At 32.9% G+C, this 112,704-nt stretch overlaps 6 protein-coding genes across 8 annotated transcripts; 3 read left to right on the forward strand and 3 right to left on the reverse strand.

Annotated features, from left to right (window-relative positions):
* Nucleotides 1-1,128: 1,128 nt before the first annotated feature.
* On the forward strand, nt 1,129-2,289 carry LOC112694099 (DNA-3-methyladenine glycosylase-like). Its single transcript, XM_025569472.1, has 2 exons — nt 1,129-1,704; nt 1,815-2,289. Exons 1-2 carry the CDS (start codon nt 1,377-1,379, stop codon nt 2,213-2,215), a joined length of 729 nt encoding a protein of 242 aa, XP_025425257.1. The 5' UTR covers nt 1,129-1,376; the 3' UTR covers nt 2,216-2,289.
* A 1,303-nt stretch (nt 2,290-3,592) lies between these two features.
* Nucleotides 3,593-11,657, reverse strand: LOC112694108 (protein CLEC16A homolog). The gene is given in 19 exon segments (XM_025569484.1): nt 3,593-3,865; nt 3,959-4,065; nt 4,144-4,233; nt 4,300-4,415; nt 4,488-4,612; nt 4,676-4,836; nt 5,854-5,992; nt 6,901-7,062; nt 7,164-7,318; nt 7,382-7,644; nt 7,708-7,865; nt 7,916-8,089; nt 8,155-8,353; nt 8,949-9,205; nt 9,312-9,460; nt 9,521-9,652; nt 10,744-10,874; nt 10,947-11,059; nt 11,194-11,657. Coding segments are annotated over 18 exon segments (2,637 nt in total). The 5' UTR covers nt 11,006-11,059; nt 11,194-11,657; the 3' UTR covers nt 3,593-3,805.
* Nucleotides 11,658-12,830: 1,173 nt separating this feature from the next.
* LOC112694117 (ras-related protein Rac1) lies at nt 12,831-17,546 on the forward strand. Its single transcript, XM_025569494.1, has 7 exons — nt 12,831-13,092; nt 13,657-13,728; nt 14,849-14,966; nt 15,077-15,139; nt 15,225-15,359; nt 15,422-15,600; nt 15,815-17,546. Exons 1-6 carry the CDS (start codon nt 13,058-13,060, stop codon nt 15,575-15,577), a joined length of 579 nt encoding a protein of 192 aa, XP_025425279.1. The 5' UTR covers nt 12,831-13,057; the 3' UTR covers nt 15,578-15,600; nt 15,815-17,546.
* A 10,400-nt stretch (nt 17,547-27,946) lies between these two features.
* Nucleotides 27,947-34,626, forward strand: LOC112694092. The gene is made up of 4 exons (XM_025569459.1): nt 27,947-28,036; nt 31,858-32,345; nt 32,402-32,493; nt 34,097-34,626. Exons 2-4 carry the CDS (start codon nt 32,108-32,110, stop codon nt 34,559-34,561), a joined length of 795 nt encoding a protein of 264 aa, XP_025425244.1. The 5' UTR covers nt 27,947-28,036; nt 31,858-32,107; the 3' UTR covers nt 34,562-34,626.
* A 10,225-nt stretch (nt 34,627-44,851) lies between these two features.
* LOC112694094 (acidic repeat-containing protein-like) lies at nt 44,852-84,808 on the reverse strand. 3 transcript variants are annotated; one of them, XM_025569462.1, is made up of 10 exons: nt 84,542-84,808; nt 84,141-84,258; nt 82,758-83,283; nt 78,385-78,945; nt 59,209-59,425; nt 55,765-55,972; nt 55,427-55,585; nt 52,028-52,162; nt 49,229-49,380; nt 44,852-44,955 (listed from the first exon to the last, which is right to left on the reverse strand). In XM_025569462.1, the coding sequence occupies exons 2-9, from the start codon at nt 84,255-84,257 to the stop codon at nt 49,234-49,236; spliced, it is 2,070 nt and encodes a 689-aa protein (XP_025425247.1). In that variant the 5' UTR covers nt 84,258; nt 84,542-84,808; the 3' UTR covers nt 44,852-44,955; nt 49,229-49,233. The 3 variants fall into 3 exon arrangements, with proteins under 3 accessions (XP_025425247.1, XP_025425246.1, XP_025425248.1); XM_025569461.1 differs by having other exon boundaries at nt 49,229-49,386; XM_025569463.1 differs by lacking the exon at nt 84,141-84,258 and having other exon boundaries at nt 49,229-49,386; nt 84,542-84,805.
* An 11,599-nt stretch (nt 84,809-96,407) lies between these two features.
* On the reverse strand, nt 96,408-97,172 carry LOC112694095. Its single transcript, XM_025569464.1, has 2 exons — nt 97,042-97,172; nt 96,408-96,822 (listed from the first exon to the last, which is right to left on the reverse strand). Exons 1-2 carry the CDS (start codon nt 97,165-97,167, stop codon nt 96,538-96,540), a joined length of 411 nt encoding a protein of 136 aa, XP_025425249.1. The 5' UTR covers nt 97,168-97,172; the 3' UTR covers nt 96,408-96,537.
* Between the last annotated feature and the right edge of the window lie 15,532 nt (nt 97,173-112,704).

The following is a 112,704-nucleotide window of genomic DNA, read 5'->3' on the forward strand; positions in this document are numbered from 1 at the left end:
GATATAGATATAGATATAGATATAGATATAGATATAGATATATAGATATATAGATATATAGATATATAGATATATAGATATAGATATAGATATAGATAGATATAGATATAGATATAGATATAGATATAGATATAGATATAGATGTCAAATGAGTATTGACTCAAAATGAAATACATGATATATAGTGAAATACAGATAATATAATTGTAACACATCATAACTCACGAGATGTTTTTTTTATATTATAAACTTTAGATACTTAATATTTAGACCCCCCCTCACCCATAAAAAATTTGAAAATACGCCACTGCCTGTTTCTATGAAGTATAAATGAAGTATAATATATATGAAAAAAAAAAAATATTGATGATTAAATAAGAATTTTTATTCTTATTTTATATTTTATTTGGAACTAAAAAAAGGAATTCGTTTTTTGCATTTTTTTTTTTTTTAAGAAACAAGGAAAGAAACCAAGTTCTCTTTTTTTAAAAAAAACGAGGAACGGAACGAATTCTTTTTTATGAGGAGCTTTCCAAACACTGAAATATATCATTATTGCACATTATTCAAGCCCTAATCATTTTAAAAAAGGTTAATCGCCTCCCTCCAAATAAGCACCTGTTAATAGGGTCATATTTACTATTACTCAGAATAGGCAACTGCCCATGGGCTCTAATTATTATGGGGCCTCGAATGTTAATGAAATTTTTTTTTTTTTTGATACAAGTTTTATCGTTTAAAATAAATATAAGAAAAATGTAATATTTCAAAGAAATACAGAAATCTATAGAGGTAAAAAACGTGTAACGTTGTAATTTTGAAAATTTAGTAGTAAATTGTAATTATTAATTTGTTTTGTACAACTAATGTGTGGAGAGAGGGGTTCATAAATAACTACAACAACTGTTGACAAAAGCCACATATTACATTTTTCCTAAGGTTTCAAAATACCTAAATCACGCCATGCTTGTTTACGAGCCTTATTCGATTTTTATACGGCATGTACGTTAATCATTGGGTACAATTGGTATGATCGGTAATATGTTACACAACAGCGCGCTTGCTTTTGGGAGGGAATTTAATCGGCCATATAGTTTTTGTGATAACGTTTCGCGTTCGTGATAACAATTCAAATTATTTCATATCCATTTGAACATCAGACGGTTTTCACTTTTTCATAACTACTTCGCACAACCGCTTAGAATATTCGGATTTGTAGACAGTTCCCCCACGTTTAATCTCTAGTCGCCTTATTAAGTGATAAATAACTATTAAATTTTTTTTTTAAACTAACTAAAGTGACTATAATTTCAATGACTTGGTCAATACTCGAGTGATTAATGTATCACAAGTGCTTTTGAGAATATTTTGTGAAAATGTCTGACGACGATAAACGTTCTGAATATTTCAATTCCGATGTGGTTAGTTATAGAACTCGATTGGGCTCAGAGTTCTACAATCAACCATGTGAAGAAATGGCAAAGAGCTTACTTGGTAAAATACTTGTCAGACGATTAGATGACAGTGTTATTGTTAGGGGTAGGATTATTGAAACTGAAAGTTATCCAGGCGGTCAAGATGTGGCTTCTCATTCATTTAATGGAAAGGTGACGCCTCGAAATGAACCAATGTTCATGAAACCGGGTACAGCATATGTTTATTTGACGTATGGGATGTATCATTGTTTTAATATTTCTAGCAAAGGTACAATTATTATAATATAGCCTGTATTTACCGTTCTAATTATATCTGACTTAGTTGTAAATATTTAAACTATGTTTTTCTTAAATGGAATTATTTTAATTCCCTAACAGGAGACGGTGCTGCTGTTTTGTTGAGATCACTAGAGCCTTTAGAAAATTTAGACACAATGATACGTTTAAGAAAAATATTCAGAAAATGTCCGAAAACTGTGTTGAAGAGTAAAGATTTATGCAATGGTCCAGCAAAATTATGTATGAGTTTCGCAATTGATATAAAATCTTGCAACAAACAAGATCTTACTACTTCCGATAGACTTTGGGTAGAAGAAGATGAAAAGAGTAGATTTTTTGACACAATAGTTTGCTCACCTAGGATAGGTATCAAGTGTGAAAAAGAATGGCAAGATAAGTTCCTCAGATTTTATGTCCTCAATAATACATATGTCAGCAAGTTAGAAAAAACTAAGATGAACATATTGAATTATTCACAAACTGTATATCATGTGCTGTGATTCCTTTGAATTTTATTTAGATACACAGTTATTTTTATATTAGTTTACTCTTTGTAAATAATTTTTTTATTTATCTATCAATTTATTTTTTATAACAAATTACAGAATAACTACAATGTTCTCAATTAAATAATTCTATTTCGAATTGGCAAAAATCATGCTTATCATTTTCATAGAATATATGTTATACATTTATTATTATTATTGATGTGCATCATAATAAATCATTGTGTTTATCTACATCAATTATACATTAGTTTTATATCCCAGAATAATTTTACATCATTTATATAATCATAGGTATGTACCATATACATTTTTATAAATTTATACGACTATCAGTTGCTTCAACTCTAAAAAATAATTGCTTTTGGCTTAAAATTTCCAAATATTTTTAATCTAATTTCTTTAAATACTAATTTTTTGATATTAGTATGGTTCGGAAGTTATAGGAGTTGCTTATTGTTCTGAATGCTCTCGATTTATTGCAGACCAAGCTAGAAATCTGAGCTATACAATATTAAGTTTAAAAAGTGAATATTTTGCAGATTTTCATTTATTTATATGCATATTTAATATTTTCTAAAAAAATGAATTTTTTTTTTCTTAACCAATTTATTTAAAATAATGTCACATAACACAATGCTAATAACGTGAAAAATGTGCATTATATAAAACTCCATCTTATTTTTTCATGGTTATTTATTGTTATTTTTTATTGCCTACTATGAATTTAAAAAAAAGTATTAGTAGTTAATTGCAACAACTTAATATGTATTATACAACATAATATGTTGAAATAAATATATTATATTTATTTTGAATTTTACAAATAATGAAAATATATGTTTCATTATTTTTTTCAATAATATTTCAAATGCCAAATGGTTATGTGCCATACTTTAGTTTTCAATAATAGAATTTTCTTAAATATAGGTTTTTAGGCTTTATTAATTGACTTCTAATAAATAAATATTTTTTTGCATATTTCAAATTTTTTCATGTATATTTTACCATTTTTTTGTGCATGTTTGGCCTTTTTTTGGCTCCTATATTTTCTAAACCCTAATAATCTAGTTATTAGCTATAATGTTGATTTTATAATATATCTAATATAACAAGTCCATAAAATAATAGTTCTTGAATCAAAAAATCATTTTCTTTAATTAAGTTACTATTAAAATACAAAATACGAGCAATATGTATTACATAATTTAAGCTTTAATATTTTAAGTTGTAAAATATAATTTAATTTGAGCATTAATTATAAATAATAATAATAATAAATAAATATGTCAAATTCTATTATACATAACTAATCTAAAAAATAATAAATTATTGATAAAAGAGTGGTAACAAATTATATAATGTCAACAAAGTAAATAAACAATCAATCACATAATATGTATAAGGAATTATAAAAATACACTATGTCCATAAATAATAAACCAATACAACATACATAAGTTAACGCAGATAACAAAAAATACAAAGTTAATTAAAGTTAAATTATACATCTATTTTATGAGACCAATTACATAAATTAGCACTGAATTATTTTAATTGGTACATTTTAAGTGCTTTAAATTTTTAAACCGTTTCAATTCTTCCTTTTCGCTTTGGTTCAGATTTTTCCTGAGAGATAGATGCCTATGAAAAGTATATTAAATTCAAAAGTTATAAATACAATTTATTAAGTCAGAATTATGAAATTAATTAATCGCTTGAAATATATTTATTTACTTTTTGTGGATTGGAAAATTCTTGATTATTAATACTTTTTGTGCAAGGAGATTGATCTCTAGAATGTATTACACTACTACAGTTTGACCCCGTACTATATTCATCACCTATAAAAAATTCCATTTTTATTAATAGATGAATGTGTAAAAACATAATCAATTAATTTTGGTTAGAAATGTTTTTACTATTGGTAGATTTTAATGAAATAGGGCAAGACTGGGTAGAATTAGATGTATGCACAGCAACATCAGTAAAATGACTTCTCAAACTATGTCCTAAAAAAGGTTACACTAAGTTAGTAAAAGTTTTTTAAATTATTAATTAAAATTTTGTATACTAACTTGGTTTTTGTGTCGTATTACACGGTGCATAATTTGTTTCGCAGATAGTCATATCTAATAAATTTGCGATTTGATTAAGTTGTTTTCTTCTTGCTTTTATACGACCATTCAACAATCTAAAAATGTAGTGGCAAGATATTAAAATTAAAATAATATTGACTAATATTCAGTATTAAACACTGTGTTACTTTTGTCTAGCTGCATTGCATCGAATATGATCATCAAACATTAATTTTACAGTATTTGTCATTTTATATTTTGAATTATGCATAGTAATGTGCAAAGTTTTAGTTTCATTGTCAATTTTAGTAACCTAAATATTATAACTTTACAAATACTATTTTATACAAAAAAAATATACAAAAAAAATATTTACTTCGGCATCTTGAAGATAACAAGACAATTTGCAAACACCCCAACCAAGGAATCGGCTATGTGGCTCAACTAGTACTAATTGACTACTAATTATTGATAGGTACCGTCTGGTTTTTGCACCATTTTCAGCAATTATCATACAAGTAATTAAATCATTGCCATCTAAAATTAAATATAATACATCTCAGTGGGAAATTAATTAATAATAACTAATTAAGTATAAATGAGTGTGTACTTGTTTTCTAGGTCACATAATCAAAGATAACATAATTTTAATATATCTTCCAAAATAATTGATTATATAATACAGTGGTTCCCAACCCACGCACCGCGGTGCCCTAGGGACACCATGAACAATTCCTAAAGGCACCGTGGCCTACGGTTCATAACAAATAGTTTAAAATGTATAGAATATTTTTCCTTACTATTCTCGTAAAAACGTTATAGAGAATAATGTAATATTTTCTATCGTATATTCAAACATTTTCATTTTAATCTTATAATATTTTTATGTAATAATTATGATCATAATAAAAATAATTTTTATTTATTTATTTTTTAGTTTAAAAATCCATTAATTTATAATTTAGTTGAATTTTAATAAAATTAATAAAATTGGTTATCTGTGAGTATTCTTGTTTTGTTCTGTCTTTCACGTTATTCATAGCAGGGCACCGTGGCTAAATTGGTCAAAAAAAAAAAAAAAGGCACCAAAAAGTTTGGGAACTGCTGATATAATATAATATAGTTAATATTTTGAATTTAGGGTGATAATAATATTTTTAAAAAAAAAAAAAACAATAAATGGAAAATTTATATTTTAAATAGTGATGCTGACTATCATTTTTTTTTCTTTTTTTTTTTAACCCAGTCAAATTAAAAATGCAATTAGTTAAAATATTAATATTATTAAGTTAATAGATTTTAAAATTGACATTTATTGATTAATATTAATTTATGGTCCAGTTATTAACTTCATTAGTAGGTTAAATTATGATTCATTTTACACCCATATGCAATACATATAGTAATCCAATTTGTATAGATTGATTGTATACATACTGGTTATAATATTAAACCAAATGTGTTATAGAATACGTGAGTATGTGCAGCAGTTCAACTTAATTCTAGGAAGTTATGAACAATAACTTCAAATATTATTCATTAACAAATACTTACTTAAATTTATAGGAGTATCAAATACAAAACATTTGGATCTATCAACCAAAGGTAGTTGTGATTCTTCTTTACCTTCATATGTTATTAATAATTTCCTTATCAATAGAAAAGAGTAAATAAAATGTCTTGTTCTTTCAACCTAAAAAAATAACATAAATATTTATAAATATAAATCTACTCAGCCACAGGGAATTTTATTATTTTTTAATTTTGCAATGATTCTATTCTAATATATTTTTTTTACAGTTTTGATATAAATTGTAGACATTTTAAATTGAAATCCTAAACATAGAATTTATATTTTATTACATAAATAAATGTACATGTATTGAAAATTCTTTCAAAAATAACATTTCTCATGAAATACTTGAGAAATACTAAAGACACTATAAATAATTGATTTTGATTGAAAAAAGTATATTGCAATCATTAATGTTATTTATTAAAAAAAACACTTAAAAAAAAATTATGAATATTCAATAAATCATAAATCACAAAGAATGCAATTTAAATAACAATAATTGAAGGTATTGAACCAAATTCATTGTTATTTTTTCCAACATTTAAAAATAATCTTAAATAATTTCTTTGCATAACTTTTAAATATATCAGCTACATATTCTTAGTTACATTATAAATATATAAACTATTAAAACTAAAAGTGTTGTTAATTATATTTTGTATATTAACATAATTTTAAATGATTAAACTAGTGGTGATGTATTTTTTTTTTCAACTGATTGGATGGTTAGAATAAGTTAAGACCATAGCTTCATTAAAAATATCTCAGATGGTAATTTATCAGGGAGCAAGTAAACTAGGTAATGTATAACCAATGGCAATAATTAATGACTGTGGTTAAACAATGAGTCATATGTGCCAGTATGATATTCATGTAGAGTATTTCAAAATAAAATAAATTATTATTTTTAATATTTTAAAATTATTGAAGCATTTCATTACCTATATTTTGACAGATATAAATTTTTTAAAATACTGAAAATTTAATAAATTTCTAAATAAAAATTGAAACTATGAAATACATACATCACCACATGGCAAACGTTTTGAAAGAGGTATTCCAGTCATTGGGGAATGAGCTGGTGGAAGTAATAAAGTTGAATCACTTAAAAGTCGTTGAACATTAAGTTTTTCTCTGTGCATTTCATTATATTCATCTTCAAATAGTTCTAAAAACATTTCTTCTTTCTATAACAACAAATATTTATTATTTTAAAAGTATTGAACTATTTATACTATGTGAGTAAATTTAGTTGAATAAACTATATTTTATGTATTAGAATATTCACTTTGAAAAATTGTCGAAGAAGTGTTAAAATTTTTTCTTTAGCATTGAAAATAATAGCAATATGTTCATCAGATATGTAAGTTTTTTCCTCATGAATTGTAAGTTTCTTCAATAACATTATGGCCATTTCTAATGTAACTGAACGGACATAGCATACTAAACAAAAAGTCAATAAGTAAAACAATATATTAATATGTTTTAATGGTAAAAATCGTATACCTGGTTCAGATGCAGCTGTAATTATATTAACTAACTTATCAATAAGTTCATTTCTTTCATCACAAAAGACGAATGAAGAACAATCATTGTTTTTAATAGGAGTTAAAAATCCTTCATAATATTCATTGGAAAGACTTGTATTTTCAGATATAGCATATAATAAGCAAACACCAAATAATGCTGAACTGTCAGATTTTTCAATTGCTAATTGGTTGTATATAGATTCCAAACATCTACTACGTATAGAATCAGCTAATAGATAAGTGAAAAAAAAAAGTTAAAATACAAACGTATTTTAATCAAATCAAATCAAATAATACCTTCATTTTTTAGATAAAAGAATTTCTTTTTCTTCATCTGTTATATTCATACATGTCAAGGTTTTAAGATCTAAAATATCATTTGATTCATTTTCTATTTTTACCTCATTTTCATCTTCAGGTGTTACTGGTACATCAACTCGTAATTGAGTTTCTTTGATAACCTAAAAGTTTATTTATAAACATTAATTTAAAGAACTACAATTCCAACTACTAAATTAAGAATTTAAAATTTACTTGATTTTTTCGCTGGGACATTGCTCCCCAATAAATATTTAGCTAATGGTGTAATTAGTTTAGTTTGATGAATAATTAAAAATACTTGCGTTAATAAAAATAAACATATATCACCATTCATTAATGGCTGTTGTTTAACAGCATCTACAAACTAATAAGTATTTAAAATAAAAACTATCATAATTTAGTTTTTTCAATTTTAAAATAATTATTTACTTCTTCTGTTTCTACAATAATGTATTTATCTGGTGGAGCTAATGAATGAATATAATATGGTACAAACAGTTTGTCTATCAAATGATCAATCAGTACTTCATTTAACATATCCACTTTTGAGCTTAAAATATCATTTAAATAATGCAGATCATCTAAATGAGAACTGACAAGATCTGCGAGTTTCACTCTATACTGATCTCTATATGAAAAAAAAAAGTATTATTATTTTAATTGTATATAAGACAGTACTAGGGCTTGTGCTAAGCATTTAAATGCATTACAAATCATACAAAAAATGATTTAAAAAAACAGTCAAAAATAACCTTAAAAAAGGTATTTCACTATGAAAATATCTTTAAAAATTACAAATACATTTTTTTAATTTATTCTTTTATTAGACCAATAATTTTGTTAACATTAATAAAATAAATAAACCCAATATTAATATTTATTATTGATTTAGTTTTTTATTTTTTTATTTTAATTGATTAACTATAAAAATATTATAATATATGATAATAGAGGAGATGAACAACAATTTTATTCTAAATATCTTAAAGCAGTTAATAGTTAAATTAGCTTTACACATACTAAACTATAGCCCTTAGCTTAAATAAAATGTATATTCACATAATATATTTACACAAATAAACAGTAGCTCTAAATATACATTTTAATCAGCAAAGACTTTACAAGTTGAACATTTTTTTTTTACCCTGTCGCAGCACTCTAAGGTTAAATTTTTATCTAAATTATACCAAGTTTTAAAATAAAATATTTTAAAAATAACTTACTGAATATTTTTTTGAGTATCGACATCAACTGGTTTAGCTCTAGCACTTGCATCTAATTCTAAAACATGTTTACCCATAAACCACACCAAGTTTCCAAAATATGGAGCACATGTCTTGTCTCTGATAAAACGTAACATGCTTTCATCTTCAACTCTATATACATTTAGAGTTAATGTACGAACATATGTACGTACCATCGAATCAGGATGATTAAAAAACTTTATTGCTTCTGTGTAAAGGGGAAAATCATTTGTTGCCTGCAAATTCAATATTAATAAATAAATATATATATATATATATATATATGTACACATTTTTTAAACAAGTTAATAAATTGTATAATTTGTCAACAAATTTTATTACCTCATTATAAAAAAAATGAATAGTATTTAAATTTAATTTAAACGATAACGTTTTTAAAAAAGATATGTAGTATGCTAGAACATCCTCATCTGAGAAATCCAGTTTATTAATAATTATGCTATTAACATGGTTATTGCTGAGTAAATAATCTAAAAATAAAAATATATTATAATATTATAGGAGTGTATGAATTTAACATTAAAACTTACATAAAGCAGTCTTATTTTTAATATTTTCAAATATAATATTTAGTGTTTGAAGCAATTGAACACACACATAATTTCCACATTTCTGATCCAATATATGAAGAAAATAGTTGAACATATTATTTTCTAAAAAAAAACCTAAATAGTTTACAAAAATTAACCAAACAAATTGAATTAGAGTAAATAATAAGTATAGTTCATCAACCAGAGTTTGAAATGTTTAGGCTTAATAATAATAATGAACTACATTTTATTTTTTCATTTCTCCATCAGCACTGAGGGAAAATTAAAGACTTATGTGAGTTATGAGTAGGTTGGAATATATCATATAGAAACATTGTTTAATGAAATCTTAGATAGTTAATCTAGAACTAGCACTAAACATGGTCTGTAAAACAATTACGGTTAATTACTATACTGGACGATACTTCTAAACAATATTATTTTATTAACGTAAAAAATGCTATACAAAAAAACTGCTATGTTTAACTATTAAATTATATTTTGCTAAAGACAATTTATAAACAAATTCAATATCTTATGTTAAAAAATAAGAGTACATAAAATACATTATTTTCTGTATAAAATCTATTACACTTAAATTTTTAAATTTAATTACATTTAAAAATAAATGATGTCACTTGTTGAAATTTAAGTATAATATTAAGAAATTACAACTTAATTTTCTCCATATAAGTAATATATAATAATCAATGGCATTTTATTAATGATTCCAAAATCAATATAATAATATGTTAAATAAATTATGAATTACTTTTAACTTTATCATAGATAATATTTTTAGAAAATCTGTGATTTTACCTATTTTTTTTAAATAAATAATTGTAAAAAACATAAGGAATGTATCATCAAGGACAATGTATACAATGATTATAAATAATAATAAGGTAGTTTTAAAATTTAAGTTTAAGTGTATGACATTTTTTATTCAAAATATATCCTAACATAACTGTATTTTTTTTTAGGATTTCAATTTTATTTAAAAATAGAATAGAGGTTAATGTTGATTTAATAATAGATTGTTTAATCATAAATTATTAATGCTTTAAAACAGTTTGTAAAATATTTATACAGGTATACTAACAATGGATAACTAGATTTTCTAAAATGTATTCCTATGTTAATTATATTATTTTATTGTTAATATGTATACATGCAAATACATATACATTCATATTTTAAAAGTTAAATAAGTATTTTTTTTTACTCAAACACTGCTGGACTATTTTGATCACCCCATATTAAAATTTCAGCCATACTACGAAACGAATCAACAATCAATGTTCGATTGGCATCAGTAACATTTTGATTTTTGCTTAATACCGTGTTAATATATCTATAGAAAAAAAAATATAATATAACTGGAATTCATTATGTTCTGGTAATATATTTGAGTCATAAAAGTTACTTGAGATACTCCAATGAATGCAGGTTTTCAGGTTTAACCAATTTTTTTGAACGAAACATATTACTGGTCGTTTACAAATTGACATTCGTAGCGATTAAATATTATCTATTCAGCTGAAACAAAGATGCGTCATACATTAGCATCAATTATTTGCATATAAAAAAAAAAAATCATAAAATATGAATAAAATAAAATAATATTGTCGATTGTAGTAACAAATGGGATGATATAAAACTTGTCACAATACCATTTATCAATCAATTGCATTGTCACCAAAGCATTCAACTGCATAGGTTTATTAACTACAATGTTATTTATTATTTTTTAACTCATCAAACTAATCGTCATTCTTATCAACTTTCGTTTTGACAATTTCCGCACAACCAACTCTGACGTATTCTTGTCGACCACCAAGATACCAAACTAATATTATCTTAGTCCGTACTTGTTACTAACTTCATGCATTTACATTATTATGATGAAATAATTTTAACACAAGTTACGGTTTTTAAATATCATTGATGATGAGAAATTTGACTCAATTTAATGATTCAATTCACTTGACTCAGTTTATTCCATTGATTTAACTTAGTGAGTCAACTCATTCAGCAATAAGTTCTTATCGACTTTATGTTACATTTTATATAGTAATGAATCACCAATTTATTGAAATGCATAATTCAACTGACACAATAACGGATATAAGATATTATGTAATATCTATGTCCATGGACACAACTTTTATGTCATGAACTGACAAAATGATAACTTATGAAACTAATATGTCTATACATAAATATACCTTTGGTAACATCGAGTTATCGAGTCATTAAATTATGACACACTGATTCAACTCATTCCATTCACTTAAAAAAAATCGACTCTTTGAATCAATTCATTCACGAACTACCCACCCCGAGATATTATCGACAAAATATTTATTTGATTAATAATAGTCTGAAACCGATCGTAATAACATTGACATAGCAATACAATAGATCGTTCAGAATCTTATCCTTATCAACTGATGGTATGACGCTAAAGATTAACATTGAATTACGAAACAAATTCGGAAATCGTTTATAGGCCTCAGTAACTCACCGTGCAAGATATAAAATCTTGCATGCACTATGTTTTTAATTAAAAAGCAATCACTAAGCCGTCTTATTTTTAATACGGATGTAGCGTATTGGTATTGAGTGTTCGTGATCCAAAGTATAAATATAACCTATGAAAGCGTATAAAATATCGAGCAACTAGACGAACGTATTTTAGATTTTTCCGAATAGTATCTACACCGAGGATGTGTGTAATATATGTGAATAATTTGAACGGCGAACATGGCTACAAAGCTCAGATATACTATACAATAGACATTGTGCACATATGTGTTAAAGTTACATAAACATCATAATATCATAGCCTCATAAACTGGTAAATGCCATTGAGAACAAAGATTGAAGACTTAGACCATACTGATGAAGACGCGAACAGTGATGTCAACACTCAGCTTATCAGTTGGTCGAAATGTATACACATAATTGTACGTTCTGTGTGTGGGTAAGACATATCTGCTGATAGTCGAATGATAAGAATTGAATGGACTTTCGCTGCGACTGGTCAAAAACGGACGAACAGCTGATCGGAAAAATGCGAAAAACCCTTTTTTGTACGATTTTCGAACCCAAATCTCTGTGACCACCCGGTACCCGGCAGAGAAGAGATCGTGGAACGGAATTATCTGGCTTTGGGGATTTCGTAGACCGAGATACTGCGTTTATCGGGCGGGCGGCACGACGAACACGACCGTTTCCGCCATGATCGTTTCTTCCATGGGAATTGGTTTTTATTTTGTTCGTGTGTGTTGTTTTTTTTTTTTTTATATTATTTTATTTACCGTGGGTGGAATCACTGGAATGTCCTTGCACTTGCTAAGCCCCGAAATCACGACGGCGGCCATCAGTTCTGACGTTTTCCAAAGTTTGATTCCCACATCAATATAAACCATTTGGCGGCCAATAAAAACGATTCGTACATGTTAAATAATCGCTGGACAACGTGCACTACGATTTCCCGGTAGGTAGTGTTCGGGTTCTGTTGGATCGCGCAAAATGCAAGCCATCAAATGCGTTGTTGTCGGCGATGGGTAAGTCCTACGTACTTGACAATTAATATTATTACAACATTACTGACCGCGGTTCGTTAAGGAATGAGGCCATCACAAGTGGTAATCACAAACATTTTAGATAATGATCAGTTCTTGTCCGATATACCGCAGACCTAAACTGCTTTTCATTTTTTTTTTTAACATGCCATAGTTGTGTCCATCATTTGCTCTGCTGTGTTGTATTACCGTTCAACGTTTTTACACTTTAAGATAGCTTTCCATTCTATTGTGAAATATTTCAATTATTGAAAGTGGCTTTAATCAACGGTTCTTAGCTGTCATTGAACATCTTTTTAGAATCTTAAGTTTCTTGGGATCAAATTCATTATTTTCCTTTGGTGTTTTCGAAATGTATTGGTGATTACTGCTTATATTTGATATTTTCCTTACAACACATGCAATGCACACGGGTTTACTTGTACTTAATTGGGTACAAATTATGTATATATAAATTGTTATCTGTATTTTCCAATAAAAGTATTTTCAACTATGTAGTTCAAATTTTGTAAAAAAAAAAATGTTTTTGATTTTTTTTTTTTATAGAGCTGTTGGTAAAACATGTTTACTCATTAGTTACACAAGTAATGCATTTCCTGGAGAATACATACCTACTGTGTAAGTGACAATTTTTATTTAATCCTACAGGTGTCTTATTATATATTATGTGTAATCAATAACAAAGAGTATAACATTTAATTAACTTCTTTGTATAACAATATTATATTCTTGCTTCATAGTGATTGTTGATTGTATTATGTAATAGTATTGTTTTTAACTTTTATACTTTTATTATGAAGATATTAATTAAAAAAGATATTTTTTTAACCAAATGCACATATTTACATATTTTTAAATTTATAATTATTGTTAAACAATTTTTCACACTTTATCTTAATATTCTAACTGTACCAAAGAATTAGGTATTTATTAAATAATAATATTAATAAAAATAACTGTTTATACATAGTTATTTAAACAATTATTATTATCATTATTTTATTTCCTATTATTTTTATTTCTAAATTACATTTTTATTTTAAAAAGGCATAATTATTTTATGAAATATTATAGTTTATAATACTAACATATTTAACAATTATTATATCTAATAGTTGGTAAATAAAAAAAAAAAAAAAGTAGTAAATTTATTATTGGTAGTGTTTTCGTATAGTAGAAGTTAAAATAAAAAAAATAAATATGAATAGAATTAGTTAAAAGAATGATATATACTTAATTAAGTATTTCAATAAATGTTTTTTCTTCAAACTGTAAATACTTTTTTACTTTTTAGCTTATACTTTTATGGTTATACCAACATATGGTTTATTTTTCAAACATAGATCTTTATGATTTTAACTAAATATATTAAATGAAAAATATTTATAAATACATTAATAATAATTAGAAAATATGTATCAATGTATTATATTTTAAGTATTATAATATTAAAAATTACATTTTACTGTTTGCATCTAAGAATTTTTAATACCATCTTTGCAGTGTTTATCAGTAAAATTTCTCAAGTTACTATTGGTTTATATTAATTTTTGTAATATAAAGTTATTTTTGTTGGAAACTTATCTATTCTTGGCTAATTTTTTTCATAATATCTTCCAAGAATTAATTTTAAATCTGCTAGCTAATTATTGTTCTATCCTTTTATACTTATTTTATTTATAAATGTTAAATACAAATTGTACTATTTATTTTATATTAATTGTTATTGGAATTTTAGATTTGACAACTATTCAGCCAATGTTATGGTTGATGGTAAGCCAATAAACTTAGGATTGTGGGATACTGCAGGTCAAGAAGATTATGATAGGCTTAGGCCTCTTTCATATCCACAAACAGTATGTTTATTTAATGTTTTAAAATGTATATGATCCACATAACATTTTTTCTTATTCTTTCATTAAATTTATTTTACAAATATTTAATTTTTTTTTTTTTGTTTTTTCAGGATGTATTTCTTATATGTTTTTCTTTAGTTAATCCTGCATCATTTGAAAATGTGCGAGCAAAAGTAAGATAAATCAATATAACTACTTTGATCAATACTAAACATGTTTCATTGATTTAATGTATTATTACTAAATACATAATTGTAGTGGTATCCAGAAGTTCGACATCATTGTCCAAGTACGCCAATTATTTTAGTTGGTACAAAACTTGATTTACGAGAAGATAAAGAAACAATTGACAAACTCAAGGAAAAAAAATTAACTGCCATCACATATCCACAGGTATTTTTATTATATATTATTAATATATTTTGTGGTATTAATATACAGTAAGTTAATTTTAGGGTTTATCAATGGCTAAAGAAATTGGAGCAGTTAAATACTTGGAATGCAGTGCTCTGACTCAAAAAGGTCTAAAAATTGTTTTTGATGAAGCCATTAGAGCAGTTTTATGTCCTGTACAGCCACCAAAGCCCAAACCTAAGTGCGCAATAATTTAACAATCATGACTATGTTGTCACTGGTGAGTTAATTTATGATTCTTATAATACAATTTTTTCCAATCATGTATTTTGTACGATTGGAATTTAATTATTCATTATATCTTTTTAAAATTATTGTACGATAATTATGATACTATATAATATAAATTATGATAAATTCGTGTATTATTTACTAATACTTTTCTGATCTGGTGTTATAAATTGAGGTTTATTATATATTTATGAAATACTTAGGGACTCTAAATCCAACAGAGGATTGTCCAAGACTGATAACAGTCAGTTCACCGATCGATACACATTTTACTTGTGTATAACAACTAACAAAAAACAAAAGTTCTTCCTGCAAAATAATAGAGCGCACATAATAATTAAATTATGTAATGTATAGTATGGTAAGAAATTTATATATTAACTAGGGATCTATAATGCTGTTGAACAAACTTATGGCCTAATTTTATAGTCTAATCATGTAATCTATAGCTTAATCATTTTTATAAAAATATATGTACATGTACATATATATATATTGAAATAATCCATATGTTAATTCATTCTGTAATTGTAAATTAATTCAAATCGATTTTCATTGTGAATTTTTTCTTTTATTATTTTATTATATCTTTTCTAATAAGTTGCTTGGTGCTACTTACATTCTATATCTTTTAATATCACTATTTTGTTTTAACTTTCTTTAATGACATTGCCAAAAATGATTTACCACTTAACATAATAATGAAAATTAAATAAAAAATAAACAAATACAAAATACCTTTTTATAGAATGATTTATAGTAACTTGATAAATTGGGTAACATTGGCAATTTATATTAATTTGTAAAAAAAAATTATGAGCTAATTGATATATTATTGTTACAGTAGCATGGTTGATTATTTTAATTTAGGCTGTAATCAAAAATTATTTATTATTATTTATTAAGCTTTATGGATTTACAAAAATAAGTACTGTGTGCTTATCATTATTCTCAATTTATTTATCATGTATAACTTGACATAAATGCATTTTACATTGATTTAGAGTATAAAATATTGTGTACACAGAGATTATATGAAATATGTACAAAAGCAGCAAAATTTATAGTATCATTTTTGTAATATTTGTTATGTCTAAAAAAAAAATTCAGAATTTTAATGTTATATTTTAATGAGTTTCTTTATAAAATGTTGTTGTATGTACACTATGATTATTTAGGTAGTCATGTGGTTTTTTTTTTTGTATAATCATTTTTTTTCCTTTTTCTTTTTAACCTTGTAATTTCTAAATAAATGATATATCTTGTATAAAAAAGAGATATTTTCTTTTATTTTTCAACCCTGTGTTAATGACTAATTAAAATGTAGTCATTACTTTCATAAATAAATGATGTATTATTCATTTTAAATTTATATTTTTATAATTCATTTAACATTTGTATTTCTTCTTTATTAATGTCATATGTTTAAGAATACATTACTATCCTTTATACTTTAAATGGCTTACTAAGATCATAGATCTGATGCGAATTATTTCAAAATTGTAACTGTAAACTAGCAAAATGTAAAAAATAAATTAATTTGGGACCAGTTAAAGATGTTTTTGTTTATTAATTGAGAATTTAAAACTTGCATAAAAAATTAATATGATCTATAATGTTATCATTAGTTACATTTTGCATATGGATAATAATGTATATTTCAAATATATACATAGTGATTATGTATATTTGTATACAAAATAGTCCTTCGAGTATTATTTATAAGTTAGTATATTTTACAAGACTTAGAACACCTTATATCATTTTAAGGATTCCAGATTATTATTATTATTATTATTATTATTATTATTATTATTTTATATTATTTTTATATAAGTTATATATTTTGTTAATTTAATTCAAATTATTTGTTCTTTGTACTACTACAATCCATGTTATGAACTACCAAATAAATATAATAAGTATCAACATTTAGATCGGTCTTGAAATTGTGGTGTATGTTTAAACACAAACTATTAGTCTCAAAGCAATACATTTTGACTAGCTCAATGAGTTATATTATACCAGGCTTTTTATTGTTTAAAAAAACAAATTTTATTTTATACTGATTATAATTGATTGCATTTTTTATTTGAAATACAAATTAAATTAGAATTTAGTTTTTTATCTACAACAAGGTAAACACTGCTATGTTTATTTCATTTCTATTGAAAATTATGAATTACATTCTTAAAAGCTATTTATAATTATAATTTTTTAAATATTATTAAGTGCAAATTGTAATTGTTTTATCCACCAGATTAGATTTAAATTATTAGTAGTTAAGAAAAATCCATTAACAGATTATTCAATTTAGTGTTCTAATAAAATATTTTAATTTGATAAATTTTAAAGTAAACAATTTAATTTATTTAGTTATTTTTTAAAAAGTTATTAAAGTTAAGTGACATTCTATAATTATATAAAATAGAAGATAAGCTAAATTAGAGTGCAATTAAAATCTATGTTCTAGATATTTCTAGCAATTGGGATTTTAGGGTATGTATTAATGAAATTGTTTTTCATACCCGCATGCATAGTACAGTTCTGTGAACAATAGTTTCCTAAAAATTTTTTTTTTTTAGTAAAGTCAATTTTGCTAAAAACTGTTTATGACATAAGCTATCAAAACAATTATGATTTTTTTCATTAAATCATGTAAAATAAATAAATAAAACCAAATAATAGACAAATGACTTACTTGTTCCACACTCAATCAGTTTAATCATAATAGTAGTATACTCTAATCTAACATTTCCCAAAGTGTGTTCCGCGGAACCTTAGGATTCCGTGTGACAATGCTAAGGGTTCCGTCAGATGTATGTTATTATTCAGAAACTTATTTTATATTATATTTGGAAAAAATATTACTTAAAAAATTTTTTTAGAGTATTAAGTTTTCCTATTTTTTTTTTGTTTTTTAAAAAAATAGAGTTGAATTGGAATTAAAGATATTATGGTTCCGCGAAACAAATTGTTTTTTAAAGGTTCCGTGATTGTAAAAGTTTGGGAACCGCTGCTTTAGTCTGTAAGATAACTCTTGATACCTATTTATACTCACCAAGACAATATATTTTAATTTTAGATTAAAAAATATTTATTATAATTTTTAATTCTAGGTGGTGATAAAAAAATGTAGATGTATATTTATGTATAAATAAAATACTCATTTAGGAATAAAAAAAAATATGTTATACAATTGTATGAATATCACTAATTTAAAGTAATAAGTTTTAAATACCTATGAGGAAAAACAATATCCTAATATATACAGACCTGCATTTAAGGGGAGCACTGGCTACAACTGCCCCGGGTGCCAGTTTTTTTGGGGCGCAAACATTTTGTAGTCGGAAGTCTGCTCACTTGTGAATTATTGAACTTTTAAAATTATTTTGAAATTATTATTTTTTTTGTTTTTTCATAACAGTATTATAAAATCATGTTAATGTATTATGCTTTTTGGAATTTAAACAACTATGAACTAATGTATTTATAGCAATATAACTATCAGCGGTCCAGATTATTATTAATATACCTAATATTAGTTCCCAAATTTGTTGTTATAATATTAATAAACGTAAGTTATTAATAATAATACGACGTAGGTACCTATTATGTTATTGAGTGTGGCGTGCTGACTACACAAAAATAGCATTGTTTATAATGCAAAATGTCTAAATGCGGCACTGAACATATATATTAAAACCGTATTAATTACCGTAATTCACTGTTATTCAATCTTATCACAACATTTATCCTTAAGCTAGAGGAATTTAGTCCTATGTTGGATATTAATATTTATTATATTTATGAAAAAATTATACCTTTATAACATATACTGTGTAGTCCGGTTGTTACGTTCAACACGAACACAAGCATATTGAGCCAATGGATCTTTCGCTCCCTTATCTCTAAGCACGTTCGTTAAATTATTTTTATCATGTTCATTAGTACAATGTTTCTTTACCTTTTGCGGTATTATGTTGGTACAACAAAAATGGTCAGAATTCGGGCCTAGCGTCTTCGTGTACGCCCAAATCCACCATAAGGAATCTGTCATCTTCGTCATTGCCACTGCGTCCAAATGATAAGAAATCCAAAAAGTTTGTTTTACCAAACCGATTCGCCGTTCTGGCATCTGAGGAGGACAACTTAAGTAAACCCAACGTCATGTGTGATTCTTTCGATGCAATTAACGAGTCCATTATCCTCACTCTACACGACAACTCCAGGGCTCCGCCATTTTATATCCAAGACATTAAAAACTTCTCCACTTTCAAAAACACGTTAATCCAGCTCACTGGTCAAAACGGTTTTACAAGTCATTACCTTCTTTTTTGATTGTCCTCCCTCAAGGTCATAAACATTTTAATATAATTGCAGAATACCTAATGGAAACCAATGCTTCTTTCCACACTTTCATGCCTTCTATATACCGGCCTTACAAGATCGCCATAAGAAACCTGCACCACTTGACCCTTATCTCAGATGTATCTGATGCTCTCGACGAACTAGGTCACTTCGCTACCCGTGTCGTAAATTTTATTAAAAACGGACGCCCATTACCACTCTTTTTCGTGGTCCTCAATCCCAATACTAATAATAAATATGTTTTAAGTATGTCATAAATTTTGCATACAAAAATCAAAGTTCAATTACCATACAGGACAAAGAGTGGTCCGCCTCAGTTTAAAAACTGTCAGACATACCGCTAAATATTGCCATCATCCCTTACACTGTGTTAAATATGGAGGAGTTTACTCTTCAGACACTTGCGCCAAAAAAAAAGCAGCCCAGCCACATACATCCTTCGCACGGGTAACAACACCTCAAACTACAAGGGATGTCCAAAATATAAAGCACTACTCAAACATCGCAAATTTACTCATTCAATTCGACGAAATCCGAACACTACTCATATCTATCATTCTCAAACCATCACCTCTCCCTCCAAAGTCTCCTACGCTTCCGTTGCCGATCCTAATAATACTCCATTATTGAATAATTCCGCTAACAACCATATTTTTTCCAAATTTTTTTCAGATTTTTCTTCACTAATTAATCCCCTCATTTCCCTCCTTACAGCCGTACTGCAAAAGCAATCCATTCCATAATTCATTCATTCCCTATCTCATTAGCCTAATTACCAATTATTTCATATTCACCGATAATTATATCTGTTTATCTTAATGTCAGTATTATGAACTTAATTTTAAGCACTTTATTATAATCGTTGAGTTGTAATAGTTTTATACTTGAAATTAATAAAAAAAATTTATATATATATTGTGTTTTGTAACCTAAAAATTTTAAATGTGTAGTATCTATTAATGTTGGTGCCTACAAGGGTCAATGGCATTCATTTCATATTTCCTGTTGATGAGTGACGATATCTATTTACAGTAGACTATAACAATAATACACTTAAAACGTTCCGTCTATTATCATATTATCTGATTATCGCAGTTGGGAATTAAAAAAAATCATGAATACTAATTGAACATACATATTTTTAATTTTTAAATTATTAATAAAAAGTACATACATTTATTTTTTTTGTGGGAAGTATAATAAATTAAACATTTATAACTAGGTACTCAAACTATTCATAATGTAAAATACTGTATTTACATTATTTTAAGAACAATTCGTCATATAAGTATTACAAATGTAATTAATAATTACTACTTTCTTGAAAGTCATTACTTATATGGACTGTTATACTCATCATTTTATAAAAAAAATTATTTACAGTTATTTTCGTTAACAAATAATCACATTAATTGGCATAATGTTTTTAAATATTTTATTCGTATAATGGGTAATACGTTTAACAAATAATTATTGGTCTTTATTAATGTTGATATTATAGTACATTTTATTGCTTTTGGTTTGAATTTAAAATTTAGTTTGTAGTCAATCAGCATTGTCTGATAAGCTATAGCATTAAAGCTTTCATTATTTATTTACTTATCAAAATCTATTAAAATCCCAAATGTTCGCTCATCGTATTGACAAATATTAAATAAAACATTATTAAATTTGTGCAATGCTGAGAGTATTTTCTTTAATTTTGACAATTACATTTTATGCTAATGAATACAATTGTGTGCCTATAGATATATCGTAATGTTAATTTATTTTTATTTAAACTGGGACAAGCCCAATTATTACATAACATAATTAAATTTAATTATATATTCACAAATATAGATAGAGAACGATGATCATCATTTGTGAGATTATAATTAATTACACAAAATATATGTTTATTTAATACGAGAAGGTTTAAAGACTAATCATTATAACAATAATACTCTTTTTTTTTTTTAAATCTGTCTATAAAAAAACTTAGGTTCTTTTTATTATGTGTATAAATGTATTTTATGATATCATAATGCAGTAAAAGCAGATATTTTCTTCATTTTAAAATTGATTTCCCAAGTAACGATTTTCACATTGTTCTTAAACGTAGAAGAGGATAATAGCCATTATTTGAATTGATATCTATTATAAAATCTGGTTAGGATTTGCACCATAAATTTGATAACATCTCTGTTATGAGAATCATTTGCACACATTTGTAATGATGTGCATCATTCGTCTGTAAAAGACAGCACAAATATTTTATTATGTGTACTATTTATATGTACGTTATTTTTAAACCTTTTCAAATAAATAAATAACGGTATATCTTCGATACCCGCGTGAACGACACGGGTCGAAAAATAAATACTATTGACATCCCTACATTCAAAGGACAGGCCCAAGGTCTATGCCACCGCATGGGCCTATATAACAGGGACACACACCACCCTTCCCAAAGCTCTTGATCTTATGTCGTCAGTGCATGCGCATCGATCATAAGATCAACAACGAGCTTATACATGCGATTTATTTTGACTTATTTAAGTTTAATTTAAATAAAAAAATATTAAATTATTTTAATCCGTTCGACTTGTGTTCTTCGTACGAGTGTTGAAGAGTATCCGGTTCTAGTGCAATTAAATTTTGCATTTGTCCTTTCTTTTTGAACCTCGCATCGACATCAGAAAGTCTACGGTAAAATAAGTGCTGCTTTATTTAGTTTGGCAGACTGCATATTTGCGCTGATCGGATCTCGAACCCTCTCAACCCTAAGATCCCTCCCTTAAACAAGGAGGAAGGTAACAACCCATTAATACCTCACCGCCATTCATATATACCATCTCCCCCACTCTTCCTAAGTGTTAAAGGTGGACAAATTAAATATTAGTATAAATAGATACCTATTTTTAAATATATCTGTACATACATATGTATTATCTGAGCTTCAACCCCCTCAAATTTCACTATTTGCAGTTTTGTGTCCCATTCTGCAGGACCGGGATAACAATGGCGGTGTTCGTTAACAGTGTTAAATTTGGGACACTAGGTACCTGTATAGTATAATAATTATTTATATATATTATATAATAATCTATTGCGTCGGTTCCTAAAAAAGTGTTCATAAATTGTGCCAAAGTACTTGTATTTTTTATAATGATTAAATTAAATACAAAAATCTTTTGAGTTAATTTAAATTTTCTATAGTTTTAGTTTATATACATATATAGTTAATATAATTACATTTTATCTTTTTTGTTCATTTTTTATGTAATTTACAATCGTTTAACCGGAGTTAATATATTACAAAAATTACTGAGCTAATAGAAGTTTACTATGGAAGAGATCCAAAAAAAAAAGGCTTCGAGAACCGCGGGTTGGACCACTCTGTGTTACACAATGTCCAAAGATTCGGTAGAGAACACTGACGTAACCAGATACTTGGGTGCCTTAAATCAAATATAAAATGGAGTCCTCTAACCAAAAATGTAAATGGTCTTAAAAAAATCATAGGTACACCGCTTTTTCCCCTCCCATAAGGTAATCAAAACCATTGCATCCTTAATAATTTTTGTAAAATTAAAAGCAATTCTATAAAGTCTCCATTTATTATTTAGTCATGATTATAATTTTATAATATTATGAAATCAATAATTCGTAAAAACAATAACAATATAACAGTGGCGTAGCCAGGATTTTTAAATGGGGGGGGGGCTAACTACTTTTTTGGATAAATATGGTAAGAGAGGATATGAGAATTCAGCCTTAACCCCCCACTCTCACCGTCTACCACCAAGTTTCTAAACGTAATTCAAGCATTTTAGTATAGTTTTAAAAATATTTATTAATATATTAATATATAATTTATAATAATAATAATAATAATTTTGGTTTCAGTGTTCAGTCACTTGCTCCACTCTGATAGCTGCATCCTCTTAGGCGAATTTCTGGCAAATTCAGTTATTATTTCACTTTCATCGAATTGCTCTTTTTTATTTATATTAGCCATAGTTAACCCATTCAGTCCGTTTTCCGACATGGTGCTTCTAAAAAAAATTTTTAAGCGATTAAGTGCTGAAAACGTTCTTTCCGGAGTGAAAAAGGTAACTGGTAACGTGGTGAATAATTGTAAAAGTATTTTAATGTTAGGTCAAAGATTGGTGTGATGAGAGAGTGAATCAAAAGCAGAATTCGGTTTTGGAATAGGATTTTGACTCCATTGTTGCCTCCATATGAACAGGTTAGCTCTGATTGTAGATGAGGTATCATCATGGAGATCTTGGACATATATTTTAGCAGTTTTTATAATATTTTTATCGTCATACATATTTAAATTGGCCGGAATAAGTCCTTCAAGTGGCATAACATCAATAAGCCTTTGATTAAAACGAGCATCCATTGATTCTATTAAATAGTCAAGATACATTATACGTATAAACACGGTCCATGGGGGGGCTATAGCCCCCTTAGCCCCCCCCCCCCTTGGCTACGCCACTGCAATATAACTATAGCATAAATATTTAATTTTAAGCTATACGTAGATGTTAATAAAAAAATACAGGGAAAAACCAATTTTTATTGATTATCCACCGATTAGCCGCTTGATAAAAATCCACCCCGATAAATTAGGGTCCCCAAAGTTTCACTTTGCTAACTTACCCGATAGTTGCGCCACTGGTGGAGAATCGATCGGCGCAATTGATTGTAACTGACGCAAATGGTATTCTACTGGAACATCGATCGGCGCATTTGAAGTATCTATTTTTCTATCACATAATTTGTTATTCTCTACTTACGATTTTCCATGCAATTGATACATACCCAACAATGCCCGTCAAGATCGGCTGTTGCCCGATAGAGATCGACATCGTTCGAAGTGGACGCGCAGGATAACCGTCATATTCCGATCATCTTATCGATGATCACACCTTATCACCTCTCCACACCCTACCATAATCGGCAGGCTTAACCATCAAGTTATATGGATCCGCAGATTCGTACTCATCTGTTCCCTATACCAACCGAGCGCGTCCATCACGCCGAGAGCAAGAGGATTTGAGGAAATCTGTTCACCGATGTTCACAGGGAGGACCACGATAACCGAAACACACCACAGGAACCATGTGTGCAGAAACCACTCGAGCCACGTGTCCAAGGTCGTAGCGACGGGGAGGGACAGAAGTGCCTACGGCCCGGGCGCAATTCCTGGGAGGGCGCAAAAATGAAAAATTTGCAATTTAAGTGTTGTAAGTTATAACTTATTACTCATAAGTAAAATTAATATTATGTATCTATGTATTTACTTATATAACTTATAAATATAATTATGTTATACCTATGTACCTACTTGTTATTATAATGTATATTTTTGTTTTAATAAATTATTGATTTAAATAAAATTAGCAAACGCTTACATAATCATAAAGAAAGATCATTATTTATATTGCGTTTAAAAAAATATTCAGGTTATTTGTGAGTTTTTTTTATAAATACTTAAGGACGCATTTTGAAGTTTCGCACCGGGCGCAATATTTGGTTACTACGGCCCTGTACGCGCCTCGAACGCGCATCACCGTCGTCTTAAAAGCTGCAGCTGCCCATTGTCGTCTGATCGGCAAACCGCCGTCACTTGTTATCATCAATCACTCGCGCCAGTATACATCTAACTACCGGCAGGACGTCGTCCGTCCACCCATCCCAATTCTTTATCGGTTCGCGTTCCGTTTGCGGCCTACATTTTTTATTCCTGTTCATTACTAGCACCCACGTACCGTGTTCGTTGTCCTTTTTCTGCGACGCATTGGCAGTGTTATAGACGGCTGATGGTGAACCGTACGGTCGCATGATCGCGGTACTTAGGTGGGCATACCAATAATATAGTACGTCCCTCTTAAGTCTCGAACGTTATGCATACACCTTCACGGTCTCCCTACGGGCCAAGACGTATACTTTCCGTTCAACTGGGTCGTTTATTCCATTCTGCAATCGATTAATAACTTTATAGGTTTTGTATTACCTATAGTTGCGTACCTACGTCCTGCAGTCGTGTACTACATCGATAGGAACGAGTAAGACTAAAGAAAAACGACAACGTATCATTATCTGCATCTTATGAATGAGCAAGATCGGGGTGCAACTCCTTCGAAGGTTCCTGTCGAGTGTATATATATTATAAATTATACCGGAATAAAAGATATAAGTTCAAAGTATCCCCTTGCAATGCGTATAGGTACCGGTGTACGTTTATGCCGAAAAATAATATCTACATGTTAATTATTAAATAATAATTTTACTTCTTTTCTCTTATTAATATTTGTGTTTTAAATAATCCTCTTTATTTTCGACTGTAAGAACATTAACTTGATAAAACGAATGTTATACACTTTTGAAACAATTTATCAATTCCAACAACATAATGTTTACATTAATGATATTAAATATTAAATTACACAAGTATTCGTTTAAAAACATCAAAACATTTATTAAAACATTTTATATTTTATCTTTATTTATTTATTGTGTTTGTTATTTAGTCATTGTTTATTTGTCTGTTAAGAATTCCAAAAACGAATTTAATGTATAAAAAATAATTCTAAAAATAATTCTAGTCGCGGGAAAAATGCAATTAGTTAAGTAATTTTAAATAGTTTAGGAGTATAAATCATTATGGAAAAATAGTTAGAGTGTTACAACCATGGGTGATTTATCTTCATTGAAGAAGAAAATGTTTGCACTTATTATGAAATATTTCACATATTTTTTTAATTTAAATTGAAAAAAGTGGCTATTTCTTTCTATTTTAGAATTTATCGTTGCAAAGTATAGTAATTTATTTATTAATAATTAACATAAAAATAACTAATTTTTACATATATTATTCTGTACATATTTGGAGTGTTTTTCATTAATTTTTCATTACCTATTTATCGAATGATTTCAATTTCCCAATAATTATTAAGGAATATGGCTATTAAGTTTGTATAACCTTTTTTGTCTTATCGATAAAAAAATACATCCAAGATCATTTTTCCAATTTATGATCTTAAATACGCTTTTATACGCAAAAGAGAGAAAAATATTTTCTGTGCGGTAAAAATGGATCCTTGATTTTCAAATCATTTTCTTTTATTAAACATTTAAAAAATAACTATTTAACGTAATTTATGATTAACGTATTTAACCGGTGTCTTGGGGTCACAGAAGGTGTCGGGGCACCCATAATCCTCGTTAACCCGCGTCTGACATGTAACATGCGTCTACTCGTTGATATACACTGCAATTCCTTAAGACGAAATAATTTTGAAAGGCAGTTTTAAATTGTTTATTTATCATTTAACACGAGTATATTTTACAACGAATGGCATTGAAGGGTATATCTGTATCACTGATCTCATCCATAGGCGCAACTAGGGGGCGCAATAGGATTTTTAGCATTCCTGAGTTCAAATGTAGCACTACTGTTTTCTTTTCAGATCTATATAATACAGTTAAATACCATTTTATTTTATTTTCAGCAATTTCAGCACCCCTAATATTTGGGCTCGAGTTGCACATATGGTCTCATCGTACGTTTAACGACGTTTTTCGCACGTGCCGGGAGACTCACCACTCCGTTTCACGGCCTACGTAGCTCGTAATGCAATTGATAGTGTTGATATGCGTTCGGTACAATATATCATATTATACACTCGTCGAATGGCGTTTTACTTTTTAAGCCCACACGTATTTCACGGACCGGACAACACTTGCGAGATGTCCCCTACGATTTGAGACGTCGTACAGCAGATATACTATTATTATTATCGGGATCGAGCGTGGGGGGAAAAGGCACGCCATGCGTAGTTGTCCGTGGAAATAAATGTCAGCCGTATTGTTGCGATGAACGAAGAAGGAAAATGTCGTACTAATACAACGTCCTATAATTCGACTATTTTGAGATGGAAACGCTTTTGACTGTGTACACGCAAATACGTAGAGGGAATTTTATTTTGGTGGGTGAGGCTCTCTAGCAACAGCACCGATTTCATTATCTACGCCAAAAATTCGGTCCTTTAATGATAGTAAGTAATTTTTCGTATATTTAAGATTAACAAAACCTTTTGTCTTTAATTGCCTACCTACCGAATCAAAAGTTTCAAAAGTATTTTATTTACATTCAACTTAACAAGGATTTCCATTCTAACGGGAAGGCATGGGAAAACTTCTGGGGGGTGTCTAGGTCTCATGTCGCTCATTCTTGATTCGTGTCTGGGTGTACATTTTATAAAAACATGCCGATAATATACATAGTATTACTCGCGTATACGTGCATATCACATGAGTAAGTAAGACGGCTAGAAAACGTATTCGGATTTTCGTGTACGCTGAATTACGTGTGTCGTATTTCACCCGCGATCTTCAATCATGATCGGTAAAAATAAAGATAGATAAAAGATAATTTTACGAATACCGTAAAGATACAACAGTCTAATCGTTTGTAGTGACGGACAAAATCCCTTGACCATCATCTAGACCGTGTATTTTGCCTTACAAAATACGTATATTCATTTTTTTTTTCAATGTATATAATATACATAAATGTGTGCGCAGTAAATAAGTGCATGTGTGCGTATGTATGTGTGTACATGTATATGCTTACGCTCCTCATTGTACTTGGCCGTCCTCGCCGTGACACGATTGCTGAAATATCATACGGGATTGTCCCCATTTAGACTTTCGACAAAGCCACGCGTTCGCAATAATGGCTTTCGACCAAAATCCATTAACTATTTACTATTCATAAATATTATATATATATTTATATAAATGACAAAAAGAAATCTGTTGTGCGAATGATATTCGATCTCAGGGGGGAAAAAGAGAAAGGAAAACGTGTTTGCCTCAGTGACATCCAAGTATAAGTATATTTTTCCGTATAGAACGTTTACATTTAGGAAGAAACGCGTAGGTATCGCAACACTATATAATATATAGGCTTGCCATTCGTCCCGATTTGACCGGGACCGGTTATTAGAATCTGAGAGGAAAAAAAACATTTATTATTAAATTATTCAATAATAAAACATAGAATAATATTGTACATTATATAATTTTATATTATGGTTAAATAATAATGTGTTCTTGTATTAGCTTATAGATATTTGAACTACAAATTTATATGTTTATTTTTGTTTGATCTGTGAACCTTAGTATAGTAACTTCGCCGTGTAATTGTAACATATGTTTGGACGTGAATGCGTAACAAAAAATTATACGTGATGGAGTTACACTGTGTCCCGTCAGTTGTCGGTAAAAAGTGTCCGCATCAAAGGATAATACGAGGCAATGTTAAGCCAAGTGTAGACACAGTTGTGCAATATTAACACAGGTTTAGACCTGATCACTAGTCGATAAATATTGTTTTTAACTTAAGTCATTCGTTTGCAACATTATAATTCAGTATTGTTCGTTTCATTTATATTATTCAGAAAAAAATAAAATAAATAAATCTATAACCACTACAGAGAACCACGGGTAAGTGTTGTCCTCCGTGAAAGTACACTACTTAGTAACTGATGGAACGTTACGCAACATCGCAACACCACCACAGCAAGAGTTCGTAACACGTTACACGTAACAGAACAAAGTTAAGATACGATGTTGTGTTACGTGCGAATATTGCAAGCGTGGCTTAAAAAACTTGAAACATCATCGCGTATCGTGCAACATTGATACGGGACGATATTGCGACGACCCTAGTTGGCATTTTTTTTTTTAACAACTGGCAATATTCACCCCGTATTATTATACATTGAGACCAGTGTTTATTTTAGAAGGGATGACTTGGGATATTAACCCCCCCCAAAATTGATTTATTTGTTAATTATTTACTTTTATGGCATACCATATACCACATACCCCCCAATTTACGATGCCCTAGGGATAGAAGGTCTAAACTAAAGGGCATGGTCGGTTTCCGTTAAAAGTGTACCTTTCCTTTTTCCGCCGATTCACTTTTCCGCCAAATAGTAAATTGGTTGATTCCTTCTTCCGCCAAAATCATACCTTTTCCTTTTCCGCCAAATGAAAAACGTAATCTAGTATTTGATTGAAATATTGAAATATTCTGTCTACATTAGCTCAACACATTAAACATATATAGGTATATACGAAAAAATTCCAAGATCTCATTAATTTTATTTTTATTTTACATGAATTACTTTTTTTTTTTTTACATATATAAATGTCATATTATTTAAAAATCAAATTAAAATGGCGGATATATATATATATATATATATATATATAAATATCTTACGACTGAAAAATAATTTTCAACTGACGAATATTGTATAAGTTTGAACATATACAATAATCAAAATAAGTGATTGATATTTATTGTGTAAAAAGTAGTGGTAAATATAAATACCATAGCTTAAAGTAAGTTACTTGTAATGGACTAGTATTAGTAACTAGCAGTATTAGTAGAGAACTTGAAACTATAAAAAAAACATTAAAAAAAAAACTTAAAAATTACCCACTTAAAAACCTTATAATATGCTCTTATATATTTTTAAAGCAATTTATTTAAAATATATATAAATGATTTAAATGTTATATAACTTTAAATTATTTTTCTTATCCTATTTTATCATCACAATTCTTACGGTATAGGATTTTATCGACAGTTGAATATTACTAGACTAACTTTTTTCATATGGCAGAAAAGTGAATTGACGAAAAAGGGGAAGGTATGATTCTGGAGGAAACGGGTGACTTCAGGAATAACACTGATTGAGGCGTAACATATTTTGATGCGGACGAAAAAACCGACAATCGATGATAAGCGGTGTAAAAATCGACGCGTATCATCTTGTTTGCTGTCTTGTTACGTGTTCGTGTTATATGCCGTTGTTGTAGTTCATGGAGTAATATAGAGTTGCTATTTTCCATAATGACTGTATATATCGCAAATCTCAAGAAAAATTAGTATTTCAACTACGTAACACTTTGCTAGATCGCGTTGAACAATATAAAAAATGATAATAGTTTGTTGATAAATATGATTTGTTTTCGGTTTATCTATTTATTTAATATTTTATTTTACGCTTCTAAAAGTATTAACAACTATTAAAATCGATTTATATACACATTATATCTTCAATCCAAAGTTTTTCATTATTTTTGTAACTCTAATACATTCAGCTAGCCCAGAAAATAGAATAATCCATTGTCAAATCATTTAATTCTATTTATTAAGTCAATATCAATAACTTATATTAACTATAGTAAATTACAGTTTATAGTAATTAAACGAAACACTATCGTTAAGAATGTGGTATAACAAAATAACACCTTTCAATGGATAGTGAAATTAAATGTAAACACATTTATTGATGTCAGCGACTGATTATCATTAGTATTAAAAATCCTTTTTACACATTAAATGTTGAACGTATTGTAAATTATATTACAGATATTGTTTTATATAGAATGCAATATATGTGATTTTAATGAAAAGTATATACTTTATATAAATTTTTATTTTCCGACCATCAAGTTAATTTTGAATTAAATTGTTATTAATATTGTAATTATTTAAAATTAAACTGCAGCTAAGCTGCTGGTAAATAGTTTATCAATAGGCAACTAACATGTTTCACATTTTACGTGTTGCATTATTCAATGAAACGTTCGCAGAAAATTGTTTATTGCTATATTATATCATATTATTTCAAATTTCATCCGCATCACGGTCTTGGAACATGTCATATTGGATAATACTAAGCTAGTACAATATTTTGGCCCGTATAAAACGGTAGCACTGTAAAATTAGACTTTTTTTTTTAATTAGCTTTATTTCGTTGTATGGACGGCACCTCTGCGTTACCTTATGTTTCAGTTACGCGACAATGGTGTTGCGATACGGCGTCACGTTACGCGTGAGTGTTGCGAGTGTGTACACGCCTTTTGCGAGGCGATGCTACTACGACGAGACGCAAATGCTCGACATTAATGCAGGTCTATGCTTGAGCATTAGCCGCCCGTGAGTCACGTAGCCGATTAATGTTGTTCGTAACGTAAATCATTCGTTTATATTATTCAGTATTATTCGTTTGTTTAGTATTAAAAAAAAAAAAAAACATTTTAATATGAAGTGGAACGAAGAAAACACTATTCGATTTATTGAAATTTATCGAAATAAAGAAATACTATGGAATTCCAAACACCCTCAGCACTACAACAAAATTATAAGGCATGATGTTTGGCTAGACGTTTCTAAAGAAATTGGCTTTACAGTTGATGAATGTAGAAGGAAAATTAATGGTTTACTATCAGCAATGAGGCGTGAAAAATCTAAAATTAAAAAAAACCTCAGAAGCGGAAGAGGTAAGTAAAATGTAAAAGTAAAATCAACATTGTTATATTAGTTATATTTTTTATAGACGCATATGAAACATACAAAAGCTCGTGGTATGCTTATAACAGTATGAAGTTTCTTTGGGATAAGGATACACCTTGTCAAATAACGAGTTCAGTGCGTATAAAACAGTTTATATTTTATGTTATTAATAGTTAGTTTAAGTTAATTTTAATGTTATACATTTATTGCAAAGTAACGAGGATAGTATAATATACCTAATGTAGTATAATAGTAAATATGTAAAATACTATAATGTGTTTAATTTTTTTAAATTATTTTACTAATTAAGACATACGAAACAAAAAACAGAGTGAAAACATATAGATATCTTACATTTATATATAGATTATTTTAGGTGAGTTACGCTGGCATCCGCAGGTTAAAATAACTACTCAAAACCGGTACCAAAATTTGTTATGTAATTTGTTCAAATTTGTAATTACGATTTCAAAATGATTACATCCACTCAAACCAGGGAAAATCGATTTTTCATTTCGTATGTCAGCGCAACGTTACTTCAGCATCCACATTCTTAATTTTTATATTAGATACTCAAAACCGGTGCCAAAATTTGTTATATAATTTTTACAAATTTGTAAACGCATTTTAAAAATTTGTACACCTCACTTAAGGGTTAAGTTAGCGGATACTGGAGTAACGTTACGCTGGCATTCGAAATGAAAAAGTGTTTTTTCACCCTTTAGGGGGTGTACAAATTTTCAAAATGCGTTTACAAATTCGTACAAATTATATAACAAATTTTAGTACCGGTTTTCAGTATCTAAGATAAAAATTATGAATGCGGATGCTAAAGTAGCATTACGCTGGCAACCGAAATGAAAAAGTGTTTTTCCAGCCTTTAGGAGGGTGTACAAATTTTCAAAATGCGTTTATAAATTTGTACAAATGATATGACAAATTTTGTAACCGGTTTTGAGTAGTTATTTTAATCTGCGGATGCCAGCGTAACTCAGCTGATAATTTTATTTATTTATTTGTTTATTATACATATAAGAGAGAAAAATATCTAAATTATTAAATGCATTTTAACACATTTATTTTTTTGACTAAAACTAAAGTACAAATTTACTAAAAAACAAAATACGATATATTTTATGTTGTGTAATATTGTTAATAATTATTACACGAGTATTTACTGTAAAAATTATTAACGCATCTGATTTTATTATTTCATTTATCATGAATATTTATTTTAACAATTAATTTGTTCTTTCTTTATAAAATATTCGGCCAATCATTTTCGAATTTGTTTTGTTAGACACGATTTACGTAAATTGTTTCATATGAGTAGTAAGTTTGTACTACTATCTTAGGTTTCATTTCTTTACGAACCATTTACCATATTTTTATTCACAGTAGGGTCCATACTTCCTGGTGGTGAATATATAGTTTAAAATAATATAAATATAGAAATTTAAGATTCGTAAGAAATTATGTAGACGAACTACTACTCTGAAAACTAGTTGTACTTTCTGGGGTTCCAACAATAGTAATTTTCGGGAGTACATGATTGATAAATAAACAGTATTCATAATTTTTCTGTTATAATTATTATTAAAATACTAATTTTTTTCATATTATGTTATTTAATTTATATTAAATTAAAAATGAATAAAAATCTTTGTAATTGTTTTTTTTTTTTAAATTCTAGTTTGGCAATTTATTATTTAATTAGGTGACTATTTTATTTTTACAGATACCGAATGAAAAAGAGATAGATATTAATGAAAACACAGTCACAGATAATGTAGAATGTGATGTATTGGCCACACCGACATCTTCACCGTGCTCGTCTTTACCACCACCGTCCCAACCAATTATAAAAAAAAGAAAAACGACAGAAGACTCTCGGTTGGATAAAGCTTTTGAACTTTTAACTGCTTCTGTCGCAAATTCGATTAACGACGAATCACAAGACTTTGGAAATTTTGTAGCAAAAAAATTAAGAAAGTACTCAGCTAAAACACAAAGTTTGGTTCAAAATGCAATAATGGGTATTTTTCTGAATGCAGAAAATGGACTATATGAACAGCCTTTGTATAGTTATCATCATTCTTCCAACCATAAAAATGTGTCCCATGTTTCTACTTTGACATCTCCATATATTACTCCAACTACAGAATCAATTCCGCCAACACATATTGAAGACGAAGACATTTAAAATTTAAAATTAATATTATTTTAATTATATTCCATGCTTATTCATTTATTTTTTAGCCTCAATATCTTGATTAATATTATATTTTTAGTTTAAAAAAATAAAATAAATTTTTTTGTAATTTATTCGTTTAATACGTCATATTTTCTCTTAGTAAATTGACTAATACTGTATACTGTTAATTAATGCTGTTATCAACGTATTTAATTTTATGTATGTTCCACGTACTTTTACCATGTAAATTGCCGTTTGTCGTAAATATAAATAAATAGAAATCAAATTTAAGCTTCACAGACTTACGGTATTATTTGATTTATAACTTGTCAGGATGTTCTAAAAAAATATTGCTAACTCGTACAACTATGATCAGTTGCTAAAAAGAGAAATTTTATTGATAATATTTCATGAAAACTTCTAGCTTTTCTCAGAGAAAAGTATCCTGTTCGGCTTCTTTTGGACGAATCAAATTGATCAAGTACTCGAAATTGGTTAGTGACATTCTTGTGAATTTTGTATATTGTTCATTAATTTCTTGAAATTTTATATCGGTTAATACTGTGCTATTATTTGTCGTAGGCTTGTTTCTTCTTTTGAACAATTGTGCTTGCCATCGTCTTATTATTTTTTTTGATTTTTTTTTTTTCTTAATGACATACGAATACAAAGATAACATACATATAAGATAAATTGTTTCAGCGAACCACGGATAAGCATAATCCTGCGTGAACGTATACTGCTTGGTAACTGATGCAATACTACGTAACATTGTAACACCAACATTACAATAGCGCGTAACACGTAACAATACGTAGTTATGATACGGTGTTGTTACGCGTGAATGTTGCAAGTGTGGACCCGGCTGACAATTACTCGAAAATATGTATCCAAAGCATGTTCTAAAACGAGCTAGCATTTGTTTTTTCTCAGTTTATTGCCACACTATAGTTTATATCAATTCCATTTTGGCTCAATATGTGATATTTGAATAAATCTATGTCGATTATTATCCAACTTAACTATGGTCATAATTATAAGTGTTATTTTCAACAGTATTCGGATGTAGTTTGCGTATTCCACGCGTGGTAGATCTCTTCATTCGGTATCAGATAAATTCAGGAAATGGATGTTTAGCAATTGCTAACAATTTTAATAACAAATCACTGTATAATGTCTACAAAAAAAAAAAAAAAAAAAAACCGTTGATTTATCCAATACGAATAAAAAAAAGACCATTTTTCCATTTTTCGTATCTGAGTACGCATTACGTTAACATTTTAAGGTAATAGTTCGTGAGTTCTGTACATAACAGCGTACGGAACTATTTTAAAACAATATTTTAACGTACATGGAAAATATACATCGGACCTTTCCGTCATATATATCATATACATATAAAGTTGTAGTGTTGACCATTTTTAAATTTCTAACCCCTCGTGAATGTTTCCTTTCCAATACGGTATGTCGCAATGGTACACCGTTACTTTTCAAAGTTGGTTTTGGATGTGTGCTGTTAATAACGCATTTTTATAAATAATATAAATTTACATAATTAATTTTTGTAGAAAGTTCCACAATGCCGTGTGATAAACATTGTTATAACGTTATTTTTTCTCAAACTATTCATATTCGTGCGTTTTTTTTTTTTTTTTTTTTTGGTGAACCCGTATGGTTTGTCACCTCGTCAGCGTGCGCACCAGACGTATATCAGCCAAAGGCTGATGTCAAGTGTCAGTACGACGGCCTGCTCTGAGTCGTATTTAATATTTTTCCTCGGAAAGATATCTAATTAGTGGCTACTTTGGTTACAACATTCGCATTTTTATCTTTTTCGTAGTTCAATCGAAACAAAAAAAAAGTAAACTTAAAATATTTACTCGCCCGTTATTCTTTAAGAATTTCAAACATTCATAAGAGGCAAAAGAAGTACTATAATCGAAAAATATTCGAAGAACGAAAAAAAAAAACTCAAGATGGGATCTATATCCTCGTGCGCCCTGCAAATACGCCACAGAGCCCAACAGTAAGCATACACGGTCACTTACGTATTGGCGTCGTAACGCGAAATTAATCGTAAACGCAAACAACCAGTGTAACGGTCAAATATCCAACACTGTTGTTGCGATTCGTCTAATCATAATCGTCTAATCCGTATTCTCGATTTTGTTCACGATCGGTCGTCGCGTGTAACAGGCACGTGTATTTACACGTTTGGAAAAATACGAAACCGAATTCAACCTACACGCAGTTGGCGTGCAGGAAATTACGTTATTGCCGCGGTAAGATATTTATATACAATGCGCGTGATTCCAGCAAAATATTAGTTCTGCCGCAGCCGGTAAGTATGTGTTGTGTTTGGCGTGAAATATAAATGCCAACCGAAGAAACTTACTTCACTCGCCGCTCTCTTCTACTCGTTGGCGTCCGGCGCTCATATTCAAGTTCTCGTGTTCTGCGGCATGTGCGACAATCAATCGACAGTTAAATTATTCTAAGAAAAGAAAGGAGAAAAAAACCTAGTAGGTATTCTATGTTTCGTTGTATCCATCTACACAATTTTATAAATTATATTTTTAAAACATCAATATAAACCCCAAAGTTTACGAGTGAAATGCAGTTTTTCGAAAATAATGAAATTAAAATTCGAAGGTTGAAGATAAAGATCAATTTAATACGACATATCTATTGGATTTTCAAACCGTGCAAGTGTATTTGCAAAATGTGTAAGCATTTTTTCAAATTTTTTTGTCGATATTCACGTATTGAGCTGAGAGGCACTTGTACGATAAATACGTGTATTGTAATATATTATGTTACATCGATTGAAAACGCGCCTGTGTGCTTACCTAGTAAACTCGTTATTATTAAATTATTTTCAATAAATAAGCAGTGAGATTTCAATTAGATACGAATTTAAAAAAAAAAAAAATTTGCACCGAATTCGTTATAAAGAGTGGAATTAAACCATGTGAAAAAAAAATGATGAAGTACATATCAACAGTTAAAAAAAATTAATTAGCTATAGGCGCAGCGAAAAGACTTTGAAATTATTGTAAAAAAATTGTTTTATGTTGATTAAATGTGTATTTTAAAAAATAACAATAACGAAATAAAAATAATAATACGTGTACATCGAAAAATTTATTTTTTTATTGAAGCACATTGTTATATTTAACAAAAACTTTTTATGAATTATTATATATTTTTAAATTTTTACTTCTGATTTTCCATAAAGGTAGTTTTTGTCTCTGTTGATTTGTTAACACCAAAAATACCTATTGATACAAGTAAAATTAAATATAGATGAATAAAATTAAAATTATCAATACGAGTTGTTTGCTCAGTTGGCAAAATAAATGTATCAAGTTTATACATATTTATAAATATGTATATGTTTATGTATATTTTGTACACATAACAATTCAGAATAATTTTAAAATATCCTAGTTCGAATTAAATTTGGCTGAATGTATTACTGTATTAGTTTATTAAACTTGAAATCAATGTACTATTGCTTTCGAAAAAACGAATCCGAGTGAAAGAGTTTCAATGGATCAGTTTATATTTCTAAAGATGTTTGATGTAGCAGTAGAATTTTTAAATTTTTTTTTTCAAATTTTTAAAGAAGGTAACTTGAAATTTTAATGTTCTAACAATAAAAAAGAAGAAAAAACGCTTAAAATTTGGGAAAATCGAAAATTGCATGAGTCTATAAACATCAAAAGTTTCATTAAAATATTTCAGAACTACAAAATGTCTTAAAAATGCTAATATAAGTACTCAACAAATATTTTAAATAGCTTTGATTAATATTAATAGGATAACAACTAAATAAGAAATATCGTTTTAATGAAACTCCTTGAAATATCCGATATCTTCAATTTTTATTTTGTTATCCTTATTAAACATTTTTATGACTTTTTAGTATAAATTTTTATTTATTTGGCTTAAAAGAAAATCATATGAAAATTCCAGTTCTCGGGTATTGTATATAAAAATTAAAAGTTTTACAAGTTTTTAATTACATGAATGTTATGGATTTCTTTGATTGATAGTTTTGTTAAAACATAATACTTAAACGCTCATAATTTTTTTTTTTTTTAACTAAGCTCAAGACTCTTTATGAAATCAAAATTATCTTATCAACATTTTCAGAAAAAAAAGGTTATTAAAACATGAATATTTTATTTTTCAATAAATAGCTAGAAAAAAATCTTTTGAAACTATAACCATCTACGGCAAACGGTGGTATGAGCATTCAGTAAAAATGTCATTTCTCTAGAAATATTATTGTTCAATAATATTGATTTTATTATTTTTTTTCGATGTTATCTTCATTTTCCTCAATCATTTAAAAAATTGTTTTGAAATTCAAAAAAATGACATTCCTCTCCAAGATCAATCAAAATCTATTTCTATCTTTTGATTTTTATTTGGTGATGATTTGAGTAGTCCTTCTGGTGATAACTGTATATATATATATACAAAAAAAAACCCATAATGATTTAACCAATATATTCTTTGTTTTACTTAAAATATAAAATATGTATTTTGAACTTAATGAATTAAATAATTATTCATTTTAACATATTTGTAATAATTAGACAAAATATAAAAATATATTTTATGTAAATTTAATAAATATTATTTCACAGCATTTAATTTTAATAAAATATTATAAGCAATAATACAATTATTTAGATATTACATTATATTTCATGTAAATGATACATTTTTTAATGTTGCAAACGTGATATTTAAATGTATAATTTTAGTATCTATAAGATTGTTAAAAGGAATTTCTACTTTACATAGTTTTTTCCAGTTAATTCCATATATTTTATATTAATTCACATCATATTTTTATCTAATGATAAGGTTTGAATCGGTATGGTCATATGTTATGTAAAATTGATCTTTCATCTCTTTCCAGTTGTAATAAAATGTCGATCACCGATGGCTTATACGTACACAGATTTCCTTGGAATGAAAGCAAGACTATGTTTCAACGAAATTTAATTTAAAAACTGTAACACCTTTTCAAACTACTAGACAATAATATTCTATTAGAATAAATTGTGGTAGCGGTAAAAAGTAACCGAAAAACTTTTATTGAGTAAAAGTTCCAAATAATTATTAACTTGGCGTATTACTTATTTAGATAAATATAGGCGTACACAAAACGTCAGTATTCATTATAATTTATAAATGTAAATTATAGTTACCCACGTAATAAAACTTTTGCAATTAAAATAAATAAATTACCATTCACACAAAGGTTATAAATATCTACGTTGACCTAACGTTATAGGTATATTTATATACGTAAATACGGATTTGGTATATGCAAAAGCAAAATCTTCCCAATAATTTATTTTTTTCTTCGTAAAAAGACAATTTATATAGTTAGTAAATTATAAAAATGAACGTCAGAGACGAACAGAAAAAGGCTTGCGTAAACAACGGTTAAACAAAGGCAGAAGATTCCATTACGCGAAATTGATGTCGTTATTCGACCGTATTGATTAATTACTATATAAATTGTAGATTTCAATTAATAAGATAAAGTGCGACTTAATTGGTGTATTATGCTATCATTCATTAATCATCTCAATCTAATATGAATCCTAAACTATCGAATACGCGTTTACAAAGCTCTTCGAATCAAGCACATAGAGTTCCGAAAATGTAATGACCAGAGTTCAAGTCAGTTCTTTCATTGGACTGAGTTCGAAAGAAATTTTACAACTAAAAATTTGATGTGTATATGTATAACATAATAGGTGTTATCAGTGCCGTAACTAGGTCATACGAGGCCCATGTACGAATCAATACCTTGAGGCCACTAATCATCAAACTTTTTTGTGCATTTAAACTATTGAGGCTCCATAATATAAAGTTCGAGGGCATGTGTGCAATGCAACCTCTGCGAATTCGGTTTTTACGACACTGGGTGTTATATAAACGTACATCATCACAGTACGTGTTCTGCAACTTTAGAAACTGTTTAAAACAGACTACGCATTTGTCACATTCGAATCATTCAGGGTTTTCTGATGGAAACAGAGGTCTACGACAAACATATCATCACCAACTGTTTGAAATGTACTCAAGATCGGATGGGTCACAGGATTTCCTATCAATCTTGATACCATACTTGAACCGAATCACGAACAAAACCTAAACTTAGTAAATTATTTTAAACGAACAAACTTGTATAATTAAAAAAAAAAAAAAAAGTTATGTAAATATATTGTACTAATACTCATGTAATTGTAAACATAATCATGAATTAAAATGTACAAAATAACTACTAATGACCCATGCTTCTGATGTTCTTTTATTTTGGATCAATATAAAAAAAAATTAAATAAAAAAACGCATGTTACATGTTCGTTTAATGAAATCGATGTTTTCAGAAAGACAACAACATTGTAAGGATTTTTTTTCGCGAAATTGACGTAACAGATTTTACCTTAACGTAACATAATATGATATTATATACTTCAATACTTCAATACTTAAAATATTTTCATACAATATGACGTGCAGCACTTTTGTTTGGTATCGTTGAGCGTACAGTGTAATATAGGCGCCGATAATACACGGCCCACGTAAACTTTTTACTGTGACTTTCCAAATAGTCTTCATTGTATTTAAAATTATGATTTTATATCTCATATCTTAATAAATACGTGTAAGGTATTTCATTTTATTCTAAATAAGTTCAAAACGCTGTGGAACTCAAAATATTATTTCTGATATCAACTATTGTATTAATAGAAGATGTTGTAATTGTAGTCTTAAGAACTTTAATTTTAATTTTTAATTCAACCCGTTTGCACTGATCTTCAGGCACATTGGATTAGGAGGTCGGGAAATATTTAAATAAAGCGTTTGGGCCATTTTATTCGTAATAAAAGAGAAATAAATATAAAACTATAAATATTGGAGTTTTCGTTTTTAAACCAGACTTGTCTTCTACATTCCCAGAAAACATTTTGATTTCGTTGTCATTGTGAACATTATTCTGGTCTAAACGTATGAAAAATATGAGATAGGCTTTTCATGTTTTACTACTGTAAGTGATGGTTGCATGTTTCAACAATAAAATAAATTAAGATTAAAGTAAATTAGTTTTATGGAAACACGAGTAGATGAAGTGCACGTTGAGTGGACAGTGCATTTATTTATATATATATATAATATTTACTTTTACCTTTTTGTATGATTCGTAACATACATTATATCTCCGTTGTTTTTATACTGAACATGAAAAAGATAATATTTTTCCACTTCAGTCATAATGTATGTACCAAAAAATGCATATTATAGTATTGTAGAGTCAAATAAAGTTTGTAGTGCTATGATCTGCATAAAATACTCTTCGTAGCGTAAGCTTTTAAAAACATATATTAAAATATTTCTAACAATGTCAATGAATCAAATTTGACATTTTCTCGATTGTTTTTGAACTGCAACTAAAGCGAATTTTAATCAAATAGGTTTATTAGTCCACGTCATTGTTCTCAGACTTCAGTACATAGTTGTTAGCAATTTTCTTGAAATCTATTGGGAAATTTCAAAAGCAACTTCTGGAAATTACTGTCCATCCAACTTTCAGTATATGCAAGAACTTAATGTCGAACTGAAGTTTATATATACCCGAAAAACTTTTAACAGAAAACTAAAAAACAAAAAAGTTGCACTCATATGATTATACCTTGATTCAAACTCAATAGATTTCATTTAAAGTATACGCTAACTTGATAATTATCAAAAAAAAATCTTATTACCTTAAGACAATTTCCTATTGATAACTGTAGTTATTATCTTATTACCAGTGCAATTTCGTAAAGCTTTTACCTTTGTATTTGTGTACATCCTAAGTCGATTTGGTTTTTGAGTTTCCATCTTCTTTTACTTTTGTAGATAGTTCAATTGTTAATGGAATCGAGATAAAATATAACCAGTATATCGGTTTGACGTTTTCGACGTTATTATCCTAAACATGGCCGCCAAAGTATATAGTACAATATACTTTTATATTATGTACACTACTATAGAACACAAGTAACCCGAAAAATATACCATTATAGATATAATTGTGTTAATGTTGTATTAAAATAGTTATAGATACCTATATATTTATTATAAGTAGAGCTCGGAAGTCGTAGGATTTTTTCTGTATACTCTCAATTTATAGCAGACCAAACTAGAAATCCGTTCCATGCAAAAACGGGTTTAAATACAAGAGTTAAAAATGCATTTTTTTCGTATATTTTGGCAATTTTAGAAAAGATTGCATATTTATTAATTTTCATGAGATTTTTATACCTGTGTAATATTTTCTAAACAATTTAAAGTTTTCTTTTATTTTATTTTCGATTATTTAACATACTAGTCACCATACCTTACCGTTGTAATTTAATAATTTAATTTAACGGAGTGTATTTATTTTTATAGCACTAAGGTGAACACTGTATAATATTATCGACGTTATTATTAATTTAATAGCAACATGGCAAGTGTATTATTTAATACTAATATTATATACAATTATACATTAACCATAATTTCATCGGATGTTGAAAGAAGTTTTTCACCCTACAAAAATATATTTTCAGACAGTTGTCATTCTTTTGATATGGAAAATATAAAGAAATTTCTGATTGTTCAATGCAAAACATTTACAGATATGACAGTTACAATAATGTTTATTGAATTAATAATAAATAAATATAATTTTTCTAATAACTTTCATTCGGTTTTTTTTTTTAGATTGAAAGTAATTTATAAGCATGTACCTAATATGATTAACTTAGAATTAAATAATGAATAATAATTGAAAAATATCTTATTTTGATCAATTTTATGCTCTAATAGATTTCAAAAGTTACAATATTTATGGAAACATAATTTAATGATACATTTTAAGTTTCATTAATTATTAATTAATTATTGATTATGAACACATGATTATGTTTATTCAAGTTGACATTTTGGTTAAAAATAAGTTTTTTTTTTAAATAAATAATTTATGACACTAGTATTAAATTCTGTACAGCTTTGAAGCATTTTTATTAAATGCTTTTATCTTATAAATACCTTAGCTTAATTAACTACATATATTTCTTATTAAACGTAACCTTACCAGTGATAGCGTTTATGCAGATTTCTGGTCAGGAACAAACCACTAACCTGCAGTTTTTAAAAAGTCTGTTAAAATGTATTATTGCCAAATCGTTAATCTATAAAATGCCGTACAATAAATCATGGAGTCAGTTAATCTCTTTCGTTTATCACGACCGCGGTCATAAGGTCTTATATCCAAATTACCAGGTTGAGTATTATTTTATGCTCTCTGGGCGATGACCGTCTGCTACGTGTAACCTCTAACTTCGAATTTACTCCGTAAGTTGACATAGCGAGAATTGACCAACCCACAAAATAATAATTCGTTATAATCAGTGCTCGACTTGAAACAATTAAAGAAGGGGGACTCTATTTACTTTAAAAAAAAAGAGCTTCCCCAAAACTTGTTAAGCATTATAATTATAACGTAATAATAATAGGAGATGCTAACATTTTTGAAAATTAGTTGGAGTATTACGTCCCTCTATATCCTCCCTCAAGTCGAGCATTGGAGATAATATGTTTCAAGTAAAATGATATGAATATATTTTAATAATTAATAATAATACGAGTATATAATATTATATTTTTTATTATGAATAATAACTATTCATACGATGAAGTGAAAAATTGTATAAATCACTTTCGAAAAATTGAATAACAAATATGTTAATTTCGTGTACTATGTTAATTCTTTAAACTCATATATTTGATAAATAGATATAACCAGTATCATTATACTACGTGTAGGTATACAACCCGTACCTATATTTAGTAATATAATTATAATATGATTCAGTTTAGTGTAATTTAATAAACAAATTATTAATGATTACAAATTCATGGGATTTTGATAAATTGGTTCACTTACACTCCTTTTAAACTACAGCTGTTGTATTTTATTTTTGATTGAGGTCATCAATATTCATGTGTGTAATACGTTATTTATTTACGTACACAAATAGCACTACAGTTAATTTAGTAATTACAGTTTGATTAAAAAATATATACATACAATTATTTTCTAAAATGAGTATTTGTAAAATAACTATTTTGATGGTTCGGTTAGATGAGATAATTTAAAATGAAAAATGCGAACATTATTAATTAGTGTAGAATATATTATTCATTCTTCAATATGTCTTCGTACTGATATTTTAAATACATAAAATGTATTTTAATAAATAAATAAATTAATAAATTAATAAATATAGTGAAAAAATCTTAAAATTTAATCAGCCGTTGAGTACTGTTGAACTCCATTTCTGAAAAAAAAAAAATTAATTTTTTTATTAAATTTGCTTATTGCGACACGATTCTATGCAACAGTATTTCACAGCAGTTTTTATTACACGTCCTTACAAGGTATAATTGATTTCCTGGTAAGTATACGCTATTAAGAAATCATCTCTTCCGAAGCAACCGCGGCAGTTTTATTTTATCCTCACGTTGAACAATGTTATAAAAATCGTAAAAAAAATCTAAAGACCAACGGGCGACAGAGGCTTTTGTTTCCGACACATGAGACGTGACGTACCCAGTACTTATATTAAACCAAACAAAAGACCACTGGCGTTCGTATTTTTTCTGCGAACGTTTTGCGTTTGTGTGAGAACAGCGACGGTTTGGTATGTGAAACCCTCGGCATGTGGTTTTCCTCAAAAGCGGTATAATTTAAATTTTTTTTATATTTAAATCTGGTCTCATCTTTTAACGATGTCCAGAAAAATCAAATTTTTTTTTTTTTTTTTTACAGAATACTACGTTGTGGTATACTCAGACGTAATGATACATTTAACTCTCCGATGAACCTTACAGTCGAACCTTCAGCATAGTAAAAACATGTTTCGTTTTGAATTTTTTTTTTTATGAATTTTCAAACTTTTCTTCTTTAGCTTTATGTCAAAAATCCCGTGATAAAATCAATAAATTATGTACTCGTGGTATAAGATATTATCAGTTGCGTTCATTATTCTAATGTTATATACTATGTGGAATTTCGATACGATTTTTATCATTAAAAAATAATATTCATACCTATAGAAAAATAAAATAAAATCAATAGTAAATAAAAAAGTCAATGAATAATGTTATTTCTTTGATTTCGTTCGTCTGAAAAATGAATAAATAAAGCTATAATGTAACATTGCCTATAGTAAAAAACTAAAACCTATTTGTATAAAATGAAAAAAGTCAGTGCTTGAGATGAAAGAGCAGGGAGAACAATAGGGCATAACAATTCAATAATAATGTGTAAAAAAGATAGGTGAATGGAGATAAGACACCTAATTTACTTCGTATTTTTTTTGTATTTGCTCCATTCCCGGAAAATTTATATTTTAATTGGATTGACTAAAATTAATCCAAGAATAAGTTTACAATTTTTAGTTGTCTATTGTATAACTGTCGTCAACTTAAAAACTTTATGCTTCATACTTTATAATATAATAATAATATACTTGAACACAGTGGCGTAATTTGATTATGTTCGTAAGGTGGGAGGGTTTTTTTTTATTTTTGCACATTTTACACTAAATGTTATCTAACACCTATCAACTCCCAAAAATGTTTTTGTATGTATCATCAGCACCTCTCAATACAAATATTGTAATATTCATAATCCAAACACATGTATAAATGTATGCACATATTGAAACAAATATTTTCAGCATATTTAAATATTCAAATTACTAATAGGTGTTATACTTTATTAGTATTACGTTATAAACAATGGTAGTATTCTAATATTAATTTAGTTATGTATTATGTACATGCATCTACTCATTAAACACTACTATAGATATCAGGTATAATGTACCTAGGGAATTCTGTTTTATTTGTATTATTTCCATAAAATATATATAACAGTACACAAACGTGGTGTGTTAGTATTTTTTAAAAAAAAAAGTTATATTCATATGACAACCCTCCCTCGTAATTATGCCACCGCTCAAACAACAATCAATACGGATTTTTATATTCCGGCGTGTTCGAGCCACGGCCTATTTTCCAAAGGTATTGACCATCAACATGGGCGTTTTATTTCATTTAAAATCATGTTTTACTTGCTTACTTCAAAACTAACAGCCCGCTTACGTTATTATCGTTTGCTGACGAAGTATCGGACCACGTAGTGAGGAGCACAGTGTCAGCGACTGTCCGATTTGTCCCCGAAAATTGTCATACGTACCACTCGACTTATCGAGTCTATAATGGATAATATGATTAGATAAAATAGTATTGTTTGAAAATGAAAACTACGTTCATGGTAATAATTATGTTCCGGTAAGCGGTAAAGAGTTTGTCCAAGTAAAAATCCCACTGGAAACGGAAGAGTTGTCGGTAATGGATTCCGAATACGTCGAACTGGTCGGAACCGATCGGAAGAACTTATCCGGTGCGGGTGAACGGCCGAGAAAAACGCGTAACGTGGTAGGTTCACCGGTGCGGGTGGGAAAAACAAAACGTTACAAGTAACGTGTGGGAGTGGTGTGCAAATAATAAAAGTGTGATTCGATGGCCAACGAACAGCTGATATCTTTGACATAATCGGTGGCGCGGCCAAACCGTTCCGCAGGGTTAACGCACCGTGCGTCTTACCCGTTTTTCGGTGTCGAGATTACGCGATGACAGAGACAAACGGGTAAACTATTCGTTCCGCACTCCGCGTCGACGTCTTACTGCCGTCCGTAACGATCCCGCGATGGGATGTATATGCAACACACAGACTGACGATTACCATTTGTACGATTTCCAAAACTACCTATAAGACAGTGACTTTCTAAAAATAAAAAATAATAATTGAAAGTCGAACATTATTTATCTGTACACTTTCCCGCGAACTAAGTGAACGCCCCCAACATTGTCTAAAGCAACACTATGTGACAGTCTAATTGTGCTCTATAATTTAATACTGTAGAGAATGTTATTGCTGTAGATATATTGTCATTATATGAAAATTTTATTGTCATGGTGTGATAACGTCACCTTACATCAAAATTGGATATTACCGTTATAATAGCAGAAATATCAGTCGACGGCTTTCGGGGCTCGATCTTGATATATATAAATATTATAAGATGTTAAAAAATTAACGTATTCTCCGTTATTTAGAGAGCGAATTATTTACTCAGTAACTGTAGTAAAAAACGAGAAAAATGAACTGCATAGATGACGATGTACAATAGTACGATTTAGTTACAAAATGTTGCCGACGGTAAAAAGTGCCGATTTCGAAGGGTAAGAATACGATCGAAAATACTTCTGTACGGTTGCAAAACGATCGTGTATCACGTAGGCAATATGCCTCTAATACGGATTACGACGAGTCGCGAAACGTTTTACATTAATAACGTACTGACACATTTGATAAAACTGTTGCTCGCAGTCTAACAATATAGTTCGCGATTGAAATTACTTCCATGCAAACAAGTAAATATGATTATACGGGCGTAACAACAATACGTGTTCTTTTCCTATTTTATGACTATAATGAACACCATAGATTGATTTTTAAACCGAAGAAAAAAATAATTCACCGACCCAAAAGAGAACTCACTAGTATGCGCACTAGGAAGAAATGAAAATACATTTGTTTTCTTATTGTCGATATACCTACCCGTACTGATGGCCATAACACAATGTAATAAACACTCGCACGACTAGGCCGTTTAAAACCGTATACCCTTAAAAAATCTTGTGCGGGAGAGAGGAATTAAACACTTAAATCTCCTTTCCACTGGTTGCGCTCACGAATGTCGACATGCCGTAGCCATCGTTATTGATCGCGTCGCGTATATTTATCATTAGGGCTGTGAATTTGTAGGAAAGTGCATTATTATTATTTTTTTTTTTTTGGTGATTGTGAAACGCAACTTTGTAAGTATATAATTTGATTTATGTAACTACGAATCCATGTATGCGACTTTAATTTAGCATTTTTTTGCACTTTTTGACGTTTTTAATTTTTTTGATCATTTTTGTACATTTTTATGTCATATTTTCCTTTTTTAGTTCATTTTCTGGTATTTTTAATTAAATTCTAAAGACTAAAAATGAAAGTGAAAAATGAAGTTACCTAAAAATAAATTTATTTAAGTTTGTTTTATTATTTCAACCCAAATAAATACTAATAAAAGAATTATAAAAAATGTTTTAGGTGAATAGCATTGAGTATCGAAAATTCAAATTCAATCAACATTTTTATTATTATTATTTTTTTTTATCAAATAAACATTTTTTATGCACGTAATGTACTAATGTATAATATCCTGTACCTAATATTAATATAAATATAAAAATTAAATTAAAACCATTTTCAATGAATTTTATATTATAATTGTTGACATTTTATATTGCATTTTTTTTGCATTTTAAGTGCATATTTTATTGCATTTTTTATGTTTTAAGTGGATATTTTATTGCATTATTTTGACATTTTCAATGCATTTTTTAAGGTTCATTAGTGCATTAAATTCACAACCCTATTTATCATCGATGGTTTTACGAATGTACGAATGATATATATTGTGTACACACCTAAATTATGCTTTAGCGGCCGTCTTTTGCGGGGCCGGTTGCAACATGGACTTTGTGGCGAACGTCAGTTTCTGCGACACGAGGTGGGCGATCATATTGGACCGTCTCCATACGTACTCCCTAGTCTTGTCGTGGTCGTCTGGGCTCTCGACCTGCAGCTAAAACCATTAAGAATTAACGTTCGGCAAACGTTTCGCCGAGCGTGGCCGAAGTAACACGACGTACAAAGCTCGCGCGCGCCCACCCATGCCTCTCGTGACGAGCGACGCGTGTGGGTTCGGAGGCCGGACGGGAACTGGACCTGAGCGCACTAGTTTCTTCCGATTCTGTTCCGTTATTGCTACGATAAAATATCACGAGTAATCAATCGTACAGTGTAACGATATTGTTCGACTAAATAATGTACTTCACCGTAGCCACGTCATAATGTTACATAATATAACGTATATGTACCGTCAGGGGCGGAACTAGGGGGTGAAAGTCGGGGATTCATCCCCGGGTGTAAAATTTTAGAGGGTGTAATTTTTGTAATTATTAACAACTAATTTGATATTTTTAACTTTGATAAATACTGTGTTGATAAGTTAAAACTCAATAAGTATGATTCTATATCAATAATGGGAAAAATTCTCGAGAAGAGTATGTGATTATTCGTCTATGATAGGGCGTAATTTTAACATTTTCCACGGGCGTAAAAATTCCTAGTCCCACCTCTGCGTAACGTTATGGCGGGGCAAGCGGTCGGTCAAAAGGATTTCAGCACTAGCTTATAATGTAATATTATTAGAGCGAGGAACGATTCCTGGTATTAATTCCATTTTCGAAGAATGAAAAACTATATAAATGGATCCTTAAAGGATTTTTAAAGACTATAGCGGCTATACGTTCCTATAACGTCAATCAACTTTTTATTATTTTCGACGATATGAACGTAAATATCGTATCTAATTCTATTTTCACTCTCGAAAACGTTTTTTTTTTCTTCAAATTTTCAATCAAACAGAAGAGATGCGTTTCAGTTCACAAAATTTACTTAAAGTCAGTATTCATTGTTTAAAAAATATTTCTTTAAGATTAGTTTTATTCTGATTACGATATCTATTGTCTTTGTATTTCCGTTTCAATTCAAACTCAAACCGTATTTAAGGAATTCAATTTAACCATTGGGGAAAAATTAGATTTGGAACACGTTTTCTTTTAAGAACGCGGAAATTAACGTATCATTCGATAAAAAGAACATTAAATAATTATATTTTTATGGTATAAAACTACGGTACGTCGACAGTTATACGACAGAGACTTTTAAAATGGTTATCAAAATCATGGTTATATCGAATTTTACTGCGAAATAGTATTCCGACTTCTTTTTAAAACAGTATAAAACAATGGCATTTAAATTGTTTGCGATCCCGGTTGATTTCCACGAGTTATTTTATCGTATTAACATGTTGCGCGGCAATATATGCTAAATTGTTTTTGTACCATTGAAGTCTCGGTGACTCGGCAAATATTTACCATAATATTATTATGCTGTACGTCCTTATTATTTTTGCACCGTAAAACGCAGTATATCCTACTTGTAGGTCGGATACAGTTACGGAAATAAATGTTCGTCAGACATAGAAACGGAGAAATGATGATTTCGGTCGTTTAGTATTATTTTTGAATAATGGTAAAATCTACCTCTCGGACCAGATTTACCCGGAGGACTTGTGTGTGTGTGTGTAATACGGTTTCGGATGCAAAACAAGAATGCACAACTTTCGGCCTCCCGGTCATCGATGTACATATTGCACATTATGCATAGTAATATATACGGTAACGTTGCCTATGCTTGTGAAAAAAAAAAAAAAATCGTATATTATATTTGCAATAACGTATAAATATACGGACGATTTCGTTCGCACAAAACCTTCGGCCGGCAACCGTATCCTTTCTTAACCCATGAAAATAAATAAATTCCACGATCCGTTCGGAATCTAAAAACACATTCATACATACGCAATACTTATATGTATATAATATTAATGTTCGGGTGCAGTGCGTATAATATGCGAATAACGTTTCCGTCGTATTTACCGGTGCGTATACCATTCTTTCATCGGCGTTCCCGCTCCGGCGGCAGTGCACAATCGGACGTTTGTAACTGTATCGAATGAGATTTGAAAATAATCTGTTACGGAATGTGCACTTGTTCGCGGTAATAAACAGGAATATGAATATTACACGATACGTATGCCGGAGATGTGTTTCCCGAGACGACACATAGCCAATGCCGGATTCAGTCGTACGCTATTATTGCATCCGGGCGAAATATTTGTTGTGGGTAGGGGCGTCACATAAACAAGTAAATCGTGGATAATTACCTACTGCGGGTAAACATTAAGTTAGGATCCGGGCGTAACCTAGGAATCGGAGGGTTCGGACGTTCTGATGTTTTCTAAAGCGTTTTTTTTTTTTTTTTTTTTTTAAACGCACCGAGGATAATAAATCTTTTTCGGCGGATGTCCGCTAGTAGGGTTAGGTTAGGAAACAGACAAACGTCTGATTTCCTCTCCCTTTCGAAGGACTGCGAGGTTCGTACATGCACGCACGATAATGCTGTGTCGTATCAATTAATCGCGTAAGACTCGGACGTAACCGAGTAGCATTCCTGTCCATTCCCGTCCGGCAAACTAGACCCACCACCGATACATTGACATTGTTGCACGACGTGTTAATATAATAATAATAAGGACAATAATAATAATAATTATTATAGTAGTTAATCCGTGTCTGTCGGAAAACATTTTCGTGTACTTGTTTCGGCTGGTGGACTCGGATCGAATGCAGTGTGGCAGCGCCACCGTTCAGCACTCGCATGTTGAGCCGGCCGATCAGCTCTCCGGTGGTGGCAGTCGCCGATCTCAGTTCCTTTTTGGCACCTCGTCCGAACTGCAAAGAAAAAAAAATATGTACTCATAATGAAAACGACCGTAGTAATAATCAAATTTCACAACTATCGTAATGATTGTATAATTTTGTATCGCATGTACGTTTAACGTTTACATTTATAAACGTGTATTGTGTAGAATAATACTTTAAACCGTTTTAATGGATTTTTTGGGCCTTGACATTTTTTCCGCTCAAAAAGATATCATAGAAACGTTTGAAAAGTAAATATTTTTGTAAATTATAAAAATTGAATTTGTTCTCGGGGCGGCTCAATAGAGAAATATCTCCGGGGTCAATTTTCATATAGTGTTTACCTACGTGACCGTATGAGTATGTACTCGTACGGTGTTTGGGATGACAAGCAAATATTTTTAAGCACAATTATGTTTATTTTCGCTAAAAAAATAATACGTCTACTAGAGATATTTCAACGTTCAAATGTCGTACGAAATACGGAAAACGAGATTCTAGTTTATTATTTCTATTTTCTAAATATCTACACTACACTGAATTTGTATAACCTGTTGTATTAACGCTACATATTATCGCAATAATTATCTGTCAATAATTATCATTAATAAGGTTTATTTGAAATGAAAAATTTCCATTTTTTGACATGGAAATCTTATAGTACTGCATAGTTGCTGCACTCTGAACCCATCGATGTAAAACAACTGCAGTACGATTTATTAAATATACTGCACGTACCCTTACCGATCAGGTGGGTTTTCAAACTTATCCCCGGGGTATCTCGCGGTTATTAATCAATACATACAAAATGCATCATATACTTTCAAATATCTAAGCACGGATTTCTAATGGAAATCGCCCTGTATAGTTAACGAACGCGGGTACGGTTTCATCTGCACTCGATCCGTGTCTTTTATCTCGCGATCAATATGCACACGTACGCGAGTTACGGTAATGTATACGAGTCCGGTGGTAAGATTTCAAGAAATATTGTAGAATAATGTAGTGCGAGAGTGTATATTATTGTGTATGTTATATGAATACACTTGTCCAACAGCTCGTTAATGAAAACACACACATCATCTTCATACCGTCACGGTGCGGTGACGGCGTTTAGATTTATGATATCAAGAGTATCAGACCCGAAACGCGTTTTATCCGACGCGCACGTAATTTACATTAAAACAGTTTTTCTGTACAATTTATTTTTTTTCCGCCCTCTCAATATGGTATTATTTTTTCATCCCTTTTAACATGATCGTTTCGGTACACACGGTATAAATCATTATAGCAGTACAGCTTAATAATAATATAATAAAGTGTTTTTATCAAACTTTAAGAAACCAGCAGTTTTAACGTTACTATTATTATTATTACTGATGGTACGAAAAAGCGCAGATCGTATCCCTTATTCGCTTCTCGATTGTATATATATATATATATATATATATATATATATGTGTGTGTGTATATACTGACGTTATATACATATAAGGCATATCCAGTTGTACTGTTTGAACTGTTCAAAGCAATAAAGGCGAAGTATATAAACGATTTGTATTGGATCCTAAATAATATATGACTGAAACTTTTAAACATTAAATCGCACGCTCTGCCATTGGGGTGAAGCTACTATCGCTTGTTGGAATACTGCGCCACTGCGGTTCCAACTGTATAATACGCAATTATGTTTGTGCGCATGTATACGAATAAAATATGAAGACAGTCGAAAAAGTTTTGTGCGTATCTCGAAAGGTTTCGGAGGAACATAAAATATGTACAGGTACACGCGTGTGTATGTAGTGTATTCGTATATTATTATGTCGTATCGGAAAAATAGCCGTGTTGCATTTACAAATGTCCACGTTTACCGCATACGCGCAGTAGCAGCAAAATATGCTTACCAACTCATAGTTTACGTACGACAAATGCTGTACCATTTAGAAATGTAATAAGTAAAATATTACTCTACGCGCTCACGTTGATAAGTTCATGTTTTATTTAAAACTAACTCTACTTGAAATATTGCGTTTTCTGTTTAGAAACTTTAAGCTATTGTTTTTTCCTCCTCTTTTCTCGGGAAGATTGTTTTTTAATATTTCACAAAATTGTCTTAGTTAAAATTATATCATTTCCACAGAAATATATTAAGTTTGAAATAAAAGTACTTAATTTCCAACCGTTTTAGTTTTTATTTTATCAAACTTTTATAAAGTATTAAGTTAGTTTTGAATAAACATAAATTATATTATGATACACTCGGACGAGAAAAAATAAAATGATATACTTCAAATTTTTATATTATTTTAAATAAACCAACAAAACGAATCTTAGAATTATCAAAATATTATAGAATACTACAATGTCAAGAATAGCATTTTTAACATTAGGTAATGAAATTTTTATAAATCAAACGGATCTAATTAACTTATTTATTAACTACTTGTGTTCTATTTATTTTGGTCATTTTTTTTTGAAAAAAAAAAAAGGATAAAAACTGTGTTTTGATGGTCGCACAATTTTTTTCATTCCAACTAATCGACCCACTTAAAATCATTATGTTTTTATTACACTCAAATTAGTAGCAACGTGGACTCACCTTAACTTTGTATGGTGGAATGTATCACGATCAGTTATAATTCCGTGTTTAAACCCTTTTCGATATTTTATATACACGTACGTATTTCACTTTTATTTACGTCACCACCACCATGATATAGTTCACTGATAATTTATATAAATAATGTGAAATAATTTATAATATATTATGCAACGGGTATTTCGTACGAGAATTTAATTTCAACATGAGGTACATGTATCATATAAGTGTATAATAGTGTAAATACGTGTGTGTGTGAGAGAGAGAGAGTGAGTATGAGCGTGACAGTTTTCCTAATACCATATGCGAACACAGGAGGATTAAGATTTCAACCTCTCTCATCGTAATATTAGAAAAATTTTTAGAAAAAATGACCGGGCCTACAAATTGAATATTTAATTCAATTTTTTTCATGATACTTGCAAATAATATATATATATATATATATATATATATGTCATACAACGAGTAATAAAACATAATATTCATAGACATTTTACATTTTTTCAACCCTCCTCCAAACGTTTTCCCGCGTTCGTTTCTGTCGAATACACAAGATTTCACCGTAATACGGTGTATTTAATGATCGTTACTGTTCGAGCGATGCGCGTAATATACTATTACACAAACGATGCAATATGTAATACAATATAGTTGTGAAATAATTTTCGGATAGAGGAAACAATATCCGGTACCTCTTTTTCGACTTTCAACGTGAGTGGTCCGACCAAAAACTTGGTTTTCACCGTCGTGTGGGTGTTCATCACGTTCACGATAACATCTCCGTCACGGCGCAAAGTGCTCAGTCCGTACATCGTGGCTCTGGCTCTAGGCGGACTGGGCTTGGCGGCGGGCTGAAAACGAATTATTATCAACAACAATCGTCGAATGTCCGACGGCAGAATCTAAACCGTCTAAAACGGTTCACGACGTTTGGGATAATTTGGTCATTATAATTATAATTTGTCATATAATTTGATTTGTAGGTATTTTTTTACGGGCCTACACGCAATACGTTTTTCGTTATGTTTACCTTGTTTTTGGTGCCTTTCGCGGGCTTGCTGCTCTGTGCTCTGGACTTCCTGCCGTGCTTGTGGTGCTTGCGTTGCGCCCGGGTTGATGTGCCGTTCGTCGATGTTGATTCTTGTACCGCGGTGACCACACCTGTTGACTTATCCGGTACCGCGGATACCGGAGCACCGGTGTGTTTGGCCGTCGGCGACACGTTTGTCGGTTGGACGCTTGAAAAATAAAAATATCATCAATCTCGTATTAAGACATAGGTTTATCATTACGTTCACGCGCGCGTTCAGTTGAAACACTGGAAAATGAAATTGCATTGTTTATATAAATATAATTAAATAAAATATCGACGGTGTATGTACGTTAAAAGATCACAGCGTTTTCCGTTCAGTCGAATGGGAGCGAACAATGAAAATAAACGAATAGTAATAACAGCGAAACTCCATCAAACGGACGAAGAGAGAAGTATTGTACGTTTTGGGTGACGCAGAGAGTTCCGCTTGAATTACTGAGTCCTTGGTCTGGCTAAATTGATATTGCACTTTTGTTTTTGATGAAAATCATATTGCCTACAAGCTGTTCAATGGGTGAAACTAAATTGTCTAGTAAAACACTAATAAACCTCCACGCGGGCGGACTTTTGCCTTTTCTTCGCCAACACTATTTATACGCTCAAAATTCACGCTGGCGCTGCTCTATGGTAAATATTTTACTCGAGACGATATGTGGTATGCAGTTTCGATATTGTTTGTGACGCTTAAACCTAAGAAGAAATATAAAAAAATAAGGAATAATTATAAAAAGTGTTTAAAATCTGTAAACCGTGTTCTCCACGCGTCAACCGCCACCATTCGTTATGCACGCACGTCCTAAAATATCGCAGGGCTGGGTTTTGTTGGGAACACATCGTTTTGGATACATTAAGATTGAACATTTACGAGCACAACGTTGTGCTACACGTATTACAAAAGTGTTTGGGGGCAACAGGTGGAAATATAATATTATACACATTTCTCCGCGGAGCAATAAATACTATTCATGATAAAATTAATCCCTAGGGAGCAGGTAACTGGAAAATATAAAGTCTAAACGTAATAGTTATGCGAAAAAACGATTTTTCATTTCGTATAACACAGATAAAAAAAAAAAAACATATTTGTTTTTATCTTTTTCACTTATTAATACTTTTTTAATTATTACCAAGTAATGAATTAAAAATGTTTACGATACTTTGTTTTACGTTTTTTTACGATCAGTCCACGTAAAATCGATTGAACGAAATCTAAAATTACGCATTTCAAGAAACAAAACATGCATAATTTTGAACGATTTCAGAGAAAGGTAATCAAGTTTATCACGTGTATTTATGGTTTATTTTTTTGTAAATTCAATGATCATAGCGAGCAATTTTGTATTACAAATGTTTCATGTTCGTTTGAAAATGATGATAAATGTATTGAAAAAAAATTATATAAATAAAATGTGAAAGTAATCATTCAACATTAATTAATTTGGAACGCTATTTGCGAACACAATAACGAATGGTAAAAAAATAATTAAAATTTATCGTAAAGCATTCAAATTTATATTGGATAATATAATCGTGTAACATTACTATCAATATTATTGAATATTTCTTTTGATTCACGTAATCAGTCTTGGCGAATAAGACCTAATCTTAATGCTCGTATTTAAGTATTAAACGATAGTATCCATCGATGATCTAAATGTGTATCTGAAAATGTTGTAATGTTTACGTGTTTTATATGCATTACAACTGTGCACATTGTTGTTTTTTGAACAGATGTAAAACGTTCATGACGAATTTGTTATCATGTCTCGACTGTACAACTATTGTGAGCAGTAATTGGTTTTCTTAAACGTTTGTGCACTTTAAAGCACACACTTAAATCCTCAAAAACATTACAATGTCGTATCAAATCGAATTTGATACGCGCGTTTTAAAAACTACTGTTGGTCTTAATGTTGCTATAAAGCAAATTTATACGAACACGTGCCGCCGTCATAGCACAAAATACGACTGTAAAATACCTGAAATGAAAATTCGAATGTAATCGTTAGAAGCCACAGACATAAAATGCATACATGATAAGCACAGTGAGAGTGAGAGAGGAAGAAAGATTCATTAAACATATTTGCCATATTGTGTGACGAGACAATAGAATTTCTGTTACAAAACCATAAAATGTGTGGTGACAATTTCTGGAAAATTACTTTGTAATTATAGCATGCCTGAAATGTTGGCATAATGGTCTGAAGTATAGGTAAACTTAAGAGAAGGCTGTCGTGCCACGTATCCGCATTCCAAAGAGTACATCTTGGTATAGCCAATCAAAGTTCGATTTTAATCATAAAAATGTTGAGTATGACGTATTAAACTGGTAAGTGGTCAAGTATTAGATTAGCATTTTATACCTGTCTTTGAAACTTTTTATAATATTATTGGTCATATATTATTTTAGCACTAATATATTATATTATAAAGAATTATTAAGCTTATTAAGAATTTTGGTTACAGTAATAATTCGTCTCAATAAGGTTTTACACACACACACACACACACATATATATATATATGCATATTTTGTTTGAAGAATTTCTACAAAAATATTTATTTAAAAAAAAAATACTTTATGTTTTAAAATTATGTAAGTAAAAGTGAATGGCTACGGCTGTTTACTGAATTTGTGCAGCGTATTGGATCAGTACTATCTATTTATATTATTTTCTGTCTCCAAATGCTTTAGTACATCCGTATTTTGATGTCAATCATATTTGAATAACGAGTAAGAAATGATTTAAAAGCCCGTCCGTAATATTTATGACAGGCGCGACCATTAAAAATAGAAAGTTATAATGTATGTGCATGAACACGCTAAGATGGAAAGTTTTTATTTGATTTTTATGGAAAGTTGACATATAACGTATGAGCGATATTTTATTAGCTTTTACATCTCCGGTCAAATTTCGCGTTTCCAACTAAAATACGCTAACAACTATATTTACTTGCACGATGATATTAAAACTAGTCTGGATAATTTCACTCGACTAAATCCGTGATCATTCGACGTACACCGCAAATACTAATAACGCGTTATCGCTATCGATAATCATTGTTCTGATACTCCGAGATAAATATCAAATTTAATACGGATTATAATATTAGTATAATATGCAATCAGTGCGGCAAATTTTATCCAGTAACATAATTTGCTATATAATAGGATACTAAGGTCAAATGAGATTTAACATGACCTAGGGGTGAAAATAAAATCGAATCGTTGTGAAGACAACAACAATATATCAATATGCAGCAGAGAGTTAATGACATTGAAAACTTATGCTATAACATTACAATACTGTGCGGGTACCTAAAACACAGCTGGGGTCATGATATTATATGCGATGAAAGTGTAATGCAATAATGTGTTACCTCTCTCTGGACTCGATTTTGTTCTTCTTCTTGGGTTTTTGCGTGGTACCCTTCTTCTTGTTGTCCGTAGGCGTAGGCGTTTGCAGGCGAACGTTGACCGGATCGTAGTTCTTCCTCAGTATCTTGTTGATACGGCCAAGTATATTGTCCACGAACCTGTTGTACTTGGTGATGTACGACGGCGGCAAGGTGACCGGGTTATTGTTGTTCATCGCACCTAAAGTACCGAATGATTAGTAAGAAGTAGGGCCGTTCAGAGGGTGTGGTAATGGGATAATTTTGATCCAAGCCCCATTGTTAAAAAAATTGTTTAGGGATTTCCCATAAAGTCTTGAAGTACAATAATTAATAATAAAGCCTTGATTATACCGAGCAATTTTACACGCTGCGTGTCGGCGATTAAAGTGGCGCGCGTGTGAGCATGTAGTGACTTGTCCGATTACATTAAGCGATTAAATTATAAATAATAGGAATAATATTCAATCCTATTATATAAGTATGTAATGCAGTACATAAATTTAAATGAGCTTGATTGGTTAAGGTTAGGAAAAACATGTTTACAAGAATTTTGTTATTCTCAGTGAGTATTTTGTTTATTATATCTTATTATTATTGCCGAAGGGCCCCCAAATTAATTAATTAAATAAGCCCCGAAAAACCTTGCGACGGCCCTGATTAGAAGCCCTCCGTTCCATTTAATGTAATATAGTGTGTTGGTCGCGCCACGCACAGCGCCCAGACCATCGTCTGATATCGTTTTTGCCGTTTATGTGTCACAACAAAAGAAAAAACAAATGGTCACAGAGTAGCGGGAATTTGAAATCTCATTTCAACTGAGAGATCACAGTCGGTACACTTATTATCTAAATATTTTAGCATCGAATTCGTATCGTGTTTATACTGGTTATGATTCCTGCAAGCTAGCGGGGCACCGCGAAAGTCGACTACTCGAAAAACACTTTAGACCTCTACCGCTGTGTATACTATAGCAGGGGTGGCGAATTTATGGCACACGTACCAAAGATGCACCTTGACCAAATTTTAATAGCACGTGCAAAAAGTTGAAATTATTAAAAATTTTCCACAAAAAAAAAAAAATGAAAAGAAAAAAGTATACTTTTAATAAAATGTTGGTTATAAGAAATTAAAAAAAAAACCAAATTTCGAGTATATGTAATTTTAAAACGACAATATTCCTTATACTTTCATATTTTTCGTCAACTTATGTTCGTGAAAGCTTATTCGCCATAATGAATTAAATTAAATCGAAGGAAAGAAATGTTTTGACCGATGAAGCAATTGCTGCTTGTGTTTTACTAAGAATTACTAAAATTTAACAAAAATAATGTAATAAATCTGTAATTTATTTTTATTCTTAGAAAATATAATTTTCTTGGAGCAAATAATTTGTATGTAATCGATTCGGCGCGATGCCCTGAGATCTGTTTTTTTTCTCTTTCATTTTGGTAAGAAATAATCATCGTTTTGCCCATACGTTCACTGCCGTCATTGCCGTAATAACATCTCGACGACGAAATACGCGTGGTACACCCCGCTTGGTGCTTATTATTACCATATCATTATAACCCGGTAAATGTGAAAACGTTTCGCGCCCACCAGTAAGAAATATATATTAGTTGAGTACAAAATATTTGAAAAGATTGCAGACGGGTTCACACAGGAAAAAAGTTAAAGTTTTCGAACATTTTAAATACTCTATAATCTGCATTTGTGACATTTTCAGGTACGATTAAAATATTTTGGCATATCAATCTGGTATTGAAACATGATTTTGTTGTTAACGAAACACACATTTTTTTTTTCATTTTTCACACTTATTGGTGCTTTTGTATATACAAACAACACACTTTAGAACTAGATTTGGATTGACTGATTTGCTTATTCGTTCTGACCTACTCCATACGCACTCCAAGCGATTCTAAACATTACATAATTATCTGGATAACAGTATATAATTTTGGCAGTTGAGTTACCTATTAGTTTCTAAGTTAATTTACAGACATTACAAGATGCTGATGGTTTTCGTTCATGTGGAATAAAACTACCTTGTAAATCCCTTGAAATATGTCGAGAGAGTATATTGTTTTCTAAAATACATATATTTCAGTTATAAGATATAAATGTTTAAAAAAATGTCAAAACCTATTTAGAACATTTTTTTTTGTTGGTTTTGAGTCGCATTCGATGTAAAAACGGTTTCAAATAAAATCGATGAAGCTAGCCATAAATGTAGTCGTTATTGTTACTGTAAAATTTCTTATGTGATCGGTGTATTAATTTAATTCGATGTAACTATACATCTAAGTGTATGTATTGGTAGTACGAGGATTCGTAATTCGTATGGGATTTGTTGATCCTCGCGAGACAACTCTGCTTAATGGAATATACCCTACAGCCAGAAATTCACGGTCCACAGGTGTTAATCATGAACCGCTACCTCCGCCGTTGCTACAGTTTCCTATCTTTGGATAACACACGTTTACGAACGAAAAATAAATGCCTTCTGTACACAAGCACACACAAACACAAACGCAAATAGATATTATTCGCACGTTGTACATCGTAGTAGTTTTTTTTATCCCATTTATGAGGGAGGATGGACACCAGAAGGTGAACCGAAATGTTTGTGAAACGTGTAAACATTTGAGCATCGATGTTTAATTGATCGAACTTCTAAATACAATCACATGGCCGATATTCGACCAGAAAATGTTCGAACATCACGAATACCAACGTAAATTAATTATTTCGTCCGTAACATTGTGCAATGCGTTTGAAGAATATCGGTGTATTTCGATAACGATTTTTTTTTCCAAAAAACTTTCGGAAACGTGCACGATTAATGCCTTAAGTTGTATAGATCAGGAGACAAATTACCATACATATAATTATTGGTGATGGATATAAGTGTCGCAACCAAGATTTATTTTAAGGGGAGGGGGTTATACATTTGAAAATCCACCATGTTGTGTCACTGGTGGAGATAATATACTCAACACGATAGTAGTGGCATTATAACAATGTCTACTTGGTCAGAAACGAATAACAAAGTGTGTATGTCGGCGTATATCATAATTATATTAGCTATTTAAAGACGTTGTAAAATAATAACTTACGCGGAGAGTGGATAAAATATGTTCCGCTCGTTATAGTTATTCAAACAAATACCTTCATAATTTTTTTGAATAAATTATAAAATCACTATTTTAATTAAAAATGTTTGCACCGATGTATTGTTCAAATTAATTGCGCTCTTAAGTTTGGAGCAATTGAACGTTTTAACTGTTTAAGTTTGCATTTTTATCTATTTCTTATATACATGATAATTTTGAAATATTATACAATACTCGAAGCAATGTATGCTCTAAATACAGTGAATATGATCAAGGTTATAAATTATTCAAATACAATTTAAATTTGCATTATCATATCTATTAATATGTTCTCGATTTTCAAACGGTTGAACGGAATAAAATGTTATCGAAATAATCATCTAAATAAAACTGTGTTCCAATGTACCGTACGGAAGTTTTTTTAATCTTTGCAATATTCAAGAATATATGCACTAGGTACCTAAGATCTTCAAAAAATAAAATTTGTATGTCTGTATCCGTACATTAATTGCACATGGCAGGTATTAATAGTATAAAACAAAGCAAATCAAATGGTTTATTCGTATGCTTAGTCACGGTAGACGTTTTTCAGCGTAATTCATATTACATGTATCGGCTGAGCGAAGTTTGATATCAAGAAAAAAATTCGATAAGATATTTTGATCTAAGTGTTAATTTTTTGTGGTTTTAATCGTATTTATTCGTACGTGTTCGAAAGCAATGATCGAAAAAATGACGAAAAATAAACTTCATGTAAAATATAACAAACAAATTAAAAATCATAAACATTTGTGAGTTATTCGTGTTCTAAACCTTAAACGTTATTAAAATAATACAACACTATCGAATTTTCAGTATTACCCGGCTTCAAATTAAGTATTGAAATAGTATTGAAGTCTCGGCAAAATATTAAGTTACGTAGGGTATCAAAAAAAAAAAAAAAAATGTAAAATATGTTTGCCGGGCTAAGTCAACATCATAATATATACTTCTGAATATTTTTGATTTGAATTACTGACAATAATCAAAAAAGTACGTGTCTAGAGTACCGTGATTCGTATCGGGTTTTCAGTTTAAAAAGTTGCGAGGTGAAAATATTAAGAAAAAAAAAACATTATCAACCGTACTCGCCTAGTCTTGCGGAGTTTCTAAAAGTGTACCTACAAATATATTACGAGACATTATAATTCTAATAAGAATGACAACGGTAAAAGCGTGCTCGAAGGGCAACGGGTAGATCAGTCCGTTTGTTTATGACGCGCGTGCCTTTGTGTCAGAGCCGGTATCCGTTTCACACTCAGTGGGCAAACGTTTAATACGTTGGCCCGTCGAGAAAAGATTAATAACGTCCAGCAAAGTTAAATATTTCGTCCTCTGCACGTAGACACGTCACAGTAAACATTAACCGGACGGCAGACACTGGTGACGTTGCCCACCGTACACCAAGTATACGGTAGGTGTCATGTACTTTTAATATTACAATATTATCATGTTTTCAACTGCAGCGGCTCTCGCGGGATTATTTGATCCGACAAAACTTTGGAGATCGTTCACGAAAATCGCATTGACTGGGTTTTGTCGCGAATCACTATTTCGTTACCGTTGTCGTTTTTCAGTGATTGAATGACAGCCGTATGATAAAGGTAGAAATCCCATACAACAATACGTAATTAGATACTTGATGAATGCAATTCTTGGTACGGTGAATAAATTTTAAGCGAGGACACGTATAATGTATTGATTGATTTTGCAAAAAAATTTGTTTCACTATTTTTACGATCAGTTTTTCGCATTTAAAAATATCTGCATCACAAGTCACCGTGTATCCTGCTATAGTGTTTCGTCAGATCAGAAACTAGAAATAGTTGAATCTTTAAAAATATAGTTTTTAAACTTTTCTAGCGGAATTTTTAATATTAACGAAAAAGTAATAAAACATTTTGTTTCCTTTCGTTTAGCAAGTGCTTTTACTTGTTTATCTGTTATACCGACAAAAAATTCATCAGAAGCGATTCTTACGAAGATGGGCATTTCACTTTTCCATTTTCTTCGACTTTCCGAGTTTTATTTAAAAAAAAATATATATATATATATAATGTAATCACAATTTTATTACTCGAAAGCAGTGGTGTGCCAGGCTAACTAACAATATATTTTTTATTCGTTGTTAAAAATAAAAAATTACCAGCAACCATTTTTTTTACCATTAATCAATGTTTTTCAACCTTCCAAAAAGTTTTACTCGTTGTAATTAGATAGTAATAAAAACAATTATGCAAATAAATTTCAGCACAGCCGTTAGGACTAAAACAATTTAATATCTTTCGAACAAAACGTTTAACAAAGTCTCGAAAATATTTTTCATGGTTAATCCTGATTTAATGTTGGTACATATATATATTTATAGTTTATTTAATTTATTATTGTTATTATTATTATTACAGTATTAAACTATTATAAATATTATTGTTCGAAAGAATAGAATTTACACGATGTGAAAAACTGAAAAAAACTGAGTGGTTGTGTACAGGTATGTGCAAGAATAAAAAAATAAATAAATGAAAAAACTTTAAGGGAAACGTGAATCCTCTGGTCAAGAATGGAGGTGGGGGGGCGAAGGAATGTTTTATAATTTAATTATGACGCAGCGGCCATTGAGAAGATCGTGCGTGACGAAATGCGACGAAAGAGATGCGTGGCTGTAGTAGTTGATGACTGTGCCACGTACAACAATAACGCTACCTGTACGTGGTGCGTTGGAAAAGTAATAAATCATATCGCGTAAAAATAGAAAATAACTGAGGAGAAAAAAATATGAAATAATTTTGCCGACAAAAAGTAATAAGTCATTATTAGAAGTTCTCCGAATAGGTCAGGAAGACGTTTTCCGTTTAATAATAACCGAGATTTACGTCACCGTCGCATCGCTTTAAAAGGTTTAATAATAGTTATATTGGTAATGTTATTTTGTCAGATAACAATTATGTAATATGAACTTTTCTGTACTCCGGGACATTATTTTCCGCAACGTCCGTTCATCCCGATCGGCTTTTCAATTGTAATATTTTCCGATTTATTCATTCCTCACCTTCTTCTTTTTCTGACGACCAGCGTTTTCACGACAGCTATATTATTTAACGTGGAGATGTTCCCATTGAATATTTCGAAAACGTTCAATAACGTATAAGACACTAAGGATCCGACCACGAGCATATAATTATTTTTCTGTAGTAAATACAAAGTGCGTAAGCTGTAGTGGTACAATTAAATCAAGTCTCATGTGTTTATCCTTAAAAGCTGTACAAATTAAACAGATTAAATAAATGGACAGATATTTTTCCGTTACTTATTTTGGTATTACTCTATCTACTTCTCATCGTAAACCGTCACGATCAATATTTTGGTCGAAATGAAGACGAGTCTTTTTTCGATTGAACGGGATAATTTTTTTTTCCTGCAAATTGACTGAAATTATAGCTAGTGTACCGTTCACAATTTTTCAAAATAACCATGATAATATTCACCTAAACATCGCTGATTATACGAAATAACCCTTTGGAACACTCGCTATAACATTTTTATGTTACATCCTATGTACTCATATATTATATACCTATAGCGGTGGGTATTGAGAGGCCGAGGGGTGAATCAACTAGACTTATAATTATTACATTTCAACCAACAAATATTTTTAGTTAATAGTGCTCAATTCATCTCTTTTGGGCTTTTTGTACAACAATGTTATGCACAAATAAAAACAGAAAACATTCATTTCGTATACGAGTATATATAATTTTTATTAATATGACATTACCGAGGGCCCAGGAAGCGATTGTTCCTTTGTCACCCTGGCCACTCCATCACTATACATAGGTATTATAGTCTAAGACCTAAACATACCTAGTTTCGACATGCATATACCGGCGTACTATTACTATATCAAACCCATTAATCTGTCTAAACTTCAAATATTTTTTTAAATTTATTGTTATATACGTACTACGAACAAATCAGTACACCGATACAATCAATCGATATAATCGATAAACCAATTTATGTACTTAAATATTTTGTGAATATTTTTTGAAATAAATTTATCAATTTTATTGACTGTCAATAATATATTTTATTATAGTAATCGCTGACTAGTTGCATACTTGAAAATATAACAGTAATGTCATCACAAAATCATATTCGAATTATGTAGATATTGTACGTTTTTTGGCGGCAATTTATACCCGTTCCCCGATCGACATGCACTTCATACGCCACCATTGCTTATACGACGCGTACAATAGAACATAATATGCCGATCCATGGTTTATCGTATCGGAGATCCGTTAATCCACCGACGGTAAATTATGTACCTCTATTAATATCACATTATATTATTATTTTGACGGCGTGGTGTACAGTGCGACGTATAGGTCAACGTTCTTGGGCACGCGCTCGCGCATGACGCATGTATGGTTTCAAGACGTGATCAAAGTCGTTTACAGGTCGGTATTGTCATCATGAATCGACGACACGTATACACTCAATACGAACAAATTGAATGTTAATTTCCGATGCTTCCGGTTCGGCCGGCGGTGTAAATCGGAGTAATCATTTTTGTAGCCGACCGCCCCCCTACGAACGTTAGTTAAACCGAGTTCACCGTGTTCGTACGCGTTGGGTTTAAATTGCGCGTTTAACGTAATAGCTGTTGGAAACCGTCATAAGTAGTCGATTATTAGGTTATTTTACGAATGGTCTTTCGCGTCCACGTGAAAACAAATCTCATCGAAAGCCGCAGCGTACCAAGCGTTATGTCAACTACACTACGCGTATAGTGCAAGTTTTAGATTTGTTTTTAAACGTTCAAGCGCATTATTCGTGGCAAGGAGGGGGGGGGGTTGCTTTAAAGCTACGGACTTATTTGAATTTCCGGTTACTACACGGATCGTAGATTTATTTTTTATTAAAAAACAATTATTATCGTTTGCCGTAATTATGTTTATCGATTCGTATGGTTGTAATAGTTCGTCATAATTCGCAGTGTTCGTGAGGATTATGATTTTTTAAATTTAGATTCAAATATTTTACAGATAGATAATTAGATGCATTTTTAGTGCATCAGAGTAAAATAAAAGACCCTGTGTGAACGTGTACATACACTTATTGTATTTATACTGTCGCACCGTATTGCGAATCACGCTTATTCACGGCCAAAATGAAATGTAAAAGTGTCATCAATTTCCAGGAAAATTTTCGTCACATCGTTCACGTATAAAATATAGAGTATTACGTTAGAAAAAGATAGTCGAATTCCAATAACGATCGGTATAGTGCTATACTGTATACAATATGCATACATCATGCCTTGCACACGAGTATACTTTTTTGGTAAGGTGAGCATGTGCAAAGGGCATGTGAAAAGTCGAATATGATTTACGAGCAAATTTACCCCCATACCATGAAAAAAAAAAAAAAAGAAAACGATATTATTATCATTATATTCATACGGATCCGAGTCATGGTTCGTTGAAAAAACTGCGATCGATTGCTCTGTGATTTAAGAAACATCCAGAACTTATCTTCATATTTTTCGCATAGTTGTTAGTTGTATCGTATAGTAAATATACGGCACTGTTCGTTTATTTATTTTGCATGTGACATCGGCTATAATATATTAACACACTATAAAGCAACAAAAATAATAAAACAAGTATATAAATGAGTTTTTGAATAGATATATGTAAATAAATAAAGAAATAAATAAATTCGGTTAATGCGAAATTACATTATCAACGAGTTTTCATTGTTACTAACGCGATATTACTTTTTCCGTCAATCACAGGGTTTTTTAAATGAAAAAACTAATTTGGGACATATGAAAAATAAGTAGTAGACTTGTTGATTACTAATTCTCAAGACCTTAGTTCTTTGTCTGAAAGTTCACCTCTCAACATATGTACCTACAAATCAAATCTACATACTAGGGAAACATTTTTTATAAAAGTGATTGAAATTGCTGCGAAAAGTCGTTAAATACTTGTTAGGAATGAAAACCGTATTAGGTGCGCGCAGTTAGTTAAACACTGATTCTGCGTGACTTATGTTTACGCGACCGAATGAGTTGGTGAATTTGTCGACTACGAGTGTAGGCGCGGAACTAGAACTATAATAGAAATGAATTGTTAATTTTTAAAATTAAACGACAATGTTATAATGGTTTCCAAATAAACACGAAAACGTCTTTCATTGACCTTTTGGCAGTAGGATATGACTCTTACGACGGTCACCCGTTAAATCCGGCCCGCGCATTAGTGTTAGACTTTCGAACGTCGTCGTGCAAAGGCCGCGCCACACGGTTTCGGTCACCGCAACACTACACCGGCCGCAACACCGACGGCCGAGACACAGGGCCATATTGAGGTCTGGTGGCGCCCCTGGCGAATCACTGCATTCCCCTCCACCAATGGGGAATTCGGATTTTTTTACAAAAATCGTTTGTGATACATAAAGCATGTACAAAAACATAGTGTACAAGGAAATAATTACTAATAAACATTCATAACTATTTGTATTACTTTAAATTATAAACGACCAATACATTCAAAAAACATGTGATTTTATTCAAAAGTTTTAAAATTGTGTTAAATGATTTTAAATTTATTCAGTACAATATTATAATGGTATCTTTCTTGATTTTATAGAGATAAATTTATCAAACGAAATTGTTTTAACTACATATTTTTCGTACTTCGTGAAAAATATTACATAAGCAGTGTTGAGATTTGCGCCCCTCTTAGAATTGCGTCCCTGGACCATGCCTTCTTGCTTTGCACTGAACACGGCCCTGCCGAGACATCGGATCATATCGTCACCGGATCGACCGTGTCCGTTACGATGAGGTCGTCTCGGAACGGGTCGGACGGTAGACGGACGAGCTTGCAGCTTACCGTCCCTACAGCTGCGTTTCGGCCGCGGCGAGGAATAACGGTACGGACCTAGGTCGGTGGGCGCGTGTGCGTGCGCGCACGAATAAACATACGAAATTATAAATGATCGTCCGTCTGGCGCGCGCTCGAAATGGGACGGCCACCGCGAAATAATTATAATACTAATAATAATACACGTGCGCGCGCGTGTGTACGTACGTAAGTGGTACGCGACCAGTTTGGCCTCCTTAAAATCCGATAACAGCATTCCTGCGCGCACCAGACCCGTACGGTTGTTCGCGTTTCGAATAATACCACCGGCCAGAGTCGCGCCGTGTACCGTTTAATAAAAATACGTTTAATACATTTACGTATTAAAATACGGTCGACGATGGCCGGGACGCGCGTTCTAGGTGCGAAACCCAGGTGACCAGGTACGTCGGTTCGGTTACCGATTCGTTTCGACGCGATGCGCGTGCCCAGCGATTATCCTCTCTGAGGGGAGGGGAGGGGGAGGGGCAGTCGACCTCGGGAGGGTTTGGAAAAAAAAAATCGAAAAACATTAGAAAATCGGGATTTCGATGTCACCGCCGCCGCGGTGAATGACCTACGATCGTCGGATAATGAGTCAACACACCGTGATTTGTTTGCACAATTATTTTTCCCGGTGAAAATCAGCGATCGCGTGGGCAATAAACAGAACGGTAGATTTACGCACGGCTAAGAAGAATCACCGAATTCGGTCCCTTTGGAAAATTTGGGAATAAACGTAAGGTTAACAGGTTCGGTTTTCGACCGTTTTTGATACGTACACGTACGATACGTACATCGGCACATGATACGTCCAAGAACAACGTTTTGCATTTCATTACATCGTTCAACGATAACGGACAAAGGTGACTATCGTATTGTCAAAACCGTATTTTTCTCGGTGTAATACTCAGTGCACCCAGACTTTTTTCGAATGTCCTCCCGGACAAAACCGTCTGAAATAAATGCTGACAGTATCGCGTTGATCGTATACGAAGAACGCGTTCGCGGCATTGGTATCACACCCGAACCGTTGACGGGCGCGCCGAGTTCGTCTTTGGAACTCGGTGGGACGGGCAAGAGAGACCCGTCAATAACTGTTGTTCGGCTCGTTAACATATCTGGCGCGCACGAACGGCGCAAGACCATCGCGTGTCGGCCACGTCGGAACACGTCAGAGTTGTCGAGCTCTTCAGCGTTGTACGATTCGAAGGAAAATTAGCGAGCACACGCACTCCAGGGGCGTATTTAGACTTACTTATAGGGGGAGGGGGGAAGATTCCAATTTTTTCTTTAACCCAGACTCAAAGTTTACAAATAAAATTGTTGGTAATATTTAAAACAGGTGAATCCTTAATATTCCGAATCCACTTAGAATCGACTTTTGTGTAGTTCTTTTTTAACACCTGTCTGTGTTTTGAAAGTTATGCTTGTGTTTTATTTGATTTTCCACTAAGTATAGACCCGACAAAAAGGCTAATTTAATATTCACAGCCACGTGTAATTTGATTTATTTATAAAATGATCCACATTAAAAAAAAAATCTCACATATAATCAATTCCTCAAATACGAATTCAGGGGGGGGGGGGGGGCGATCGCTCTTTCATCTAAAATACGTCCCTGACTCCGAACCCGACTCCAAAATATGTTCGACCGGACTCCGACCATGTCCGCGAGACCGCGATCCTCTTGCGCACTCGTCAATTCCTTCCGAAAACGTCTTGATCACGCCACGAAACCCATCTCGATTATTTCGGTTGAATTGCGTCACGCATCACGATAAACTCCAGAATCCCGCGTTCTGTTCGATATTTGTTTTCCACTTGACGATTTATTAAAATAACTATTTCTCGTGTTCGTGAGCCACGCCGTTCCACGTTAAACTGCGTAACACGTTGGTTGTAATTAATTTATGTGAGAAAGTTTTTTCTATGCGCGCGCGCGCCCGTGTGCGTGGTTCGTTATATGTGCCAAGTCGCTATTAATTATTCATGATGACCGTCCGGAGGTGTGATGGTGGTGAGGCAGGGAAAGGGTGTCGGTAGATTTATTATTAAAGTAATACGTTCTGTTCCATCGTTTTAACTACACGCCGTAATGTCATACGCGTCGGTCCTTGCCGCGGCATCCTAGGTAACCTCCTCTACACATGATTAACTTATCGTTTGCATACGTGTTCAACGTGTACACGAGTGTACATACATACATACACAATGCACTATGTACGCGTGTGCACGTATGCAGAGGTGTATTGATGTCATGACCGGAGACCCTTCGCCATTCAGAGTCCGGATAACCTAGCCGCGCCTCCTACGACGCACGTAAATCGAAGATAACCGCGAGAGCTGCGGCCAAAAGTATCCTAATAGAAATAACCCTAGGGAACTCCGGAAGAAAACGTTTTTTGTTCCCTTTACTCTCTCACCCTCTCCCTCCCCTCCTCAATCTCTCTCATTCTCGTTCTATATCTGTGTATCTTTCTCGGTTTTCGTTTTCAAGACTTTTCGAGAATAAACTATTTGGAAAGTGTGTAGGTGTAGAAAAAAATAAACATCATTATTTTACGCATTTATTTTTTCTCGATAAAAAGAGAAATCATTACGAAGATTATAGTGATCGTCGTGTTATCCACGCTATTGTTTTCAACCGTGAAACCGTGTAGCCGAGAGTACTTATTACGCATCAGCCAGTTAGCTTAAGGCCGAACGAGTTGATAATCTAGCCACGCAGTGGTTGTACTATACGACTGTTAAACAGTCCATGCATCTACGCGTGTGCCTAACGTCATGCGTTTCGAGTTGAGCTTCTTTCACCGACCCGAGCCACAAAACCGTTTGTATTATTTTTATTTAATACAATATACTTATTATAAGTATATGACTGTTATCCTCGATGCTATTACACTATTGTACGGTGTTTTAAGGTTTGGTGCGGTTTTGGTTTAAAAAAAACCTTGGCTATCAAATCCTACTAAAAATATAATAATAATAATAATAATAATAATAATATATAAACGTATAAAACACATATTTAATAAGGCAATCCATCAATATTAAATTGTGTTTTACTCGGACATATTTCACATAGAAAAGTATAAATATATAACACATATCGCGTTTTATTTTCCGAGAATTATAATGAAATATGCAGATTTTAATGAAAATAGGAAAAACGTTCACGTTGAGTACATGAATCTGAAAAAATAAATAAATACCTGAAAAAACGGTACATGTAAGCGTCATGACGATTTTCTTTGAATAACGCTATCATAGTTGAACGTATTTTTACATACATCGTTCGAGCCAAAAAAAATTGAGAGTTTTTTCGTAAAAAAAAAAACTCATCGGTTCTTTCCCTCTAACCTCGTATATATAAATGCAAACACTTCTAGAATAAATCCATCAATATCGTAACATTACTATCAAGTTATCTGCGCACGATAAGCACACGCAAACAATGCGAATTCGAACGATCACTGTGATGGGCTGCGAGATCTAAATTTAATAAAACACGAACCGTTTGTCCGTAAAAATGACGTAAAACACGTTGCGGTTTGAATTTCAAAGAAAACTGTTAACGGTGTAATATTACGATACGTCAATAGCGTTCACATGTTTACTTGTAAATTTGAACGATACCGAAACATGAATAGTTATTACGAGAAAGTTTTGTGGTCGAATCGAAGTCAACATATCGTTTTGGTAGTGTAATGAATACGCGGACAACGGTTTGTCGATATGACAGTAATATGACGTGTTATTATACTCAGTCGCAAACCACTGTTGAACGGTAAACACACGTCACGGTAGCTATAATGATAATAATCGAAACCAAGTTCTTTGCGTTTGTCTCCGGTTCATGTCTTACACACAAACTAAAGCCAATATCACAAATCATTACTATCATTATTACAACGTCACAGTCGAATCCAGTCGTCGCCCATAGCTCGTTCGGCGCTATTGTTCGCTAGTACGCCGTCAGCAAACAATGATTCGCACGAGTCCTCCATCTCCGTTTCGGCGATAAAAATATAACGTATTTTTATGAAAATTAATATTACCGATAAAATAATAGTGGTGTTTAGACAGACTTGTCGCGCGTGTATGTGCATTGCACCTGCTGGCACAAACCGTAGTGGCCTAAGACGGAATCGTGCGGCACAGCCGTTTCGTTATAGATAGGTTTCGGGTTAGCTTGACGAACATTATTATTGTTCGTGACGGTGCTCGAATCCCTATTCGACGGGACAGGTTTCCCGGGCCGCGTCCGGTTTTTTTCCTGTATAATAATAGAAATAATTGTATACGTAGCGGAGGGAAGCGAAAGAATCGAAACGCGTTCAAAGTTGCGCGCGCTCGGACGCAAAACGGGGCGAAGAAAGCGAAGGAGTGGAGAGAAAAAAAGAAGAAAAAAACGACTACCTGTGAACAATAACAGTACGCAGTTGATGCGCGGAGAGAAATTTCCCCGGGGGACGGTTTCGGGTGCCGCAGGTCGGTTTTAGAAAGTACCAGTTTTCTGGAGAAACGATTTTCGTCCGATCGTTACAATACCATCGGACGTGCACCGCACCCGCCACACCACATACAGGACGCGTGCACCGGTTGCTTTCTACGCGGCGGTACACGTGTGCTCGTATTCGTGACGCATCCTGGTGACGACCGTCGGCACGCCCACATGGTCGTCGACACATATCGACGCGACCGGTATCGAGGTCACATCCTTGAACCTGTTTCGGAGGGGGCCCCCGTCTACGGTTTACGTGGCTTTACGCGCGCGCATCCGGATATAGGTTTCTGGAGTACCGTTGTCGGACACCGGGGGGATTAAGGACGACATTAATAATAATAGTAATAACAATTATTTATGCAGACGGATATGCGCGCGCACGTGTCCGAGTGCGTGCGACTCTTTCTCTTTTCAAATCTTTCCCTCACCGTGTCCGGCTCGTCTCGAGCATATACGCAGAAACGTGTACACGTGCGAAGCGGTGACGGAATAATATATCGGAAGCGCGTCCCGTAAGAGGAATCTCACGACGGATTTTCGTGTCCTGCGCACGTCTATAGCACGATATGGTACGTGGCAAACGCGTGCGGACGGGAGACCGCGGCTAAGACGGACTAGGCGACGCGAAATCCACGAGACGAAGAGTGACTTTCTACGATGGTTTGTCCGAGTCATCGCTCGTTTTTCCATGCGGTGGCGTTATCGTTGCTGTGCACGCATAAAACATGTCGTTCGGTCGCGATGTTTTTCGTCTCAACTCAACGCTACTATACGTTATCGGAATAGCGTTCGGTTCGGCCGTTTCGTGGTCGAAAATTTCCGTTTAAACCTTAAACGTTTGATTTAACCGTACCCGTGGCCAATATCGCGTACATTTAATACAATACCGCCATTGATCCGGTGGGGGCCGCAGTATCACGAGACCAAAATTAAACGCCTTTCATTTATCAACCGACTAGTGTGATAGTGTGGAGGAAAGAAATTAATATGATTGTACAGCGGTGAAAATCGGACGGCGCCTGCGTTTGACGTCGTCTGTGTATACATAGGAGAGACGGCGTGCGCAGGACGAAATCACAAACGTGGTGTTCGATAACAGGTCCTTCAAAGGAAAAGTTATAACTATAATACCACGAGTTAACAGTTGTAATTACAACTGCGTACGTACGGATAATATACCGCGGTCGGACGATGGCCATCTAGATCCGTCGAAATATGAACATGATATGTTGGGTCGGTTCATAACTGGTTATAACGTTTGCGCTCGCTAACGGTTCTACCAAGTAGAAATGTTGTAATTTTACCTCTGAACGAGATTACTATACTATTAGAATTGGTTTTAGGTTAAATTTAACGATGTCCCGTTCGTGGAACATAATTTAGTTGCAATTATATCACACTAGAATTATTATTACAATTAGTGTATATTACACATTTCGCTATGGAAATATTAGTTTATTTATAGGAAATTCACGTGCTTGGCGAGTTGAAAAAGTCACTGCGTGACGTGAGAGTCATTCGGGTTAGGAGAATAACGGATTACAATAAAATAATAATAATCATAATTAATCTACGTACGCGTCATTACATTATACGATATTTAATTGAGTGATTGATTCGGTGTTTTCTTTTTATCGGTCAACTGTGTACATGTTTTTGACAAAATTATTTTCGTATCTTTGTGCAAGAAACTCACGAGGGACAACCGAGTAAGTTTCGAGTCGTTGTGCAGAACTAATTAAATCGTACGGTTACTTGGGCTACTGCATCTTGTCGCCAACGCAGCTGTTTCTTAAGGACATATTCGGTCCGGGTCCGTTTCGAGTCCTATCCGTCAGGGCACCCGTGTACTCGGAAATATAAATTTTTTGTTTTCCAGTGCATATGTTCACACACGTCCGATCCGAGACCGATCTGAGCTTTTCGAGCTCTATCCGATCAAAAAAATATTGTCAGTGGCCGATTTTCATCCGAGCTCGGTCGGTTTTTGACGGAATGATGCCGGATCGGACATGTATGAACACGTGTCGATTGGTGTGTTCAGCATATTACGATATCTATTGACCTACGTTTTTTTATCAATATTCATTTTATCATACGAAACTGTCAAGTACATTTCATCATAGACAATGAAAAATTAATTGAACTAATAAGGAGTCATACTGAATCGTATGATTTGAGTTATTCTTAAAACATAGTGACAGTACTTGGAAATAAAAATATGGAAAGGAATCGGAGAAGAATTGAATCAAACAGGTAAAACTATATGTTTTAATAATTAACATAGTTATTATGTTACTCGAAATAACATATCCATGATTATATGAACTGAATGCATATATAATTATATTATTGATACTATTATGATTATAAAGCAACTATTAAGCAAAAGTGCTATTATAATTAATTTTTCATCGCTACATTCAGTCATGATCAAAATTTGAATGCAAAATGACTAGATCAAAATCTGTTTCATTCGAAAACAACATATGAACTGTTTGAAAATAGGTAAAATGACGGACTCGGCTCGGAACGCTAAAAATCGAATATGTTAAGATCGAATATGCGTGAAAGGAACTTTATCCGAACCGGAATCATCGGTTTCGTAAACAGTGTATTTGTAAATCATGGATTCATAACATTTTAATACAGTTAAGCGTTTCGGGTTGTCGTCGGAAATTTAATTTGAAGATTGTTTTCGGTTTATCCGGTGCAAATAGTTCAATAACTACTGAACAATTCGTGATGGGATCAGTAGGTCGATTTGTGGAACGTCGTGTCATTGTGAAAATAAAGTGTCGTTTTCAATGATTTGACGGGTTGTTCTTTCCAAAATTTAGATTGATAAAAAGATTGTTTTTATTGTATGGATGGTATTTGATAAGAAAAAAAAACGCATTTTCCAGTATTTTATCACATACAACGAGTGACTGAAAAACTAACTTGTCGATGGAGAAGGACGATATTATTAGAGTGGAAATAACAACAATAGTAATATTTTTTAATAAATGGTGTGAAATAAAAATATTTTCGAGCACACGAAAAGCCAAATTGTTGATCGAGAATGATTTGTAATATCTTAAACGTACCGCTGTGAACGGATGAAGAATTGTTTTCTTGTCACCGAAACGACAATAATTTCTTGTGAAAAATCTATCCGAAAAAGATGCATGACCATCGGATTCAATCGGTTGATTTCGAAGCATGAATGATCGATTATAGGAACACAAGACAAACATCGAAATCTAATCATTTTAACGTCCATAAAAAATGAAAGATACTTAAATATTTCGAGGAAAACGTATTATTGTTGCTCAAAAACTATTTCAAAACCAGTAATTAATTTTTTCTTAATGTTTTTCGTCCCCTAAACGAAGCCGATATTATGACGTAACAAGACAAAATAGATATGCACCGATGGGTGGAAGAATGTGCGGCGACGATACAGCGATATTGATATGATACGACTTGGGTACAATATAGTGGCGCGTGTGCATACGGAAATGACATTTAATCGATACCGTTTTGTTCGATGCGGCATAGTCGCGGCTGGTAGTGAGTCCTCTGACCGCGTACATGAATAATTACATTTCAACAACAACCGTATACCCGTACGGTACGAGTGGTAATCATGCGGTCACCAGTTAAAGGTACGTTATACATGTGCACAATAATAGTACGTCATGTATATGCGTACCGATCGGAATCGCGCGCGCGAACAAACCGAACACGGTTGAATACACGTATCGACTGTAGGTTTTGATATACTTCAATCCTTTCCCTCTTATTTCTTCCTTTTTTTATTTTAATAGTTTTTATACGGATGTGAGGGTTCAATTTTTTTTTTTTAAATTTTCATCATACAATGAAAAATCGTGTTCATCGTTTCATACCTGATCCCGTAAATTAGTTAACGTTCTCAACGTGTTAAACAAATACCATGTGTGAATAAAAACGTCTCAAGATGACAGCCAGAGAAAAAAATTCAAATATATAAATTGTTGACTTTTGCCCATTTCAATTGCTTACAATTTTCAACCAACTTATTGCACGCCTGGAAATTTCAAGTTTTATTTCTAGCTATCATAGGCAGGGCCGGATTTAGAGAGGGTTCACGGGGCCCAGGCCCTGTGGCCTCCACAAAATGATTGATTTTTTTTTTTAATTTTTCTAGCAATTTGCAAAAAAAAAAAAATTATATTTTTTTTTAAGTTTGACAAGTGGTGCTATTAGTGTGTGATAAAACGAATCACTAGATTTTTGGTATTGGTAATTTTCTACCATTAATAATTAATTATAAAAATAATTACTCAATTATACTCTGACGAGACTAACGACCTATCGAGCGCCGAGCTTCCATTTCCCCCCCTCTCGGCGTCGTCGTCGGACACGACGTTGGGGTGGGTATCAGGGTAGCTTATCGCTAGTAAAATAATAGATTTTCTCATATTTCAATATTATGTGGGCCCTGGGGTCCCCACAACCTTAAATCCGGCCCCAATCATAGGCTACGCGCGTTGATTATGAATAAGTCAGTGAGGACATTTATGCATAGATTATAATTTATATGTTGACTTACGTGCTCGAGATTTGGCCACCGTCCTGGTCTCGGACGAATCGTCGTCGTCGTCGTCATCATCGTCATCGCCACCGCTGCCACCGCTCGTGGCCGCGGCCGACGAGTCGTCGTCGTCATCGTCGTCGTCGTCGTCATCGTCATCGTCGTCATCGTCGTCGTCGTCGTCGTCGTCGTCGTCGTCATCGTCGTCGCTGGTCGATCCGCCGGCCGCCGGGGCCGCGGCCGCTATGCTGTTGGACTCGACCGGCTGCACGGGGGACGCGACCGCGTCGGCCGCGTTGCCGTCCGTCAGCTCGCCGTCGTCGGGCACCGGGGACAGCAGCGTGACGGTGTGCGGCCCGTCCGGGTCCGCGTACGAGGACGACGCGGACGACGCGTCGTCCGCGACGCCGTCGTCGTAGTTCGCGTTGGACGACTGATCGCTGGTGCCGCCGCCGTCCGCGGCCGACCCGTAGTCCGCCGAGTCTTCCGTCAGCGACGAGACGGACAGGCCCTGGGTGGGCGCGGCCGTGCTGGACACCGCCGCGATCACCGGCGACGTTTCCTCCTCGTCGTCGTCGTCTGGTCATGTAAAATACACAAGAGACAACGGCCATCAGTGACGGTCGCGCAAACGCGGGCCCGTGCAACGGCCACAAAGCGACTCGCAGGAAGGGAGGCAGCAACGCAACAACAGCGCCGAAGTTAGCTTTCGCCCGACACCGGTTATAGCGTAGCGCGTGTACCACTCGACGTAATAGCAACGAAACGGTACCGCGTAGTGCACTCGCGTTGCCGTTAAGTGTTCATATTATTTTTCTATTTTATGTTATATAAACACCGGTTTTTTCTTTCTACCTCGTCGCATCACGTCGACATCGCAGTAGAACACTACACGACTGGTTCCTGTTCCTGCGCGCCTCCGCCAACTTCTTCGCAGTACGTTACGGATGAGTAACGAGTCGTTACAGTATTGTTAATGTACATTGGCTGTCAGCGCAAAGGGTTTGTTTCGACAGTCGTACGTGGTACACGGCACAATACCGCGACCGGGGGTGTTCCCTGTCCGCCGATCCGAAGGGTCGCGTTTCCATCACTCGGAAACGCGTTGAACGTACGGGAAAATTGCGTTTGAGCACTACTCCGACTCGGCGCAGTGGTTCGCACGACCCGGGAGAACGTGTACGACGTACGGCTCTACTGCCGAAGACGAACGTTCGCACACGCAACGCCGGTCGTCCGGGGCCTGTTGACTTAACGAGAATGTTACCAGCGAGCGGTTATACGAGGACTCCCGTTATCCCTTGGCCCACACCTGACTGCCCGTAGACGGGACTCAATGGCAGAGCCTCCCCGATCAGCTTATTGCGTTTATTGTACGAGTGTTTTTCAGTTGTTTTTACCGACCGGTCAAATCGCCGGAACGATGCGGCAAAGTTGATTAAGACTGGTCGTGACGGTATGCTCATCCGCCTACCGTCCCTAAGTTCCGTTGATAATGTCAATTAACTGTCATCTGTCGGTACTGTTATTTTACGTGTGCGGGGACGTAAAGTCATAAGTCATAGTCATGCCTATCAACGTTTAACAATAAGGATTTATCGCCCAAGTAAACATCAGCACCCCGCGCAACGTTTGACCATCGTTTTCCGGGTATTTTCGTAATACTACACCACCACTAAAGCGCCAACACTACATAATACGTACGATGTGATTTTGTGTGTGTGTACCAACCGGTAAGCTGTAGGTGTGTGTTTGTGTATATACCTTCACCGGGGGTTTTTTTTTTTCACAAGGACTACTGTCATCGTGTGCATACATTATAATTTCACACTGTATAAAACATGATATTATAATATATACTGTGCGAATTGCATGGATTAAAAATATTAACATGGTGTTGTTTCAATGTATTCAAAATCTGTTTATTTGCTGAAATATGTGCTATCACAGCCTTGTTTGATTACTTTTGATAAAAATAATTATATATATATATATATATATTTATTATGACACTCAATGATATTAAATTATAATGTAAATCTTAAGCTATTGAACACGAATTTACATCATTTTTTCGGCTGTTAACGGATGATACATTATATAAATATATCAGGTTGGTATTCGTAACTATCGTAAGTTGTTAGTTGGTAACAAATTATCGTAAATAAATATATATTTATATATATATATATATATACATATTTATATATATATATATATATATATATATATATATACATATATCTATATACACATACACATGCAGGTATAAAAAAAAAGTGCAATATAGCGTTGAAATACGGAAATTCTAATAGCTAAAATAAATTATTAATAAATAAATAAATAAATAAATAAAAACTTTAAATAAATAAGTTTCGTTTTTACATTCTTAAATCTATGTTTTTTTTTTTTTTTTTTTTGTATATATCAGTGTTTTTTTGATCGAGTCCGTTAAGTAGTGAGATGAGTTTCTCGATGTTGTTTTTCACATGTCATATACAAGTACGTGTATACACACACAGGTTTTAAATGTATATATTGTCGTATCTTGATGTTATGTTTCTGTAATTGTTAGTCTCCCGCGGTCGATCGGGTTCGATCAACCTAAAAAAAACAAACAGACACACAATGCCAAAATTACACTCGTGTCATCATAGGTGATTCCAAATGTCCTAAACGTAAATTAATACGCGTGCGACATGCTACACGTGCGGGAGAATACATAAAAATAGCGATCGAAGTAAACCAAAATTTGTCCTCGCCAACGTCGTCGACGGATGCGTCGGAGCTCCGGGAAACGAGAGGAACTGTGACGATAAACACGCCGCCTGTACGATAACGGGGACGAATTTTGGCTGTGAGCTCGGCGTGCGCATATCATCAGCGGATTTCGACTGTGATGCACAAAGGTAATGAGATGACGGTGTGGGGTTCGGATGAATTGTGAAATGTCACGAGACGGTAGTGCACGATGGTTAAAAGTACGAAACAATATCGTTACTACGGTAGTCCTGCGACGATTGTAATGTGAAACGATGAGTAGTGTGAAAAGCAAATTAAATCAATCACTATAAAACATAATTGTTGTGTGTTTATGTTTACAGTTTTGCATTGTTCGCTGTTTGCGATTCGTTTTGGTAATGTTTTTACATAATATATATATACTGTTTTTGTGTACGCACATAAGTATATATCTATATATAAATGTGTATGTATATAGTGCTTTTGTGATAATTTTTGGTGTCAACGATCGAGTATCGATCATTGTTTATCGTTTCACCGTTATCGCGTGTGTGTGCAAAGCGAGCAGGTGGAAGAAATAGAAGAAAAAATTAAAAAAGCAAATAATACATATTATATTAACAACGGCGATTTTTTTCAGCCGCGTACCACTGCCCCGAGATGTAATTGCGATTGTCCGCCATGCGGATGGACATATTGACGCGTGCGCAATGAAGATCGTGACACGAACGGGATTTTCTACGTGCGAAATCGCATCGACCGTTGGCGGTACGGTGCAGGGAAATCGGGGGAGGGGGCGTGAGAAATGATATTTTTTTTGATTTTCGTTTATCGGCCGGATTTTTCGAACGTCCTGGATATGTTGGGCGTCCGCTAAGTACCGACTCGTGCGCGGGATATCGTTCGTCGAGTATCGTACGGTGATCGATTCAGTTTGCGTGCGGTCAGGAAGATTGTTCGACAAACCGGAAACCGAAAACGGAACCCCGTATGGATATAATCAGCAGCCGCGACAGCTGTCGACTATGTATTGTCGCCGCGATGAAAACGCTGTATTGTGTACGTATTGCAGAAACAAGGAATAAAAGCGTGTGCGCGCACAACGCGTTTTTTGATCGATATACATTGCTGCGGTCCAATTGTATTTTTTTTCCCTTTTTTATCGGTACGCAGGTTTTCGGGAAAGCGCGTAGACCTTACGTGCCATTGTTGTACAGCGCTAGCACGGATCGATATCGAGAAACGGTATATTAATGGGTATAAAAAAAAAAAAAAAAGTAAAATAAAAATATATATCATCGGCCGATTTTTAGTTCCCCTCCCTTCGTCGACCTTAAAGCGAACGAGAAAACGATAACAATAACAAAGTCGTATTTTACGCACGCCGAATGAACGTGTATACGTGGCGAGCTGTTAGGAGAAAGAGAGAGAGAGACCGGACGTTATGTGTAAAAACTGCTCTTTTCCCACGTGTAAATGCGTGCGCGCGCGTGTGTCTAATGCAAAATGAAAAATTTATCGATAAAGATAGTGGAAGAAATCAGATCCGACCAACGGCAGAAAAATGTTAAAACATGAGATGATGGATCATTGTTATTGCGATCGTGCGGTGTGGATAAAAGATTAAAGTCCTCGCGGACAACACTGACCTCCGAGGATGTCTTCGAAGAATCGGTCGAAGTAATCGTCGTCCTCGTCCTCGTCGTCGTCGTCGTCGTCGTCGCTGCTGCCGGTGGTGCCGGAGCTCGGGGCGGCGGGCGCGGCCGAACCGGGATTGGACACCTCGCCGGTGGCCGCGTTCACGGTGTTCGCGCTGGCCGGTTGCGGGGCCACGTCTTCTTCCTCGTCTTCGTCGTCGTCGTCGTCGTCGTCATCGTCGTCGTCGTCCTCGTCTTCGCCGGTGGACGCTTCCGGCGCTACGGCCCCGGGCGCTGACGGCGCGGACACCGGTACGGACTCGACCACGGGCGCCGGTTGCGCGGCCGCCGCCGTCTCGGCCGACTGCCGGCCGCTGTCCGGGGACGCGGCCACCAGCTTGTCGGACGTCTCGGGCGCCGCGGACTCCGCGTTCAGGTGCTCCGGCTCGGACGTCGAAGAGCTAACGATGGGCGACGAGCTGGCGCTGTACATCAGCGCGCAGCACCCCAGGCTCACGATCAGTATCCATTTTATCATCTGCAAAACGACCATAAGTCAACGCACACGCTAATCTTACGTGCGCGCTCCTCCTTGTCACCGTTTCGGAGGATCGGAAGAGGAGTTAATGTCGATAAAGACGACAAAAAATTAGAAAAAAGGCAGAAAAACAGCCGAGACCGAGGACCGAAAACGTACGAAAAGCGAACGAGAGCGATAGGAGAGGAGAGTGTGAGAGATAAAGAGAAAAAAAGAGAAAAGGAAGACGCGGTACGTCGTGGAAACGATTTATAAAGAGTTTATCTCAAATCATTGACATTTTCAAGCGTGTTCCGTCAACGGTTTTTCCAACACTTTGCACGTGTGAATATTGAAAACGCTGATTCGGAAGTATTCGGTTTTATCCGACGGTTCGTGTGACGGCGTAATCCGTCATTGGGCTTCGATCTTTTTTTTTTTTTCAGACGATTTTTACAAGTTAGGATTTAACTGTCACCCGAAAACGCGCCGCTGGCCTACATGAACCACCGACTCCGAAAATCGGAGAATCCAGCAAACCAATACATTTATTATTTTATATTCACCTTGAACCTGAGCACCGTGAACGAACCAGCAGAACCACCACATTGTGTAACCTACTATAAAATACTACACTACGCGTCTACTGATGTTTTTGTCTTTTTCCCGTCAATCTTTATGTACACATATTTACATATACATTTCGATTGATTCGGAAAAAAACAAAAAACAAATGAACAATAACCAAGCCGAAAACATAAGCGCTTTCTGTTTTTTTGATACCATACTACACAACGATGACCCGGAAAAGCCCCGGAAAAGCGTTTGTATTTGTGCAATCCCAGAACCCTAAGTGGAGGAAATGGTAATATTCTCACCGATAGATTGCGAGAAGGAGGCGACTTGACTTCAATGTACTCATTAGGGACATTAACTATGGAGATTGTGGTATCCACAGGTAGTTTAGAATCTTTCTGACTCCGGATCGCATTCATCCTAAAATGTTTAGGGAAAATTTCTCAATCCGAGTCAATAGGTCTTATTCAAAAAAAAAAAAAAAAAAAATACGCATTTATATATATATATTTATTTATGTGTTTTTCGTCTCAAACCGAAAACATTTAGTGTTTCGGTCAATCGATACGTAAAAACAATGTTTAATCCTTCGCAATAGTATGTTTTCGTTGTTGTCGTCGGTCATTCGTGATCAACGTGTAAGTAGGTAAATATTAAAGTACGAATGGTTTCTATTTTAAACGTAATATTATTAAACACTGACCTTTGATAATTATTTAAAATAAACGTCTTCTTGACGACAAATGTTCGCACCACGGAATCGGTTTTCGGCTTACGATCCGAACAGCAGTCGCGAATCGGAGAAGAAGAAAAATGATAACTCGATACACTTTATGGCACACGCGCACGATGTGTTACAGACGCACCGGAGTTTACAAACACCGAACACTGTCAGCCAACTCTTAAATGCGCGTGCTGAGCTTCAGCGATTGACTAAAAGAGTAGTTTAAACTTAGAAGAGCTATATACCGGACAAGGTGCCGTTATAGTTGATGACCTGCGCCGTGCCAAGTGCGCGCCAAGAAGACTTTCCCTTGAACGTGTCCCCCCTCCCGGCGGTCGGAGAACAGTGTATTATTTTTTTATTTATTTATTTATTTTTTTTTTTTTTTTAAGACAAAAACCATCGGCTGCGGTGCGTGTGTGTATTTTACATCCATCCGTAATTTTCCAATGTGAAACTCAATCGGTACATCCTATTTTGCCCTCCGTTTGGCTGCCCAAAATTACAGCAGTACATCCGCGTCCGCAACACATGCGGCAATTATTTGAACACGCATACAACATTGTGTTACGATAATTTTTCGTGATTCACTCGTAATCAGAAACGATTCGGAGGACCGACGTTAAAAAAATATTTTATTACCGATTCAATAATTAATAGATCTGTTGCACATTTCCAACGATACTTTTCGCACTCGGATACGAATCCGCTGAACGTGTGCATTGCATCGATCGTTATTGATTGCGAACAGCGGGATTTCAGTGTCGGCGAAAAAATGTAATCGCATACTTACGAACGATTGAGTTCTACCACCTTGGGTTTTTGAAACGTTCCAAAACGCTAATTGTTGACCCGCAAGACGTGTACGCACACGAATTATTTACGAACGTAATTTTTATTGATGTGTTACTTCGACAGGTACGTAATCAGACATATTTCTATAAGGGGGCCAACATTTTTTGGCCCCTTTCTGTAGTTGTGTTTGTCAAATGTCCGTTCGATATCCGTATTTGGAATTCCTAGATTTCAATCTATCAATACACGTACTATTCTCTAATCTCAAATTGTCAAGTGACGAACATTTATAAGATAGGATTTCAGAATTGGATTCGTGTTATACCATCGTTAATTTTATGGAATGGGCGCATGTAAACTCCGCCAGTGAAGAAAATCGACTAGTAGTATAAAATTAATATGAAATATTATTAAAGTAATAAGTAATAATAAGTGAATATTATATTATATCACACCTCCATTTTATTTCACCAGACGTATATTTTATATTTTGGTTATATTTGTAGTTGTTAAATAAAACCAATAAATTGCCTCGTTGACCAGTAATTAATTTTATATTATTACTTTGTTGCGACACATTTAGCGTTCAATGTAAAGTATACACGGAGACACGCAGACTACAAATGATTATGTTCGTCATAGTATACTTTACGTACACCTTACCTACTGCCGATATCATCATTGAAAATACTAATTCCAGATAATATGAAGATAAAATTATTAATAAATGAATCAATGTGGATATATATCCACCTTGAAATGAATCGAACCATGACAATAATTTTAACAATTTCAATACACAACATCGCAACAGATGTCAACGTATTAATGTGAGAAGGCACGTGGCAATGTGAGCACTGAGCAGGTAAACAAAAAAAAAAAAACTAGAGGAGTTTACATAAACCCATTACAGGTAAGAAAAAATAACTGGCGAAATAGACCTTTTATTATCTTTTTATCTAAACCGATATTCTAGCGGAGTTTACAATCGTCCATATTGAATATACATTCAATATTTAGTCGGTTTGGGACAACTAAACGCCATAATATTTAAAAATCAAAATCAAGGGGCCAGTTCGGGGCCACTGATTTTTCTTAGGGGGCCAGGCCCCCTAAGGCCCCCCCTTGACGATGTACCTGTGCTTCGATCTATTTCGTTTTTGATATTTCGAATGAATCTTCGCGACATTGATTATGAATCAAATATACTGCGGGAAAAAAATTGCCATCTGATTCTGTGCGAGTATATCCACTTAGATGGACGAAAAAAAAAATATTGAAATGTATATCATGTTTAAACCTTTTTCTTCATTGAAATAATCCACGTATTATTTTTATATTTAATTCATAAATGTTTGTATCTAAATGGTTTAGCGTTTATTAATACTCATCAGCGGTTAACCAAGTAATTTTATTGCATTCAGTTCGTATGTAGTTTCTATTACGGTTTATAATTTATTATAATACTATATATATAATTAATAGTATTCAAATCATACAAAATGAATAAGTCTTGTAAATGCATCCGTACATGGTTATTAGTAACATAACATATTTGTTTTGTTTAGACTTAATGATATAATTATGAATATATTATATTATTTGTTCAACGTTGTAAGCGATTTGAGTAATACAAAGAGTTAATACTTTAATAACGTCTACTTATTACATCATCAATTATTTTCAGACTTTCAAAGACTTTCAAATGGTGGTGAAATATGGGTTTTAATATAAGCTCATACGTCTGTGAGACTTTTCACGGGGGTTATACAAACTTTACTGTACCACACTTATTTACGATTTATAGTCTTATAAGCATAACAATACCTAGCACAGTAGCTTTCCTGCAATTGAAATTAAATCAATAATTAATAATCTGTTTTTTGGTAACGTATGATGATCGAGATAGGAAATTAGATAAGTAATATTATTTATGACCAAAAATAGGAAAAATACACTTGTTTAAATTTTAGAATGTTGATTCAATAATTATAATGACAATACATATTTACCGCATATATAATAATAATCTAAAATTTATTTTGCAGGAACACAAAATTAGTTAATATTGAATTAATTTATATATATCTGCATTGTTTATGTTTGGATCAATCAAATTTTAGTAATCCAATTCTAGTGAAATATATTATTTGATATGTTAGTAAGGCATAATTATTCCCAGATATCAAATAATTTGAAAATGTAATACAAGGAATATCTTAAATTGTATACATGATTTTTATTTGATTTTAATTACCTAATTAAATTATTTATTCAGCTAGGAAATAGTAAAACGTGTAAATTAAAAATTTGATTTGTTGTTAAGCGATTTAAAATGTCAACAATATTATTAATATTCAATCATAGAAGTTCTTCAAAATTATAAGACATTTTAAATATAATTATTTTGCGTCATACATTTAATGTTCCAGATAAATCGTTAATTTATTTATTTGGAATTATGATCAGAGAAAATATTTAAGTTCTGATGGAATATATTCAACCATATATAAGTTTTGCTTATCTGGTCTTAAATTAAATTTGGTAACTATAGAAAAAAAAAAGTAAATTAACTTTTATAATATGCGATTGAATTAATAAACAGTTATTAACATATAACTTAATTTATTTAAGCAAATAAAACAATAATATTTATTATACAGTATATTTCATAAGTCCCGTATCACGCTTAATATCTCCACGAGAAATCAATATATTTAAATACGGTTTTTAACAATACTTAGTATGGAAATTCTGATTGATTGTCATAAAATAAAATTTTTTTTTTCTTAAAAATTTCAAAAAAAAAATTTTTATGCATTTAAAAATTTTGAATTTTTAAGATAGCCATTTTCTTGAGCATATTTTTTATAAAAATTAAAAAAAAAAAAAAAATTATTAAAATTGAATAAAAATTGACCAAGTTAAAGCAAGTTATGTTGTTGAATAATTATAACAAAAAAATTAATTGATTCACATTTCAATAATCCAGTGCTTTGGCCACCTAGGTCGTTCGACTTAACACTAATGGATTTTTTTTTTTTTTTATGAGGTTATTTGAAAAATCTTGTGTATCCGTCGTGTTCATTGCTTGATCTTCGTGACAAAATTGAACAAAATATTCAAAACATTTTACCTGAGACATTAGAAAATTTTAAAAATGTTTGGGTCCAAAAACTTCAGCTCTGTGTTACAAATAATGGAGGTCACTTTGAACATTTATAAAAAAAATGTAATGTATTATTTTCGTTTTTATATAATAAAATATTTTTTTTTTCTATTAACAATCAAGTATTTAAAAAAATTATATAAATTCTAATTTTAATGTTTCCTAAAAGCTCCGCTAATAATTAGATATTTACAAATTGCCATAAAAAATCAGCGTTCCAATCGAGATTGATTAAATCGAGCAATTCGTGTTTTGCAAGGTAACAACTATTATTATAATTATTCAAAAACATAACTTGCTCTAACTTGGTCAACTTTTATTCAATTTTAATATTTTTTTCTTTGAACTGTTTTAAAAAGTATGCTCAAGAAAATGGCTATATTATAAATTGAAAATTCTTAAATGCATAAAAAAATTTTTTTTGAATTTTTTAAAAAAAAAAAATTGAATTTTATGCTATTCAATCAGAATTTCCATACTAGTAATGTAAAAAATCTGCGTTTAAATATATTGATTTCCAGTGGAGATATTAAACAATAATGGCATCGTTTGGTCTTATTATTTTCGATTTTTTATTGAAATTGTACTTAATAATTAATTAAACGATAAAAACGATTTAACAAATTTAACCACACTATACAAAATATTCCAAAATTTTGAAATGAATTGATGCATTGAATGCAATTGTGGTCGGATTCATTCAAATATTAATTGAAATTAATTAGCTTTGCATATTTTTTTATAACTTTAATGTCATGTATTTTCAATGTGAAACATTTTTCTTGGTTATTGTGAAAAATTTCGTCTGCATTTTTGGGGGAAAAATACTAAAATTCCCTAAATTCATGTTACACAGGTCACTTGTAGAAGTCGAATACTGATTTATCGTATAAATAACGTATTTACAATACAAACTATATAATATGGTATAATTCAAATTTAAAAAATCATCTTTAGTAACGAAATTGTTACGGATATGGTTAGCACTATGATAAAAAGTTATTTCTTATATTACCATACAAAGTATTCACCCGGTCAATAAATTAATGACCTGAGGAGGTTCGCTTTAAATCTATTTTCCGTTAAAAAAAAAAAAATAATAAAATCCAAAATATATAAAAACAGCCCTAATGTTACCCACCCCTGAAACGGTCGAACTTGTTTCATTAAAACAAGTATTATAAATCATGTGTCAAAAAGGTATTACGTGAACTGGATTATGAGTGTTTGTTGATATTTCAACGTAAAAATTTGAACTAAAGTTCGAACCGGCGTTATAGTAACTAAATTTTGATAGACGCGTCGTGTATACCTGTACATTTATTCGTGTACGTATCGCGAAAACAATATAATATATTGCATAAATCACATTATAATCGAAAAATCATACGAGAATAATACACATTTTACCGGTAAAATTTGCGAAGGTTTTTTTTTTTCCAAAAGATAATCTGAGAAACTGCCAAACGATTAGATACTTTATGTTGTAAGCGATTTCCGAGCGTTTGTTATGTAAAATTTTGCATTTTATGGAACATCACTTGCCATCAATATAATTATTGAATATATAATAATTATAATAATAATAATTTCGACTAGAAGAAGAAAAAAGCGAAATTAAAAAGTATACCTTCTCTCGGAGTAGCCCGAGGAGGAACTCTCGCGTGATTTCGTGTAGATCATAGATCGTATCGTTGCTAAAAAAAAAAAAAAAAATAAACATATCGGTCGAGCATACAACCTCACGGTGCCCGTAATATTCCGTGGATAATCAATTCGATCGTTATTATTTCAATTGTGTTTTCTTTTCGTCGATGTTCACGGTGTAGCGGCTGCTGTTAATGTAACCGTAACCCAGTAATATTGCCCAGCGGATTACAATGAACCTACCCATTTGTGTTCGTTTTCGGCGACATCGCGGTCGGCAGAGAATCGATCCAGTTTGTACGAGAAACGGTTCATTACAGTTGGCTGTATCGTTACGCGTGTTGTCCTAATAGACGGTAATAATAAACAATGTTTTGGTTTCGTCACCTACTCTTCAGCACACACACGCACACACATACCAGTATTTTTTAATAGAGTTACAAGATACAATCAAAACAAAAAAAAAACCTGAGACGTCAATCGAAATGGTAACGTGTGGTGGTGCATATAGTGAAATAATCGACACGATACAATATATACACTACCCTTAAATGAATGCGTCTAATCTCGATACGTTCATTTCGAATTTTAATCGTTAAAAATCATTTTTGTCTCGATGAAAACTTTCCAACGCAGAGTACATAAAATCGCGAGTGAAGTCAATAATAGACATTGAATTACGTGAAAAAACTGTTTTATGAGAAACTTATTAGGAAACGTTCATGACTCGAATAAAACATTTTGTACCGATAAGAAAAATAAAAATGTCAGGTTGATTTAGATCAATTTTTTTTTTGTTTGAACTTGATGATACACGTATTATAAATCTACTGATGTACTCTAGTATCGAGTAATTCAATAAATTATTTACATTCATATTCGATTAATAAGAATTTCAAATCTTTCTGAAGTTGGTTCATACAAGTCACGAATACTTTCCAATAGTTTTTGATGATTAAATTTATCTCTCGTCGTGTGATCTAATTATCATTGAATAACGAAATACTGTTGCATTAGTTGCGATCGCGTATTACGATTAAATAGGTAGAATTATTTACTATTAAAGTCAACTCTGTAAACTATGAATATTTGAAAGCGAATAGACGAAAAAAAAATAAAACATGGCAATCGGTAATGAATATTTAATTTTTTTTCAATTGACACAATATACTTAATGCTTTCAATGAAATTTTTTCTCTAAAATTAACATTTCTAGATGTTCTCAATATGCAAACGTGTATGGCAAAATTTCTAATTAGTATGTCGGCAAGAGGATGGCTTATGAAATGAATACTTACTTATTTTTTCTTTAACCGGTTAAATTTCTATTAGTGGTTTTTTGGCATTTTTAACGGCTCGGCAGTAAACCGGTAAATACGATAAATTTTGCAGTTATGATGTTCGCGGTGAAAATTCCATATGCATCTAGCAAAAGAAAGCGAATACTGTAGTAATTAAAATACAAGCTATCATTTATTATCGTCTCATTTCACCGCGTGCACTCGCGTTCGAAATCGATTGTTTGGCTGCAAACGTAACTATTGCACTAGACGAAACGCGATCACGAGGACGGAGTGTGTATTAATACTTGATGGTTTTCTTTCTTAATTCTTCTTCTTTTCCCTGTTCTATTTATTCGTTAATTTAAATTTTTTTGTCCCCCCTCTCCCCCCGTTAACTACAACAATATTCATGAGACATTTTTAAATTTCGTACAAATCCCGTGCAAGCTTCCTCTGCTGCGTTAGTAAATCGGATTTTTATTGAGCCGATTACTTTACTTACCCTTCACAACGTGTGTGTAGTACGTACGTGAAGTATTATTGTTATTATTACTTTACCCTGTAATAGATTTTGTTATTAAATGTGAACCATTCCAGCGAAGAAGGTTTACGTTAATTGAAAAAAAATACAAATAAATCTTTATAGGTATAAATATATAATAATAATAATAGTTAATAAAGCTTGCGTGAATAATTATTTTCATTACGAATACATAGATATACTTATAGGAAGAGGGGAAAAAATAAAGAAAAAATTTAATTAATAAACAAATGGATCGCCTACCGTGTTAAATAATACTTCGCTTGACACGGAAACCGAATTTAGATGTACTTACGCGTTAACCAATTTGGTTTACCATGGCGATGAGATTTTAGAAACTTTTGAAGGCAAAACCGTGTGATATTATCTGTCACGTTTTAATGGCACATACCTACGTTATTATATTATTATCATAATTATGTTTTATGTACGCGATTGTAGTGGCAACAGACCGTGTGCGTCGTAAAGTTATCAGCAACAAAAATGATACGGTAATGTGATCATTGTTTTGTTTTTTTTTTTTTTTTTTTTTTATTATTATTACTATACGCACGTTCTTACTCGTGCGGATTCTTGTGTACACGTCATATTTTTCAAATGTTTATAAACACGATGGTGGTTTTAACCGATATTGAAAACCGCAGTATATACACGTCTATTATTATTTTCCAGGTACAATTTAGTTTACGTGTAGTCATGCTTCACAAGGATTTTTTGTAATCCGTGAAAATATCAACGAAAACGCATACGTATTGCACGGTACCTGCATAATATGAAGATGATTTATTATTTAATCGAATTTATAACACACGTACACACACACACACACACACACACATACTCTGTTGACCAAATATTTATCAAGGATAACCCGTTAGAATTTTATTGTTGTGTCCATTAAAACCCGAATGATTTAGTATCTAGTTCCCATCCATTCTGTTATACTCATTATACTCTCCTCGAAATCAAATATTCCATTTATATGCATACATACACGTTTTCTCTTTCGAGGTAAGTTAAAAAGTAATATTTTCTAAATACAGGTTTCAGGTAGCTTGCGCTAGTACATAGTTACTTATTGCATTTAAAATGAATACCAATACAATGATTTTTACTTGGCCTACATGTAATCACAGCTCTTGTAATTATTAAAAACGAAAACTAGGTTACTTGTAAGAACATAGTTATTATTATTGTGTTTGATACGATTCCGAAGTTATAAGAATCATAGCTCCTTCCTTACATTAGAGTCGCGGTGTTGGTGGAAAATAGCTACGCGTAGGTACCGAATAACAACCGCAGTGCAGGGGGAAATGTACGTGCGCTATATTTAAACAATTAATGATTTATGATTTTGATGATGTTGTCAAACATTGCGAGAACCAACGCGTTGTCTATATTGAAATGGTTGGATTCCTCAGATTTATCAAATACTATGCAAATCAATGTTGGGTACTGTGATTTTAACTATGTGTATTCAGCGCTCGAATCATACTATTAGCAAATCGTAAATTTGTCAAACCAAACAAAACGGAAGTCTGAATAGAAGAAAAAAACTATCAATCAAACTATTTATTCATAAACACACAACTGTTTTGTAAAATCCGCACAACTCGCGTGTTCCATTGTTTAGTTTTGTTTATTGTTATCAGCACTGTACATCACTTGTAAGCTTAACAGTTACAACATTATTTGAAATACGGCTCGACGACTGGAGGTCAGAGGTATAGCGACGCGTTTCCCGGCCTAAATTTCATATTTCGCATTTATACTATTTTTATACGGTAACCTTTGTATAACGGCGTGTGATTCACACTTGGACGTTTAATTGATATACTACGCAACATAGATTCGAGCCGACGATATCCAAATTATTAATTTTATTTAATCTCAGACACACAACACTATTCGTTTATAAACTTTTTCAGTTGTGACGATTGAAGAAAAAAAAAAAAAAAATCTAAAACTATTATATTTCAAGTATTCTTATATTGAACTCGGTCTACAGCTGTTGATGGTAAAAAAAAAAAAAAATTCCTTTTAGACTTCACAACGGTACGCGTACAACATACAAATGCAATCAGCTCGCTTTCAATGTTTCAGTCGACGCGCGCATCGTAATTATCTCTATCGATCGACGTTGTTGTGCATTCGAGTACAGAAATGATGTACAACTTATTAACCGGCGAAGTCGGTCGACAACAGAACCGAGTTGTTATGGTACACGCGTACCGCGTAACGTATTTACTTGGTTTTACATCAATATTCGAACGCTAAGAACGACGAAATAATGATGATGAAAAAAAAATTATAAAAAAAAAAAAAGTATCGCGAGAACAGCGACTACGGCGAAAATAACTAACTACATCGTTACAATGACGGCACTGCGTAGGATATATACGACTGCAGCGAAAAATCCATATCGTTGCGCCTCGATCTCGTTCTGAAAGCGTACACGCCTACGAGAGTACGACATGATATATTTTTTATTTTTTTTTTTTCGTTCACGGCATTTTAGACCCGTAATATATGCGATTATTAAGTCCGCACGCGCGTGTTCGACTCCACAGGAATCGAAGCTATGTTCCTGCGCGCATCGTAATCGTCGACGTGGTACGCTGCGACCGCATCAGGGCCGGACCGGACAGACGGGAGTTTGCCAATGGGCCGCTCGTACCCGTCGGGAAGTATTTTTTTCCTACGTTTATCGGTTTATACAGCCAAAGACTAATTTTCTAATGCGATTGAATCAGAAACTGTCCAAAATGAAATGAACGGTGATTCGATTTTTTAGTAACAATATTAAGCGTTCAAATTCTCAAACAAACATACGATCGTTTTTTTTTACGGAAATTTACGATTTTCATGGTTGTTTTTATACCTTTGGTATACCTAAGAGGGTCGTTTCGTTTCGTTTTATTTTTTTTTTATTTTTTCGAGCACACCAATGTTTGCACGTCACAAAGATGTTCGGGGACGCATCGCGTTCGGATGTTCAACCGTGTGAAGCCACCGTGTACGAAGTGGTCCCACTGTATTTCGTTCGGGGGAACACTTCGTATACGAGAGAGAACACGCGCATTCCGTACGGGTGTCGTTCTCGCGGCATTCGCGATTCGAGTCGTGATCTGCGGCGCGCGACCGGAATAATATGTCAACTGCACGGAACCGCCGCGCGTTGTTCACCGGGCTCCGAGGACGTACCGGAATCCGCCCCGGAACGCCTCGGCCCGGGAGAAAGTCGCGCACGCGCGTCGCGATCGCCGTGTCCACGTCGGCAGCGGTTACGGTGCCCGAGAACGTTTAACCGTCCGGTAAAAGTGCGTACTTTTACCGGACGGTTAAAAGTCGCTCCGGCGAGAAACGGAAACGCGGTCGGATCTCGGGTTAGGTCCCCTAACTAGTGCGTTTGCGCTTAGCGCGCGCACCGCAAAAACGAAACACTAAATAGACCGCCGAAAAAGCACTAGTTAGGACGTAGCGTAACGGTTTTCCTGTCGGTCGGTCGGTCCGATTCTCGTCGCGCGCGATTATACCGCGTTTGGAAAAATCGTCGTGCCCAGTACGTCCCACCCGACACTTTTCGTTTTCATCGGACCAAATGTGCACGATCGTTATCATCGTTTCACGGTGACGTGGTAACGCGGCGACGAGTCATCATCGTCGTCCATCGCGTCAACATTTATTCTCGACGTTCGGTCCGAAAAATAAGTACCGGTGCGGTACGCAAACACATTAAAAATCTGAAGGTTTCACAATTGTTCCGGCGCATCGCCTCTATCGTCCTGGCCGTCCCACGAGGACATGCCAACTGTGATTTCTCCTGTGCTATCGAAGACGGACTCTTTGTTTCGTTCAAACGATTAGAACAATCCGAGTCGAAAGTTATTTAACCCTTTACATAAACAACGTAATCAAGCACACAAGGTTATTTAAACTTAATTTCGTTTACCGAAAATGTTGACGTCGCAAGTTCAACAAATGGTACTTGATTTGATCAGGTTCATGGTTTTTAATGTATTGCTTTACAGAGAAATAAGAATAAAATATAACAAATGTTGAATTTGTTAAAATTGGGACTTGTATATCTTTACAAACACAAAAGCTATGTAGGTACTGATGTTTTCTATATCCACGTAGGAAATTCTGTATGTTTATTTGATAAAATATCTGAACATGATTTACATGCTTCACTCTCCTTTTCGAAAATAAGTTCAATATAAGTTTCTGCGCACCCATCTATAAAACCATTGCGGTAACAATATGGCAACACGACGGACATTTGATCGGGTACCAACATTAAAATTATAAACAGGTACCGGATTGGTCGGGAACGTCAAGGTCATTCATTGGGGTTTAGCTCTCTTAATGCCATTATTACTTACGACATAAAAGAAAACCGAGTCGATCTGAATTTCGATAGTTATTATTTAATAAACCTTAACACATGGGCACCTTTATTGAAGATGTGAAATAAATGAACAAAACATTTTTTTTTTTATACATGGTGTTACACGATGCATATAAAATCACATTCACTTTATTCTTTTAAAACTATATTTGTTCGGTCAAAATGAACTGGAAACGCTAACCACTTCTGGAACCCCTCGTAGTGGACCAATGCTGCGCGCGCATTCTCTTTTCCGTTGAAACGTATCGTTATGTTATTATTGATATTCCGTATTAACATAATTATATTGTGTGTGTACACCGTGCGTTTCGTCGCGAGAGAGTGAAGTTGACCGCCGTCGTCGGTGTGTAAGCCGTGCGCGACAACGGCGAGTTCCTTATAAGTGCGTTGAACTTGTCCCCCGACATCCTTGACCTAAATATTGTAAGATAGAAAAAATAAAAAAATAAATAAAATAATAATACCAATAAAAAAAAAACCGTCGGAACTATCGCCGGTGCGCGCGGATAAAAGAAACCGAAAGAAAGACCCGGTCGTCTTGGTCGCCGGGACCGGTTCTCCCGAGGTTGCCTCGCGATAATATTTAATAATCGACTTCGAGTACGTGGTGCGTATACTCGTGGTCACGTTTACCTGCGACGTGTCGTTTCCCGGGTCCGAATTCCGACGGGGATTTTTCACCGGAGCGCAGACGTCCGTTGTCGACAACCGAACTGGTCGGACTTTCACCGGGCCGTTCCGATTTCGTTTTTGGAACATACGTCTTTTTTTCTTCTCAAAACGCTGATCGGAATAATCGATTTTTATTGCGCGCGCGGACTTTCATTTTTCTTTTCTTTCTCTCTCTCTCTCTCTCTCTCTCGCTCTCTCCGTGCGAATCGACGATTTACTCCCGCGTTCAGTTCGACGGAACATCGACGCGTACGTACGGTTTTTTAACATGATGACGAGGGCGAGGGATGAGAAGTGCATGTTGAAATCCTGCGATAATCCCGTGTTCGCAATCCCGTACAGATTACACAGACACTAGTCGCGAATCGTGAAAGGAAGAGCAGAAAGACTTTTTCTTCAACTTTTCCATCGTTGGAAGGTCAGTGGTGGTCCCCGGGGAAGAGGGGCGACGGGCTGACACGGACGGACGGACGGGTCGTTGCCGTCACCGCGTGTAGAGACCCAGTGACCCACAAAGAGGAGTGTGCTCGCTGATATCGAAGGGCACACACACACACACACACGCGCGCGCGCGCACGCGTGCTCACGCTCGCACACATTCACGTGCTGCGTATACGGACACGACGTCGTAATTAATAAATTCCTGAACGTCGCCGTCAACTTCCCTCGATTTAAATGCCACTCAGCCTCGAACACGTAGTTGTGTATTGGAAGCGGCCACTGTAGCGAGAGTTTTACTATTATTATTATTGTTATTATTATTACTACTTATGCGTCCAGTCCATCCGTTGGCAACGGCGGTTCTCGTATGTATAAAACAACAACGACACCGCCGTCGTCGCACACCCGGTTGGTTTCTCGCGCAAAGTGAGCTGCGTTCGGATATCGGCGAGGGAGCAAAGGTCATCGGGTTTGGACGGACGGACACATCCCTCTAGGCTTCAACCAGTCAAACGTGGCGATAAATCCCGATCGATCGGCAACAGCAGTAACACCTGTGCGGAGATCGTCGGAAACATCTTGTTATTCGTTTCGAATTCAGTGTATCCGATCGGCACTAGAACGTCGGTGGGTCCACCGTCTACGGGTCGGAAGCCGAATAGAAACAACGGTGAGCTGCGCCGTGTGGAATACACGGCACGTGTAACAACAAAAATCTCTTAACGATCGTGAGAACACGAACGGAATAAAAAAAAAAACAAAAAAACCGACGGCTTGTCTAGGGACCGCGGCAATGCTGCGTTATAATGATCGTGTATGTAGGTGGCGGCCGTCCGGTTCTCAATGAACGGCCGACACGCCGGCCGAGGGTTCCCCCTGCGACCCCGCCGTCCGTTGTAGGTCACGGCTACCGTGGTCAAGTGCGCGCGTGTAACAGAATTCAAACCCGCCGGGGTGGTCGGTCCGAACCGTAACCAGTTTCACGGTCACCCGCGCGCGCCCCCGGTACGCGTTGTCGTACACTGTTATTATCATCACTAGCCGTATCTATAATATGCGTACGCGCGAGCCGATACGACGTGTCGAGCAGGATGGCCGCCGAAGAGAAAGCGTACACGTATCTCGGTGACTCGGTCGCGCCGGAATATTATTATTATTATAGGTGTGATCGCGAGTAGTACGTATATAAGATGAAAAATAAAAATTCCACGGCGAACGCGAGCGGCCCAGCAGTGCGATCCTGACCGCAACCGATATCACTGACCGTCGATTCGGGTACGCTATCGTACGCTAACTCGGACGGTGAGATACGTAAACGCGCGCGAAATTCGAATTTTTATCCCCTTACGTATCATTTGTACGCCCGTTGTGGCCGCAAAAAGCGAACTCGCACGCGCGCCGGAAGCGTAATCGAATGAACTCGCAACGGACGATCCGTGAGTAAAATACGGAGTAATACGGTTCAAATCCGTAGCGCGCGGAAAATCAGATTTTCTCTCTCCGGATCGAATCGATATCGTATTAGTGTCGATATCCATTGCGTATGGTTTAACACCGTGCGCGATAAGAATGCATAAACGCGCGCATGCACTCATCGTATTCCAACCAAGACGGCGGCGAGCTTAACACGGCCAATGTTATGCAGTACGGTCAACCCGCGTGCGTATAATTGGTTCGTTCAGTGCCGTGTTCAGGAATTTGGTATGGGGGGGATGTCATAAATAAAAATGTATTATTTTCAATCTTTATTCTATATTCTTTGCACAAAAAAAAAAAAAAAAAATGCAATCAAGGCGGAAATTCATCCTTTTGGCTTTTACACTAAATTCATCAATTATTTTTTCCGAAGATAATGGAATGTTCCGATGTATTTTGATCAACGCCAATCCATTTAACCGTGACTGCCCCGTCGTATTTCTTAAATATGTTTTTAAACGTTTAAGACTTAAAAAAAAAAGTCCATGAAGGGGATGTATCCTCCATCGTCCCCCTCCTGAACAAGCCACTGGGTCCGTCCGTTTTATACATTAAAATAGTAGTAGTCCGAAGTAATAAAACGAAATAAAAATAATCCCATACGCGGACGGATACATAACGTTATGAGAGACGTCGTTCCGGTTTGAATTAATATGCTGTGATAGATAACGTTTCTCACAATATCAACGATTTTATTTTTTTTTTTTTAATTTTATTTATTTAAATTTCGAAAGTATTACAACTCTGGTTTTATGTGTTTTACATACATTTATTATATACGTTCTTGGCGTGCCCGAACGTAATTTTCAACTGGACAGTTTATAATGCACGTTCTAAATTCCGTTGGTAACTCATATTGGTTCGACCAAGATTAAAGATTTATAGAGAGATTGTTTCCGTTTGAGGTCTCGATGACTCGAATACGTGTTTCGGGACGTGCATTGTAGTACTTTTTATAATCGGTTCGGAAATTAATGACCGATAGATCAATTTCGCGGAACTCGTACACGCAGTCGAAGAGTGTAAGGCTTCAACGGATTCCAATCCTATATACTTTTTAGTTTTAGATTATTACGCTTTTCAACAACTTTCATTGTACAGAATTGGATTTTGAAAGTGATTTGCTTTCAAGTTATATAAATCGTCCTGTATTACTTATATTTTTAAAATCGACTCTAAGTGATTGCAATGTACTTTGTTTTCCCATAGAAATCCGAGAATAAATTGAATTAGTGAAATTGCGTTTTATCATTTCAGTTAGTACAGAGATCAAACTTATTTCACATGTTATATATAAAAACACTATGTACAGTTGTTGTTTCATATCATTTCTTTCATAAATATGACTTGATTTATATAAGATACATTCAGTTGATTTAGATACTATGTTAGTATAATTTGATATGTTTATTGTATTGTAATGACACTCAGACGAGTCAAATGTTTATAAATATTTTAATTTTTATTATAAAAATTGTTTATGATAAGATTAGAACAGCTGGAAATCATTCTAGGTTAACGTATTTATGCGATTATATATTACTTTTACTAATGTTAAGAAACTATGTGACATGCATTTCTATAGTTATTAACATATTATTATGACTCATGAAATACCTATTCGTTTTAACCATTAATATTAATTTAATTCAGTTGAACTGTGAAATATTTTCGATTTGAGTAGAGCAATTTAGCATTATAATTATTATGGCTATTCGAGTAGAAATTTTTAATCATCCTTACTTATCTTAATAACACACAATCAACTGTGTTAAGTAACTATTTACAGTTATGTATTTTGTTTATTATCCGCAAAAAGTTATGAATACGTATACTCTCATGTATATATATAGTAACATTATGTAAAATGTTATAGTTAAAAATAGTTTTGATTTTTGAGTTTAATTAATGTCATAATTATTTATTTGGTTATTTAATATTTTTCTTCTAATGATTAATGATAATGAACTATTGTTTCAAAACTAACAGTTTAAAATTCCTCCGCTTTACATGTTAATGCAGCTATATTTGGTCGACTAAGAAACTAGGACAATATGAATGCATGTATCTTATCAGGTGTCTACTAAATGATTAAAAAAACTTTGAGATACACGAGTTGGGTGGGTCTAAATTGTATTGTACTTTGTTTATTTTTATTGTATCTTATTTTATCTTATTTTATTTTATAAAATTACACAATTGCTCCTATTATCGCATGCTAAAGAATATACGAGTATATCATATATTTTACTTTTGTTTTTAGGATAACAGTGAATTTTAATAGCGGTTTAAATTATTAAAAATTGATTCTAAAATTATTAAAATAAATTCAAATAGTAATTTTTTTGAGTTTTTTTTTTTTTTTTGTTAATTATTAATTCTTCATATTAAATTTGTCTTCGATGTGCAAAAAATTATACTTCTATAAATAATTATTCGTCACACAATTTCCACTCCTGTGACCTATCCTTAACAGTCATTATTTAACGAATTCTTCAAACGAAAATTTCTATTCGTATAATATTAATTATAATGTTAAATACTAAATCAACTTATTTCATTATTTTTTTTTAAAAAGACATGACATAACTACATTGTAGTTATTTTAATCTAAAGCCGAAACCATTAACAAAAACACATTTTCAAACTGGGCTCTTAGTATATGTGATGTAGTTTCTACATAGGTCATACATTTTTTTTGGTAATAATTTATTCCACAGCAATAATTTTAATTTTAAATGATATTTGACACTTGTGTATGTTGACCCCCCCCCCCACGTAGTTGGCTCGTTACAGTGACTTGAAATCTATGCGTATTAAATGTGAAACGTATATTTTCTTGAATTTATTTCATCCGCACGTCATTTTTGAGTTAGAAGCAAGGTTAGATATTTCGTCAAAAAAACATAAATTTCTCCCATCATCGTTATTATTCTAATGAAAATAACAAAGGAATTAAGGAAATAAATTATTAATAATACTGTAACTGGTCAAATAATGAGTTGTACGAAAAAAATACTAAAACCGTATCCCTTTTCAAACTCCCCGTCTACTCACGAAACTAATAAATTACGCAATATCTTAATAAACATCAGAAAGTCTGTATCGATGTGAGAAATGCGTTTTTTAGAAAAAAATAAAGAAAAAAAAAACCACTCTCTTGAGTTGTTCGAAACTATTCTCTTTGCTTATCGTTTGCACATACGTTCATAATCCCCAAAATGATTTTGTACCGGAATAATATTAATACGATTTGGAGTAACAATTAAAACTTCTTTGCGTTTATAAAACACGCGTTAAATTTTTGTTTGTTTGTTTTACGTCCGGATGATGTGTATAAGGACAAGAAAATATTTACGGAATAACATTCGATTCACGTCACTCGCGTACATATTTAATACTTGATTAATGTACGTTTTCCTTAAAAGGATAAATATACGTGTCAACATACGTGTACATATCATGTCGTTGATGATTTATAGTGAACATTAGTCGATGCATCATTTGCGTTGTGTACGGTACATAAGCTAATTCACAGTGACCGCTCGCGTTTCGCACGGCAATCGTTTCGCCGGGTCCGTAGGCGCGCGCGACTTTTCCCAATGATAATACGTGTTGTTTGCCTCCATTAGACGCGATCGTACGAGCATGTGTTCGGGAAATCGATAAAAAAAAATCGAAGTACCTCCGAAAATAAAAATCAATAATAAATAGATAAAAATAATAAAATAAAATAAAATAAAATAATAGATATTTATAAATAAATTAATAGTACCTACATATGTACCTTTAAACTTTCTACGTTTGCTTGTTCATTACAATTGATCAGTCGAAAACAACCCACGGCGTGATCGTGTATCATTATCGAGTGCACTATAGGTACGGGTGATAATAATTTTGTTATTGTTCCATCTTCAACGCTCCATATTCTTCAATCGATTGTTTCGACTTTTGTAACCGACGGTTGCTCGTCGTATTGTCGTTGTACGAAACGCAACGGATCTGCTCGTGTATCTTAACAGTTCTTCACTGTCGGGCGTTTGTTGACCAGTGTTCTTTTTTTTGAATACACTGCGAGGCGACAAACTAATTTTAAATAAAAAAATTAAAATGTCATTCCATATTCAACTAGAAAGTGTAATTGTTTATTTTAGTTTTCCCTTTTTTCAAATTAATGAACGTAGAACCGTTCAAAGAGACATAATTAATGTATATTAATTAAATTATAATACATCTCAATTCCCATCCAATTAATTTATGTGTAGTAGGTAACAAATACGTTTTACATTAATAAATTAATAATTATTAACCAAATATAAATACTTTTAAATGACGAAACCGATCTTTTTTTTTTTTTTAACAAACTAAAGGTTAATCGATTTTTGGTTGTGTTTTAGACTCTCAATAACTACTGTAAAAAATGTATTTTAAAATACCAATAAAAAGGTGTAATTTTTATAAACATTTTCCAGCTCCACGTATTTCCTTACTACGTTATCTATTTGTAATAGTATTTAGTCAACGTTTATTGGAATGTTATCAAATATTAGTTTTATTAATTATTCATCAATCTGGTGGATTCGGTGCAACGACTGTTGTTACGTATAGTTTTCCGGTGAAAAGTAAGTCTCGTAAAATTTAAATTTATTAATCTCTATCACATCATGTCTCCGTGGGTAACTAGTTAATTACGAAAGTTAAACCGCTCGATTATATTCCAATACATGGGTACGCTGTGCGTATATGTAAAATAAGTGTTTGTAAACAGTTGTTTAGTGGAAACATGGTTCTGAGCTGGTGGTGTGTACTTCTGACCTTTTCGCGTTCCGTTCTTGCAGGAGTGCTTTTTAAATATGTCATCAATTTCCGTTAGTAACTATTTTCACGAAACGTCAACCCGGCGTAAGAGTTCTTAATTGAAACAGATTTGAAACCCGATGTTGTTGCGAGAAAATGTGAAAAATATTCGAGTATACATGCCACGGTGACTGTTATAGCGACTGGAAATCATTGTCTCGACCGATGAATAATCGGTAAACAATTTTAAAAATACGACATACCTGCAACACGCCCGACCCGCAAATCCGATGACCTACCCAAATCGTACGGATTCCCACGGTGCTGCGAACATCCGACCGAGTCAGCTAAAACGAGACGACCGCTCGATACCGGATTTGGTGTTCCGCTTAAATTTGTTTTACGTTTTGCATATCATTACAGTCTTACGGTGCACCGGTGTCTCCGGACCGTAATATTATGTACAGTATGTAAACCGTTTTGATTTTCCGCGTTCGCGCATTGGAAACGAGGACTGGGATCGTTATTAGGTTTGAGGACGGTTTTTGAACCGATAATAGAGTCTCCGGCGAATCAAATTTTTTTATCACAAACACAATTGGAAGTCGGTGACGCTCATTACAATTATGTGTCACATGCTAAACGATATTGTTTTCTATTTGGAAATAACACGTGCATAATCGTTGATCGCACGAAGGCGCAGGACGAACAAATTAGCGCAACACCCAGAATAACGCGGCGGCACAAAAACTGCACTTTCGTTCTCGCACGTTGTCGCGCGTGTGGCATTCTGGCACAGCAAACCGTGTACGGTCCATGCAGTGCCGGTGGGAGGTTTTACGGGGTCCGGGGCAGATTTTGTTACGGGGCCCTAGACATTTTTTTCGTGAAGCCGAAGTAAATTTCATTAGACGTTCTAGTAATCGTATACCATTTTTTTCTATCATACATAAACTACGTAAAAATGCATATTATACCTTATCATCAAATCGTCAAAAACATATTATTATTTATTAGTTTATTATTACTATATTATTTATACTACAATAAAGGTACCTACTAAATATAGTATTAAAGTTAGGGATACCATGTAAATTTTCATATGGCAGGGGGTGGACTTGTTATTTGATTTTAATATCGATATTGTTGGGTAGGCTTACAAATTGTTAAATCCCATGTAAGGCGCCGGGCCCTGGGAAGCTGCCCCCTTCTGCCCTGCCTTTCCGCCGGTGATGGGTCCTTTTGTGTGTTGCACCTACGGTTTCGAATTTTCGTAAAAATAATGTGCGTAACGTGCGCCCGCGCTGAGCCATTGATTCTGACTGATCATTTGTATTCGATCATCAGATTGGAGTGCGCTATCTAAATACCGATACAAAAAACCTATACATTATGGTTTTCGAACTGTTTTGTTCTCGGAGCCCTATCAAGGTGTTGAAAAAAGATATCCAACAATAGGAGACCCCAAGACCACGAATACCAATTCTAAACCATAACCGATGACAAAAAAAAAATGTTGTATCAACGATTTGTTATATAATTCGTTTCCTTAAAACATATAAGCCGTGCATGGACGATAAATATTTAATTTAATTAATATATTTATACAAATGTATACTGTTTAGTAAGTCTTAATGTGAACAATTGGGTATTGTTTATTTGCACAATATTTGGGGTTATTGGAAAAAAGTTCAATGCGCGTATCCGTCCACGATCTATAAAAATGTAACAGTTGAACTGCTTATATTTTAATATTTGGACGTTTGATTTTGCTCAGATGTGCCGCGGAGCCTCCAGATTAATTACTCTCGCGAATCTCTAAGTCAGTAAGACTAACTTAGTAACTTACTAAGTAAGGGAATCACTGCCCTGTCGCACGCTCTACGGTCCGGTACGTGAACGGTTTCCGACTAGAATAAAACGCGAACTCCGTTCCCACGTTCGCCAAGTCCAAACGGCACTGGTAAAATCGAAATCGCATCGTACACTCGATGCTTGATGACGAGCGCGTGCGCGCACGCGAATCAATGTCAGGGAAAGTGCTTCGATTTTTAATCTCTCGATCTCCGACCGCAGATCGGACACGGATTGCGAGCGAAACGTATACAAAATGTTATCACATTTCGCGCACCGAATTGCTTGACGCAAACAATAGGACTTGCAGTAATAGCAATGGGATTGCAGTTCGTTGTTATTTTCACCATTATAAATACGCACATCGCAATCAGTGGCGTGTCCAGGAGGTCACAGGGACCATGCTCCCCCGAATTAACCGATTCAACTGTTTTTTTCCCTCCCAAGGATTTATATTCTTTATAAAACACTAAAACTTCTTTAATACGAGATACGAATTACGAGTTAAAAACATTTTCAATTTTACAATGTTATCAAATTCTTGTTTCTTTGGAAGTAGCCGTTTTTATTTTTTGAATTATAACCATCTATGACTAACTTCGATCATTATAGTTGTATTACCGACGACGAAAATATAGAATTCTACGCTCGACGGGGTTGTAAGCGAATCACAAGTATATAACTTGGATTTTTGTAACATTATCGTTATTATTCCACGTTCACGTTTGCTAATATAGTAGATAGTCGATGTGTGCGCACGCGCGTGTTTCGATTACGCATGTGAGTCGTATACGACACGTTAGTGGCGACATGACCGTACATTATTATTGCCGTCATCAGTGGCGGCAAGTGAGGTTCGCTTAAGGCGGTGCCCAAATAATTTTTAAGATACCTATGTACTCGTAGGTAGGTAAAAAAAAAAAAAAAAATATTAACTTCATTATGGGTACGAGTACATATAACGTACTTATCAACATATAGTTTTCTCGAGATCTCTGAGCTCTTCGCCGCGGTAAAATAAAAATAAATTGGAAAACAGTAACTTATGCGACATGAACACAAAATCTTGTTTCGACGCGATACGATAGAAATCAGTCCGGTGCACACATCGATTATGCTCTAGACGATCATTACTAACCTACGTGACTACGCATGTAGCTAACTTTTGTACGGCCGCCCGGAGCACAACGAACGTGATAATAGACACAGTTCTAAACACGAGGAGCTGCGAAAACTTTTTTTTTTTCTAACAAATATTTTCTTTAATTACAGACTATGTGCATAAAAACCGATTATGATTTATTTATTATAATCGTTCGTACAATTTTTTTGGATGGTTCACGTGCTCCTGTGCACCACGGAACGAGCCGTCGCTGGCTGTCAATATTTCGGATCGTCGCGGACGATGGTGACAACAATCGTGTTGCAGTGAACATTGTACGACGTCGTCAGCGGAGACACCGCACATCGCTGTTGTGGCAAACCTAGCGGTAGAGAGAAATTCCATACGTGCGCAATGTTTTCGAATTCAGCACGCCAACATCGTAATAACATTATCGTCGCGCAGTTGCGTTCCCGTACGATCCTGCGGTATGGAATTACTTTCTTGCGGGCGGCGACCAGAAGAGACAGATATAGAGAGAGAGAGAGAAATCGCACTCTTTTCCCCGGAGAACCGCAACGCGTTTCAAAGCGCCAAAAGCCAAAAACGCATTTCGCTCCATGTTGTGCCCTGTTCCTTACTCCATTTTCTTCTTCTCCTTGCGGTCCGTTTATCGTACCCGTCCGGTTCACCCGGAAACGCACAGGTTCGCGCGTGTTTTCCGAGCGAATTAAACGTATCGCGATCGGAAATCTTATCGCGCGCGTTGAAAACGTCCGTCGTTTCGTTTGCGCACACCGCACGGAAGGCTGCGCGAGGACCCGAACAAAATAGGCGTTCGCAGTGAACGTGCTCACCTGTTCGACGCTCCCGTCGTTTCACGGGTTACTCCCCAAGTGGTGGGGGCAAAGAGGGCAGTTTCTCCCCTATGACAATTTTTCAAAATTTATTAACAAACCCTTTGTCAACAGTATAATAATGATCAGCGATAAAAATGTTAATAATATTATTGAAAAAATGATAATAACAATGTATTATGAAAGTTAATATGTACTGACTATGGTTGAATATGGAACTGACCATAACGTGCACTATAGATACCACGAACTGCGGATATTCCATAGAGCATAATAATATGATGAGTTAATCTTTATTTTTCATGATTATTCAAGTTTAAAAAGTATATTTGCTATGTGTGGATAATGCTCGATAACGATAGATATTAGTTTAACTTTCATCTAATCGGTTGCTTTTTACATTAAAAACTTGGCCAAATGGATGCAAATAGATTGACTAGATTGACAGTACTGTCATTAATGCATGTGTACAGAAACCATCATATAAATTTGGATAGTGTTATTGATCGATTTGCTAAAAATGAACGAAAAACCGATTTTATTGCATAATTAATCATACGTACTCATTCATTATTTGTATTATAGTAGTAATTGTTGAGTTAAAATGGTTTCGCTTCCTCCCCTGTTAAAGTGTCTAGGGACGTGCCTGGTTACACGGTCGTCGCATCGTACAACGCGGCGCGAGACCGTTCTGCGTAAACCGAACACGATCCCGTTACGTTTTTACGACACGTTCGTTTTGTTACAAGTTTACGTTTCGCGGGGGAGCAGCAACGGTTGAAATACGAACGTAAGCTGTCTCGAAGGGGAAACAAACGAAATGCGAACTTCAAATATCCGTTTCACCGCGGTGCTCCGGCAATCATTTGACAGTTCATACAACACATTTCTGGCTCCATCAACGACGATAACGACGCATTTGAATTTTCCATTTTCTAAAACCGTTGAACCATGTCGAACAGGGTTCCCAAGTAATTCGATTCAGCCATGGAATCGTATCAAAGGTTATAATAATTCGTGGTATGGAACGTCATAGCAATGAATGCGTTAGATCAGTGGTTCTCAACCGATGTGCCGCGAGATCAATGATTTGTGCCGCGAAAAAAATCTGATATAAAAATATTGAAAACGGAATGTATTTTATTTCTCTACATTTGTTTATCTGTACAGATAAATCATACGTGTGTAGATTAGAATTATTTAACTTTTAGAACTGTGCAGTTATTCGGAAATAAATTGAAAATACTGATTGATCAAACTGAATATCTTAGCGCGTAGCCAAAGTTTTTGGTGTCGAGTACATGAGTGTGCCGTGAAAACTTGTGACGAATAATAGTGTTCCGTGAACAAAAAAAAGGTTTAAAACCACTGCGTTAGATACATACACATGTGCTAGTGTTTTAGTCAAGGAAGACTCGCATTTGCATTGAATATTGTATATTATTAAACCATACGGTAAAACCAAACACGGAAAAATTTCACTAACCTAATAATAAGAAAAAAAAAAAAAAATAAAAAAAATAAAAATAAATAAAAAATATCGAATAGTTAAAGTAATTTCTAAAAATACCAATTACCCGAAACATTCTAATTCTATCAGTGTATATTATTTGTATCTGTATGATGAAGTGTTCACACATAACACTTTGTATAGTAGGCAGTGTCGTCCTAACCACAGACAAGAATAAAATATTATCGCACCTAGGTATTGATGATGAGATTATTATTTTACGATGTCCGATCCACACATATGGAGCTATATGATCCTAACTACCAATAACGCCCTAGGCAGGAGTCGGCAACCTTTTGATAGGGAAAATGTTACTTTTTTTTTTTTTAAATTACAAATCCATGATGTCTAGAGAGGTGTACAGGTTTGTGAATAACTTTTTTTTTTTCTTTTTGGTCGTGGCTGTAGTATAATTAGTGTAGTACAATAAGAACATTAACATTAACAGGTATAACAACTAATAACATTATAAAAGTAAATTCAAAAGATCGTATTAAAAAACTTACCATGGTACAAAAAATCAACTAACATATTTTACTTAACAATTTCGTTCGGAATTGGTAAGCATTAAAAGTATAACAATTCGTTTTAAATATAGAAAATACAGAGAAACTTTATTTCAATGACGTTTAGCAAGTTACGTCCATTTATGGTTCGCACCTTAAACGCTATTTTCCCTTTCGAGATTTCCAATATCCATTTGCAAAACTATTTTTACTAAAAATGAATGTCATGATATTAATATTGTATAAAAAAATAAAATATACATAATATATTATAGTAAATAAATTATACTATAACCTAAAAAAAAAAAAATTATAATAAATTTGTTATTTATATTTTGCGGGTCTCGATATAGATACATAGTCCAAAGAACCACAGATTGAGTTGATAAGGAGCCGCAGGTTCCCGACTCCTGCCCTAGGGCAACAACATTCGACGTATGGTTACGTTAGTCATTCATCATACTTATCCACTCTTGTAATGTTATTACTTATATTATTTTCCTATCGAAGTCATCTCACCACGATTAAAATAATTACAAGTTTCACGAGACCTGAATATTTATCTAATTGATTCGAAGTCTCAACTATTTATATTTATACGAACGAATACTAATAATTTATTAGTTACACCAGTAAATGGAAGTTTTTTGAAATATTTTACATCACAGTTAAAAATTAAACGTTTAAATCTTTTGTTGTGCGAGCTAATCTTAATATTTTAATTATCTTTTATAACAGTTGTATACAACTAGTGTTTATTGAAATAATATTGCATAGAATTAATAACATTACCGAATCACTTTTTCAACATATTTTATCTTTCAAATGTTACCAGATTTTTTTCAACAAATCATGATTAATGAAAGCTATTTGAAGACGGGTTGTTTGTCAGCATGATTGGTTAAGGATAAAAACTAATATTTTCCCAAGTTTCCCATCGTTCTTATATATTTCCATATAAGTCTTCGGTTATTTGTACACAAAATGTATTTACCATAACTCATTTAAAAGTTGTTCACGAGTCGTTGTTACCGAAATACATTTTTACAGATCAAAAGGTAAATGTGTCTGATACTGAAACGCTCATTTTATTGAAATGAATACATTTTCCTTCGCATACCTTCTAATGATTACATAGAAATGCAAATCACATTATGGTCCTCCGAACAGGTCGTGATACTATTGTTTTGAAGATTTATATTTTATTTCTGTTCGTAGAAAATGATTTGTAAAAATACGATGTATTGGAACGACGTTAAAACAAATACTATGCTCCTAAAATAGTTAATCACGAATAATATTAAATGTTCAAGAGGCCACCAAATCTCTAGTTACGTTAATTTACATTGTTCATTTTTGTTTAAGCGTAAGAACAAAAAAATAGAAAAACATAAAAAATAAATAAATAAACGCGTGAATTTATACCTGAACGATTGTGCTGAGTACGACAAATAAAATATTATAATCAAACAAGTCATATAATAATACATTGATTTTTAAGAACCGTGCTAAACAGCCGCGTGTTATCGATCGAAAAATAAACTGCAAACATTGATGGTGCATAAGCAAGTGCGTATTATACTTACAGAACATTTATAGATGGAATGTTGGAATGTATGCCGGAGAAAAGTGTGAGATTTTTGTTAAACATTAATTTTACACAGCAGACTGAGTTGCACTGGTACCTCAAAATATATATTATTATTATTATCATTACGATTTCGATACGAATACGCTACATTATTTTCCCGTAGTTAATAATAAATAATCCAGCAACGCCATCGCGGTTGGTTAACTTAAAAATTAATCACCGGTCGATGCGTATTTTTATCGCGTTCATAATTTGTATTGAATCATATGCGAAAAATATATGACCTTAATTTGAATAGGTTGCATCGATCTCGTACATATTTAATGTTTAATGAGACAAGTTTAGAAAGGTTGAGTTACAGTTAGGATAGCCCGAGGAAGAAAAAAAAAACTAGTTGATAAAGATACTGGAAACATACTCCAAGCAGGCTTACAACAGATTAGTTGTTAGAACACGGCGGTTATGGACTGATCTTGAAATATTATTATAATATTTGGTAGTCTAATTTATCTGATGAAAAAACTAAATAAACTTTGAAATGAGCAAAACAATTTACATACATTATACAGGGTTTTCCAGGATGCTCCAACAAATGCAAAAACTTTTGTTTTATTTATTATTTTAATTTTTTTCTTTTTTTAATAAATACATACTAAAGCTCTGCGCTACAACAAAATTGCAAATTGTATCTACTATAATATACTGATACTATTGATTATAAATACTATTATATAGTATTTGTAATTAATGCTAATACGTAGTAAATTACACCAGCGTTTCCTAAAGTGTGTTTGTTAACCTAACCCTAAGGTTCTGCGGGACAATGCTAAGGGTTCTGCTAGATGTATGTGATTTTTGAGGAACTTATTATTTTATATTATATTTGGAAAAAATATTATTTTATATTATTTAAAAAAAAAATATGTTTTAAACTAATTTTAATATAGAGTAATCATTATTAATAATATTAACAGTATTATTAAAAATATTTTTTAGAGTATTAGTTTTTCTATTTTTTTTTTTTTAATTAGAGTTGAATTGGAATTAAAGACATTAAGGTTCCGCAAAACAAACTGTTTTTTTAAGGGTTCCATGATTTTAAAAGTTTGGGAACCGCTGCATTACACTACCGTTTGAAAAATAATCTAAAATAGCTATTATAAGAAATATAGTTTTAGAATATTATTGGTGTTTAAAATTCTAATAAAGGTTGACTGAACATAGGTACGTTAATTAAGATCATAATGATAAATATAAATTTATAATTTATGATAGTAAGATAATAACTAAAAATTATAACAATAATTTTGAAATCGATTAAAAAAATCATAGGAAATGAATGGATTAATTTTTATTAGACTTTTTATTAAACACTGATATTTTTCTAAAAATCAAGTTCACAAAATATTAATTTTGGATTTTTTTTTTAGGCTGTAGAATAAAATTAAAATATTTAAATTTGAGTTCTAAAAATTCAAAAACATATTTCA

This window comes from Sipha flava, unplaced genomic scaffold (genome assembly GCF_003268045.1).
Source record: "Sipha flava isolate LNK unplaced genomic scaffold, YSA_version1 123_pilon_pilon, whole genome shotgun sequence".
Lineage (NCBI taxonomy): Eukaryota > Metazoa > Arthropoda > Insecta > Hemiptera > Aphididae > Sipha > Sipha flava.

Coding starts and splice junctions, on each gene's coding strand:
- LOC112694092 (XM_025569459.1), top strand. CDS start 32,108: ATGAAGTGGAACGAAGAAAACACTATTCGATTTATTGAAATTTATCGA. Junction 32,346..32,401: donor AAACCTCAGAAGCGGAAGAG/GTAAGTAAAATG, acceptor TATTTTTTATAG/ACGCATATGAAACATACAAA. Junction 32,494..34,096: donor CTTGTCAAATAACGAGTTCA/GTGCGTATAAAA, acceptor TTATTTTTACAG/ATACCGAATGAAAAAGAGAT.
- LOC112694094 (XM_025569461.1), bottom strand. CDS start 84,257: ATGAATGCGATCCGGAGTCAGAAAGATTCTAAACTACCTGTGGATACC. Junction 55,973..59,208: donor AAAATCGAGTCCAGAGAGAG/GTAACACATTAT, acceptor TTATTTTTCAAG/CGTCCAACCGACAAACGTGT. Junction 49,387..52,027: donor GAGTCCACCAGCCGAAACAA/GTACACGAAAAT, acceptor TAATGGTTTTAG/CTGCAGGTCGAGAGCCCAGA.
- LOC112694117 (XM_025569494.1), top strand. CDS start 13,058: ATGCAAGCCATCAAATGCGTTGTTGTCGGCGATGG. Junction 13,093..13,656: donor TGCGTTGTTGTCGGCGATGG/GTAAGTCCTACG, acceptor TTTTTTTTATAG/AGCTGTTGGTAAAACATGTT. Junction 15,360..15,421: donor CTGCCATCACATATCCACAG/GTATTTTTATTA, acceptor AGTTAATTTTAG/GGTTTATCAATGGCTAAAGA.
- LOC112694099 (XM_025569472.1), top strand. CDS start 1,377: ATGTCTGACGACGATAAACGTTCTGAATATTTCAATTCCGATGTGGTT. Junction 1,705..1,814: donor TTTTAATATTTCTAGCAAAG/GTACAATTATTA, acceptor ATTCCCTAACAG/GAGACGGTGCTGCTGTTTTG.
- LOC112694095 (XM_025569464.1), bottom strand. CDS start 97,167: ATGTTCCAAAAACGAAATCGGAACGGCCCGGTGAAAGTCCGACCAGTT. Junction 96,823..97,041: donor CGGGAAACGACACGTCGCAG/GTAAACGTGACC, acceptor TACAATATTTAG/GTCAAGGATGTCGGGGGACA.